Source organism: Hypomesus nipponensis, chromosome 23 (genome assembly GCF_054491055.1).
Source record: "Hypomesus nipponensis isolate SF chromosome 23, ASM5449105v1, whole genome shotgun sequence".
Taxonomy (NCBI): Eukaryota; Metazoa; Chordata; class Actinopteri; order Osmeriformes; family Osmeridae; genus Hypomesus; species Hypomesus nipponensis.
Window position 1 is genome coordinate 1,345,446 of NC_140383.1, and position 112,177 is coordinate 1,457,622.

The following is a 112,177-nucleotide window of genomic DNA, read 5'->3' on the forward strand; positions in this document are numbered from 1 at the left end:
GGTGGAAGTCTAAACTAAACAGATTGCTTCCAGTGTGTCTCGGTTTCGACATTTCACGTCTGCTCACCTGAAGGAAAGGCGTTACGCAGCCAGGTTCAAACTAAGACCAAATACAAAACGAGATTTTCAACCTCTATATTGCCTTCCAGATAAGATATTAATAATGTACCCGTCATTACCAATATATCACTCTGTACCCTCCATGGTTGTTCCGTGTGCTACAAGTCACCATAGCCTGGTCGTTTAGCAGTCCCAGCCGTCTCTCTTCAACAAAAACGTTTCAGAGGAGTTTCAAAGACCCTCTCATTCTCTCCAGGGTCGAGTTGTAGTTGTAATCACTCTCAAACCCCTGGAGGCTGTTTGGAGCCAAGTTCAGCTGACATGCTCCACAATTCAGCTCACATCAGACATATCCGATGAAAAAAAGCAGTCTGGAAATCTACAGCCAGGAAATCTATTTAATCATGAGACATTCTGAAGCTGTGAGGTCATAGCATTTACAGAATCCATACTGAACATCGTTCTGCTGTAGTGGAATAACGAGAAATCACTAATGACAATCAATGAGGCAAACCCAGCAGTAACTTAGCTCTAAGCTCCAACACACAACTTGATTGACCATAAAATTGGGCAAATGTTCATCAGTACCATTTTAGGAGGATGATCATTTAATTAATTTGAGACCAACTCAATCGAATGCCATGAACTGCTGACACATGAAAGACCGTCTAATATGAGATTCATCTACCTGGATCCAATGATGAATAATTTTGACATACCCATCATCAACTGAATCACATGTAATTCCTTTAGCAGACACTCATCCAGTGGCACGTTGTGGATTCAGAAAGTGCAGCAGGAGACAATGGATCAGAAGTGAGGATTTGTAACAGTACTGGTTACCAGAGTAAAGGCACATACTGTATTTACAGTACTAGCATCAGCGCAAAGTAACCACATCTCATCTACCAGCAACATTTAGTTAATGTTTTGTGTTTTTGAGAAGTGAGACAAGGTCATGTGACCCTCGTCACAGAGCCTCTGCCCTCACCCACCCAACACACTCAGTCTCCACGTCTCCCCTCAGTCCACAACACAGCAGCTCCTCCTCACCACATCCCACACCAGCCAAGATCCCCTGGAGACACACGTTTCCATCACTCCTAACCAACGTATCAGAAGACGATACAATGATGTCCTGACAGACACGTGAACGAAACATTTATTCAATAAGTTACCGTACATCCAGAGAGCGAAAGAAGAAAAGACAAATCTCGGTTTGTCAAAACAGACCGTGTAGATCAGTTAAGCTTTATCTTCTGGGTTTAGCAGAGAGTGCAGCCTGCGTAGGATTTATGACCTGAGGGGACATTAGTTAAATGAGAGGGAGAGTGCTCCTTCCTCCCCAGTGGAGCCACACAGCAGAGCAGCTTGGCTGGGCCATCAAAGTGCCAGGGGAGGAAGATGGATGAGCGACCAGGAGAGAAGGTCTAGCAAGATCCCCGCTCTGCCCACAATCCCTCTCTACGGCCCAACAGGCAACCAGGGACAGAAAAAGCTTTCTCCCTTAATTAAGTGTGTGTGGTTAGTGTGTGTGGGAGTGCGTGGAGGGGTCTGTCAGTGTGTGTGCGTCCATATGTTTGTGAGGACATTGACGGGTGGCTGTATTTCCAGGACTGACGTCCTGCATGTTCAGGACAGATCTGGCACGGTGCCCTTGTGAAATACATGCAGAGCAATATCCTGCCCTGTGTGTGTGTGTGTGTGTGTGTGTGTGTGTGTGAGTGCTTCTCTTTTCCCTGTGCACACTAGTGTCTGCTGGTGTGTTTACATTAACGTCTCAGTCTGCGTTTGTGTGAGACGGAGCGTATTTGTGCGACACCCTAATCTCACCTCCTCCTATCTCAGACTCCATGCACGTCTCTGGCCATTGTTTCCATTGTCATGAGGAGCCCAGATACGGCAGCAGGAGACGTCTGACAGGGTCCAGGGGGGGCTTGGCGGACGATGAAAAGTCACATGAGCAGGTTGTGACTAGTGGGACAAATGACACACACACAAACCCCTCTGAGTGGACAAATCACACACACACACACAAACACACACACACACAGGTACACACCTCCAAACTGACTCAATCCAAGCACCAGAGCACCAGATCCAGCCTGCGGCGCTCTCTACTGGTCATTAGTAAAAAGTACAGGAGATTTTGGCAGACGTGCAAAAGCTGTGTGTTACTCAATCAGACTACTTACAGAAAGCTTGAAAGAAAAAATTCCAACAAATCTGTTAAAACCTCTCCTATATAAGGCACTACATCTTCTCAATGGATCTTAAAGTATCCTATATGTAACCACTTCATCTTAGCTACATCCAATCCCATCCACCCAGTGGGACAGTCCACTCCACGTACTGTAAGGAGATCTGTGTAAACATTCAACATGCAGAACGTTCATTAAGAAGAGGTAATAAGGCTTGGTCTTCAGTCTTCACATGGACTTAAAGACCTGGGATGAGTGCAACTGTGTTAAAGAACTAGAAACCTAAATGCATAAATGTAAATGTAAAAACTTTAGTGGCCGTATCTAGTGAGTAACTGACAGAAATGATCTCCTGCACACTCTGATACTCCCAGATATCCATTCAAATGGAAGTGGAACCAGATGACAGGTAGAAACATACCTTCAGTTTATCCTTCCTGGACTTCCTGAATGGGAATAGGCAATAAAAGAAAAACTTTGCCCAACTGAAGACTGAGGCAACACACCATCCCAGTCCACTCATGATCTCCTCTGCACGCCTTCCACCACGATCCCTCGCTCCTCCTCCACCTCCAGCACGTCCTCCCTCGTCTGTCTCCCTGAGCCCCAGTCAGAGGAGCTCTCGGTGGGGCATGGAGATGGGGAATGAAGGGCTGATATTCGTCTCCAAGATGGTGTCCCCTCTCAGGCTGGAGCTAGCAGGACGTGGAGGTCATCACTTTCTCAACACGGTCCCCTCCCACTTCAGCTGGCACACCCAGCAACCGTATCCATCCACCCTATACACCCCTCTTCCCCTCTCTTCCTCTGTCTTGCTGGAGGCTGCAGCTCTCTCTCTCTTCTTCTCTCTCTGTCTCTCGCACTCTCTTCTTCTCTCCTGGTCCTTCTCTCTCTCTGTCTCTCTCTGTCTCTCTCTCTCTCTCTCTCTCTCTCTCTCTCTCTCTCTCTCTGTCTCTCTCTGTCTCTCTCTCTCTCTCTCTCTCTCTCTCTCTCTCTCTCTCTCTCTCTCTCTCTCTCTCTCTCTCTGTCTCTCTCACACTCTCATCTTCTCTCTCTCTCTCTCTCTCTCTCTCTCCCTGTCTCTCTCTCACTCTCATCTTCTCTCTCTCACTCTCGTTCAGAGAATTAGGAGGAGATGAGGGGAGGAGAGATGAGGGGAGGGGACAGAGTCTAACCAGAGACAGGAGAGACTACTAATGTGACAGGGGGCTCCAGGACAAAGAGTCTGGGTTTACCAAGATAACACCTCAGAATTAGGTCACTGGTTATCCCAACTCAGACACATAACTGTATCCGTTACAAAAAACATGCAGATAGAAATGAGTATGAGTTTGTGTGTGTGTATATGCAGTAGTGTTATGTTTGATGGACAGATTACTTTATCCTTGTGTGTGTGTCTGTGTGTGTGTGTTTGTTAGCAAGAAATGTAGGGGTCCTAATTAAGATTGACAGTCTCAAACCAATCACAATGGGGGTCTTCCGATGACCAATGAGCTCTTGCTCCCTGGAGAGTTCCCAGCTAGCCAGAAGGGCCATTGCAAAGCGAGTGAAGAGCTATTACGACCATAGACAAATATCGACAGGTCCTTCAAATTAGATAGAGAGGCAGGCAATGGGGGTGTGTCTGAAATACAAACTACAAAATACACTCTCTTGATACTAGCGTTGATATCATAACACAAAGCTTGCAGCACATATTAGATTATAAATTCAATGCATAACTCATCACAGTATGCTTCAATAGTACTTTTGTGCGACTCACATACACACGTGTGTCAGTGTGACAACAACAGCCTCCATGCTTGTCTGTCTCTGTGGCTGGAGGTGGGTTAGTGTGAACCTCTTCTCCTTTTGTAGATTAACATAAGACCTTTGGCAGGGGAACTGGGTTCAATTCCTGCTTGGGCCCTTTGCTGCATGTCATCTCCTCTCTCTCTTTGCTGCATGTCATCTCCTCTCTCTCTTTGCTGCATGTCATCTCCTGTCTCTCTTTGCTGCATGTCATCTCCTCTCTCTCTTTGCTGCATGTCATCTCCTCTCTCTCTTTGCTGCATGTCATCTCCTCTCTCTCTTTGCTGCATGTCATCTCCTGTCTCTCTTTGCTGCATGTCATCTCCTGTCTCTCTTTGCTGCATGTCATCTCCTCTCTCTCTTTGCTGCATGTCATCTCCTGTCTCTCTTTGCTGCATGTCATCTCCTCTCTCTCTTTGCTGCATGTCATCTCCTGTCTCTCTTTGCTGCATGTCATCTCCTGTCTCTCTTTGCTGCATGTCATCTGCTCTCTCTCTTTGCTGCATGTCATCTCCTGTCTCTCTTTGCTGCATGTCATCTCCTGTCTCTCTTTGCTGCATGTCATCTCCTGTCTCTCTTTGCTGCATGTCATCTCCTGTCTCTCTTTGCTGCATGTCATCTCCTGTCTCTCTTTGCTGCATGTCATCTCCTGTCTCTCTTTGCTGCATGTCATCTCCTGTCTCTCTTTGCTGCATGTCATCTCCTGTCTCTCTTTGCTGCATGTCATCTCCTGTCTCTCTTTGCTGCATGTCATCTCCTGTCTCTCTTTGCTGCATGTCATCTCCTGTCTCTCTTTGCTGCATGTCATCTCCTCTCTCTCTTTGCTGCATGTCATCTCCTCTCTCTCTTTGCTGCATGTCATCTCCTGTCTCTCTTTGCTGCATGTCATCTGCTCTCTCTCTTTGCTGCATGTCATCTCCTGTCTCTCTTTGCTGCATGTCATCTCCTGTCTCTCTTTGCTGCATGTCATCTCCTGTCTCTCTTTGCTGCATGTCATCTCCTGTCTCTCTTTGCTGCATGTCATCTCCTGTCTCTCTTTGCTGCATGTCATCTCCTGTCTCTCTTTGCTGCATGTCATCTCCTGTCTCTCTTTGCTGCATGTCATCTCCTGTCTCTCTTTGCTGCATGTCATCTCCTGTCTCTCTTTGCTGCATGTCATCTCCTGTCTCTCTTTGCTGCATGTCATCTCCTGTCTCTCTTTGCTGCATGTCATCTCCTCTCTCTCTTTGCTGCATGTCATCTCCTCTCTCTCTTTGCTGCATGTCATCTCCTGTCTCTCTTTGCTGCATGTCATCTCCTGTCTCTCTTTGCTGCATGTCATCTCCTGTCTCTCTTTGCTGCATGTCATCTCCTGTCTCTCTTTGCTGCATGTCATCTCCTGTCTCTCTTTGCTGCATGTCATCTCCTCTCTCTCTTTGCTGCATGTCATCTCCTCTCTCTCTTTGCTACATGTCATCTCCTGTCTCTCTTTGCTGCATGTCATCTCCTGTCTCTCTTTGCTGCATGTCATCTCCTCTCTCTCTTTGCTGCATGTCATCTCCTGTCTCTCTTTGCTGCATGTCATCTCCTGTCTCTCTTTGCTGCATGTCATCTCCTGTCTCTCTTTGCTGCATGTCATCTCCTCTCTCTCTTTCCTGTCACTCTTCACGTTAACTGTCCAACAAAGATAGATAAAATATATTAAACATATATATTAAAAATAAATGCATAAATAAAGAAGCTTTCACTGCCACACCCTCTTCCAGAGCTGGTACTCGTCCGTTCCTAAAGTGTCATTTTCAGAACAGCTCTCAGTCAGTACAACAGCTCCACGTCTGTGGATGCAGCTCTCAGGAAACCATTCTGTGTGCTCCACCACAGAGGAAGTGAGTTCACCGAGGCTTCTGACAAGCTGCAGGTTTTGCTGGAAATGGGTGGTGCGATACACTAACCCTGAGCCCTGTTTGGGAGGATCTCCACAGCTTCCTGTTTTCATGGACTCTAGCAGCTTCCATATGAGGAAACACAAATCAGCAAAAAATATAATGGATGTAGTATCAGTCCATCATTCTCCAATCAAAGCGCTCCCTTGACAGGCAAACTAAGATTTGGATATTGGAGAAACACAAGTGAAGCTACAACTCTTCCCAGGTGGAATCATGTCAAGGTGTAAAGTATGGACTCAGATGGCTGAGCAGTGAGGGAGTCAGGCTAGTAATCAGAAGGTTGCCGGATCGATTCCCCACCATGCCAAATGATGTTGTGTCCTTGGGCAAAGCACTTCACCCTACTTGCCTCTGGATAAGAGTGTCTGCTAAATGACTAAATGTAACTGTAAAGTTAATGCCATGCGATTTGCTGCTCTGATAAAGGAACTTGCATAATGCTGGCAAGAAGATAGATGCTTTCGCCAGGGAGAGAAAGACGGGGTTCTGAGGACACACATTTCCTGTCTGTCTGAAACACTGAACAATGGGTTTGAGCTTTTCTTCCAGTTTCACAATGACACTGGTTAAGCCAGCTCTGTTCCCAGAAACCTGACGAGGAGCTGGGAAACGGCTTCCCGTTGTTTACAGGCGGGAGGTGGACGCTTGTGTTTTTTAGAGGACTGGGGTGTTTTTGTTTCAGAGGACTGGGGGTGTTAAATTTTTTCATGTCATTTTTTATAGACATTTTGAGAAAAATATATCCTAGGCCACTGCAAACCCCATATTACTTTTTAACAGTAAAATGTGCGTTTTCCCTTACAGCTGAGGCAACATAATCATACAGCTCAACTTTACTCTCTTCTATTGTACTTAAAATCCCAGTGTGACACACCGTCAGAACATGGATCTGGATCCTTCAAAACCATCTGAACCACTAAAACCACCCCTATTTAACCACTAAAACCACCCCTATCTAATGCCCAGACGAAACAGAGAAGCTATCAGCATGTGAAGCTTGTTAATTGTGAAAGTAACTGTGTGGACACAGTTACTTTATGACTCACTAAGTAGAGTTGGAGATCCACGTCTTATTTTACTCTATAATTCATCTGTCGATACGAGCGTCATGAGGTTTGGCTAAAGGCCCCGATGATGTCGTATGTAGCTTTTACACCCGTCATGGGAAAACTTTGTTGTCTGATTTGTTAAAATGTTCCACATGGGCCATTTATATTTTGAAACATCTGTATTTATAAACGGAAAAGCATTTAGAACAAATCCTTGTATTACTTTGCAAGCGGAATTGCTGTGAAAAGGAGGAAATTGATTTTTTTTGAAAAAGTGGACCTATTCAGATGAACAGCCAAAGTAGACTGTTTTGTTCAGATCAAGTTTCTAATTAAATCTACACAGCAGGGGTCCTCCATAACGTGCCTGTGATAATACATCCAATTACCCCAATTTTTTCCTCAATCAATCAACAAAAGCCATTTTAAGAACTGAGATTTCAGCTAAAGTACATGATTTACAGAGGTAGGGGGTAATTAAAGTACAGTTTGAATTTTGCATTTCGAGAAACGGACTCCAAGCCGCAGACACAGCTAGAACCAGGCCGCCCAAACGAGCCAATCCAAACCTGGAATGAAAAGCTTTCCAGCTGGAGAGACGGGCCACGCCCAGCAGAGCGGTGAGCTGGCGGTGGGAGCCATATGATCATATTTGGGGGTGCATGCGGGTACTGAATGAGGTACCCTCAAACTAAATCCACTAATCCTCCAGCCCCCCAGTTGCCCCCCTGCCCCTGAGCAGGGGAACAGAGATCCTCCCCCCCCGCCACAGGGAGTCCAGTCACGTTCCAGAATACAGCTCCGGGCAGGCACAGGCTCACAGTCCAAGTCATGTACGTAAGTGATATTGCAAATTCAACTTGAGTATTTAGTCACATCTCGTGTGGTGAGTGAAGATAAAGGACAGGGAGCGATCATCTAAACTCGAGGGATAAAGCTCTAGAGGAGAGAGCGACGGAGGGGTGGAGGATTGTTCTGGATGCCAAGGAAGGGGGTTCGGGACCGTCTGGAGAACCTGCATCATGTGTTAGGGACTGAATGGGCTTTCCTAATTGGCTTTTGTTTGTTCCCCATATTGAGGAACCATAACGGGGTGTTGAAAAGATGGAACAAAGAAATCAAGAGAAAACAGAGAGAACAAAAGGATGAGGGGAAATAAAGCAGCACATTGTCAAACCTTTAGTGCACGAAGGATACACACAAAGATGTTTGGAGTCCTTGAATATTGCGCTGTACAAACCAGCTTCAGGCTCACCTGAAAACACTTTCAGATAAACTTCATGACAGACCTCCCAAAACCCTGTTAATGTGGCCTTTAACATCACATCTGATAATAAAAATGTTCTGTATATTTGACGCCGTGATACAGAATTACTGCTCATGAAGCACCCCGTGATATTGAGCAGCAGCCCAGTCACGTTCAGTAATACACTCCCTCCATGGAGAAGCATTTCATGAATATGTGCTTTCCTCACCCCAACAACAACACACACACACACCTCACAAACCCAAACATCAGCATACCAGCTGAGCAGTAAATGGTCAACTGGCCTCCAGTGGCAGAGACTTCCCTGTCTCAATTATCCCCTCATGAAAGCTCTGTGACTGTGGGGAGGGGTGCAGGGGAAGGGGTGTGGGTGTGGGGGGAGGGGAGTGGGGGGCAGGGGGCGGGGGGCAGGGGTGTGGGGGGAGGGGAGTGGGGGGCAGGAGGCAGGGGGTGGGGGTAGGGGGCAGGAGGCAGGGGGTGGGGTGCAGGGGGCGGGGTGATGAAAGGGGAGGGTGGGGCTCTTCAGCTCCTCGGAGACCCAGGCTGTGCTGCTGAGAGATGTCTGGGAGACATCCTGGGGGAACAGCTCTGGTCTGTCCAGACGTGCAGAGGCAACAATAGGTCTGGTGTCAGAACCATCGCTACGATGAAAACAGGCCCGATATCGATCTTTCCGACTCTGGATGAAAACTAAAACTCATGTGAGAAGAAGCGCACTGAGGTGGGAGCTTCCAGGACATGAGCACACCTAGCTGTACTTTCCTACCCTGTGAGCTTCCAGGACACGAGCACACCTAGCTGTACTTTCCTACCCTGTGAGCTTCCAGGACACGAGCACACCTAGCTGTACTTTCCTACCCTGTGAGCTTCCAGGACATGAGCACACCTAGCTGTACTTTCCTACCCTGTGAGCTTCCAGGACACGAGCACACCTAGCTGTGCATTCCTACTGTGTACCTAAAGTATTCACATCTTCCTGCTCCTTCTCAGACATGTAGCTACGGTGGAGAGTTGGAGGTTACTATTGTTTCTTTCTCTTACGTTTTTATACATGTACCAAATAAAAATCGAAATCTGACTTAAATCTGACTTCCGAAGTTTCGCCTGATATAAATATGTTCAACAATGTAACAATAAACCAGTACATCTCCTATGCATTCACAAGTATGTCAACAGCCATTGTAGTCCAAAGAAGGAAAAAGCTGAAAAATATTTGGTACTAACCCTACACCTAACTCGAACCCAGTCAAAAAGCGATCACGCTGCAATGAATAGCTAATCCTTCTCCCACTGTGTTTCAGTGTTTCCCAACCTGACTGACTATAATCGCTCTCTCCCACTCAACCAGCCACTGCTGCCCGTAAAAAAACATTTTTTTAAAATCTGAATTTAACCTCAAGCACCACTTATCAGAACATGTTTACCTATAATTACTGAATCCAAATAAGTGTCAACGTCTTCTTAAGAGAGCCCACGGTGAAGCTGCTTCAGAGCTTGTGTTCACCTCACTCAAGAGGTTCCAGTTCCCTTCAGTAATCCAGCATGTTAACAGGGAAAAGGAAGAACAATTGTTTTGGGTTACTGGTCTGCCATGGTCAGATTCAGTGTCCAAGTAGGAGCTGTAGTGACGCTGGGACTGCCCAGACACACCCACGGCAGTAAGAGGCCAGATGTTTTCCCAGCCTGGTCAGGGAGACATGCTCCCCTTGAAGAAGCTGACTTGCTAGTGGATGGTAAACACCTCCAAGCAGCAGGACTGAAAGACATCTAAAGCTGAAATATTTCTAGTGACCCGTAAGAAAGAAACATTCACAACTATCTTCCTTGAATGGTTCTCTGTGGGAACCTTTGATCTGTCAGTCTTTAGGTGCCAGATCAACTTTGAAAGTGTCTTTACTTAAAAGCAGAGTGACGACAATGTTGAAACGGGATAATATCTCAAGGTGGATTTAAAAAGGCTTCATTTAGAGAGAAATTCTATCTGGTCTCCATGACTCCAGGCACAACTAACCCTAACCGTAAAACCATTATTTTCTCTCAGTTATATTTTTGTTATCATTACATGACATTAAAATCAAACTGCATCCTTTTATAAAGCTTTGAACTCAAAGGAGGGACTTAACACAAAAACATGCGGTTAATTTGACTCTACGAAACAATGAATTCTACAGTACAATTCATCGTGGACGTGCTATTCAGTCGTCTTGAGGTCACAGCACAGTCCAGTACAGTAACATATCTTATTTCCTTTGTAATCTTATCTCAACCACATTGCTTGTTAAAATACTATGATGCTGTCAGAGAATGAACCTGGGAGTGCGTCGGCGAGGTCAGGTCTTAGGTTTTCCGTCTTTACAAACACAGCGTGTCTGTGCACATCAGAAACAGGGCAATCCTCACAGTCAACAAACTCTATAGAGCTTGGGCGTATGAAATACAGGATTAAAAGAGCTTTATAACATTTTGACAACCATTTTCTTTTTTGTATGTGTCTGAAAGGCATCCAGGGTAAATCCAGGGAACACGATAGCTCTTAACTCCCAACATAGATTGACATGAAAAGGTTTTTCATTTTGAATTAAGACTTTGAAATAATATTATAATTACAGGGACAAAGCATTATTTCAAAATATATAAATCCGGATGGATTATTTGATCAGGTTGACTAAAACACCTCTGTGAAAAACGACATATACAGCTGGAGGGCACAAGTATGGCAACATCAGTTACAAAAAATGCCCTGTTTTTCATCAGCAAATTGAAAGCCATCTTCTCAAACATGAGATCACTTGTTATATAAGACAGCTGTGCACTTTGAGCTGTGTTGTTTACTGAATGCAAGGCTTCTCAAGGCTGACTCAGATCCTGACCCCCTCTTACACGTCTCCTCAGGGAACTCACCAGCCAGAAGGACATTGCAGAGCTTCTCTCCAGGACAGCCACTCCTGCTTGGCTCCCAAATCCAGTAATGGTCCAGAATATCAAATTAGTTTATCTGGGCTCACAGAGGCTGTGCCATTGTGAATGTGTGTGTCTCTCTCACTTCTCTCTCTCTCTCTCTCTCTCTCTCTCTCTCTCTCTCTCTCTCTCTCTCTCTCTCTCTCTCTCTCTCTCTCTCTTCTCTCTCTCTCTCTCTCTCTCTCTCTCTCTCTCTCTCTCTCTCTCTCCCCCTCTCTAACTCTCTCTAACTCTCTCTCTCTCTCTCACACACACACACACACACACACAGAAGAGACAGGGTCTGGCCTTTATCCTGACATGTTTCCTGAGAAGCATTGTTAGCAAGAGGGAGAGGAAACACCCACACAGATACACACACACACACACAGACACGTACACACACACATACTGAGGATACACACACACATACTGTGGATACACACACATATCCAGACACACACGCAAAATGAAAATAATAACTAAAGTTTCCATGCTCAGTTGTACTGAGCCCCACGTATACACATAACACACGCACGATGACACACACACAGAAACACACACGCGATGGAAAGAAAGTCACATCATGGAGAGACAAGCAGTGTGAGGGTGTCAAGAGCCTTTGTTCGCCCGGGCCAAGGTCAACGTTTAACCTGCGTCTGCCAGAGCCTCTGGTCGGCTCTCCAGGAAGCCTCTCTTCCTGGTTGATCATTGACAGGACAGGGAAAGTTGTCCAGCCAAGTTCATGTAGACTGAGCTGTACCATTTTAACGATGATGAAAATAAGAAAACACAGGTTATTTAGTGCCTAATAAGAGTAACTGATTGATCTACCTCCTCTGTGAGAGAGATAAATAACATTCTCTTCTAGGTTTGAAGTTTCCATGGGGATGGCCTTTCCCAACTCTCACAGTGTAAGAAATCTCTAAGCAATTTAGACGTCATCAAAGTGATTTAGACGTTATCAAAGTTGCATTTTGAAATAACTGAATGGTTTTCATCAGTCTAAATGTTTCATAGAAACGCTGTGTCCATTTCTAGAGAGAATATGAGATAGTGGCGAGGCTAATTCTACAGCTAACTGTCTGGCAAGCTTTCTTGACCAAGCATTGCTACATGACTAAAAAGTTAGTCTTAGACAAGCTCTGAATCAGGAATACTTGGACAGAGCGACCGAGAACTACTGTCTGGTCGTCCCAGACGACCGGGACGCAGATATGGAGTAGAAGCAGAGCTGGGGTTGAAAGGTCAGAGACAGAGCACAGCTGGGGTTGAAAGGTCAGAGACAGGAGCAGAGGAAGGTCAGACGAGGCTTCACCTCCCCTTGGGCTCCACTGTTTGCAGGAGGTGCTGCATGGAAAACATTTCAAGTGACATTGGTGGTACGGCAACATTGACATGTCTTGTGGAAGGGGGATTCTGAGGAGGGTTAGAGAGAGATGAGATGATGCAAAATGTACGCAGCTGGGACAAAGGTGTTGTTTGTAACTTGTGTGTGTGTGTGTGTGTGTGTTTGGTCAGTGAAAGAAAAGTCTGTTCCCAGGCAACACTTCAATCAGCCAGCATAAGACGCAGCGGAGTGTACACAAGCATTATGGGAAAATAGTTTCCATCGACACTGCAGAGGAAGCACTGTGTCCCCAGCAGGAAGTAGATCTCCTGCACAACAGAGGGGGGGAGAGGGGGACAGGGGGCTTACTACAACAGCCCCTCCAACCCCTTTGTGTGCATTGGAGACAAATAAGGCCATAAACACAACACCACGCCCACTTTACTGGGTCCTCCCTGACCTTTGTCACCTCCCTGACCCTTGTCACCTCCCTGAGGTCACAGAGCCCGGCCTCCCTCCCTCCTTCCATTAAGAAGGGGGCTGCATTGCATCACCTCTTGGTTGCGTTCCAAGAACAACAGCAGAGGTACTGACCGAGGAGGTACGCCCAGGACCTACGAACGTGAGGTTTCTACACGCTCAACATGTGCTGGCCATGACATAACCCATGTTTTTATACTGATAACGCACAGAGATGACGACATGTTGGGGCGAGGAATGACACTGGATGTTTCTGTAAATGCAGACTGATCAAAGCAGGATGCCGTCCGCTGTGTGTTTGAGGGTCGTAAATGTGACTTTAAGGGGAAGAAACCGCCTCAGGACATTGGTACTCAGGAAAGTTTAATGTTGCATATACACAAATAACATCCACTTGTGAACACTGGGGAGGATGTGCTCTCTGGGCGGAGGGGCGGAGGGAGGGGGCCTGGTGGGTGTGGCTCAAGCAAACCATTGGGCAGTCGTAAGAATGATACACTTAAACGGATGTCTAACACTTGATTTTCTGTGAACTTTGTGTCAAAAAGACTATAGTCGGAATTAACTGAATGGATTCCTATAGAGTCCTTAATCATGATGACTTTATTTGGATCTATAACAACAATGTTTTCAATGACGCTGCCACATCGGACAAACGAAATACAACCATGACAACACCTCCCCCTGCTGGACAGATACCACACACACCAACATCACATCTCATGTTGTCTTTATAGTGTTCAGCTGCAAGACGCCTCCACACCTGGCAGACCATTGACCTCAACGTCAATATTTCTTTGAAATCGAACACCCTACGTTTACTTTGTTCCCCGTGACGACAAATACCTTTCCAAGCTTCCTAGAAGAAATGAGACAGCGCGCCTTGATTGTTTTGACTATACGTGAAACCCTGACATGAAAGACAAGATGGAATGTAAATTCTCTGTTTACTTGTCTTCTTCCTCTGCTTTCATGTCGTCCCCCCCTCTCTTTTCCTTCAAAATGTCAACCGAGCGCCCAGACTTGACATAAACAGGAGTGTCACTCACGTGTTAGCCCAGCTGCTGAACGAGGGCCGTGGAAACTAACATTATCTGCGTCATCTGGTGCGTTTCAGCTCTAGTGATGTCAGATAACACAGAGAATACTCTGCGCCTTGCTTTTTTTCTCCTCAAAAGTAACAGATGGTTTTTAAAAGGAACAGATGAAATATTATATGATTGCTTCAAGTTATCCCCGTGGCATTAGCTCACGGCTCCTATTAACCACATGACCACCGAGTGAAATGCAGTTTCAAAAGATTGGAGTCTGAATTCCGAAAGCCCCAAACATCTCTAGATTTTCTCTCACTTCATTCAGGACAGAAACACTTGTTTCCATGAAGATGTGAAAGTAAGACACAACACAGCACGTCAACATCTGACTTCAAGGTTATCCAGACATCCCAAGTCTCCCGGAAGTTCCGGGAGTCTCCCGCATTTCAATAGCGGCTCCCGGCCACCCGCAAATGTTATACAATCTCGCGGAATTCACGGATTTTGTATTTAGAGCGAGCGCGATACTGTGCAATGGCCATGTATGGTCGAAACAGGTGCACCTCCCGGAAATGAGTCTCTGCAGGTTGGGATGTCTGGGTTATCTCTCCATTGTAGCGAGCTAGCTAATAAATGTTTGGTGCGGATGAGAGCAGGGCCAGCCCCACAAAGCAGAAGGAATGTGCCCCAAAAAGGGACCTTATCAACCTCACTGATGCATGCCTGACATGGAGGAAAACTGGTCGACTTTGATACTACACCCATCAAAACCAGATTGCTTGACACTGTTCACTAAAATACATCGTCTCTAATCTTGCTGGTGTAAATAGAAAAAGTGTTATATACAAAAAACCTCAACATTTGGATCCATTCCACAAGTGGACGAGGCGATGGGGGTCTTGTCTCTGTGTGAGGTCAGAAGGATTCCTGTCTAACATGGTTAACCTTTGAGAGTTAAACCTTAGTGAGTGAATATTTCTTTTTGCCTAGTAAATAACTTTTTGGTGTAGAAATATGAAAACGTGTCACAATTGTTGTTACAGAGAATCACAAATAACACACTTCTCTTAAGTGTGTTTTCATTGGTGATTTGTGAAGTTGCACAGGAATCCTTGCACGTGCTTGTTTGGTTGGGTGCAGGACAGGTCATACACAGGTGAAACCCCTTGAATTCCATTTAATCCAAAAACAATATTAGTGCCCTGCTGAGTAGTGGTACATTTCAACTGGCATTACCATGGCTACATCTTATCTAGGTTCTCATTGGTTGCTTTAGGGTGCACAAGCCAAACAGAGTTGTCATAAGTTACTTTAAAAACTGTTTTAAAGATTAATGGCCACGTAACTGTATTAAACAGAAATATTTTGTTTTGTTTTGTTTTTTACAGACGTTTGGATCGTAATTTGAGGGACCACTCAAAGCAACAATGAACAGCAGAATCCAGCAGAGCTTGGCCTTGTGGTATTCTGGTTATTTTAAGAAGCCGCCAGAGAGACCCAGATAGAGCCCCAGCCCCAGCCTCAGCCCCAGCCCCAGCCTCAGCCCCAGCCCCAGCCTCAGCCCCAGCCCCAGCCTCAGCCCCAGCCCCAGCCCCAGCCCCAGCCTCGCTCTGATCTGGTCGGGAGTCCTACAAGTGCCAGATTAACTTGGGAGAAAGAAATGTCTGTCCATTGTGTGCAAGAATAAACCATGATGAAGGCCCAGCTGGAGGGACTGTATCTGAATGAAGCTGTAGGTGCAGCACATGGATGGTATGCAATGGATGCAAGTAAGGGGAATTCAGGCAATGTAACATATGCGACCAACTGACCGAACCCTTGATTTGATTAGGGGTCACAAAGCTTCACTCCATAACTTGGGATTAGAGTGATAACATGCAGCACATGTGCAGCATTACGAATGGGTGTTATGTTTCATCTCTCCTGCCTATTTATAGTTGTCATATCACTCATTCTCTCTACCAGCACACTGTTTAGTGTTCTGTGGTGCTCAGAGCAGATGCACACATCACAATGTTATGGGCTTGACAATCCCTTAAACTACTATTCAAGTTAAACAGCCCAAAGTTTAGTAATGTCCTCATCATTTTACACATACAGGAATTGAACACATCAAACAACTTGAAAGTGGACATCCTTTTCCCAGGCTAAACACTGGGAAGCTAAATTCTCCAATAGTCGTTTTATCCCTCACAGCACACTGAGATGTAGCATTCCAGTGCAAATACCTATGAAATTCCTTGGCAGTGGAATGTGGAAATGTGAAAACCTATCCTTTAAAAACAGTAAGGGAAGGTTCGGGTACAACGATCTGCCTCAGCTTGTTACAAGCTTCTGCGCAAAATGGAGAGGAAACACTCAGGGCCTTCTTCCTGTGTGTATTCAGAGTAAATGCAGCATGTCAAAAGGGGGATTTATAACCTCCCAGAAGAAAAACATTCTCCCGATGATGAAAACATGATTGGTCGACCTGGGCTGCCCTCCTCAGCCCCTCTCTGCTGTCGCACTAATTACCCTCGGAGCCGAATGGCATCCAACCTAGTTGGCCACGTAACCTTGACAAAAGCCACATTTGTGTCCTGATGTGAAACAACCTGGGAGAGCTCTGTCCCTCACTGTGTGCTGCAACCTGGGAGAGCTCTGTCCCTCACTGTGTCCTGATGTAACAACCTGGGAGAGCTCTGTCCCTCACTGTGTCCTGATGTAACAACCTGGGAGAGCTCTGTCCCTCACTGTGTGCTGATGTAACAACCTGGGAGAGCTCTGTCCCTCACTGTGTGCTGATGTAACAACCTGGGAGAGCTCTGTCCCTCACTGTGTGCTGATGTGAGCAGCTACTAAAGGCACCAGACTGGGCTGGGGGTTTCAACGTTACCTAGACTGATCGCCACGTTCCCTTGCCAAGTATCAGAAAGAAGACAAGAAAATCCCTCACAGCCGAGAAATGTCAACAAAACCGGCACATAAAGGCCACATTCATCCACCCACAAAGAAATGAAAACTGGATGGTATAAATGGACTGCATTATGTCCCTGTCATACCACAGGTCCCCCAAAGCAGAGGTGTTTAAGTTGGCCCTCCATTCAGCATTCAGCCATACAGGAGCATACATCCATGACTGGGGAGGAAAGTCTTGGTCTTTGTCCTTCATCTATCATTTGGACTGTCGTTCTAACCTCAAAGCAGTGCCAGATGAATTAAAGCTGCACTAAGTGACTGTATTAACGTCTTTTGTGTCCTGTTCTCTTCCAGTGCCAGACTCTGTGGGCCTCTTTCTGCATCAATGCATCAGCGATGTCTTGAAAGCCATTTTGTGAATGAAATATCCGTTCATCAGATTAACATGTTTTGACCGCATACTATTCATTTACTTATACGGTCAGAGTCTTTGACTTTTAAACAGATACAAGTGTATTGCTAAACTCATTTAAAAATGTGGTTAAGTGCACTGAAAACCAGATTTTCACTGATACTGTATCTGTCAAATTCTTAGTCATGTGTCCATTAACTCTGTCGACCAACTTCAGCCACGACTGGGTGGTGAGAAAAATAAGATCCTTCCTGTAAACGGAGTGCTATTCTTCATCTCCCCCTTAGAATGAAACCAAACTCTTCCAGTGCTTTGTGCCATCCTTAGTGGAGCTTATCTTAACCTGTGGGCGGTTTGACAGTTGCTTTCTCTTGTGTAACATTAGGAGTAGCTTTTTCATCACTGTAATGGCGAATAGTCAGTCAACTCTATACAGTGGCTAAGGCCTACTTGATTACGGTATATCAAATGTCAATTATCATTGTATTTAGCTAAGTCTGGTATGACACACTGAAATCCATTGACATATGAAGAATGGGTCTGGTATTTTTCAAGCAGAATAGGTTCAAGGAACTTCAGGAACTCAGGTTGTGTGTCTGTAGAACAACAGGGAGACAAAGCCAAACGCCACCACAGGGAGTTGAGGAGAAGAGTGAGACATGTCAGATACAGCGATCACTCTGATCTTCACTACAGGCAACGCTGTTTTCTACTGGGGACATACATGGGAGTCTTTTCCCATGATGTCATGGCTGCCTTCCCTGTCCCATAGACATCTACTAAATAATAATAACGGTTCAGAGAAGGGGGTGTGACATGCAGAGTCACTGATTCTTCTACCAAATCATCACAATCTTTGGGAATAGCCATGAAGTGATGTTTTGGCATAAACTTTCAAGATTCTCCAGACACCTAGGCCCTAAGCAAAACTAAATCATGATCAGAATAATATAACCAAAAGCTGAATGAAACCATGACTCTGTTGTAGCTTGTGTCTAAATGTTGACCCTCCAGAACCTGTCTGGGTCCATTAAAAGGCTTGTAAACATTGACCACAGTCTGATGGTACACAGTTGGGTGATGGGAAACAGCCAAACAAAGAGTTCTCAACAGACCCAGAAACCTCAATTTCTATTAAACAAACACAGCTGGAAAAGCATATCTGATCTTTATCAATTGCTTCAATGGGCCTCGCAGGCCCAACAGACCAGCATGGCTGAATGTGCACAGAAAAAAAATTATACATGATATCATACCTGATATTATTGTTTTGGGGCACTCATTCCACTCTGGTGGGGTGATAACGAAAACCTTTCAATCATGGGAGTGACACTCAATCTGACGTAAACCCACTCCAAAGTCAAGCATAGGTTGGGCACTTTTCCATAAAAACATGGACAGAGTGTTGTCTGTTAGGGGCTTGTGCGGGTCAACGCTGCCAGGTAAGAGGGAGACGATGGGCGGGGCCAAAGCCTCAGCACAGAGGTGACTCTGTGTTCTTACAGCCACTGGAATGCAATATGGGATGACGGGGAACTTTCACTTCACTGCATACCTTATCAAATCATCTCAGAGGCAGGGGAAGCACCAGCCAACAGAAGAAACCAAGGTGGGAATTCATAGGATCATAGGAGAGGATTTGATAGGCTTTGATGGGATATTTTTCAGATATTGTAACCATATGTAATATTCTAATTATGCCCAAATTCTTGGGGAAGGTAGCTCACAGCTGCTACAGTTTAGCATTGGCATTAGTGGGAACTCTAGCTACATTACCTTAAATATTCAGACACTACTCAAGAGACAAGCCTCCACGTAAGTCAATATGTTGCTTCCTGGTTTTCCAAACATTAACCAATAAGGAGTCTCTGCATCTGTGGTCAACCAATAAGGAGTTAAATCCACCCAATCCACCCACATCCTTTTATCCCTTAGGTATTATGTGTATTGTGCAATCATTTTTTTTCTCCCTTTCTTCTGAAAAGGTGCCTTCCACGAGGTCTAGGTGTTTGGGGCAATGACGCAAACACGATTAGAAAGCCAGTCCTCCATTCTTATCAGATATCAAAGAAATGAATAGGCTTGAAAACACCCTTGTGGTCCATATGCTTTTTGCTACTTCAATAATAAAAACAAGTACAATTGTAAAGCCAGCGTGGCTACTAAAACAAGATACCTTTGATCAGTCATGCCTGGAGGTGTGTGTGTGCTGGAGTGTGTTTGTCTGCAATGTGTGTGTGTGTGTGTATGTGCCTGTACACACATCTAAATGTAGTTGGGGTTTAGACTACAGGGAAGAGAGTTACATGGGCCCAGTTATGGGAGAGACAAGGATAACTTTGAGGCCGCAGGCATCTGTTTTTCTAGAGGACTGCATGTTTGAGGGTTTGGGTTAGTGAATGTATTGAACCTGACGATGTGTTGATGCAAACTGGAGATGTAAATCTAAAGGATCACAGTGACCTTCTGCCAAACGCAACAGCCATTAGAGCTATCTTGATTGCACTTAAAGCACACAGGCATGTAGACCATAGGTGCTTTTCATGTTTGGATTTGTATTCCCTTTATTAGGCTAAGTAACACGTGCACACACACTTTTAACAACTGTGTGCAGACACGTTCAAAGACAAAACGCTGGTGTGTCCAGCATCAGCTCCTTCGCAAACCTTCGTGTGGTTCCAGACCCAAACCTTCGTGTGGTTCCAGACCCAAACCTGCGTGTGGTTCCAGACCCAAAGCTAAGTGACTGCTTCCAATTTCTACTTAAAATGCATTCCAGACTCAATCCACGGTCTTCCGGTTTTCATAAGCGATCTGATTTCTCTCGTGTAGACTTGTCACTTTCTGCCGCCTGCAGTCTCTTACTTCCCTCCTTGTCCTTAAAGATTCCCTCTTTGCTCTCTCCTTCTGATTCATTCCCACTTGAGGGGTGAAAAGAAGAAGACCAGCTTGTTTGACTACGATATAGTTCAGTGGTAGAACATCTGACTGCAGATCAGGAAGGTCATAGTGGATAATAGTATTTTCTAAATGAAGACAGACACCTTTTTCTGTAACCCATGTATAGTTTTGACACTGGTGCTTTTCTGTTGGGGAGTGTTTATGGTTGTTTTCATCTCCATCCTGTCAGGGGCTGGGAGTGGACGCTGTCCTGTTTAAGAGGAGTGGAAAATCTCTTCACGTAGAATGTGACAGGTATCGCAGTCAACAGACTTATGAAAGGCAGTAAAAACGAAACATTGTTTTTGGCGGGTACCTTATGAGCCAGCGCTATCTTTAATAATCAACAGAAGCTTGCCAAGTCTTCTAAATTACAAAAGCTAAATACCACCTATCCTCATCTAAGAATAAATGACACAACATGTACCCAGCGGGCTGGAGGGTAACAGACCAGTCATCTCATTCAACAGCAACACTCAACTCCTTCTCCTGTGGTACACCAAAAGGCTGATTATACCGGCACTTGAAATGATCATTTCCACCATTTCCAAATTACACCCAGCATACCACTGATTAGTTTACCCACAGGAAACCAAGTAAAATCCAGACAGTGTATTGAGTGCTTACACGCACACAGACCCATTGTCAGTGGGACTGAAGCAGAGAAACTGAACCATGATTTTACAAAACTATTAACCTCATATCATTCTACGAGTCGCCCTAAACCTCCCTGTATTTCTTTCATTGAGCAGTCAAGGCTTGTGATCATCAGATAACAAGCAGAATCAACTCCAGGAGGGAACGTAGGGTTATTGTGGATGTTGGCAAGCTCTGATTAGCAACCCTCGTATCTAAATAAGACGAACACTTGCACATGCACCAACCCCATGGGGCCACAGCTCACCTTGCCCTGAGTCATGTGACTCCTGTCTGCCACACTATCGTTAGTCAAGGACGTCCAACTAAAGGACGATTGAAAAAAAAATACTTCCGTCAACCTCCCTCCATCACTGAATCAGGCTGGGTTGTGAGCACAGGTCACACAGACATTCCTCCAGTCCTCTCCTGCCACCCCTGAGACAGCGACCACAAAGCAGACCCTGTTTCCCGTCCCTGCAGCCCTGCTCACCATGACCCCCTGTGACCAACACCCCCCCCCTCCCCCTCTCAGGAATCAGACTGGATTGAAGACCACCATGTTGTGGGTCGGCAGGCAGATGTCTGGTTGACATCTATAAGTGCCTGTCAGGAAGCTCTTGTGTGCGTGTGATCTTCGAAGCAGTCCAGTTTGTATTTCTAGTATTCCCTAGTATTAACTTATTCCTATTCATTTCCAACCATAGCCCCTCACACAAGCATCTTGGATAACATCGTCTGAGCGCATCATTTAAACACATTTGAATATTGCCTGAACAATAGCGACATCGATAATAATCTATCAAAAAAAAAGTGGCTCAGATCAATACCCTTGATGAAGTTCCGATGTAAAAATTAGCCTACAGTTTCTGCAACAGGTGGGATTAACAACAGGCTGTTAAGCATAACATTAACATGAAAATATTCATGCATGTTGCCTACTATTTACAGCCTACAAACCACAGCCCACATGTATGCAATTTAGTGATGTAGTGCTGTGTATAATATGTTTAATTCATCAGGAGCAATCGTAAAGCACAATGTTGGTTACTGGTAGGCCTATAAGTTAATAAATCATGGCGTTCGCTCAACATTACCCGGTTCTCAAGTTCAAAGGCTATCGTTCTACGCCCCCTTTCCTCCGATGATAAGGTTTGCAAGTGCGTGACAACTGTCTTTACCTTATTCAGAAGTCTTCCACCCTCTTTCTTTTTCTCCTCATTTTGGTCGAGAGGCATTTGTTGTAGGTCGTCTTCACAACAGATAAAACTCACGGTGCATCCCATCCAGGCAAATTCAGATCACAGTCGCGTAGACCCATTCAAAACCTTGATAAATCAGAGTATATTTTCCAATATACATGGAAGTAACGTCGCATCATCCACAAACGCACGTACGAAACTAAAATCGCTCGCTCTACCTGAGCAAAAACGTTTTGCAAATTCGGACTCGGAAATACATAACTGGAAAAAGATGTTTAAGTATTTGAAACTTATTTCCTAAATGTCCGGTTGGACCATTCCATCACAAAAGTTAGCTCGTTTCTCTCTAAACCTTCATGTAGGATTCCACCTTGAACTAACTTCTTTCCCGCTGCGCAGAATAGGCTGGGTTTGGGAATGAAAAAAAAAAACGAAAAAAAACAAGACCTGGTGTGAGATATGGGTTCTCTGGCTTAGAAGTTCTGAAAAAATGAATATTACAAAGTATTCAAGAGTATACAAAAAATTTAAATGACTACAATTACTGAAATTATTTACACATCTTCCATAATAGTTTGTCCGTATTTTGCAGCACGTTTCATGAGTAGCCTACAGATTATTTTAATAACAATAAATAAAAACGCCATTTCCTTATTTTTGGGGGAGAAAATAAAGTAGCCTACCTGTTAACTAACTACAACTACAGTAACGGTAAACAGTAATTACTTATATAATGACAGAATAATGGGGGGAAATACTAGCACACTTAATCGATGTCTAAGTCAGTGTAACATCATAAAATGAAACTGCACCTGAAAGTTTCTAAAAACAGATCCTTCAGTCAGATGGATCTCCTCTTTATTTTATCACTATATACATGGCACTTGGCACAAGTAAACTACCCAACCATTTAGGACCTTTGTTACTCCTGATAAGACTTTTACTTTATCACAAATGAACATACACTCCCGGTGCTTTCATGGCACATAATTTATTTCCTGACGAAAATAATTCACTTAATCTCTCTGAACTATAAGGAGTGTTCCCGCTTTGTTGGTGTGGATTGGTTGCATATGGTGATAAGGGAATGAAGAAGAATAACAACTTCCTTGCTTTTAAATCTTTATGTAGCCCATATTCCTGCTTCACTGTGTTTGACCTTGCGGGAGTGTCCCTTCTCTGACCCTACTGCTTCTGTGCACTATTCATCAAAATGAGAAGGCTAGTCCTCTTTGACTATTTCATTGTAGGCTAAGTATTTACGCTTTGAAAGGGTCAATGAATTAAATAAGAACAATACTTGTAACTGGAAATGTGTCAACAAACTATGAACTCCAAAACAGGTAAACATACTACGCCAGAGCTTGTACCGTAAAGGCATTATTGAGCTATACTTACTTGTAGGCCAACTGTTGTGTTTCTCTCTGTTTCTGTTTTCAGATATGTTTGGACTTCAGACGTTCTGGTATGGAATGGGTTATGGTGTGAGGGAAATGATGTCAGCATGTGCAGGTCCAGTCCCCCAGGGTTATGGGATCATGGTGCCTTTGGCACAGAGCCCACAAAGGACCGAGAGACACGTGTGCAATGGGCCATAGACACACTCTGTGTGAAGCGTTTGCACAGCCAGATGGGGCAGAGAGAGGGTGTTGTTTTAGTTAGACCCACTACCCAGCTTCACAGCCTCTCCTTTCTCCACATCACTCCTCTCTTCCTCTGCTCAGAATGATAGAATTGTGTGTGTTTACCTGCCCTGGTCTAGTCTGTCTTTCCAACAAAGTCCCATTAGATTCCACAAGGGCTCCATGCAGTAGAACATCTCTCATAAACGTGTAGGTGGTTATGGTTTTGGTTTATTTATCAGAAAGAAGGAGGGGTTTGAGAGAGACAGTCGTAGTTTATTCAGACTAAAAGTCCTGAATCGGCTGGGGGAAACAAATGAACAGGGTTCAGATAATCTTCTCTTTTTGAATTCCGTTATGATCTGGAAAACACAAATTTAGATCAGATTTTCCCATCCAGTCTAGGATCACAGTTCTAAGACCTCATTAATGCATCCATATGACAGAACCGGCTGTGTTGAACGTTACTATGTCTACTGCACACTGTTTCTCTTTCACAGTCAAGGAACCGATTCCCAGGATCCCAGCCATAAGCACTTCCAGCTCCCTACAACAATAATATTTCTATATACTTACTATGCCAACCAAAGTTGGTGACTCCTGTAGAACGGTTGTTTTCATATTATGATAACCTGCATGTTATCGCTAAACAAATATTATATGAGAAGGAAGTGTTTTGTTTTGATCTCTCTGAGTTGGAAAGACTCATTATGGAGCCAACCTCTTCAACTGAAAGGGTGTATTCTTTCTGTGATATTATAACAGTTTCAGGAACATCTTATGATGGACATAAGGATATTGGACAAGTAGAGTACTGTTTACGCCTACAAAGAATAACCAATACAATCCTGGACTACACACACATTCCTTTCACAGGAAACCATGAGGCCACACCGACAGCAGGGAAGGAAAATAGTTCCTTGGATCCGGATTCTGTCCTCTCTGCTCTAGGCTCCCCTGCAGGGTCCAGTGCTGTGAGGTGTGCAGGGGGAGGGGCCTGAGGGAGGGGTCTGGAAAGCAAGGCCACGCCCCCAGCCCTATTGTGAGGTGTGTAGTGGGAGGGGCCTGAGGGAGGGGTCTGGAGAGCAAGGCCACGCCCCCAGCCCTATTGTGATGTGTGTAGTGGGAGGGGCCTGAGGGAGGGGTCTGGAGAGCAAGGCCACGCCCCCAGCCCTATTGTGATGTGTGTAGTGGGAGGGGCCTGAGAGAGGGGTCTGGAGAGCAAGGCCACGCCCCCAGCCCTATTGTGATGTGTGCAGTGGGAGGGGACTGAGGGAGGGGTCTGGAGAGCAAGGTCACGCCCCCAGCCCTATTGTGATGTGTGTAGTGGGAGGGGCCTGAGGGAGGGGTCTGGAGAGCAAGGCCTCGCCCCCAGCCCTTTTGTGAGGGGTGCTGTGGGAGGGTCCTACACCATGCTGATGAACAATGTATTATTTTCTTTTCTTTATGTTATCAAAAGGCTGATTGGTAGGATTGGTTTAGATTGGTTGCAGGAAACCACGTAACACAACCCAAAGCACACATTCTGACACCCATCCAAAGCAACATTTAATAATCACTCCAGAGAACACACACCTATTTCAAACAGAAAGGATATCATTTTACTTTGATCGATGAGCACAGACGGCATTTAGACTTCAGGTTCAAACAGCCCTGAGGTCAAAGTAGTTTGGTGGACTAGATTTGTGTCCTCTAGGGTCATTTGGGATCAGCGAGTCTCAATGCACTAAGCTGTGGCAGAGCTGGGGTCAAGGGTCAAGCTCATGTGACAAGGAGACGTTCAAAGGCATGGGAGGGTGATTTTCAGAAAAGTGACATTTAGGCACACAGTTTACAGCTTCTGTGGTTTCCTACTTCAGTTTGAGGAACACTGGTGAAATAGTTTACAGCAGTTTCTTCAGCTCCCCCTTCATGATCAAATGCTGAAAAACGTTTTAAAGAACTGTTTAGCATTCATACTGTTGCTATTATACTGCATGTCCCTTAACTTTATAATATATATTATATGCAGCCAAATATATTTAGATTCAGTATATAAAAAGTATACTGAAAACAATGAACTGCACGCTCTGTTTACCTACATAGCACATTGTTAAGTTGTAGTAAGCTCAAGTAAAAGAAGGTGAGTAAGGTTAACAGAACAGTGCTTTCTCTCTGGGTCTCTGGGTCCAGGTCATTCCTAGTCCCTCCTTAGCGACTGCTCAGCTTTGCAGAGCACCTGCCTGCCGCAGCATACCAGGCTGAGTCATGGAGTAATGAGAAGAGCTTCAGACCGGACCAGGAAGGCAGGAGAGACATCTGCCCTCGCTGAAGCTGAGCCAACAGCCTCCCAATCAGGGTTTAAGGGCGAGGTGGCGAGTGACAGTGATTCCATCCACAGCACTCACATGCTGGCATCACGCCATCATCCCTACCATGCTAGTCTAAGGTATTCCTGTACTGTTATACCCAGGCAATGTGTTTGCAACATCAGATTTACTGTGGCTAGGGAACCATGTTAGAGAATTAGTGACCACAGGCCTAATAAATAGCTCTACTTTGTTTTCCCATTATTTTTCTAGGGACCATAAGTTCCTTTTCTTACATGTCACTTTTGAACTTCAAGACTTTTTCACAGAGACAATGATTATGCAAGTGACCCAAAGGCCTACAATTTAGCTTCTGCCTGTTTCTCATGGTACAGGCAGCTTTCCACTTGTAGATGCAGCCAACTCAACGCTGAGCTGACATGAGGACCCTTGTTTGCTCTCTGTGGCCTCCTTTAGAGGCCTGTCAAGCTGTTCTGGATGGTTCCACTGTGTCTGGCAGACAGGCTCAGTGTGAGGTGGAGAGTTAGGACTGCACCCCATCTTGTGGTGAAACTAAGAACAATAATTTTATTTGACCCTCTTCTTACGTAATAACATGAAACATTCTGGTGAATAGGTAGAAGAGGGTTGCTCTTTTCTACATTCACTCGACTCTGTTCTTAACCAATTCATGTTTGAACCTACACATTAGGCATGCAAGCCTAAATTGAAAGCACTGAATGACAAGCTTTCCTAAACTGATATAGTATTGCAGCTCATACAGGCTAGGACTTCTCCTAGGTCTAGGTTATTATTATAGGTTCAGACAGGATTCTAGGGATTGTCAAAATGAGCAGGACCAAAGAAATCCAGTGTACCTGTACGAATACACTGGCTGATAAACTTGAAACTTGGTGTGTATGAGGTATGACTGACATATGTCAACATGAGAACTAAAGCTCTGAAGGTCAGCATAGTAGGAAGGCTTGTGACAAGTGTTTCCAGTCCAGAAAATTAAACAGGTGACAGTGATTCATAGACATTTTTTTAATTGAAAAACGTAGTTACTGTTGCAGAAATATACATAGTGTATTGCATTAATACACATTCTAAATTGCTCACTAAATGTTAAACGGCTCAACAATTCTATATTTTCGTTTAAATGTACAACTTGTATGAGATTTTACTCTTATGGTCATATGTATCAAGTAAGGAACATATTCTTCCTATTCAGGCTTAATGTGTCTGATATTTAATGGGACAGTAAGGAACAAAGAACTGTTAAATCTACTAAAATAGAAAAACATTTGAATTTTAAAAAAATAGTTCCGTAAACTCTTTTTGCATTGGAATTATTATTTTAGTTGTTACATACAAATCCACCACAAGTTTAGTCTGAAACTGTTTTGACAGTTTTCTGAAAAGATCATTATCACACTTCCTCTCTTAGAAACACACATTATCTAGAGAGGTTATTGTTGAAGGTTATTTTCAACACATACTTGCAGATTGGCCTTGATAAATATTTTTTCTTAATTACCACAAACATTGACAGGTTTTCTTGGTTTATAAACACAATAAATGTTTTTGCAATAAGGCTTGTCTACTGACTAAACTGTTTTGATTGAACATTTCGCCTGTCAACCACACAACCTTCATAACACCAGTTGCAGAATGTTACAAATTGTAGTTCCGTTTTATATTGTTGGTTAAAAAGTTACACATTATTTTGATATGTCTAACACAACAAAAAAAGATTTCTTGTGCACAAAACACACAAACCAAACATTGCTTGTAGAAAGAGATTAGCATTGAATCAATGGAGATTAAAGGAAGTACTCAATATAAAAAAACTACATATCATGTTTAACTACATGTTCTGCTCATGCGATCAAAGAAAATCTATGTAAAACACTCTCTCACATCCAAACACATAGATTGATGGAAGCAGTCCTCATGGGAGATAATCTAGACAGTAACAATTGTATTCCTGGATCTTAGGCTTCCAGAGCTGTTGGCAGAACCTCTTCTGTAAGCAATCATTGCCTTCTGGCTGAGCATGCCATGCTTATACAGAGCAACCAGCAACTGGTTACGGAACTTTTGCCCCACAAAGGCATACAGGACTGGGTTCAAAGCACAGTGCATGAAGGCCATCACTTGAGTCATGTTCAAGGAAAACTCCACCCTGTCCCATAGATCGCAGGTCTTCCCACCAAGAGATTGCCCTCTCATGAGTGTGTCCAACAATACACTGACATTATAGGGAAGCCAGCAGAGAACAAAAGCAAAAACCACTGCCATGATGACGCGCATGGCCTTGTGTTTCTGTCCGTTTCGGGCTCTGAACAGAGTCCCGGCCGTGCCCCCATAGCAGACCACCATCACCCCGAGGGGGACGAAGAACCCCAGGGTGTGGTGCAGGACGCGGACACTAATGCGCCAGCGATCGCCACTCTCAACTGTCAGGTTTTCGTAGCAGAGCATCTGGTCTCCTTGATCTTCCAGCATCATGGCCTCCTTCTGAAGTACCACAGGCAACGACAGCAGAGCAGACGCCATCCAGACCAAGCCACACACCAGCCCCACCATGTGGCGACGTTGAGGCAGAGCCCGGGTGGCCTTCACAATTGCAAGGTAGCGATCAATGCTAATGCAGGCCAGTAGGAAGACACTTCCGTACAAGGATGTCTCCTGCAGTCCTGATAGGAGCTTGCAGAGGAAAGTGCCAAAGATCCATTGGGAGTACACGTACACCGCCCAAAAAGGAAGAGTGAGAGCAAAGAGGAGGTCGGCCACCGCTAGATGCATCAGGTAGATGTCTGTGGAAGTCCTTCTCTTCTCCATGCAACATATCACAAAGATAACCACACTGTTTCCCATCACACCCAGCACTGAGACGGTGATGTAGGTGATCATAAGGCCCACACTGCTTAAACCCTGTACGGCCAGACTACAAGGGGCAGAGGAGACCTTTTCATCCAGAGGTAATTCTGTGTAGTTGGTGTCCTCGAAGAGGTGATAGTCAAATTCCATTTCTATCATGACTGTGGTCTGTGTTTAATGAAAAAAATGATGTTTTTAGTTGTTGTTGTGAAAAACAAATAAACAAATGTATGAACAAAAGTGGACAACATCAAAAGTACTACAGTGTCATCCTAGCCTGACAAACATGGGTGAAAATTATATTTTAGTAATTATATTTCAAATATATCTATTATATTACATTCAGTTATATACTGTCACCATCAAACGTAATTGTCCAATATATTTTTTTTCTTCATTTGCTTCTGTACTCCAGCACAAGTGGATACATATCAAATAGATTAACAGATAACAGACCAGAGGAACCAAGTAATAAATATGATTACTTTTTTCAACTTTGTGGTAATCTATCAACAGACTTTGAAGCTAGCAGTACATTACTTAAAATATACTGTACATATGGCAGCAGACTTTAACTTCTTACCAGGCTATGTTCATCCTCGAGAGTGGCCGTGGACAAAAAACAAAAAAAACTGATGAGGAAAAGAGTCGGTCTCATGCTTATTTCTGTTTTTCTGTCTTTACAGTTCCCAAAAGTGTTTCAAACTATTTCAAAATAATGACAGCAATCAAATGAAACAATGTAGGAAGTAAACAGATTCACGGATATTATCAGCTTTAGAGAACAAAACCACAAAAACTGTAAGAGAGAGAGCAAGAAAAAACAGAGAAAAAAGACAGACAGAGTAAGAAAGACAACACCTCACAGCCAGTAGTACAGGTACTATGTTTTTGGAAGAATAAATATCTACGACATTCAAGTGAGACAAATATTTGCTAGAAAAAAAAAAATTCAACATATTTCAGATGGCAAACCATGAAGGCTGAATCAATCCGAGTGAATAACAGGAGTGAGTTTCAAACCCGAAAGAATTTTCATCCATCAGAACTTCATTCCAACCCCTTACCCGCTCAGCCATAATGGTCATGGAACCCCTTTTACTTCGACCCAAAATGGATGTAAACCCAATAACCACATGCCAAATTCTCATCAACACATCACCGAAATACCAGGAGTGGGGTTCAAACCCACGAGGATTTACATCCATTGGAACTTAAGTCCAACACCTTAACCGCTCGGCCATCCTGGTGAGTGGAATGCTTTAACCGCTCGGCCATCCTGGTGACTGGTTGATTTCATTCGACCCGAAATGGATGTAAAACCCATAACCACAGGCCAAATTTTTCATTAACACATCACTCAAATACCAGGAGTGGGGTTCGAACCCACTCGGATTTACATCCATTGGAACTTGAGTCCAACACCTTAACCACTCGGCCATCCTGGTGACTGGTTGATTTCATTTGACCCGAAATGGATGTAAAACCCATAACCACAGGCCAGATTTTTCATTAACACATCACCAAAATACCAGGAGTGGGGTTCGAACCCACGAGGATTTACATCCATTGGAACTTGAGTCCAACAACTTAACCGCTCGGCCATCCTGGTGACTGGTTGATTTCATTTGACCCGAAATGGATGTAAAACCCGTAACCACAGGCCAAATTTTTCCTGAACACATCACCAAAATACCAGGAGTGGGGTTCGAACCCACGAGGATTTACATCCATTGGAACTTGAGTCCAACGCCTTAACCGCTCGGCCATCCTGGTAACTGGTTGTTTTCATTCGACCCGAAAAGGATGTAAAACCAATAACCACAGGCCAAATTTTTCATTAACTCATCACCAAAATACCAGGAGTGGGGTTCGAACCCACGAGGATTTACATCCATTGGAACTTGAGTCCAACGCCTTAACCGCTCGGCCATCCTGGTAACTGGTTGTTTTCATTCGACCCGAAAAGGATGTAAAACCCATAACCACAGGCCAAATTTTTCATGAACACATCACCAAAATACCAGGAGTGGGGTTCGAACCCACGAGGATTTACATCCATTGGAACTTGAGTCCAACGCCTTAACCGCTCGGCCATCCTGGTGACTGGTTGTTTTCATTTGACCCGAAATGGATGTAAAACCCGTAACCACAGGCCAAATTTTTCCTAAACACATCACCAAAATACCAGGAGAGGGGTTCGAACCCACGAGGATTTACATCCATTGGAACTTGAGTCCAACGCCTTAACCGCTAGGCCATCCTGGTAACTGGTTGTTTTCATTCGACCCGAAAAGGATCTAAAACCCATAACCACAGGCCAAATTTTTCATGAATACATCACCAAAATACCAGGAGTGGGGTTCGAACCCACGAGGATTTACATCCATTGGAACTTAAGTCCAACGCCTTAACCACTCGGCCATCCTGGTGAGTGGAATGCTTTAACCACTCGGCCATCCTGGTGACTGGTTGATTTCATTCGACCCGAAACGGATGTAAAACCCATAACCACAGGCCAATTTTTTAAATTAACACATCACTGAAATACCAGGAGTGGGGTTCGAACCCACGAGGATTTACATCCATTGGAACTTAAGTCCAACGCCTTAACCGCTCGGCCATCCTGGTGAGTGGAATACTTTAACTGCTCGGCCATCCTGGTGACAGGTTGATTTCATTCGACCCGAAACGGATGTGAAACCCACAACCACAGCCAGATTTTTCATTAACACATCACCAAAATACCAAGAGTGGGGTTCGAACCCACGAGGATTTACATCCATTGGAACTTGAGTCCAACAACTTAACCGCTCGGCCATCCTGGTGACTGGTTGATTTCATTTGACCCGAAATGGATGTAAAACCCGTAACCACAGGCCAAATTTTTCCTGAACACATCACCAAAATACCAGGAGTGGGGTTCGAACCCACGAGGATTTACATCCATTGGAACTTAAGTCCAACGCCTTAACCGCTCGGCCATCCTGGTGACAGGTTGATTTCATTCGACCCGAAACGGATGTAAAACCCGTAACCACAGGCCAAATTTTTCATTAACACATCACCAAAATACCAGGAGTGGGATTCAAACCCACAAGGATTTACATCGATTGGAACTTAAGTCCAACGCCTTAACCGCTCGGCCATCCTGGTGACAGGTTGATTTCATTCGACCCGAAACAGATGTAAAACCCATAACCACAGGCCAGATTTTTCATTAACACATCACCAAAATGCCAGGAGTGGGGTTCGAACCCACGAGGATTTACATCCATTGGAACTTAAGTCCAACGCCTTAACCGCTCGGCCATCCTGGTGAGTGGAATGCTTTAACTGCTCGGCCATCCTGGTGACAGGTTGATTTCATTCGACCCGAAACAGATGTAAAACCCATAACCACAGGCCAGATTTTTCATTAACACATCACCAAAATACCAGGAGTGGGATTTGAACCCACGAGGATTTACATCCATTGGAACTTGAGTCCAACGCCTTAACCGCTCGGCCATCCTGGTGACTGGTTGATTTCATTCGACCCAAAATGGATGTAAAACCCGTAACCACAGGCCAAATTTTTCATTAACACATCACCAAAATAACAGGAGTGGGATTCGAACCCACAAGGATTTACATCCATTGGAACTTAAGTCCAACGCCTTAACCGCTCGGCCATCCTGGTGACAGGTTGATTTCATTCGACCCGAAACAGATGTAAAACCCATAACCACAGGCCAGATTTTTCATTAACACATCACCAAAATGCCAGGAGTGGGGTTCGAACCCACGAGGATTTACATCCATTGGAACTTAAGTCCAACGCCTTAACCGCTTCTATCATGACTGTGGTCTGTGTTTAATGAAAAAAATGATGTTTTTAGTTGTTGTGAAAAACAAATAAACAAATGTATGAACAAAAGTGGACAACATCAAAAGTACTACAGTGTCATCCTAGCCTGACAAACATGGGTGAAAATTATATTTTAGTAATTATATTTCAAATATATCTATTATATTACATTCAGTTATATACTGTCACCATCAAACGTAATTGTCCAATATATTTTTTTTCTTCATTTGCTTCTGTACTCCAGCACAAGTGGATACATATCAAATAGATTAACAGATAACAGACCAGAGGAACCAAGTAATAAATATGATTACTTTTTTCAACTTTGTGGTAATCTATCAACAGACTTTGAAGCTAGCAGTACATTACTTAAAATATACTGTACATATGGCAGCAGACTTTAACTTCTTACCAGGCTATGTTCATCCTCGAGAGTGGCCGTGGACAAAAAACAAAAAAAACTGATGAGGAAAAGAGTCGGTCTCATGCTTATTTCTGTTTTTCTGTCTTTACAGTTCCCAAAAGTGTTTCAAACTATTTCAAAATAATGACAGCAATCAAATGAAACAATGTAGGAAGTAAACAGATTCACGGATATTATCAGCTTTAGAGAACAAAACCACAAAAACTGTAAGAGAGAGAGCAAGAAAAAACAGAGAAAAAAAGACAGACAGAGTAAGAAAGACAACACCTCACAGCCAGTAGTACAGGTACTATGTTTTTGGAAGAATAAATATCTACGACATTCAAGTGAGACAAATATTTGCTAGAAAAAAAAAAATTCAACATATTTCAGATGGCAAACCATGAAGGCTGAATCAATCCGAGTGAATAACAGGAGTGAGTTTCAAACCCGAAAGAATTTTCATCCATCAGAACTTCATTCCAACCCCTTACCCGCTCAGCCATAATGGTCATGGAACCCCTTTTACTTCGACCCAAAATGGATGTAAACCCAATAACCACATGCCAAATTCTCATCAACACATCACCGAAATACCAGGAGTGGGGTTCAAACCCACGAGGATTTACATCCATTGGAACTTAAGTCCAACACCTTAACCGCTCGGCCATCCTGGTGAGTGGAATGCTTTAACCGCTCGGCCATCCTGGTGACTGGTTGATTTCATTCGACCCGAAATGGATGTAAAACCCATAACCACAGGCCAAATTTTTCATTAACACATCACTCAAATACCAGGAGTGGGGTTCGAACCCACTCGGATTTACATCCATTGGAACTTGAGTCCAACACCTTAACCACTCGGCCATCCTGGTGACTGGTTGATTTCATTTGACCCGAAATGGATGTAAAACCCATAACCACAGGCCAGATTTTTCATTAACACATCACCAAAATACCAGGAGTGGGGTTCGAACCCACGAGGATTTACATCCATTGGAACTTGAGTCCAACAACTTAACCGCTCGGCCATCCTGGTGACTGGTTGATTTCATTTGACCCGAAATGGATGTAAAACCCGTAACCACAGGCCAAATTTTTCCTGAACACATCACCAAAATACCAGGAGTGGGGTTCGAACCCACGAGGATTTACATCCATTGGAACTTGAGTCCAACGCCTTAACCGCTCGGCCATCCTGGTAACTGGTTGTTTTCATTCGACCCGAAAAGGATGTAAAACCAATAACCACAGGCCAAATTTTTCATTAACTCATCACCAAAATACCAGGAGTGGGGTTCGAACCCACGAGGATTTACATCCATTGGAACTTGAGTCCAACGCCTTAACCGCTCGGCCATCCTGGTAACTGGTTGTTTTCATTCGACCCGAAAAGGATGTAAAACCCATAACCACAGGCCAAATTTTTCATGAACACATCACCAAAATACCAGGAGTGGGGTTCGAACCCACGAGGATTTACATCCATTGGAACTTGAGTCCAACGCCTTAACCGCTCGGCCATCCTGGTGACTGGTTGTTTTCATTTGACCCGAAATGGATGTAAAACCCGTAACCACAGGCCAAATTTTTCTTAAACACATCACCAAAATACCAGGAGAGGGGTTCGAACCCACGAGGATTTAGATCCATTGGAACTTGAGTCCAACGCCTTAACCGCTAGGCCATCCTGGTAACTGGTTGTTTTCATTCGACCCGAAAAGGATCTAAAACCCATAACCACAGGCCAAATTTTTCATGAATACATCACCAAAATACCAGGAGTGGGGTTCGAACCCACGAGGATTTACATCCATCGGAACTTAAGTCCAACGCCTTAACCGCTCGGCCATCCTGGTGACTGGTTGATATCATTAGACCCGAAACGGATGTAAAACCCATAACCACAGCCAGATTTTTCATTAACACATCACCAAAATACCAGGAGTGGGGTTCGAACCCACGAGGATTTACATCCATTGGAACTTGAGTCCAACGCCTTAACCGCTCGGCCATCCTGGTGAGTGGAATACTTTAACTGCTCGGCCATCCTGGTAACTGGTTGTTTTCATTCGACCCGAAAAGGATGTAAAACCCATAACCACAGCCAGATTTTTCATTAACACATCACCAAAATACCAGGAGTGGGGTTCGAACCCACGAGGATTTACATCCATTGGAACTTGAGTCCAACACCTTAACCGCTCGGCCATCCTGGTAATTGGTTGATTTCATTTGACCCGAAATGGATGTAAAACCCGTAACCACAGGCCAAATTTTTCCTGAACACATCACCAAAATACCAGGAGTGGGGTTCAAACCCACGAAGATTTACATCCATTGGAACTTAAGTCCAACGCCTTAACCGCTCGGCCATCCTGGTGAGTGGAATGCTTTAACCACTCGGCCATCCTGGTGACTGGTTTATTTCATTCGACCCGAAACGGATGTAAAACCCATAACCACAGGCCAATTTTTTAAATTAACACATCACTGAAATACCAGGAGTGTGGTTCGAACCCACGAGGATTTACATCCATTGGAACTTGAGTCCAACGCCTTAACCGCTCGGCCATCCTGGTGACTGGCTGTGTTCATTCGACCCGAAACGGAAGTAAAACCCATAACCACAGGCCAGATTTTTCATTAACACATCACCAAAATACCAGGAGTGGGGTTCGAACCCACGAGGATTTACATCCATTGGAACTTGAGTCCAACAACTTAACCGCTCGGCCATCCTGGTGACTGGTTGATTTCATTTGACCCGAAATGGATGTAAAACCCGTAACCACAGGCCAAATTTTTCCTGAACACATCACCAAAATACCAGGAGTGGGGTTCGAACCCACGAGGATTTACATCCATTGGAACTTAAGTCCAACGCCTTAACCGCTCGGCCATCCTGGTGACAGGTTGATTTCATTCGACCCGAAACGGATGTAAAACCCGTAACCACAGGCCAAATTTTTCATTAACACATCACCAAAATACCAGGAGTGGGATTCGAACCCACAAGGATTTACATCCATTGGAACTTAAGTCCAACGCCTTAACCGCTCGGCCATCCTGGTGACAGGTTGATTTCATTCGACCCGAAACAGATGTAAAACCCATAACCACAGGCCAGATTTTTCATTAACACATCACCAAAATGCCAGGAGTGGGGTTCGAACCCACGAGGATTTACATCCATTGGAACTTAAGTCCAACGCCTTAACCGCTCGGCCATCCTGGTGAGTGGAATGGTTTAACTGCTCGGCCATCCTGGTGACAGGTTGATTTCATTCGACCCGAAACAGATGTAAAACCCATAACCACAGGCCAGATTTTTCATTAACACATCACCAAAATACCAGGAGTGGGATTTGAACCCACGAGGATTTACATCCATTGGAACTTGAGTCCAACGCCTTAACCGCTCGGCCATCCTGGTGACTGGTTGATTTCATTCGACCCAAAATGGATGTAAAACCCGTAACCACAGGCCAAATTTTTCATTAACACATCACCAAAATAACAGGAGTGGGATTCGAACCCACAAGGATTTACATCCATTGGAACTTAAGTCCAACGCCTTAACCGCTCGGCCATCCTGGTGAGTGGAATGCTTTAACCGCTCGGCCATCCTGGTGACTGGTTGATTTCATTCGACCCGAAATGGATGTAAAACCCATAAACACAGGCAACATTTTTCATTAACACATCACCAAAATACCAGGAGTGGGGTTCGAACCCACGAGGATTTACATCCATTGGAACTTAAGTCCAACGCCTTAACCGCTCGGCCATCCTGGTGATCTACTGAAATAAAGTCAACTTAAATCAGACGTCAAACCATCCACTGAAGGCTAAATAAATCCAAGTAAATACCAGGAGTGGGGCTCAAACCCACAAGGATTTACATCCATTGGAACTTGAGTCCAACACCTTAACCACTCGGCCATCCTGGTGACTGGTTGATGTCATATGACCCGAAATGGATGTGAAAACCGTAACCACAGGCAACATTTTTCATTAACACATCACCAAAATACCAGGAGTGGGGTTCGAACCCACGAGGATTTACATCCATTGGAACTTGAGTCCAACAACTTAACCGCTCGGCCATCCTGGTGACTGGTTGATTTCATTTGACCCGAAATGGATGTAAAACCCGTAACCACAGGCCAAATTTTTCCTGAACACATCACCAAAATACCAGGAGTGGGGTTCGAACCCACGAGGATTTACATCCATTGGAACTTAAGTCCAACGCCTTAACCGCTCGGCCATCCTGGTGACAGGTTGATTTCATTCGACCCGAAACGGATGTAAAACCCGTAACCACAGGCCAAATTTTTCATTAACACATCACCAAAATACAAGGAGTGGGATTCGAACCCACAAGGATTTACATCCATTGGAACTTAAGTCCAACGCCTTAACCGCTCGGCCATCCTGGTGACTGGTTGATTTCATTCGACCCAAAATGGATGTAAAACCCGTAACCACAGGCCAAATTTTTCATTAACACATCACCAAAATAACAGGAGTGGGATTCGAACCCACAAGGATTTACATCCATTGGAACTTAAGTCCAACGCCTTAACCGCTCGGCCATCCTGGTGACAGGTTGATTTCATTCGACCCGAAACAGATGTAAAACCCATAACCACAGGCCAGATTTTTCATTAACACATCACCAAAATGCCAGGAGTGGGGTTCGAACCCACGAGGATTTACATCCATTGGAACTTAAGTCCAACGCCTTAACCGCTCGGCCATCCTGGTGAGTGGAATGCTTTAACTGCTCGGCCATCCTGGTGACAGGTTGATTTCATTCGACCCGAAACAGATGTAAAACCCATAACCACAGGCCAGATTTTTCATTAACACATCACCAAAATGCCAGGAGTGGGGTTCGAACCCACGAGGATTTACATCCATTGGAACTTAAGTCCAACGCCTTAACCGCTCGGCCATCCTGGTGAGTGGAATGGTTTAACTGCTCGGCCATCCTGGTGACAGGTTGATTTCATTCGACCCGAAACAGATGTAAAACCCATAACCACAGGCCAGATTTTTCATTAACACATCACCAAAATACCAGGAGTGGGATTTGAACCCACGAGGATTTACATCCATTGGAACTTGAGTCCAACGCCTTAACCGCTCGGCCATCCTGGTGACTGGTTGATTTCATTCGACCCAAAATGGATGTAAAACCCGTAACCACAGGCCAAATTTTTCATTAACACATCACCAAAATAACAGGAGTGGGATTCGAACCCACAAGGATTTACATCCATTGGAACTTAAGTCCAACGCCTTAACCGCTCGGCCATCCTGGTGAGTGGAATGCTTTAACCGCTCGGCCATCCTGGTGACTGGTTGATTTCATTCGACCCGAAATGGATGTAAAACCCATAAACACAGGCAACATTTTTCATTAACACATCACCAAAATACCAGGAGTGGGGTTCGAACCCACGAGGATTTACATCCATTGGAACTTAAGTCCAACGCCTTAACCGCTCGGCCATCCTGGTGATCTACTGAAATAAAGTCAACTTAAATCAGACGTCAAACCATCCACTGAAGGCTAAATAAATCCAAGTAAATACCAGGAGTGGGGCTCAAACCCACAAGGATTTACATCCATTGGAACTTGAGTCCAACACCTTAACCACTCGGCCATCCTGGTGACTGGTTGATGTCATATGACCCGAAATGGATGTGAAAACCGTAACCACAGGCAACATTTTTCATTAACACATCACCAAAATACCAGGAGTGGGGTTCGAACCCACGAGGATTTACATCCATTGGAACTTGAGTCCAACAACTTAACCGCTCGGCCATCCTGGTGACTGGTTGATTTCATTTGACCCGAAATGGATGTAAAACCCGTAACCACAGGCCAAATTTTTCCTGAACACATCACCAAAATACCAGGAGTGGGGTTCGAACCCACGAGGATTTACATCCATTGGAACTTAAGTCCAACGCCTTAACCGCTCGGCCATCCTGGTGACAGGTTGATTTCATTCGACCCGAAACGGATGTAAAACCCGTAACCACAGGCCAAATTTTTCATTAACACATCACCAAAATACAAGGAGTGGGATTCGAACCCACAAGGATTTACATCCATTGGAACTTAAGTCCAACGCCTTAACCGCTCGGCCATCCTGGTGACTGGTTGATTTCATTCGACCCAAAATGGATGTAAAACCCGTAACCACAGGCCAAATTTTTCATTAACACATCACCAAAATAACAGGAGTGGGATTCGAACCCACAAGGATTTACATCCATTGGAACTTAAGTCCAACGCCTTAACCGCTCGGCCATCCTGGTGACAGGTTGATTTCATTCGACCCGAAACAGATGTAAAACCCATAACCACAGGCCAGATTTTTCATTAACACATCACCAAAATGCCAGGAGTGGGGTTCGAACCCACGAGGATTTACATCCATTGGAACTTAAGTCCAACGCCTTAACCGCTCGGCCATCCTGGTGAGTGGAATGCTTTAACTGCTCGGCCATCCTGGTGACAGGTTGATTTCATTCGACCCGAAACAGATGTAAAACCCATAACCACAGGCCAGATTTTTCATTAACACATCACCAAAATACCAGGAGTGGGATTTGAACCCACGAGGATTTACATCCATTGGAACTTGAGTCCAACGCCTTAACTGCTCGGCCATCCTGGTGATCTATTGAAATAAAGTCAACTTAAATCAGACGTCAAACCATCCACTGAAGGCTAAATCAATCCAAGTAAATACCAGGAGTGGGGCTCAAACCCACAAGGATTTACATCCATTGGAACTTGAGTCCAACGCCTTAACCGCTCGGCCATCCTGGTGAGTGGAATGCTTTAACCGCTCGGCTATCCTGGTGACAAGTTGATTTCATTCGACCCGAAACGGATGTAAAACCCATAACCACAGGCCAGATTTTTCATTAACACATCACCAAAATACCAGGAGTGGGGTTCGAACCCACGAGGATTTACATCCATTGGAACTTAAGTCCAACGCCTTAACCGCTCGGCTATCCTGGTGAGTGGAATACTTAACTGCTCGGCCATCCTGGTGACAGGTTGATTTCATTCGACCCGAAACGGATGTGAAACCCATAACCACAGCCAGATTTTTCATTAACACATCACCAAAATACCAGGAGTGGGGTTCGAACCCACGAGGATTTACATCCATTGGAACTTGAGTCCAACAACTTAACCGCTCGGCCATCCTGGTGACTGGTTGATTTCATTTGACCCGAAATGGATGTAAAAACAATAACCACAGGCCAAATTTTTCATTAACTCATCACCAAAATACCAGGAGTGGGGTTCGAACCCACGAGGATTTACATCCATTGGAACTTGAGTCCAACGCCTTAACCGCTCAGCCATCCTGGTAACTGGTTGTTTTCATTCGACCCGAAAAGGATGTAAAACCCATAACCACAGGCCAAATTTTTCATGAACACATCACCAAAATACCAGGAGTGGGGTTCGAACCCACGAGGATTTACATCCATTGGAACTTGAGTCCAACGCCTTAACCGCTCGGCCATCCTGGTGACTGGTTTTTTTCATTTGACCAGAAATGGATGTAAAACCCGTAACCACAGGCCAAATTTTTCCTAAACACATCACCAAAATACCAGGAGAGGGGTTCGAACCCACGAGGATTTACATCCATTGGAACTTGAGTCCAACGCCTTAACCGCTAGGCCATCCTGGTAACTGGTTGTTTTCATTCGACCCGAAAAGGATCTAAAACCCATAACCACAGGCCAAATTTTTCATGAATACATCACCAAAATACCAGGAGTGGGGTTCGAACCCACGAGGATTTACATCCATTGGAACTTAAGTCCAACGCCTTAACCGCTCGGCCATCCTGGTGACAGGTTGATTTCATTCGACCCGAAACGGATGTAAAACCCGTAACCACAGGCCAAATTTTTCATTAACACATCACCAAAATACAAGGAGTGGGATTCGAACCCACAAGGATTTACATCCATTGGAACTTAAGTCCAACGCCTTAACCGCTCGGCCATCCTGGTGACTGGTTGATTTCATTCGACCCAAAATGGATGTAAAACCCGTAACCACAGGCCAAATTTTTCATTAACACATCACCAAAATAACAGGAGTGGGATTCGAACCCACAAGGATTTACATCCATTGGAACTTAAGTCCAACGCCTTAACCGCTCGGCCATCCTGGTGACAGGTTGATTTCATTCGACCCGAAACAGATGTAAAACCCATAACCACAGGCCAGATTTTTCATTAACACATCACCAAAATGCCAGGAGTGGGGTTCGAACCCACGAGGATTTACATCCATTGGAACTTAAGTCCAACGCCTTAACCGCTCGGCCATCCTGGTGAGTGGAATGCTTTAACTGCTCGGCCATCCTGGTGACAGGTTGATTTCATTCGACCCGAAACAGATGTAAAACCCATAACCACAGGCCAGATTTTTCATTAACACATCACCAAAATACCAGGAGTGGGATTTGAACCCACGAGGATTTACATCCATTGGAACTTGAGTCCAACGCCTTAACTGCTCGGCCATCCTGGTGATCTATTGAAATAAAGTCAACTTAAATCAGACGTCAAACCATCCACTGAAGGCTAAATCAATCCAAGTAAATACCAGGAGTGGGGCTCAAACCCACAAGGATTTACATCCATTGGAACTTGAGTCCAACGCCTTAACCGCTCGGCCATCCTGGTGAGTGGAATGCTTTAACCGCTCGGCTATCCTGGTGACAAGTTGATTTCATTCGACCCGAAACGGATGTAAAACCCATAACCACAGGCCAGATTTTTCATTAACACATCACCAAAATACCAGGAGTGGGGTTCGAACCCACGAGGATTTACATCCATTGGAACTTAAGTCCAACGCCTTAACCGCTCGGCTATCCTGGTGAGTGGAATACTTAACTGCTCGGCCATCCTGGTGACAGGTTGATTTCATTCGACCCGAAACGGATGTGAAACCCATAACCACAGCCAGATTTTTCATTAACACATCACCAAAATACCAGGAGTGGGGTTCGAACCCACGAGGATTTACATCCATTGGAACTTGAGTCCAACAACTTAACCGCTCGGCCATCCTGGTGACTGGTTGATTTCATTTGACCCGAAATGGATGTAAAAACAATAACCACAGGCCAAATTTTTCATTAACTCATCACCAAAATACCAGGAGTGGGGTTCGAACCCACGAGGATTTACATCCATTGGAACTTGAGTCCAACGCCTTAACCGCTCAGCCATCCTGGTAACTGGTTGTTTTCATTCGACCCGAAAAGGATGTAAAACCCATAACCACAGGCCAAATTTTTCATGAACACATCACCAAAATACCAGGAGTGGGGTTCGAACCCACGAGGATTTACATCCATTGGAACTTGAGTCCAACGCCTTAACCGCTCGGCCATCCTGGTGACTGGTTTTTTTCATTTGACCAGAAATGGATGTAAAACCCGTAACCACAGGCCAAATTTTTCCTAAACACATCACCAAAATACCAGGAGAGGGGTTCGAACCCACGAGGATTTACATCCATTGGAACTTGAGTCCAACGCCTTAACCGCTAGGCCATCCTGGTAACTGGTTGTTTTCATTCGACCCGAAAAGGATCTAAAACCCATAACCACAGGCCAAATTTTTCATGAATACATCACCAAAATACCAGGAGTGGGGTTCGAACCCACGAGGATTTACATCCATTGGAACTTAAGTCCAACGCCTTAACCACTCGGCCATCCTGGTGAGTGGAATGCTTTAACCACTCGGCCATCCTGGTGACTGGTTGATTTCATTCGACCCGAAACGGATGTAAAACCAATAACCACAGGCCAAATTTTTCATTAACTCATCACCAAAATACCAGGAGTGGGGTTCGAACTTTCGAGTCCAACGCCTTAACCGCTCAGCCATCCTGGTAACTGGTTGTTTTCATTCGACCCGAAAAGGATGTAAAACCCAACACCACAGGCCAAATTTTTCATGAACACATCACCAAAATACCAGGAGTGGGGTTCGAACCCACGAGGATTTACATCCATTGGAACTTGAGTCCAACGCCTTAACCACTCGGCCATCCTGGTGACTGGTTGATTTCATTTGACCCGAAATGGATGTAAAACCAATAACCACAGGCCAAATTTTTCATTAACTCATCACCAAAATACCAGGAGTGGGGTTCGAACCCACGAGGATTTACATCCATTGGAACTTGAGTCCAACGCCTTAACCGCTCGGCCATCCTGGTGAGTGGAATACTTTAACTGCTCGGCCATCCTGGTGACAGGTTGATTTCATTCGACCCGAAACTGATGTGAAACCCACAACCACAGCCAGATTTTTCATTAACACATCACCAAAATACCAGGAGTGGGGTTCGAACCCACGAGGATTTACATCCATTTGAACTTGAGTCCAACAACTTAACCGCTCGGCCATCCTGGTGACTGGTTGATTTCATTTGACCCGAAATGGATGTAAAACCCGTAACCACAGGCCAAATTTTTCCTGAACACATCACCAAAATACCAGGAGTGGGGTTCAAACCCACGAAGATTTACATCCATTGGAACTTAAGTCCAACGCCTTAACCGCTCGGCCATCCTGGTGAGTGGAATGCTTTAACCACTCGGCCATCCTGGTGACTGGTTTATTTCATTCGACCCGAAACGGATGTAAAACCCATAACCACAGGCCAATTTTTTAAATTAACACATCACTGAAATACCAGGAGTGTGGTTCGAACCCACGAGGATTTACATCCATTGGAACTTGAGTCCAACGCCTTAACCGCTCGGCCATCCTGGTGACTGGCTGTGTTCATTCGACCCGAAACGGATGTAAAACCCATAACCACAGGCCAGATTTTTCATTAACACATCACCAAAATACCAGGAGTGGGGTTCGAACCCACGAGGATTTACATCCATTGGAACTTGAGTCCAACAACTTAACCGCTCGGCCATCCTGGTGACTGGTTGATTTCATTTGACCCGAAATGGATGTAAAACCCGTAACCACAGGCCAAATTTTTCCTGAACACATCACCAAAATACCAGGAGTGGGGTTCGAACCCACGAGGATTTACATCCATTGGAACTTAAGTCCAACGCCTTAACCGCTCGGCCATCCTGGTGACAGGTTGATTTCATTCGACCCGAAACGGATGTAAAACCCGTAACCACAGGCCAAATTTTTCCTGAACACATCACCAAAATACCAGGAGTGGGGTTCGAACCCACGAGGATTTACATCCATTGGAACTTAAGTCCAACGCCTTAACCACTCGGCCATCCTGGTGAGTGGAATGCTTTAACCACTCGGCCATCCTGGTGACTGGTTGATTTCATTCGACCCGAAACGGATGTAAAACCCATAACCACAGGCCAATTTTTTTAATTAACACATCACTGAAATACCAGGAGTGGGGTTCGAAGCCACGAGGATTTACATCCATTGGAACTTAAGTCCAACACCTTAACCACTCCGCCATCCTGGTGAGTGGAATACTTTAACTGCTCGGCCATCCTGGTGACAGGTTGATTTCATTCGACCCGAAACGGATGTGAAACCCACAACCACAGCCAGATTTTTCATTAACACATCACCAAAATACCAGGAGTGGGGTTCGAACCCACGAGGATTTACATCCATTTGAACTTGAGTCCAACAACTTAACCGCTCGGCCATCCTGGTGACTGGTTGATTTCATTTGACCCGAAATGGATGTAAAACCCGTAACCACAGGCCAAATTTTTCCTGAACACATCACCAAAATACCAGGAGTGGGGTTCGAACCCACGAGGATTTACATCCATTGGAACTTAAGTCCAACGCCTTAACCGCTCGGCCATCCTGGTGACAGGTTGATTTCATTCGACCCGAAACAGATGTAAAACCCATAACCACAGGCCAGATTTTTCATTAACACATCACCAAAATGCCAGGAGTGGGGTTCGAACCCACGAGGATTTACATCCATTGGAACTTAAGTCCAACGCCTTAACTGCTCGGCCATCCTGGTGAGTGGAATGGTTTAACTGCTCGGCCATCCTGGTGACAGGTTGATTTCATTCGACCCGAAACAGATGTAAAACCCATAACCACAGGCCAGATTTTTCATTAACACATCACCAAAATACCAGAAGTGGGATTTGAACCCACGAGGATTTACATCCATTGGAACTTGAGTCCAACGCCTTAACCGCTCGGCCATCCTGGTGACTGGTTGATTTCATTCGACCCAAAATGGATGTAAAACCCGTAACCACAGGCCACATTTTTCATTAACACATCACCAAAATAACAGGAGTGGGATTCGAACCCACAAGGATTTACATCCATTGGAACTTAAGTCCAACGCTTTAACCGCTCGGCCATCCTGGTGACTGGTTGATTTCATTCGACCCGAAATGGATGTAAAACCCATAAACACAGGCAACATTTTTCATTAACACATCACCAAAATACCAGGAGTGGGGTTCGAACCCACGAGGATTTACATCCATTGGAACTTAAGTCCAACGCCTTAACCGCTCGGCCATCCTGGTGATCTACTGAAATAAAGTCAACTTAAATCAGACGTCAAACCATCCACTGAAGGATAAATAAATCCAAGTAAATACCAGGTTTGGGGCTCAAACCCACAAGGATTTACATCCATTGGAACTTGAGTCCAACACCTTAACCACTCGGCCATCCTGGTGACTGGTTGATGTCATATGACCCGAAATGGATGTAAAAACCGTAACCACAGGCAACATTTTTCATTAACACATCACCAAAATACCAGGAGTGGGGTTCGAACCCACGAGGATTTACATCCATTGGAACTTAAGTCCAACACCTTAACCGCTCGGCCATCCTGGTGACTGGTTGATTTCATTCGACCCGAAATGGATGTAAAACCCATAAACACAGGCAACATTTTTCATTAACACATCACCAAAATACCAGGAGTGGGGTACGAACCCACGAGGATTTACATCCATTGGAACTTAAGTCCAACGCCTTAACCGCTCGGCCATCCTGGTGACAAGTTGATTTCATTCGCCCCGAAACTGATGTGAAACCCATAACCACAGCCAGATTTTTCATTAACACATCACCAAAATACCAGGAGTGGGGTTCGAACCCACGAGAATTTACATCCATTGGAACTTGAGTCCAACGCCTTAACCGCTCTGCCATCCTGGTGATTTACTGAATTAAAGTCAACTTAAATCAGACGTCAAACCATCCACTGAAGGCTAAATCAATCCACGTAAATACCAGGAGTGGGGTTCGAACCCACGAGGATTTACATCCATTAGAACTTGAGTCCAACACCTTAACCGCTTGGCCATCCTGGTGACTGGTTGATTTCATTTGACCCGAAATGGATGTAAAACCCGTAACCACAGGCCAAATATTTATGAACACATCACCAAAATACCAGGAGTGGGGTTCGAACCCACGAGGATTTACATCCATTGGAACTTAGGTCCAACGCCTTAACCGCTCGGCCATCCTGGTGACTGGTTGATTGCATTCGCCCTGAAACGGATGTAAAACCCATAAACACAGGCTAAGTTTTTCATTAACACATCACCCGAAATACCAGGAGTGGGGTTCGAACCCACAAGGATTTACATCCATTGGAACTTGAGTCCAACGCCTTAACTGCTCGGCCATCCTGGTGATCTATTGAAATAAAGTCAACTTAAATCAGACGTCAAACCATCCACTGAAGGCTAAATCAATCCAAGTAAATACCAGGAGTGGGGCTCAAACCCACAAGGATTTACATCCATTGGAACTTGAGTCCAACGCCTTAACCGCTCGGCCATCCTGGTGAGTGGAATGCTTTAACCGCTCGGCTATCCTGGTGACAGGTTGATTTCATTCGACCCGAAACGGATGTAAAACCCATAACCACAGGCCAGATTTTTCATTAACACATCACCAAAATACCAGGAGTGGGGTTCGAACCCACGAGGATTTACATCCATTGGAACTTAAGTCCAACGCCTTAACCGCTCGGTCATCCTGGTAACAGGTTGTTTTCATTCGACCCGAAAAGGATCTAAAACCCATAACCACAGGCCAAATTTTTCATGAATACATCACCAAAATACCAGGAGTGGGGTTCGAACCCACGAGGATTTACATCCATTGGAACTTAAGTCCAACGCCTTAACCACTCGGCCATCCTGGTGAGTGGAATGCTTTAACCACTCGGCCATCCTGGTGACTGGTTGATTTCATTCGACCCGAAAAGGATGTAAAACCCATAACCACAGGCCAAATTTTTCATGAACACATCACCAAAATACCAGGAGTGGGGTTCGAACCCACGAGGATTTACATCCATTGGAACTTGAGTCCAACGCCTTAACCGCTCGGCCATCCTGGTGACTGGTTGTTTTCATTTGACCCGAAATGGATGTAAAACCCGTAACCACAGGCCAAATTTTTCCTGAACACATCACCAAAATACCAGGAGTGGGGTTCGAACCCACGAGGATTTACATCCATTGGAACTTGAGTCCAACGCCTTAACCTCTAGGCCATCCTGGTAACTGGTTGTTTTCATTCGACCCGAAAAGGATCTAAAACCCATAACCACAGGCCAAATTTTTCATGAATACATCACCAAAATACCAGGAGTGGGGTTCGAACCCACGAGGATTTACATCCATTGGAACTTAAGTCCAACGCCTTAACCACTCGGCCATCCTGGTGAGTGGAATGCTTTAACCACTCGGCCATCCTGGTGACTGGTTGATTTCATTCGTCCCGAAACGGATGTAAAACCCATAACCACAGGCCAATTTTTTAAATTAACACATCACTGAAATACCAGGAGTGGGGATCGAACCCACGAGGATTTACATCCATTGGAACTTGAGTCCAACGCCTTAACCGCTCGGCCATCCTGGTAACTGGTTGATTTCAATAGACCCGAAACGGATGTAAAACCCATAAACACAGGCCAAGTTTTTCATTAACACATCACCGAAATACCAGGAGTGGGGTTCGAACCCACGAGGATTTACATCCATTGGAACTTGAGTCCAACGCCTTAACCACTCGGCCATCCTGGTGAGTTGAATACTTTAACTGCTCGGCCATCCTGGTGACTGGTTGATTTCATTCGACCCGAAACGGATGTAAAACCCATAACCACAGGCCAATTTTTTTAATTAACACATCACTGAAATACCAGGAGTGGGGTTCGAACCCACAAGGATTTACATCCATTGGAACTTGAGTCCAACGCCTTAACCGCTCGGCCATCCTGGTGACTGGTTGATTTCATTAGACCCGAAACGGATGTAAAACCCATAAACACAGGCCAAGTTTTTCATTAACACATCACCGAAATACCAGGAGTGGGGTTCGAACCCACGAGGATTTGCATCCATTGGAACTTGAGTCCAACGCCTTAACCGCTCGGCCATCCTGGTGAGTGGAATACTTTAACTGCTCGGCCATCCTGGTGACAGGTTGATTTCATTCGACCCGAAATGGACGTGAAACCCATAACCATAGCCAGATTTTTCATTAACACATCACCAAAATATCAGGAGTAGGGTTCGAACCCACGAGGATTTACATCCATTGGAACTTAGGTCCAATGCCTTAACCGCTCGGCCATCCTGGTGATCTGCTGTAATAAAGTCAACTTAAATCAGACGTCAAACCATCCACTGAAGGCTAAATCAATCCAAGTAAATACCAGGAGTGGGGTTCGAACCCACGAGGATTTACATCCATTGGAACTTGAGTCCAACACCTTAACCGCTCGGCCATCCTGGTGACAGGTTGATTTCATTCGACCCGAAACGGATGTGAAACCCATAACCACAGCCAGATTTTTCATTAACACATCACCAAAATACCAGGAGTGGGGTTCGAACCCACGAGGATTTACATCCATTGGAACTTGAGTCCAACGCCTTAACCGCTCGGCCATCCTGGTGAGTGGAATACTTTAACTGCTCGGCCATCCTGGTGACAGGTTGATTTCATTCGACCCGAAATGGACGTGAAACCCATAACCATAGCCAGATTTTTCATTACCACATCACCAAAATACCAGGAGTAGGGTTCGAACCCACGAGGATTTACATCCATTGGAACTTAGGTCCAATGCCTTAACCGCTCGGCCATCCTGGTGATCTGCTGTAATAAAGTCAACTTAAATCAGACGTCAAACCATCCACTGAAGGCTAAATCAATCCAAGTAAATACCAGGAGTGGGGTTCGAACCCACGAGGATTTACATCCATTGGAACTTGAGTCCAACACCTTAACCGCTCGGCCATCCTGGTGACTGGTTGATTTCATTCCACCCGAAATGGATGTAAAACCTGTAACCACAGGCCAAATTTTTCATGAACACATCACCAAAATACCAGGAGTGGGGTTCGAACCCACGAGGATTTACATCCATTGGAACTTGAGTCCAACGCCTTAACCGCTCGGCCATCCTGGTGACTGGTTGATTTCATTCGACCCGAAACGGATGTAAAACCCATAAACACAGGCCAAGTTTTTCATTAACACATCACCGAAATACCAGGAGTGGGGTTCGAACCCACGAGGATTTGCATCCATTGGAACTTGAGTCCAACGCCTTAACCGCTCGGCCATCCTGGTGAGTGGAATACTTTAACTGCTCGGCCATCCTGGTGACAGGTTGATTTCATTCGACCCGAAATGGACGTGAAACCCATAACCATAGCCAGATTTTTCATTAACACATTACCAAAATACCAGGAGTAGGGTTCGAACCCACGAGGATTTACATCCATTGGAACTTAGGTCCAATGCCTTAACCGCTCGGCCATCCTGGTGATCTGCTGCAATAAAGTCAACTTAAATCAGACGTCAAACCATCCACTGAAGGCTAAATCAATCCAAGTAAATACCAGGAGTGGGGTTCGAACCCACGAGGATTTACATCCATTGGAACTTGAGTCCAACACCTTAACCGCTCGGCCATCCTGGTGACTGGTTGATTTCATTCCACCCGAAATGGATGTAAAACCTGTAACCACAGGCCAAATTTTTCATGAACACATCACCAAAATACCAGGAGTGGGGTTCGAACCCACGAGGATTTACATCCATTGGAACTTGAGTGCAACGCCTTAACCGCTCGGCCATCCTGGTGAGTGGAGTACTTTAACTGCTCGGCCATCCTGGTGACAGGTTGATTTCATTTGACCCGAAATGGACGTGAAACCCATAACCACAGCCAGATTTTTCATTAACACATCACCAAAATACCAGGAGTGGGGTTCGAACCCACGAGGATTTACATCCATTGGAACTTGAGTCCAACACCTTAACCGCTCGGCCATCCTGGTGACTGGTTGATTTCATTCCACCCGAAATGGATGTAAAACCTGTAACCACAGGCCAAATTTTTCATGAACACATCACCAAAATACCAGGAGTGGGGTTCGAACCCACGAGGATTTACATCCATTGGAACTTGAGTCCAACGCCTTAACCGCTCGGCCATCCTGGTGAGTGGAGTACTTTAACCGCTCGGCTATCCTGGTGACAGGTTGATTTCATTCGACCCGAAACGGATGTAAAACCCATAACCACAGGCCAGATTTTTCATTAACACATCACCAAAATACCAGGAGTGGGGTTCGAACCCACGAGGATTTACATCCATTGGAACTTAAGTCCAACGCCTTAACCGCTCGGTCATCCTGGTAACAGGTTGTTTTCATTCGACCCGAAAAGGATCTAAAACCCATAACCACAGGCCAAATTTTTCATGAATACATCACCAAAATACCAGGAGTGGGGTTCGAACCCACGAGGATTTACATCCATTGGAACTTAAGTCCAACGCCTTAACCACTCGGCCATCCTGGTGAGTGGAATGCTTTAACCACTCGGCCATCCTGGTGACTGGTTGATTTCATTCGACCCGAAAAGGATGTAAAACCCATAACCACAGGCCAAATTTTTCATGAACACATCACCAAAATACCAGGAGTGGGGTTCGAACCGACGAGGATTTACATCCATTGGAACTTGAGTCCAACGCCTTAACCGCTCGGCCATCCTGGTGACTGGTTGTTTTCATTTGACCCGAAATGGATGTAAAACCCGTAACCACAGGCCAAATTTTTCCTGAACACATCACCAAAATACCAGGAGTGGGGTTCGAACCCACGAGGATTTACATCCATTGGAACTTGAGTCCAACGCCTTAACCTCTAGGCCATCCTGGTAACTGGTTGTTTTCATTCGACCCGAAAAGGATCTAAAACCCATAACCACAGGCCAAATTTTTCATGAATACATCACCAAAATACCAGGAGTGGGGTTCGAACCCACGAGGATTTACATCCATTGGAACTTAAGTCCAACGCCTTAACCACTCGGCCATCCTGGTGAGTGGAATGCTTTAACCACTCGGCCATCCTGGTGACTGGTTGATTTCATTCGTCCCGAAACGGATGTAAAACCCATAACCACAGGCCAATTTTTTAAATTAACACATCACTGAAATACCAGGAGTGGGGATCGAACCCACGAGGATTTACATCCATTGGAACTTGAGTCCAACGCCTTAACCGCTCGGCCATCCTGGTAACTGGTTGATTTCAATAGACCCGAAACGGATGTAAAACCCATAACCACAGGCCAGATTTTTCATTAACACATCACCAAAATACCAGGAGTGGGGTTCGAACCCACGAGGATTTACATCCATTGGAACTTAAGTCCAACGCCTTAACCGCTCGGTCATCCTGGTAACAGGTTGTTTTCATTCGACCCGAAAAGGATCTAAAACCCATAACCACAGGCCAAATTTTTCATGAATACATCACCAAAATACCAGGAGTGGGGTTCGAACCCACGAGGATTTACATCCATTGGAACTTAAGTCCAACGCCTTAACCACTCGGCCATCCTGGTGAGTGGAATGCTTTAACCACTCGGCCATCCTGGTGACTGGTTGATTTCATTCGACCCGAAAAGGATGTAAAACCCATAACCACAGGCCAAATTTTTCATGAACACATCACCAAAATACCAGGAGTGGGGTTCGAACCGACGAGGATTTACATCCATTGGAACTTGAGTCCAACGCCTTAACCGCTCGGCCATCCTGGTGACTGGTTGTTTTCATTTGACCCGAAATGGATGTAAAACCCGTAACCACAGGCCAAATTTTTCCTGAACACATCACCAAAATACCAGGAGTGGGGTTCGAACCCACGAGGATTTACATCCATTGGAACTTGAGTCCAACGCCTTAACCTCTAGGCCATCCTGGTAACTGGTTGTTTTCATTCGACCCGAAAAGGATCTAAAACCCATAACCACAGGCCAGATTTTTCATTAACACATCACCAAAATACCAGGAGTGGGGTTCGAACCCACGAGGATTTACATCCATTGGAACTTAAGTCCAACGCCTTAACCGCTCGGTCATCCTGGTAACAGGTTGTTTTCATTCGACCCGAAAAGGATCTAAAACCCATAACCACAGGCCAAATTTTTCATGAATACATCACCAAAATACCAGGAGTGGGGTTCGAACCCACGAGGATTTACATCCATTGGAACTTAAGTCCAACGCCTTAACCACTCGGCCATCCTGGTGAGTGGAATGCTTTAACCACTCGGCCATCCTGGTGACTGGTTGATTTCATTCGACCCGAAAAGGATGTAAAACCCATAACCACAGGCCAAATTTTTCATGAACACATCACCAAAATACCAGGAGTGGGGTTCGAACCGACGAGGATTTACATCCATTGGAACTTGAGTCCAACGCCTTAACCGCTCGGCCATCCTGGTGACTGGTTGTTTTCATTTGACCCGAAATGGATGTAAAACCCGTAACCACAGGCCAAATTTTTCCTGAACACATCACCAAAATACCAGGAGTGGGGTTCGAACCCACGAGGATTTACATCCATTGGAACTTGAGTCCAACGCCTTAACCTCTAGGCCATCCTGGTAACTGGTTGTTTTCATTCGACCCGAAAAGGATCTAAAACCCATAACCACAGGCCAAATTTTTCATGAATACATCACCAAAATACCAGGAGTGGGGTTCGAACCCACGAGGATTTACATCCATTGGAACTTAAGTCCAACGCCTTAACCACTCGGCCATCCTGGTGAGTGGAATGCTTTAACCACTCGGCCATCCTGGTGACTGGTTGATTTCATTCGTCCCGAAACGGATGTAAAACCCATAACCACAGGCCAATTTTTTAAATTAACACATCACTGAAATACCAGGAGTGGGGATCGAACCCACGAGGATTTACATCCATTGGAACTTGAGTCCAACGCCTTAACCGCTCGGCCATCCTGGTAACTGGTTGATTTCAATAGACCCGAAACGGATGTAAAACCCATAAACACAGGCCAAGTTTTTCATTAACACATCACCGAAATACCAGGAGTGGGGTTCGAACCCACGAGGATTTACATCCATTGGAACTTGAGTCCAACGCCTTAACCACTCGGCCATCCTGGTGAGTTGAATACTTTAACTGCTCGGCCATCCTGGTGACTGGTTGATTTCATTCGACCCGAAACGGATGTAAAACCCATAACCACAGGCCAATTTTTTTAATTAACACATCACTGAAATACCAGGAGTGGGGTTCGAACCCACAAGGATTTACATCCATTGGAACTTGAGTCCAACGCCTTAACCGCTCGGCCATCCTGGTGACTGGTTGATTTCATTAGACCCGAAACGGATGTAAAACCCATAAACACAGGCCAAGTTTTTCATTAACACATCACCGAAATACCAGGAGTGGGGTTCGAACCCACGAGGATTTGCATCCATTGGAACTTGAGTCCAACGCCTTAACCGCTCGGCCATCCTGGTGAGTGGAATACTTTAACTGCTCGGCCATCCTGGTGACAGGTTGATTTCATTCGACCCGAAATGGACGTGAAACCCATAACCATAGCCAGATTTTTCATTAACACATCACCAAAATATCAGGAGTAGGGTTCGAACCCACGAGGATTTACATCCATTGGAACTTAGGTCCAATGCCTTAACCGCTCGGCCATCCTGGTGATCTGCTGTAATAAAGTCAACTTAAATCAGACGTCAAACCATCCACTGAAGGCTAAATCAATCCAAGTAAATACCAGGAGTGGGGTTCGAACCCACGAGGATTTACATCCATTGGAACTTGAGTCCAACACCTTAACCGCTCGGCCATCCTGGTGACAGGTTGATTTCATTCGACCCGAAACGGATGTGAAACCCATAACCACAGCCAGATTTTTCATTAACACATCACCAAAATACCAGGAGTGGGGTTCGAACCCACGAGGATTTACATCCATTGGAACTTGAGTCCAACGCCTTAACCGCTCGGCCATCCTGGTGAGTGGAATACTTTAACTGCTCGGCCATCCTGGTGACAGGTTGATTTCATTCGACCCGAAATGGACGTGAAACCCATAACCATAGCCAGATTTTTCATTACCACATCACCAAAATACCAGGAGTAGGGTTCGAACCCACGAGGATTTACATCCATTGGAACTTAGGTCCAATGCCTTAACCGCTCGGCCATCCTGGTGATCTGCTGTAATAAAGTCAACTTAAATCAGACGTCAAACCATCCACTGAAGGCTAAATCAATCCAAGTAAATACCAGGAGTGGGGTTCGAACCCACGAGGATTTACATCCATTGGAACTTGAGTCCAACACCTTAACCGCTCGGCCATCCTGGTGACTGGTTGATTTCATTCCACCCGAAATGGATGTAAAACCTGTAACCACAGGCCAAATTTTTCATGAACACATCACCAAAATACCAGGAGTGGGGTTCGAACCCACGAGGATTTACATCCATTGGAACTTGAGTCCAACGCCTTAACCGCTCGGCCATCCTGGTGACTGGTTGATTTCATTCGACCCGAAACGGATGTAAAACCCATAAACACAGGCCAAGTTTTTCATTAACACATCACCGAAATACCAGGAGTGGGGTTCGAACCCACGAGGATTTGCATCCATTGGAACTTGAGTCCAACGCCTTAACCGCTCGGCCATCCTGGTGAGTGGAATACTTTAACTGCTCGGCCATCCTGGTGACAGGTTGATTTCATTCGACCCGAAATGGACGTGAAACCCATAACCATAGCCAGATTTTTCATTAACACATTACCAAAATACCAGGAGTAGGGTTCGAACCCACGAGGATTTACATCCATTGGAACTTAGGTCCAATGCCTTAACCGCTCGGCCATCCTGGTGATCTGCTGCAATAAAGTCAACTTAAATCAGACGTCAAACCATCCACTGAAGGCTAAATCAATCCAAGTAAATACCAGGAGTGGGGTTCGAACCCACGAGGATTTACATCCATTGGAACTTGAGTCCAACACCTTAACCGCTCGGCCATCCTGGTGACTGGTTGATTTCATTCCACCCGAAATGGATGTAAAACCTGTAACCACAGGCCAAATTTTTCATGAACACATCACCAAAATACCAGGAGTGGGGTTCGAACCCACGAGGATTTACATCCATTGGAACTTGAGTGCAACGCCTTAACCGCTCGGCCATCCTGGTGAGTGGAGTACTTTAACTGCTCGGCCATCCTGGTGACAGGTTGATTTCATTTGACCCGAAATGGACGTGAAACCCATAACCACAGCCAGATTTTTCATTAACACATCACCAAAATACCAGGAGTGGGGTTCGAACCCACGAGGATTTACATCCATTGGAACTTGAGTCCAACACCTTAACCGCTCGGCCATCCTGGTGACTGGTTGATTTCATTCCACCCGAAATGGATGTAAAACCTGTAACCACAGGCCAAATTTTTCATGAACACATCACCAAAATACCAGGAGTGGGGTTCGAACCCACGAGGATTTACATCCATTGGAACTTGAGTCCAACGCCTTAACCGCTCGGCCATCCTGGTGAGTGGAGTACTTTAACTGCTCGGCCATCCTGGTGACAGGTTGATTTCATTTGACCCGAAATGGACGTGAAACCCATAACCACAGCCAGATTTTTCATTAACACATCACCAAAATACCAGGAGTGGGGTTCGAACCCACGAGGATTTACATCCATTGGAACTTGAGTCCAACGCCTTAACCGCTCGGCCATCCTGGTGACTGGTTGATTTCATTCGACCCGAAATGGATGTAAAACCCGTAACCACAGGCCAAATTTTTCATTAACACATCACCAAAATACCAGGAGTGGGGTTCGAACCCACGAGGATTTACATCCATTGGAACTTAAGTCCAACGCCTTAACCGCTCGGTCATCCTGGTGACTGGTTGATTTCATTAGACCCGAAACGGATGTAAAACCCATAACCACAGCCAGATTTTTCATTAACACATCACCAAAATACCAGGAGTGGGGTTCGAACCCACGAGGATTTACATCCATTGGAACTTGAGTCCAATGCCTTAACCGCTCGGCCATCCTGGTGAGTTGAATCCTTTAACTGCTCGGCCATCCTGGTAACTGGTTGTTTTCATTCGACCCGAAAAGGATGTAAAACCCATAACCACAGCCAGATTTTTCATTAACACATCACCAAAATACCAGGAGTGGGGTTCGAACCCACGAGGATTTACATCCATTGGAACTTGAGTCCAACACCTTAACCGCTCGGCCATCCTGGTAATTGGTTGATTTCATTTGACCCGAAATGGATGTAAAACCCGTAACCACAGGCCAAATTTTTCCTGAACACATCACCAAAATACCAGGAGTGGGGTTCAAACCCACGAGGATTTACATCCATTGGAACTTAAGTCCAACGCCTTAACCGCTCGGCCATCCTGGTGAGTGGAATGCTTTAACCACTCGGCCATCCTGGTGACTGGTTTATTTCATTCGACCCGAAACGGATGTAAAACCCATAACCACAGGCCAATTTTTTAAATTAACACATCACTGAAATACCAGGAGTGTGGTTCGAACCCACGAGGATTTACATCCATTGGAACTTGGGTCCAACGCCTTAACCGCTCGGCCATCCTGGTGACTGGCTGTGTTCATTCGACCCGAAACGGATGTAAAATCCATAACCACAGGCCAGATTTTTCATTAACACATCACCAAAATACCAGGAGTGGGGTTCGAACCCACGAGGATTTACATCCATTGGAACTTAAGTCCAACACCTTAACCGCTCGGCCATCCTGGTGAGTGGAATACTTTAACTGCTCGGCCATCCTGGTGACAGGTTGATTTCATTCGACCCGAAACGGATGTGAAACCCACAACCACAGCCAGATTTTTCATTAACACATCACCAAAATACCAGGAGTGGGGTTCGAACCCACGAGGATTTACATCCATTGGAACTTGAGTCCAACGCCTTAACCGCTCGGCCATCCTGGTGACTGGTTGATTTCATTTGACCCGAAATGGATGTAAAACCCGTAACCACAGGCCAAATTTTTCCTGAACACATCACCAAAATACCAGGAGTGGGGTTCGAACCCACGAGGATTTACATCCATTGGAACTTGAGTCCAACGCCTTAACCGCTCGGCCATCCTGGTAACTGGTTGTTTTCATTCGACCCGAAAAGGATGTACAACCCATAACCACAGGCCAAATTTTTCATGAACACATCACCAAATACCAGGAGTGTGGTTCGAACCCACGAGGATTTACATCCATTGGAACTTGAGTCCAACGCCTTAACGGCTCGGCCATCCTGGTGACTGGTTGTTTTCATTTGACCCGAAATGGATGTAAAACCCGTAACCACAGGCCAAATTTTTCCTGAACACATCACCAAAATACCAGGAGTGGGGTTCGAACCCACGAGGATTTACATCCATTGGAACTTGAGTCCAACGCCTTAACCGCTCGGCCATCCTGGTAATTGGTTGATTTCATTTGACCCGAAATGGATGTAAAACCCGTAACCACAGGCCAAATTTTTCCTGAACACATCACCAAAATACCAGGAGTGGGGTTCGAACCCACGAGGATTTACATCCATTGGAACTTGAGTCCAACGCCTTAACCGCTCGGCCATCCTGGTAATTGGTTGATTTCATTTGACCCGAAATGGATGTAAAACCCGTAACCACAGGCCAAATTTTTCCTGAACACATCACCAAAATACCAGGAGTGGGGTTCGAACCCACGAGGATTTACATCCATTGGAACTTGAGTCCAACGCCTTAACGGCTCGGCCATCCTGGTGACTGGTTGTTTTCATTTGACCCGAAATGGATGTAAAACCCGTAACCACAGGCCAAATTTTTCCTGAACACATCACCAAAATACCAGGAGTGGGGTTCGAACCCACGAGGATTTACATCCATTGGAACTTGAGTCCAACGCCTTAACCGCTAGGCCATCCCGGTAACTGGTTGTTTTCATTCGACCCGAAAAGGATCTAAAACCCATAACCACAGGCCAAATTTTTCATGAATACATCACCAAAGTACCAGGAGTGGGGTTCGAACCCACGAGGATTTACATCCATTGGAACTTAAGTCCAACGCCTTAACCACTCGGCCATCCTGGTGAGTGGAATGCTTTAACCACTCGGCCATCCTGGTGACTGGTTGATTTCATTCGACCCGAAAGGGATGTAAAACCCATAACCACAGGCCAATTTTTAAAATTAACACATCACTGAAATACCAGGAGTGGGGTTCGAACCCACGAGGATTTACATCCATTGGAACTTGAGTCCAACGCCTTAACCGCTCGGCCATCCTGGTGAGTGGAATACTTTAACTGCTCGGCCATCCTGGTGACAGGTTGATTTCATTCGACCCGAAACGGATGTGAAACCCACAACCACAGCCAGATTTTTCATTAACACATCACCAAAATACCAGGAGTGGGGTTCGAACCCACGAGGATTTACATCCATTGGAACTTGAGTCCAACGCCTTAACCGCTCGGCCATCCTGGTGACTGGTTGATTTCATTTGACCCGAAATGGATGTAAAACCCGTAACCACAGGCCAAATTTTTCCTGAACACATCACCAAAATACCAGGAGTGGGGTTCGAACCCACGAGGATTTACATCCATTGGAACTTGAGTCCAACGCCTTAACCGCTCGGCCATCCTGGTAACTGGTTGTTTTCATTCGACCCGAAAAGGATGTACAACCCATAACCACAGGCCAAATTTTTCATGAACACATCACCAAAATACCAGGAGTGGGGTTCGAACCCACGAGGATTTACATCCATTGGAACTTGAGTCCAACGCCTTAACGGCTCGGCCATCCTGGTGACTGGTTGTTTTCATTTGACCCGAAATGGATGTAAAACCCGTAACCACAGGCCAAATTTTTCCTGAACACATCACCAAAATACCAGGAGTGGGGTTCGAACCCACGAGGATTTACATCCATTGGAACTTGAGTCCAACGCCTTAACCGCTAGGCCATCCCGGTAACTGGTTGTTTTCATTCGACCCGAAAAGGATCTAAAACCCATAACCACAGGCCAAATTTTTCATGAATACATCACCAAAGTACCAGGAGTGGGGTTCGAACCCACGAGGATTTACATCCATTGGAACTTAAGTCCAACGCCTTAACCACTCGGCCATCCTGGTGAGTGGAATGCTTTAACCACTCGGCCATCCTGGTGACTGGTTGATTTCATTCGACCCGAAAGGGATGTAAAACCCATAACCACAGGCCAATTTTTAAAATTAACACATCACTGAAATACCAGGAGTGGGGTTCGAACCCACGAGGATTTACATCCATTGGAACTTGAGTCCAACGCCTTAACCGCTCGGCCATCCTGGTAATTGGTTGATTTCATTTGACCCGAAATGGATGTAAAACCCGTAACCACAGGCCAAATTTTTCCTGAACACATCACCAAAATACCAGGAGTGGGGTTCGAACCCACGAGGATTTACATCCATTGGAACTTGAGTCCAACGCCTTAACCGCTCGGCCATCCTGGTAACTGGTTGTTTTCATTCGACCCGAAAAGGATCTAAAACCCATAACCACAGGCCAAATTTTTCATGAATACATCACCAAAATACCAGGAGTGGGGTTCGAACCCACGAGGATTTACATCCATTGGAACTTAAGTCTAACGCCTTAACCGCTCGGCCATCCTGGTGAGTGGAATGCTTTAACCGCTCGGCCATCCTGGTGACTGGTTGTTTTCATTTGACCCGAAATGGATGTAAAACCCGTAACCACAGGCCAAATTTTTCCTGAACACATCACCAAAATACCAGGAGTGGGGTTCGAACCCACGAGGATTTACATCCATTGGAACTTGAGTCCAACGCCTTAACCGCTAGGCCATCCTGGTGAGTGGAATGCTTTAACCACTTGGCCATCCTGGTGACTGGTTGATTTCATTCGACGCGAAACGGATGTAAAACCCATAACCACAGGCCAATTTTTTAAATTAACACATCACTGAAATACCAGGAGTGGGGTTCGAACCCACGAGGATTTACATCCATTGGAACTTGAGTCCAACGCCTTAACCGCTTGGCCATCCTGGTGACTGGTTTATTTCAATTACCCGAAACGGATGTAAAACCCATAAACACAGGCCAAGTTTTTCATTAACACATCACCGAAATACCAGGAGTGGGGTTCGAACCCACGAGGATTTGCATCCATTGGAACTTGAGTCCAACGCCTTAACCGCTCGGCCATCCTGGTGAGTGGAATACTCTAACTGCTCGGCCATCCTGGTGACAGGTTGATTTCATTCGACCCGAAATGGACGTGAAACCCATAACCATAGCCAGATTTTTCATTAACACATCACCAAAATACCAGGAGTAGGGTTCGAACCCACGAGGATTTACATCCATTGGAACTTAGGTCCAATGCCTTAACCGCTCGGCCATCCTGGTGATCTGCTGTAATAAAGTCAACTTAAATCAGACGTCAAACCATCCACTGAAGGCTAAATCAATCCAAGTAAATACCAGGAGTGGGGTTCGAACCCACGAGGATTTACATCCATTGGAACTTGAGTCCAACACCTTAACCGCTCGGCCATCCTGGTGACTGGTTGATTTCATTCCACCCGAAATGGATGTAAAACCTGTAACCACAGGCCAAATTTTTCATGAACACATCACCAAAATACCAGGAGTGGGGTTCGAACCCACGAGGATTTACATCCATTGGAACTTGAGTCCAACGCCTTAACCGCTCGGCCATCCTGGTGACTGGTTAATTTCATTCGACCCGAAATGGATGTAAAACCCGTAACCACAGGCCAAATTTTTCATTAACACATCACCAAAATACCAGGAGTGGGGTTCGAACCCACGAGGATTTACATCCATTGGATCTTAAGTCCAACGCCTTAACCGCTCGGCCATCCTGGTGACTGGTTGATTTCATTAGACCCGAAACGGATGTAAAACCCATAACCACAGCCAGATTTTTCATTAACACATCACCAAAATACCAGGAGTGGGGTTCGAACCCACGAGGATTTACATCCATTGGAACTTGAGTCCAACGCCTTAACCGCTCGGCCATCCTGGTGAGTGGAATACTTTAACTGCTCGGCCATCCTGGTAACTGGTTGTTTTCATTCGACCCGAAAAGGATGTAAAACCCATAACCACAGCCAGATTTTTCATTAACACATCACCAAAATACCAGGAGTGGGGTTCGAACCCACGAGGATTTACATCCATTTGAACTTGAGTCCAACACCTTAACCGCTCGGCCATCCTGGTATTTGGTTGATTTCATTTGACCCGAAATGGATGTAAAACCCGTAACCACAGGCCAAATTTTTCCTGAACACATCACCAAAATACCAGGAGTGGGGTTCGAACCCACGAGGATTTACATCCATTGGAACTTAAGTCCAACGCCTTAACCGCTCGGCCATCCTGGTGACTGGTTGATTTCATTAGACCCGAAACGGATGTAAAACCCATAACCACAGCCAGATTTTTCATTAACACATCACCAAAATACCAGGAGTGGGGTTCGAACCCACGAGGATTTACATCCATTGGAACTTGAGTCCAACGCCTTAACCGCTCGGCCATCCTGGTGAGTGGAATACTTTAACTGCTCGGCCATCCTGGTAACTGGTTGTTTTCATTCGACCCGAAAAGGATCTAAAACCCATAACCACAGGCCAAATTTTTCATGAATACATCACCAAAATACCAGGAGTGGGGTTCGAACCCACGAGGACTTACATCCATTGGAACTTAAGTCCAACGCCTTAACCACTCGGCCATCCTGGTGAGTGGAATGCTTTAACCGCTCGGCCATCCTGGTGACTGGTTGATTTCATTCGACCCGAAACGGATGGAAAACCCATAACCACAGGCCAATTTTTTAAATTAACACATCACTGAAATACTAGGAGTGGGGTTCGAACCCACGAGGATTTACATCCATTGGAACTTGAGTCCAACGCCTTAACCGCTCTGCCATCCTGGTAACTGGTTGATTTCATTAGACCCGAAACGGATGTAAAACCTATAACCACAGCCAGATTTTTCATTAACACATCACCAAAATACCAGGAGTGGGGTTCGAACCCACGAGGATTTACATCCATTGGAACTTGAGTCCAACGCCTTAACCGCTCGGCCATCCTGGTGAGTGGAATACTTTAACTGCTCGGCCATCCTGGTAACTGGTTGTTTTCATTCGACCCGAAAAGGATGTAAAACCCATAACCACAGCCAGATTTTTCATTAACACATCACCAAAATACCAGGAGTGGGGTTCGAACCCACGAGGATTTACATCCATTTGAACTTGAGTCCAACACCTTAACCGCTCGGCCATCCTGGTATTTGGTTGATTTCATTTGACCCGAAATGGATGTAAAACCCGTAACCACAGGCCAAATTTTTCCTGAACACATCACCAAAATACCAGGAGTGGGGTTCGAACCCACGAGGATTTACATCCATTGGAACTTAAGTCCAACGCCTTAACCGCTCGGCCATCCTGGTGACTGGTTGATTTCATTAGACCCGAAACGGATGTAAAACCCATAACCACAGCCAGATTTTTCATTAACACATCACCAAAATACCAGGAGTGGGGTTCGAACCCACGAGGATTTACATCCATTGGAACTTGAGTCCAACGCCTTAACCGCTCGGCCATCCTGGTGAGTGGAATACTTTAACTGCTCGGCCATCCTGGTAACTGGTTGTTTTCATTCGACCCGAAAAGGATCTAAAACCCATAACCACAGGCCAAATTTTTCATGAATACATCACCAAAATACCAGGAGTGGGGTTCGAACCCACGAGGACTTACATCCATTGGAACTTAAGTCCAACGCCTTAACCACTCGGCCATCCTGGTGAGTTGAATGCTTTAACCACTCGGCCATCCTGGTGACTGGTTGATTTCATTCGACCCGAAACGGATGTAAAACCCATAACCACAGGCCAATTTTTTAAATTAACACATCACTGAAATACCAGGAGTGGGGTTCGAACCCACGAGGATTTACATCCATTGGAACTTGAGTCCAACGCCTTAACCGCTCGGCCATCCTGGTGACTGGTTGATTTCATTTGACCCGAAATGGATGTAAAACCAATAACCACAGGCCAAATTTTTCATGACCACATCACCAAAATACCAGGAGTGGGGTTCGAACCCACGAGGATTTACATCCATTGGAACTTGAGTCCAACGCCTTAACCGCTCGGCCATCCTGGTGACTGGCTGTGTTCGTTCGACCAAAAACGGATGTAAAACCCATAACCACAGGCCGGATTTTTCATGAACACATCACCAAAATAATAGGAGTGGGGTTCGAACCCACGAGGATTTACATCCATTGGAACTTGAGTCCAACGCCTTAACCGCTCGGCCATCCTGGTGAGTGGAATACTTTAACTGCTCGGCCATCCTGGTAACTGGTTGTTTTCATTCGACCCGAAAAGGATGTAAAACCCATAACCACAGCCAGATTTTTCATTAACACATCACCAAAATACCAGGAGTGGGGTTCGAACCCACGAGGATTTTCATCCATTTGAACTTGAGTCCAACACCTTAACCGCTCGGCCATCCTGGTATTTGGTTGATTTCATTTGACCCGAAATGGATGTAAAACCCGTAACCACAGGCCAAATTTTTCCTGAACACATCACCAAAATACCAGGAGTGGGGTTCGAACCCACGAGGATTTACATCCATTGGAACTTAAGTCCAACGCCTTAACCGCTCGGCCATCCTGGTGACTGGTTGATTTCATTAGACCCGAAACGGATGTAAAACCCATAACCACAGCCAGATTTTTCATTAACACATCACCAAAATACCAGGAGTGGGGTTCGAACCCACGAGGATTTACATCCATTGGAACTTGAGTCCAACGCCTTAACCGCTCGGCCATCCTGGTGAGTGGAATACTTTAACTGCTCGGCCATCCTGGTAACTGGTTGTTTTCATTCGACCCGAAAAGGATCTAAAACCCATAACCACAGGCCAAATTTTTCATGAATACATCACCAAAATACCAGGAGTGGGGTTCGAACCCACGAGGACTTACATCCATTGGAACTTAAGTCCAACGCCTTAACCACTCGGCCATCCTGGTGAGTGGAATGCTTTAACCGCTCGGCCATCCTGGTGACTGGTTGATTTCATTCGACCCGAAACGGATGGAAAACCCATAACCACAGGCCAATTTTTTAAATTAACACATCACTGAAATACTAGGAGTGGGGTTCGAACCCACGAGGATTTACATCCATTGGAACTTGAGTCCAACGCCTTAACCGCTCTGCCATCCTGGTAACTGGTTGATTTCATTAGACCCGAAACGGATGTAAAACCTATAAACACAGGCCAAGTTTTTCATTAACACATCACCGAAATACCAGGAGTGGGGTTCGAACCCACGAGGATTTACATCCATTGGAACTTGAGTCCAACGCCTTAACCACTCGGCCATCCTGGTGAGTTGAATACTTTAACTGCTCGGCCATCCTGGTGACTGGTTGATTTCATTCGACCCGAAACGGATGTAAAACCCATAACCACAGGCCAATTTTTTAAATTAACACATCACTGAAATACCAGGAGTGGGGTTCGAACCCACGAGGATTTACATCCATTGGAACTTGAGTCCAACGCCTTAACCGCTCGGCCATCCTGGTGACTGGTTGATTTCATTTGACCCGAAATGGATGTAAAACCAATAACCACAGGCCAAATTTTTCATGACCACATCACCAAAATACCAGGAGTGGGGTTCGAACCCACGAGGATTTACATCCATTGGAACTTGAGTCCAACGCCTTAACCGCTCGGCCATCCTGGTGACTGGCTGTGTTCGTTCGACCAAAAACGGATGTAAAACCCATAACCACAGGCCGGATTTTTCATGAACACATCACCAAAATACTAGGAGTGGGGTTCGAACCCACGAGGATTTACATCCATTGGAACTTAGGTCCAATGCCTTAACCGCTCGGCCATCCTGGTGATCTGCTGTAATAAAGTCAACTTAAATCAGACGTCAAACCATCCACTGAAGGCTAAATCAATCCAAGTAAATACCAGGAGTGGGGTTCGAACCCACGAGGATTTACATCCATTGGAACTTGAGTCCAACTCCTTAACCGCTCGGCCATCCTGGTAACTGGTTGTTTTCATTCGACCCGAAAAGGATCTAAAACCCATAACCACAGGCCAAATTTTTCATGAATACATCACCAAAATACCAGGAGTGGGGTTCGAACCCACGAGGATTTACATCCATTGGAACTTAAGTCCAACGCCTTAACCACTCGGCCATCCTGGTGAGTGGAATGCTTTAACCACTCGGCCATCCTGGTGACTGGTTGATTTCATTCGACCCGAAACGGATGTAAAACCCATAACCACAGGCCAATTTTTTAAATTAACACATCACTGAAATACCAGGAGTGGGGTTCGAACCCACGAGGATTTACATCCATTGGAACTTGAGTCCAACGCCTTAACCGCTCGGCCATCCTGGTGACTGGTTGATTTCATTTGACCCGAAATGGATGTAAAACCAATAACCACAGGCCAAATTTTTCATGACCACATCACCAAAATACCAGGAGTGGGGTTCGAACCCACGAGGATTTACATCCATTGGAACTTGAGTCCAACGCCTTAACCGCTCGGCCATCCTGGTGACTGGCTGTGTTCGTTCGACCAAAAACGGATGTAAAACCCATAACCACAGGCCGGATTTTTCATGAACACATCACCAAAATACTAGGAGTGGGGTTCGAACCCACGAGGATTTACATCCATTGGAACTTAGGTCCAATGCCTTAACCGCTCGGCCATCCTGGTGATCTGCTGTAATAAAGTCAACTTAAATCAGACGTCAAACCATCCACTGAAGGCTAAATCAATCCAAGTAAATACCAGGAGTGGGGTTCGAACCCACGAGGATTTACATCCATTGGAACTTGAGTCCAACTCCTTAACTGCTCGGCCATCCTGGTGACTGGTTGATTTCATTCGACCCGAAACGGATGGAAAACCCATAACCACAGGCCAATTTTTTAAATTAACACATCACTGAAATACCAGGAGTGGGGTTCGAACCCACGAGGATTTACATCCATTGGAACTTGAGTCCAACGCCTTAACCGCTCGGCCATCCTGGTAACTGGTTGATTTCATTAGACCCGAAACGGATGTAAAACCCATAAACACAGGCCAAGTTTTTCATTAACACATCACCGAAATGCCAGGAGTGGGGTTCGAACCCACGAGGATTTACATCCATTGGAACTTGAGTCCAACGCCTTAACCACTCGGCCATCCTGGTGAGTTGAATACTTTAACTGCTCGGCCATCCTGGTGACTGGTTGATTTCATTCGACCCGAAACGGATGTAAAACCCATAACCACAGGCCAATTTTTTAAACTAACACATCACTGAAATACCAGGAGTGGGGTTCGAACCCACGAGGATTTACATCCATTGGAACTTGAGTCCAACGCCTTAACCGCTCGGCCATCCTGGTGACTGGTTGATTTCATTTGACCCGAAATGGATGTAAAACCAATAACCACAGGCCAAATTTTTCATGACCACATCACCGAAATACCAGGAGTGGGGTTCGAACCCACGAGGATTTACATCCATTGGAACTTGAGTCCAACGCCTTAACCGCTCGGCCATCCTGGTGACTGGCTGTGTTCGTTCGACCCGAAACGGATGTAAAACCCATAACCACAGGCCAGATTTTTCATGAACACATCACCAAAATACTAGGAGTGGGGTTCGAACCCACGAGGATTTACATCCATTGGAACTTAGGTCCAATGCCTTAACCGCTCGGCCATCCTGGTGATCTGCTGTAATAAAGTCAACTTAAATCAGACGTCAAACCATCCACTGAAGGCTAAATCAATCCAAGTAAATACCAGGAGTGGGGTTCGAACCCACGAGGATTTACATCCATTGGAACTTGAGTCCAACTCCTTAACCGCTCGGCCATCCTGGTAACTGGTTGTTTTCATTCGACCCGAAAAGGATCTAAAACCCATAACCACAGGCCAAATTTTTCATGAATACATCACCAAAATACAAGGAGTGGGGTTCGAACCCACGAGGATTTACATCCATTGGAACTTAAGTCCAACGCCTTAACCACTCGGCCATCCTGGTGAGTGGAATGCGTTAACCGCTCGGCCATCCTGGTGACTGGTTGATTTCATTTGACCCGAAATGGATGTAAAACCAATAACCACAGGCCAAATTTTTCATTAACTCATCACCAAAATACCAGGAGTGGGGTTCGAACCCACGAGGATTTACATCCATTGGAACTTGAGTCCAACGCCTTAACCGCTCGGCCATCCTGGTGACAGCTTGATTTCATTCGACCCAAAATGGATGTAAAACCAATAACCACAGGCCAAATTTTTCATTAACTCATCACCAAAATACCAGGAGTGGGGTTCGAACCCACGAGGATTTACATCCATTGGAACTTGAATCCAACGCCTTAACCGCTCGGCCATCCTGGTGAGTGGAGTACTTTAACTGCTCGGCCATCCTGGTGACAGGTTGATTTCATTTGACCCGAAATGGACGTGAAACCCATAACCACAGCCAGATTTTTCATTAACACATCACCAAAATACCAGGAGTGGGGTTCGAACCCACGAGGATTTACATCCATTGGAACTTGAGTCCAACGCCTTAACCGCTCGGCCATCCTGGTGACTGGTTGATTTCATTCGACCCGAAACGGACGTGAAACCCATAACCATAGCCAGATTTTTCATTAAGACATCACCAAAATACCAGGAGTAGGGTTCGAACCCACGAGGATTTACATCCATTGGAAATTAGGTCCAATGCCTTAACCGCTCGGCCATCCTGGTGATCTGCTGTAATAAAGTCAACTTAAATCAGACGTCAAACCATCCACTGAAGGCTAAATCAATCTAAGTAAATACCAGGAGTGGGGTTCGAACCCACGAGGATTTACATCCATTGGAACTTGAGTCCAACTCCTTAACCGCTCGGCCATCCTGGTAACTGGTTGTTTTCATTCGACCCGAAAAGGATCTAAAACCCATAACCACAGGCCAATTTTTTAAATTAACACATCACTGAAATACCAGGAGTGGGGTTCGAACCCACGAGGATTTACATCCATTGGAACTTGAGTCCAACGCCTTAACCACTCGGCCATCCTGGTGAGTTGAATACTTTAACTGCTCGGCCATCCTGGTGACTGGTTGATTTCATTCGACCCGAAACAGATGTAAAACCCATAACCACAGGCCAATTTTTAAAATTAACACATCACTGAAATACCAGGAGTGGGGTTCGAACCCACGAGGATTTACATCCATTGGAACTTGAGTCCAATGCCTTAACCGCTCGGCCATCCTGGTGAGTGGAATAATTTAACTGCTCGGCCATCCTGGTAACTGGTTGTTTTCATTCGACCCGAAAAGGATGTAAAACCCATAACCACAGCCAGATTTTTCATGACCACATCACCAAAATACCAGGAGTGGGGTTCGAACCCACGAGGATTTACATCCATTGGAACTTGAGTCCAACGCCTTAACCGCTCGGCCATCCTGGTGACTGGCTGTGTTCGTTCGACCCGAAACGGATGTAAAACCCATAACCACAGGCCAGATTTTTCATGAACACATCACCAAAATACTAGGAGTGGGGTTCGAACCCACGAGGATTTACATCCATTGGAACTTAGATCCAACGCCTTAACCGCTCGGCCATCCTGGTGATCTGCTGTATTAAAGTCAACTTAAATCAGACGTCAAACCATCAACTGAAGGCTAAATCAATCCAAGTAAATACCAGGAGTGGGGTTCGAACCCACGAGGATTTACATCCATTGGAACTTGAGTCCAACTCCTTAACCGCTCGGCCATCCTGGTGAGTGGAATGTGTTAACCGCTCGGCCATCCTGGTGACTGGTTGATTTCATTCGACCCGAAACGGATGTAAAACCCATAAACACAGGCCAAGTTTTTCATTAACACATCACCGAAATACCAGGAGTGGGGTTCGAACCCACGAGGATTTGCATCCATTGGAACTTGAGTCCAACGCCTTAACCGCTCGGCCATCCTGGTGAGTGGAATACTTTACCTGCTCGGCCATCCTGGTGACAGGTTGATTTCATTCAACCCGAAATGGACGTGAAACCCATAACCATAGCCAGATTTTTCATTAAGACATCACCAAAATACCAGGAGTAGGGTTCGAACCCACGAGGATTTACATCCATTGGAACTTAGGTCCAATGCCTTAACCGCTCGGCCATCCTGGTGATCTGCTGTAATAAAGTCAACTTAAATCAGACGTCAAACCATCCACTGACGGCTAAATCAATCTAAGTAAATACCAGGAGTGGGGTTCGAACCCACGAGGATTTACATCCATTGGAACTTGAGTCCAACTCCTTAACCGCTCGGCCATCCTGGTAACTGGTTGTTTTCATTCGACCCGAAAAGGATCTAAAACCCATAACCACAGGCCAATTTTTTAAATTAACACATCACTGAAATACCAGGAGTGGGGTTCGAACCCACGAGGATTTACATCCATTGGAACTTGAGTCCAACGCCTTAACCACTCGGCCATCCTGGTGAGTTGAATACTTTAACTGCTCGGCCATCCTGGTGACTGGTTGATTTCATTCGACCCGAAACAGATGTAAAACCCATAACCACAGGCCAATTTTTTAAATTAACACATCACTGAAATACCAGGAGTGGGGTTCGAACCCACGAGGATTTACATCCATTGGAACTTGAGTCCAACGCCTTAACCGCTCGGCCATCCTGGTGAGTGGAATAATTTAACTGCTCGGCCATCCTGGTAACTGGTTGTTTTCATTCGACCCGAAAAGGATGTAAAACCCATAACCACAGCCAGATTTTTCATGACCACATCACCAAAATACCAGGAGTGGGGTTCGAACCCACGAGGATTTACATCCATTGGAACTTGAGTCCAACGCCTTAACCGCTCTGCCATCCTGGTGACTGGCTGTGTTCGTTCGACCCGAAACGGATGTAAAACCCATAACCACAGGCCAGATTTTTCATGAACACATCACCAAAATACTAGGAGTGGGGTTCGAACCCACGAGGATTTACATCCATTGGAACTTAGATCCAACGCCTTAACCGCTCGGCCATCCTGGTGATCTGCTGTATTAAAGTCAACTTAAATCAGACGTCAAACCATCAACTGAAGGCTAAATCAATCCAAGTAAATACCAGGAGTGGGGTTCGAACCCACGAGGATTTACATCCATTGGAACTTGAGTCCAACTCCTTAACCGCTCGGCCATCCTGGTGAGTGGAATGTGTTAACCGCTCGGCCATCCTGGTGACTGGTTGATTTCATTCGACCCGAAACGGATGTAAAACCCATAAACACAGGCCAAGTTTTTCATTAACACATCACCGAAATACCAGGAGTGGGGTTCGAACCCACGAGGATTTGCATCCATTGGAACTTGAGTCCAACGCCTTAACCGCTCGGCCATCCTGGTGAGTGGAATACTTTACCTGCTCGGCCATCCTGGTGACAGGTTGATTTCATTCAACCCGAAATGGACGTGAAACCCATAACCATAGCCAGATTTTTCATTAAGACATCACCAAAATACCAGGAGTAGGGTTCGAACCCACGAGGATTTACATCCATTGGAACTTAGGTCCAATGCCTTAACCGCTCGGCCATCCTGGTGATCTGCTGTAATAAAGTCAACTTAAATCAGACGTCAAACCATCCACTGACGGCTAAATCAATCTAAGTAAATACCAGGAGTGGGGTTCGAACCCACGAGGATTTACATCCATTGGAACTTGAGTCCAACTCCTTAACCGCTCGGCCATCCTGGTAACTGGTTGTTTTCATTCGACCCGAAAAGGATCTAAAACCCATAACCACAGGCCAAATTTTTCATGAATACATCACCAAAATACCAGGAGTGGGGTTCGAACCCACGAGGATTTACATCCATTGGAACTTAAGTCCAACGCCTTAACCACTCGGCCATCCTGGTGAGTGGAATGCTTTAACCACTCGGCCATCCTGGTGACTGGTTGATTTCATTCGACCCGAAACGGATGGAAAACCCATAACCACAGGCCAATTTTTTAAATTAACACATCACTGAAATACCAGGAGTGGGGTTCGAACCCACGAGGATTTACATCCATTGGAACTTGAGTCCAACGCCTTAACCACTCGGCCATCCTGGTGAGTTGAATACTTTAACTGCTCGGCCATCCTGGTGACTGGTTGATTTCATTCGACCCGAAACAGATGTAAAACCCATAACCACAGGCCAATTTTTAAAATTAACACATCACTGAAATACCAGGAGTGGGGTTCGAACCCACGAGGATTTACATCCATTGGAACTTGAGTCCAACGCCTTAACCGCTCGGCCATCCTGGTGAGTGGAATACTTTAACTGCTCGGCCATCCTGGTAACTGGTTGTTTTCATTCGACCCGAAAAGGATGTAAAACCCATAACCACAGCCAGATTTTTCATGACCACATCACCAAAATACCAGGAGTGGGGTTCGAACCCACGAGGATTTACATCCATTGGAACTTGAGTCCAACGCCTTAACCGCTCGGCCATCCTGGTGACTGGCTGTATTAAAGTCAACTTAAATCAGACGTCAAACCATCAACTGAAGGCTAAATCAATCCAAGTAAATACCAGGAGTGGGGTTCGAACCCACGAGGATTTACATCCATTGGAACTTAAGTCCAACGCCTTAACCACTCGGCCATCCTGGTGAGTGGAATGTGTTAACCGCTCGGCCATCCTGGTGACTGGTTGATTTTATTTGACCCGAAATGGATGTAAAACCAATAACCACAGGCCAAATTTTTCATTAACTCATCACCAAAATACCAGGAGTGGGGTTCGAACCCACGAGGATTTACATCCATTGGAACTTGAGTCCAACGCCTTAACCGCTCGGCCATCCTGGTGACTGGCTGTGTTCATTCGACCCGAAACGGATGTAAAACCCATAACCACAGGCCAAATTTTTCCTGAACACATCACCAAAATACCAGGAGTGGGGTTCGAACCCACGAGGATTTACATCCATTGGAACTTGAGTCCAACGCCTTAACTGCTCGGCCATCCTGGTGAGTGGAATGCTTTAACCGCTCGGCCATCCTGGTGACAGGTTGATTTCATTCGACCCAAAATGGATGTAAAACCAATAACCACAGGCCAAATTTTTCATTAACTCATCACCAAAATACCAGGAGTGGGGTTCGAACCCACAAGGATTTACATCCATTGGAACTTGAGTCCAACGCCTTAACCGCTCGGCCATCCTGGTGAGTTGAATACTTTAACTGCTCGGCCATCCTGGTGACTGGTTGATTTCATTCGACCCGAAACGGATGTAAAACCCATAACCACAGGCCAATTTTTTAAATTAACACATCACTGAAATACCAGGAGTGGGGTTCGAACCCACGAGGATTTACATCCATTGGAAATTGAGTCCAACGCCTTAACCGCTCGGCCATCCTGGTGACTGGTTGATTTCATTCGACCCGAAACGGATGTAAAACCCATAAACACAGGCCAAGTTTTTCATTAACACATCACCGAAATACCAGGAGTGGGGTTCGAACCCACGAGGATTTGCATCCATTGGAACTTGAGTCCAACGCCTTAACCGCTCGGCCATCCTGGTGAGTGGAATACTTTAACTGCTCGGCCATCCTGGTGACAGGTTGATTTCATTCAACCCGAAATGTACGTGAAATCCATAACCATAGCCAGATTTTTCATTAAGACATCACCAAAATACCAGGAGTAGAGTTCGAACCAACGAGGATTTACATCCCATGGAACTTAAGTCCAATGCCTTAACCGCTCGGCCATCCTGGTGATCTGCTGTAATAAAGTCAACTTAAATCAGACGTCAAACCATCCACTGAAGGCTAAATCAATCATTAACACATCACCAAAATACCAGGAGTGGGGTTCGAACCCTCGAGGATTTACATCCATTGGAACTTAAGTCCAACGCCTTGACCGCTCGGCCATCCTGGTGACTGGTTGATTTCATTAGACCCGAAACGGATGTAAAACCCATAACCACAGGCTAATTTTTTCATTAACACATCACTGAAATACCAGGAGTGGGGTTCAAACCCACGAGGATTTACATCCATTGGAACTTAGGTCCAATGCCTTAACCGCTCGGCCATCCTGGTGATCTGCTGTAATAAAGTCAACTTAAATCAGACGTCAAACCATCCACTGAAGGCTAAATCAATCCAAGTAAATACCAGGAGTGGGGTTCGAACCCACGAGGATTTACATCCATTGGAACTTAAGTCCAACGCCTTAACCGCTCGGCCATCCTGGTGACTGGTTGATTTCATTAGACCCGAAACGGATGTAAAACCCATAACCACAGGCTAATTTTTTCATTAACACATCACTGAAATACCAGGAACGGGGTTCAAACCCACGAGGATTTACATCCATTGGAACTTAGGTCCAATGCCTTAACCGCTCGGCCATCCTGGTGATCTGCTGTAATAAAGTCAACTTAAATCAGACGTCAAACCATCCACTGAAGGCTAAATCAATCCAAGTAAATACCAGGAGTGGGGTTCGAACACACGAGGATTTACATCCATTGGAACTTGAGTCCAACGCCTTAACCGCTCTGCCATCCTGATGACAGATTGATTTTGCTTTACCCAAAATGGATGTTATACACATAACCACAGGCCAAACTTTTCATGAAAACATCAACAACATACCAGGAGTGGGGTTCGAACACACCAGGATTTACATCCATTGGAACTTGAGTCCAACACCTTAACTTCTCTGCCATCCTGGTGATCTACTGAAATAAAGTCAACTTAAATCAGACGTCAAACCATCCACTGAAGGCTAAATCAATCAAAGTAAATACCAGGAGTGGGGTTCGAACCCACGAGGATTTACATCCATTGGAACTTGAGTCCAACGCCTTAACCGCTCAGCCTGAACCATCCATTCGTTTGACCCGAAATGGATGTTAAACACATAACCACAGGCCAAATTTTTCATTAACACATCACCGAAATACCAGGAGTGGGGTTCGAACCCACAAGGATTTACATCCATTGGAACTTGAGCCCAACGCCTTAAACGCTCGGCCATCCTGGTGACTGGCTGATTTCATTCGACCCAAAACGGATTTAAAACCAATAACCACAGGCCAAATGTTTCATGAGCACATCAACAACATACCAGGAGTGGGATTCAAACCCATGAGGATTAACATCCATTGGAACTTGAATCCAATGCATTAACCGCTCAGCCAGGCTGGTGATCTTTGGAAACCAAGTCAACCTAATTCAGACATCAAACCATCAACTGAAGGCCAAATCGATCCAAGTAAATACCAGGAGTGGCGTTTGAACTCGATAAGATTGGAACTTGAGTCCAATACCTTTACTGCTCAGCAATCCTGGTGATGGAAAGTGTTTACTTCGATCCGAAATGGATGATAACACAAGAATTTATAAAACAGATGTGTACAATAATGTATTTTCTTCTGCACCACTAGAGGGCAGCAGCTACTGAAAATCATCTCATCTGAATCAGCCAGTTCAATGAAATCCAGTATTGAGTCGAGAGAGTCAGTGGTTCAACAGCTGTAAAAGAGGCATTGTGTGTTTGTTGACCTCTAGGGCACAATGGATTTCTCGCTTCTTATGCTAACTGTCATAGATTTGTCAGGCTGCAGATGTAGAATCAGACTTTTTAACTAAAATGATTCCATGGTAACTGAGGTCCCTGAAAGAGTGTGTCTCTCTCTTACTTCACTGAGACGTTGAGTCTCTCAGATAAGGAATGGTATCCATCATTACATTTTCAGAAACCCATTTAAAAGGTGTGCATTTTCTAAAAAAACAGATGTTGGTTATTGAAAGGACCGACTCAATCAGCACATTCCTGTAGGTGACCAGTTTGTGTTTACGTAACCAATTGTCACCTGTTGCTGACTATTATCTTCAGACACGTGGTTGAATCTCGATACTGTCTAGAAAGTGTGCATTTTTCTTAATATGGTACATGTTCTACATCATACCACACGATCCAATACTTCCTTCAGGAAAAGCCTGAGATCTCGTACATGCTTCCATCATTGATATATTGTTTATTATGAGTTAATTGTGCGGTATAGCTCAGTGGGGGGACTGTGCTGTGTAGGTGAAGAGGTTAGCGGCTTAAAATCCCTGCCTGTAGGTTGCTATGGATATTAGTGTCTGTTAAATTAATTATTGTTGTGCCTGGTTCATGCCCACACCCTCCTGATAAAGGCTGTCTTCCTTTTGCTGGTTCTCCTGTTATCAAGCAGGAAACAGAGATGTTGGAGCAAATCTTCCCTGCTTGGTGCACATCTCAACACATTTCTAAACCAGGCTATGAGGTTAACTGTCACTTGTTGCCTAGATGTATGATTTGACAAGTGTTTCAAATGTATGTCATGTTAATATGTAGTAGATTATGTGTTTTGATCATTTTACATTTGAAAGTTACACATAAAGGTTCCAGTAAGGAGACAGGGTCTTACTTTATGTCTCAACATGCATCCGCCTACTAGTATGAAATTAAAGAGTAGACACAAACTGTTAGTAAAGAGTTAGTTTAGTGTTTGGCTTTCCTAAACACCAGCACAAATGAGGTTAACAGAAAAGGTTCAATTTATAGTTTTCTTCAACAATAACAAAAAAAGATTGTCAGATAGTCATCGTTCCTACTGTCAGGTCTTTATCTGTCTCCTATGTGTTTGTTCAAAGTCCATGAAATGAGAATGATCCCTTTTTTTCATGGATTTGCCTGCCCTCCTGCTGAACTTGTGGATCCTGTTGCTTGGCAAACATCCAGTAACTTTGACATATTTCTCACAGAGACCTATCCCCTGGTTGAATGTCTTGAGTAACAGATGTTAGTTGTCAATACATTTCCTTTTAGACTAGCGCAGTTTATTGTAGATTACAAGGCCACGAGAAAAGCCTTTGGAAAGGATACAGTCCCTGTTTCAGAAATAAGACATTCAAGTTCATTCCACTTACCACACCACTGTATGATTGCCAGCAGAATGGAGACATGCTAGCTCAAGACTATTAGCCCTGACTCTGGCACACTTGACAATATTGCCAACATCCTAATTTAACCTTGTATCTCAAATGGACACATTAACAGTAGGTATAACGCATGATTTTGCGCTTGGCAGGTTAAGAACCTAAGATCCACTGACTACAAGCCAATAAATGTACAGTCCCACCTTCAACAAACCCACCTCCTCAAACAGGATGTGTGGTTGCAGTATACACAGAAGATGTGACTGTGTCAACGAACACACTTCCTTTGTGTCACAGTAGAATGCTCCAATGGAATGCTTTAATGTATCTATTTAGAAGAGTTGGTCCAGTGACGGTCATTCCGGGCAGTTCTAGAACAGCTCCACATTGCCAATTGGCCTATTCTGAAGCATCTGAGTCAAGCCTTAAATATCCTGTGTTTTTTCACAGAAAAGAAGGGAGCCATTGAAACCTTCCACAGAAGGCTGCTTGTGTTTTACTAGTGGCTGAAAAAGGGTTCACATACCTGGGGTTGTTCTCACAAAGCATTCCTTTTTTGGGGGTATGTCAACTAAACCCCTTGGTCCTGCCATGTCTGCACACTGACCCCCACATCCCTCCTCCCCAGCCCCAAAGCATGTTTACAAACACTGCTTGATATGTTATAGCTGTCATAATCTAAAGAAGTGTTGGGACTTCCCTGATAAAAAAAAAAACGTTTAGGCTGTGCTTACCTGTTGCGGTGTTGAAAAGGGGTTGCAGAAAAGTATGTGTAATCATCTACATTAGTTTTGTGGCTGAAGTCATGCTATGACAAGTATGGGGGTATTGTGAACAGGAAAAAGATTATACAAATAAATGACCAGGCTAAAAATGTTGTAGTTTACAGATGAAATACATCCTTCCTCACAGAGGGCTTTAACTGAACTTTACACACGTCACCTGCAGCAGAGTCTGTCGCCAGTACATGATTAAAATGCGAACAGACTCCATTGTCTCCTGCATTGCTGTCCTTGAGTCATTGTCTTGTTTTCATGATCACCATCTTAATGACTGTCATCGTCAGAATGGAACCCTCTACATTGTCTCAGAATCAGCTGCCTCACGCTTCACATTCAACACATCACAACAAAGAACGGGCTGGGAAGAAAAAACGCTTCACTGTTCAGACTAAAGCACACACACATACACACAGAAAAACATACACGTCAATGAACCTCAAGCACTTGGGCACAACAGTGAGGCAAAGGCAACCGATTCACGGTAATCAGACTGAGCCAAACTAAATGTTAATGCGTAAGCCTAAAACAAATATTAAGTTCTGTTGTAACATTTATAGGATGATTTCCCAGCATCAGAATCAGATGATACACAATGGTGTGTGTCATCACTGATTTTATTATTCCACCCATGATATCAGAAGTGACACTGATCTACTTAAATCATAAGATTTTGCTTACATGTTCGTTGAAGATTATCCCTGTAAAAAGCTAGACTGCTTTGTTGCTAAATGGTGTTCAGCAATGTGTTATCAGGCAAAGATGTACGTTTCAATATTTTTGTATGCAACTTTCATATCCATGTACAACAAATGATGGCACTTCAAAACACTTAGACAGAGTTTCCCAAACATGGATAACACCTAAAATAAGAAAAAAAAAATCTGTGAATATCTCCACAGAAGGGTTTTTAGGCTAGGAATAGTCTTAATCCCTCTTTGGGAAACTGGACCTAAGTGTGTATGTGGGTCGTGTGTGTTTGTGTGTCCCACACCAAATGCAATGTGAACACATTTAGAATAATTGAGTCCTACTTATTAACTTCCAAGTCATGGCATCTCAGTTTCTGCACATTCCCTCCTTAAACTCTTATGAACATGCTCAACCTCACCCCGTTTCCTGTCAACCCTGTCTGGTCCATTCTCAACGGACTTTTCCAAATTAAGCCTCACCCACCTCACCATTGAGTCCTTTACGTCACTTGATGCTTGGACACCTCCTTGGTACGTCTGGTTTTCAAACGAACGCTTACGTTTAATAAGGCTATCTGTATGAATGTCTACCTAGCCTAGTTATTGAAATGCAAAGCCACACATTTTTTGCACTTAAATCAGAATGAAAACAGTTGTGTCCCTTCTTACAAGCAATGATTGTACCTCATAACTATTTAGAAGTTCCACACGTTGTGTTCGTAGTTAAAAGCGAACACTATTGTGACTGTGAAACTGTGTCAACCCTGCCCCTCAGGCCCCACAGCTCCCTGTACCCTGCCTTCCTTTGTACACCCATAATTGCCACATAACAGTCTAAAGGGTGTTCTTGCTAAGAGCGACACCTGAGCTGTGAGTCTAGCTTGTGTTTGAACAGACTCTTGAGGAACGGGCTCTGTGAGCTCAGAGACTCCTCCAACAAACACACAGGGCTTACGTAGGAGGGCTCGACAAAAGATCTTTCTTCGTCATTCGCCCGAGAAATTGGGGATGATTTCTCTTTAGAAAGTTCGAAACTTGTCACGAACGTGTGGAACAATTCACAGGGGACTCTTGACTCCAGATGTATAGTCTGCCCTGCCCTGGACTTGCCCTGGCCTGTTTCTTCAGTGTGATAATGGTTGAGTGTATATTGAGCATTGCATCAGGCAACCGCTCTTCGCACACTTACTGTATTTGCCTGCTACAGTCCTCTTGTCAAGACTTGCCTTCTAGTTCCCACACGCCAAGCAAACAGGTGATTTCACCCCCAAATCTTTAGCTTGGAACTTCAGCAAGTACCCAGACATGGAACACACATTGGTTCCATTTGGATAGTCCTATGAATTGTCTCTGTTTGTGTGTGTACAATAAAAATGCCCTCCTCCATTGGATAATAGGATGTGTGTGTTAAAGAAAATGTGTATGTATTCTATTCTGTTTATAATTATGTTATTTATCTTATTCTATTTTCATTTGTAGCTTATTAAATCGTTTATATTTTCATTATCAGGCAGGTCAGTCAGGAACAAATTTATGTTCAAGATACATCAGGGGTGTCTGTCTCTACAATGATAATTTCATGCCTTTCGAACTTTGTATAGCATTTCAGAATAGCGTGTTACTGAACTGTTTTGACGTCTGAAACCTATTACCATACATCAGAGCAGATGTTTCTCAGAGAGTTGAGGTCAGAGAGCCACATGAATGACCAAATGGTGCGTTTTTTTTGTCCGTCTACAGATGGTTTTAGGGGACAGACTCGCAGGAGTAGCTCTTCACAGGCAAGAGAGCAGAGCTACGACCCACGACCTTCACCACGACTCAGCGACACATGCCCTTCAATCCTTTTGTCATGCGTTTGTTCCCCCTTTCTCATGCTAAAGACCAACCCCTGTTTGCTGATGGGGTTGGGTGTCAAGGGCCGACGGTCCAGAGTAGTCCGTAGAGCAAACAGTCACAAAAAGCCCTGTACTGAGACTGTTGGTGACTTCCTCGTGTCCAGTTAGGGCCTTGAAGGGAGATGTTTGTGAGGGAGAGAAGCACCCTCTTGAAAGACGGGATTGTGTTTTAGGACAGAGAGGGCTATTGCTCTTCAAGGAAATGTTTTGACACTTTGAACAGTCATCGTCAGAGTGAGTTGCTAAGCATAAAAAAGTAACTTTTTTTTGTTTGAAATGCAACTGACTTCCAAAAGATTTTGTATAGACAAAGTAGTTATTCGTGTCCTGTCTAGCTCTACCACAAAACCTATTTTGTACTGCTCCCTGCCCCACAAAGACAGTAACATTGACCCCTCCTGCACCAGATGGTAACCATCAACATTTCCACACAGGCACGGTCAGTCACACTGTCATTTTCTTAGGCATTTCAGCAGACAGAGTTGCGTTTGTGCCAGAGTTTCTTGCTGCTGCTGCGACAAACAGCGATGCTAAAACACACGCCATGCGCCGTGTGCCTGATTATGATACCAAATGATAAAAATGCAGCTTAAACTGACGTTTCATCATTTTGGGACGACAGAGTTTAAAAACAAAAAATACTTTTGATAAGATGCAAGCAAGTGGCTTATTGCTTAATCACAGTAACCCCTGAAAGTGGAACTCTGGGCTTGTGTTGCCAGACATTTCTACCCCTGTGTAACCTGAAGTGTAACTCCAGTCACTTCTCATGGTTGGAGTCTTATGACACCCTTCCCTAGGCATGGGAGTGCGTGCAGACTGTGGACAAGCTGTCAGATGAAAACCATGTCCTCCTGCACCACCAAATAGACACGTGCAAGCATACGTACCCTTTACCCCACTGTTTTGTTACTTGAGATGTATTCCCCCGATAACTCTGGCTTGTGTGAATAGCTAGGGTGAAGACTGATTGCAGCACTCTCACAACCTCTTTGTTGAGTTAGAGAGACAGCAGTGAGTAGTTGGAATGGAGATCAGCTGAGGCCTATTCAAGGTACACTGAGAGATGTTCCTCCTCGGGGACACAGACCAAACTACGCTGATTTCCTGATGGCCAAAAATAAATAATGAAGTAAATAATGAAATATGTAAATAATGAAGCAGACGGGTCAGAATGTGTCCTAATGATTTTTGTACAAGAAATATACATGTGTATATTTTGCTATACACACATTCCCCAATCCTGCTCAATTTCCCTTGATTGATGACATAAATCATATTCTTGTGATTCTGTGGGTTGAAACTCTAGAATGTGTGCAGTGATTTAGCATTTACTCAGCACAGTTTTCCCTCTATCACCCTAAACTAAAATTTTGCTGCCAAGTCTCCAAAACATTTATGGCTAGCAGTCAGGTAAAGTCATGCTGACTTAATCAGAATTCAACATTGATTTCCTGAATAGAAGGTATTCTTTCACACTATTAAATTAAACGTATGACTTTATGGGAACAATGACAGTTTTGAATTGCGCAACCTTGGCTGCAGATGCAGCCAGCTGCTGTGTGCAGTCACGTGCCAGTGGAAATATGCTGGTTTGAGCTGAGGGGCTCCAATGTTTAGTCTCCTTGACCTCGTTGTGCAGTAACAATCATACACTCAAGTCAAAACACCAAATGTGCCCATTTTCTGACTGTGTACATATTACCTCAAATGATTACTGAAAAATGAAAACCTTTTCTTGGTTTCCCTGTAACTCTCCTACATCAAACTACTTCAGTTACATTTACGCACCCCATTTTATTCTCTGCTTTCACAACAGTGTGTTTAACAGTGTGTTTAACTACTCTCACCGACCCAGACAGACAGCAGTTACTGTTCAGGAGGGAAAATACGTGATAATATGCACCTTCTTGCCACAGTATAATTATGTGTTTGTGTTAACTTACATGGCAATAAAAACCTTCTCTTCATTCCGATTCTGATAATCATCTCTTGCCGCTACTTTAACCAACCCCCGACCACCCCACCACAACCTACCATCTGGTCTGGGGGGTGGGGTTGTCTGGTTTCCTTGGCAACACCGAACCCTCTTCCCCCTATCTGGTTGGGGGCTCTTTGTCCCGCGCACACTGTTCCGTTTGCAACCTGAGCACATGGGGGAGGGGGTTGGGTGCGCATGCGTGAAATAAATAGCGGGGTTCGCTTCAAGGACCTGCAACTGTAGCCAACACACACCCCAGTACTGCGGCCTCCACCCCCTACTCTACTGCTCTGCTGCAGCAGAGCAGCCTTACCATCCCCCGTAGACACGCATCCTCTCTGAGCTGCAATGCTGATCGGGGACACCAGTGTCACAGCTTACCACGGAAAGGCTTTGGAGACTGTGATCCTCAGCTGATCTGCTCTTTGTGTGTGAGGTGTGCTTGCCTGACGATGAGTCAAATGAAATAATTTGTAAAAATATTATGAATAATAAATTATCAGTGGGGGAACCACAATATTGCCTCCACATTTGCAGACTTAAATTGAGCTTTTTCTTCTTTATCTAATGTATTGTTGATTCCTAATCAATAAAAAAGGCTAACTAAATTTAAAAGGATCTAATTTCTCATTATAAACCAAACAGTATAACAAAAATTATCTACGTATATTGTATTAAATGTTCCTTATATCTAAAATGTGCTTACAAAGAAGATGCTGTAACGTTGTCCGTGTGAATCTGACTGTTAATAACCGCAACTGAACCACCGCACAATTATGAAAACTCACAGACTTGTCTCCAGATGCAGCTAGCTACAGTAATCATGTGGACATGTGTTTGAGGTTTGGGGGGAGGAACTTTGTTATTAGTCTCCTGGACTAAGTTGTGGTTGAATCGCTGTGTCTCAGTATCATCCACCACAGACTAAACACCAAACTCTCTCACCGAGCACATGGGGCCAGCCACAACTACTGCTCTCAAGAAAATGCAATATTGGTTTTGGGCCTTGGTCTCCACTAAAAGACCAGGGTGTTCTTAGAAACCGTAAGGAGGAAGTACTTGACACCTGTCTGCGAGCAGATGGAGATGCTGCCAGGTGTGAACGGCTCCTCTCAGGTCCTGCTTTACGACCCTTCGGTTTCCTGGCCCTTTTTCTTCGGCCTTTGTGCCTCATAACCGCTGTCGTAGCAACAGTTGAAACTCAAAGGTGCAATAGATTTTTTCAGTGAAAGAAATAAAGGTTTTGTCCCCTTTAAACATGTTGTGTAAGCTAATGAAGCCTTCTAAGAGTTGCTTAGCAACACAGACACATCAGTGCCAGTGGAATGTCAATTATTATTTTTTGAGCGTGCTGCTACTTTACAACCAATTATGTTCCAGTGCTCCTATTCCAGCCAATCGCCTCCTTGACTTATTTTGCGACACCATTGTCAATCAAACTCAAGCTGGAGGAAAGCATGGTTTTTTATTTTAAATTATATTATTACCTAGTGCAGCTTTAAGAAAGCAGTCAATAACGTGAAAAATGTGTAGGGTACAACTATAAAATTGTAACTATGCATATAATTAACTACGTTGGTATAACAAGGGAGCAAGAGCTGGATAAGGTGTCCAAGTCCTTATGTATACTGACTACCTGTTAACAACTGCAACTGAACTGTAATAAAGACTCTGACCAGGAGTGGTTCTCAAATGAGCTGCATTAGATGCAATGTCCTTAACACACATGGGGCCTATTAGACTTCCTGGCATGTTCCTCAGCTTGGGTGTAGAACTGTGAATGAAAGTGTAGCAATCCAGGGAAGGTTTACTGCTGAACTTAATTACTTTAGTGTGTCAGAAACCTACAGATGTAATTTGTTTAAGCTACCTGACTCTCTTCTGGCAACACTTCATAAATTAACCAACTGAGTTGTGTTTTCATGTTGGGAACATGAGGGGTAGGCGGAGTACACTCTGTTCCTGGATTAACAGGTGAACTTTTTTAATGTGTTCAATTTAAATGAGAATATGGAAAAAGGAAGGAGAAAAAGAAAGAGAGTGAGAGAGTTCAGGTTTTCCAGAAAAGGTTGAATCACATGAAACGTTTAACTGCTGAGTAATGCCACTGCGTAATGCTTGAGTCAAACATGTTCTTCTCAATAACCTCCATGCCGTCATGTTTATGGGGAAGTCTGGAGCATATTTCTGCTTTCACACTAACTGCGCCACAGCAGTGATCCCCAAATCTGACAAAAAAGCCCTAAATCAAGCTTAAAGTGGAGGGACGTGATGCCACTTAAAGATCTTGCTCAAGTTATCCGCCGCAAACCAGTTGCTGGGTCACACGTTCCCAGTTGAGGGTGTAACCAGCAGTGACAGAGAGAGGAAGCTGAACACAACGAGGTGGTGATTCACTCTGGATCAAGTCACATGCATGAAGGCAAACTCTTGGCAAAGCACTTTTTTCTGTAAAAAAAACAAAAAAAAACAAAAAAAAAACAAACAAAAAAACAACGCAATCACATTAACCTCATGAATGTTCCTGTTGTTTCACAGACTTCTACTATGTGTTTTGTAAAGAGAGTCACACCTTTCATTGCGTTTATTTGAAGAACCTTGACGCTAGTTGGTGTTCCTTGGACCTTGGAGTGTGTTTAATGAGGACACATTAGTGTCTGGCTGAAAGCATGCGTGTGGCTTACAATGCCCCCACCCCAGAAGGGGGAAGGGTAAGACATTCCTGCCATGACCTTCCTGTTTAGAACCAGTATTAAACAATGAAGAACAATTCTATGAGACGGTCAGGTCCATAGAGCCTTGGCAGAAAATCAAAAGCCCTGCACCAAAGAGGTCCACGGTTAGATGTAGTACTTTTGCAAGCCATTCAAACTGGTGTATGAATCGGTTTGCTTGTCAGTTTGTGAAGCAGTGCACACAGGCGATAACACAATTCCAAGAAACTGCAAGATTAATCATTTAGTCCAGTCGCCAAGAGAATAAATCCAAGTTCAGAACTGAGCTCAACGAAATGTAATCACAGGTACGAGGGCACAATAGTTATCAGGGAACTGCAATCACTAAAGTGGATTTCTCACCTTCCAATGGAAGCTGATCTCATGGCGTAGATGGCAATTGGGACACACTATCACACTAATAGGAGGGCATTGATTCAGCACCAAGACACAATGCTGAGCAGTAAACAATGTGTCTGTGACTCACTAAGAGAGCGTGCCAAGTCATCAGCCTGGCCTGGACAGACCCAATTTTGCCTTGAAGAGGAAACATAAATCAGTCTATAAAGGTCTACGTCCCCAGTCCACCTCAACCACACCATCCACCACAGCCTTGAGTTCACAGTGCCACCATTGTGCTTGTAGTTTCAAAACAAGGGCAAGCGTTATGGGGCTTGTGAAGGAGGCCCACCCATCATTGTAGTGTGGTGGAGGAAAGGTTTCAAGTGACAACTACTTCCGAACACCCACTCCTACAGGAAAACAAGGCTTGTTTCCACAGTAGATACTACAGCCAACCAGCCAACGTGATAGTTCAGGAAAATATAGCCTTCCATTCCTTCCTCCATTTATTTTGTATTTTTTATATATATATAAATAATTGGGAGGACTTCTGTGTCTACTCTTAAAAATAGACAGTCAAAAGCTTTAAATCGCATGTATGGACGATATTCCAAGTATTGCATCAGTAATGTTGAAAATCTCTCACAACGCACCTCCCACTCGCGTTTAGGGTGTGGGGTACGCATGCATAGACGGGGAGGAGAAAAGGGGGAATTGGGACATTCTTTGTCTTCACCCCACCATTTGGAACCCCGACTCGAAGGAGCTGGTCTCGTACTAGCCACTTGAACTGAACGGACTTGTGAAGAGTGACGCTTTGTTGTGTAGTTGAGGGAACGAGGGGAAAGCGCACACAAGTTTTTTGAGCGTTCAGATTTCAAGGGACTGAGGAACAAATCTACATCTCGAGGTAAGCTAAGACAATGGTAATTCAGCCGTACATTAACAAAGCAATGCGATAAGTATTTTTTACTCGGCTAGCGGCAGCATGCATGCTAGATGTTAGTCAGCTTCCAATTGAGATATTGTTGGTCAACATAAAATTATATAAAAGCTTCGAAACAGCTACTTTTGTGAATGTTAGCGAGTAACCTCTAGTCAGTTTAACCTCCGAGACAATACACTGTCTAGATGGAATGTATGTAGATGGTCAGCAAATTGAGCTATTCATATAGCTAGCAAGCTAAGTATTGCGCGCGTCTCGTAGGACATTATCCGGCAGCACAAATGTGGCATCAATTTGGCAACATCTGTATAAAGTCCCTATTACATGTAGGCTATATTGTAAGTTGTGTACTGAAACGGCCAGTGGTGACATGTAAGGCATGTTTAAGTAAGCCAGCTAGGTACAATTTTGAACAACGTCTGTCTGCAAAATGCTTCGTCTGGAACTAGCTCGCTAGCCAGGTGATGGAGACGATGGGACGCACGAGACGCTTGAAGCTCGCGCACACCGGACTCGTGGCAACAGGAAACCTCTCATTTCTGGGATTGTTCGCTTGCACCCATCTTACGACAGCCCAAGGGGGTGCAAGAAAAATCAAACTGGTCATCAAGATAACAGTACCCATGCTTAGTGGCACAGATTATTTACAGCACGGTGTTGTTCCCAATGGCGTCCTCTTGACGGTTTTTGCGTGTTAAGTTACACAATTGCACACATCAGGTTTCTTGTTTCTTTTTTAAATAAGTAGAGTTTCTTTTAGCTCCACGTTTTCTGCTCCTGGTCACGGTAAGCCCTGAGCGTGCCCGGTGACCTGGCTGCGTTCAATGTCAGCCCCGAGTTCCAATTCATGGAAATCCACATCTAAAATGTTGCAGATTTTCAGTTTCATAAACGTTGACATGTTACAGGGTTACCGAACGTTATTTTGAAAGGGTTACATGTCTTGGGAGCATGGAGGAATAAGTTAATTACGGCTTACTGCGGGCTTACTGCTTATGGCTTCCCCAGCAAAGTATTTCACACACACGCCAAAAAGTAAACTCTTAACTGAAGGGTGTCTCGTGGCCATCTTGGAACCATCTGAGAGGATGGACATAGCACTGAGGTGTCACTAGACGTTCAATGTAGGTTTATTTCATGCCTGGAAAGTAAAAGCTACTGGCTAAAAGCCAGTGGTTCACCCTGTGGTAGTTGACTCCATAACATGGACGTTAGATTGAACTATGCTCTCAGAACAACCACTGCCCCGGGGCCTGACCCTAACCCACATTATGAGTGACAGAGCGGGCTATCGATTTTAACTCCACCCCATCACTTTTCATGGATCGTGAAAAGACATCAAAACCCCTGTCAGTAGTACCCATATGGTTGTGTTTGGACATGTTGACAAAACTTCCAACACCCATAAGGGCACTTGGAAAAGTACAGAAGCCCTGTCCTGCCAACAGCCTACCAAAGTGTATTTAAATTTTTTAGGATCATAGCGAAAAAAGTGTGTACAGTCTGAACTGGAAGCCTTTTAGTTGCCTTTATCCTAAAGATTACAAAATAATGTTGGCACTCATGTTGTTTTTAAACACACAAACCAAAAGTTTAATTAATCACTCGTTAAGTGCCATTGGTGTCAGGTGTTCTTCACTTGAACACATGAGTCATCTTCACAAACATGAGTCTTCTTGGACGTCTCTGGAAGCACTAGTGTCTATGTTCTTTCATGTGATTACTTTAACACTCCTGGATTCCAGTAGTTGAGTGAAAACCAGAGGTCTTGGTAGTTAAGTAATGTACTAGGATACGTTTTTTAAAGGTTAGTCCAGCTTCCTGGTGTTTTCTCCTAGCCTTCTGAGGGGTGGCTCTAAAAGCTGGAGCCTTCCACTGTCAAATGACAACAGAATAACTCTAATTTACTCAAATTGTGAACAGGGTATGAATTGGTGTCTTGTGAGATTATAGTGAAGTTGATTAAACTCAAACATTCAGTTGTAAATGTACATTTTGACTTCATGCACAGCAGTAAGACCAGCTTGATTCTGTTTAGGGCAAATTCCGTGAAGCTTAAGATAAGATGTTGAGCTTGTGTAAATGTTAAAGGCAAAGCAGCCGCAACTAATGGAAAGGACTAGATTAACAGCTGTTGAATTACACTCCCCTCACAACGAAACATTCCACAGCAGGATTCAAATGTTGTCAACGGTCTCTGTTTGAGTTTATCTCCAATGTGTGTAAAATCTGCAGACCGCTTGGAGATGATTAGCTAACTGTTGAAACTTTAAAGCTTGTAAATGAACGGCACCTGGTGGCTGTTGGTAGTGGCTGTTGGTAGTGTCTTACTCCTGCTAATTGTCTGTTGCATTGTGCAATTCTTTTTGAGAATCGAGTTTGTTAATTTTAATCCAATTTACACAGCTTTCACCATGAACAGATTTAATATCTTAAAATATATAATAGAAATGTTATCAGGGAATTGATAAGTTTTGTAAATTTGGACTGTTGATCAACAATAATCATATTTCTTACCCTGCCAATGCATCCTACCAGTGAGTTAATCTGGAATGTTTTTTGTAACAACACGACAGATTTAATCTGGAATGTCTTTGGTAGCAAGACAGATTTAACTCACAATTTCTACAGTTAATAATGTTGTTGCTCAGCTGTAATCAGATCCCTCCCCTCCTCAGATCTGAGAGCTCCTCCACGACCACAGACGCACCATGAGTTGGAGCTTCCTGACGCGTCTACTCGATGAGATCTCCAACCACTCCACCTTCGTGGGCAAGATCTGGCTCACGCTGCTGATCGTGTTCCGCATCGTGCTCACAGCTGTCGGGGGGGAGTCCATCTACTACGATGAACAGAGCAAATTTGTCTGCAACACCCAGCAGCCTGGGTGTGAGAACGTTTGCTACGACGCCTTCGCCCCACTCTCGCACATCCGCTTCTGGGTGTTCCAGGTGATCATGATCACCACGCCCACCATCATGTACCTTGGCTTCGCCATGCACAAGATCGCCCGCATGAGCGACGACGAGTACCAGCCGCGTGGCCGGAAGAGGATGCCGATGGTGAGCCGCGGAGCGAACCGCGACTACGAGGAGGCGGAGGACAACGGCGAGGAAGACCCCATGATCTCCGAGGAGATCGAGGTGGAGAAGGAGAAGGAGCCCGCCCCCGAGAAGGCCACTAAGAAGCACGACGGGCGAAGGCGCATCAAGCGCGATGGCCTGATGAAGGTGTACGTTTTCCAGCTCCTGTCGCGTGCCACCTTTGAGGCCGCCTTCCTGTTTGGCCAGTACATCCTGTACGGCCTGGAGGTGTTGCCCTCCTACGTGTGCACGCGCTCTCCCTGCCCTCACACGGTGGACTGCTTCATCTCCCGGCCCACAGAGAAGACCATCTTCCTGCTCATCATGTACGGCGTGAGCGCCCTCTGTCTGCTGTTCACGGTACTGGAGATCATCCACCTGGGCGTCAGTGGCCTGAGGGACTGCTTCTGTGGGCCGCGCTCTCGACCGCCCACCCCCCGACACCCCGCTCTCTCTAGCCAGAGGCCCTCCCTGTGCCGCAAGGCGCCGTCAGCGCCCCCTGGCTACAGCACGGCGCTGAAGAAAGACCTGCCGGGGAAGCTGGGGTTCCGAGACAACTTGGCCGACTCGGGTCGCGAGTCGTTCGGAGACGAGTCTTCGTCGTCGCGGGACCTGGAGAGGCTTCGGAAGCACCTGAAGCTGGCCCAGCAGCACCTGGACCTGGCCTACCAGAACGACGAGAGCAGCCCGTCACGCAGCAGCAGCCCAGAGTCCAACGGCACGGCCGTGGAGCAGAACCGTCTGAACTTTGCCCAGGAGAAGCAGAGCAGCACCTGCGAGAAAGGTGAATGTTGCTTCTAGTGTTCATGAGAACTGACGATAATAGTTAGGATTTTTCCCTTTTTATTTTACTGTGAGATAACCAAGATGTAAACACTTTTTGACTTATCAGTCAGGTCATGACAATTTGTCTTCAAAAAATGTGTCACTGATGGACATCTTCTTTGCGTCCTCAGGTCTCCGAGCCTAAGTCTAATCATTCCCTCTAAGACGTTCACACCATGGATGGTACACAGACAGGAGTGTCTCACGGTGGTGGACAGGATCAGCGTTGAGCCCGGACCCAGACCAGGGGCCGGCTTCACCGCAGGATCCCCTCACCGCCCCCTCCTGGCTTTACTTGATCACGTGTTTCTCAAGATCATAAAGTGCCCATAAACTGTTACCTGAATGAGACCTCGTGCCTGTTTTTCCCTCAGGGCCGCTGGGTTGAGTTAGTTTTATATTTGTTTTGTCTAGGAATTAGGAATGTTAGGTAATTCTTTTATATAAATATGTTTTTACTCCCCTGGTCAACGTTATGTGGGATAGACTACATCTCTAGTTTTCCCTGCCATCAGAGTTTACATTTGAGCTCATCCAATAATGGCAAGTTCAGCACAAAAATGCAAGATGTACTTTGAGGAGTACAAAATATTTTAGTTTTGTGGAAGATTTGACGTTAGTGAGTCAGTGCTCATAGCTGTGCACTGGGAGGCCAAGGCCTCTAGAGGCAGCTACAGGAGGGCCTGAGGTACTTGGGGTGTTTGAACTTAAAATAATAAATAGCTGTCTTCTTGATGAGTTGGACAAAGGGCTATCATTTTGTAAATAGATGTATACATTTTTTATTTTTAGCTTCGTCTTTAGGACCCCCCCCCCCCCCCCAAGTCTGTTCCGTCTGAACTGGAATCCTCTTTGTAAGGTGCCTTTATCCAAAGGATTACAACATAAACCTGGGTAATGCTTGAATACATGTCAATTGTGAGCTTGTCTTTATACTGTTGAACGTTTTGATACTGCTTTGATATTTTCCTTTTGTTTGGTTGAACTGGCTGGCTGATCTTGGCATTCCTGTTGGAGATGCAGGGAGCCTTTTGTGAAGTACGAGTGCAACGGCCACTTTTGTGATGCCTGTGTTTACTAGACTGAGGACAGTCCATTTATATTGACATTTTATACAATTTAACCAGTGGTATACTCAATCTTGACGCCACGATATACAATTAAGCTTAGTTCTGACGCTTCGTGTGGTCACTGGTTATAAGTATCAACATGTAACCCTTTTGTGATGTGCTCAGAAATCATCTCAAGGTGCCAAATATTATGACATCCTAAATGTGTTTTTAGGCTTGTGTTGGTTTTCTATGCAATTCTAAATGGGATAGATCCACATTGTTGTGCTGCATATCAGTTGGTAACGTAACAGTCATTGATGATCCCAAGCTGTAGCCTCAATGAAGGTTATGAACGGTCACTTGTTTGAGTTTATAGAATGGCGGGTGGTGTCAAGATGCCTTGAAAATGCACTAAATGATAGCGTTAGTGTATTACATCATGTTAGTGCCATTGAGTAAACTGTCATCTCATGTCATTTTTGAAACTTTCATACTTTTTTTTTATACTTTTGTATTAGTATTTGTGTTTCCTAAATAAATCAAATTTGAACCAACATTTGTCCTTTTTCGTTTGCGGACCGATCATTTCTCAACAATGAGTTTTAACTATTGGATTTAGCTTTGTTCTAACATAAGCCAAAAGATGTGTAAACTGTAAATCTGAATATGTACTTGATAACTCGGATAAAGGAATCCTTATCAATGTCTCAAGTCCAGTCTCCTTATCAGCCATTCAACCTTATTTGAATGGACCTTCACTGTCAGGTTTATGTAATGAGGAAGAGTTGAAGTGAGAGTACAGTCCTCATGTGAGAGCTTCCTAGCATATACCTAGCTGCCATTACGCCGGCTAGGATGATGTCCCTGTTACAGGTTCTCACTTTTCACCTTTTTGTTTGTGGTTGCTTGTGTCAAAAAGATGACAAGGACTTCATGCTACTGGCAGGACCCCTCACCTCCCAGATAGAGAAGGACGACAACCTGAATGTCTTTGACTGCAGTCGTCCTCTCCCAGCGGACACCAGAGACTACTTCCACCTCCTCCGGAGCAGGGGGGCGACTCACTTTAAAGTGCCCCTGTCCTGGACTCACCTCCTGCCCTCAGGTCTCCCCAGTCAGCCTGATGACGCTGTGGTGAGCTGCTACCGGACCCTGCTGGAACAGCTGGTGGACTCAGGCCTCCAGCCCCTGGTGGTTTTACATCGCTCTGCTGTGCCAGAAGCCCTCTGGCCCAGCTATGGGGGCTGGGAGAACCAGGGACTACCACAGGTCTTTGAGCAGTATGCTGAGTTTGTCTTCATGACGTTTGGTGAACTGGCTCGCTCGTGGATAACCCTGAGTCACCTGGAGGAGCTGAAGGGGGAAGCGCAGGGCTCAGATCCTCAAACTCCGTTAAAGAACGCCCTCCAGGCCCATGCCAGCATCTATAATCTTTATCATCGTCTGTACCCTGGTAACGGTAAGATTTGATTAAAAAGAACCAAAAAAAACTACAGTTTTTATTCACCGGTCAAGACCTGGCGTTTGAGACTTGTGTTGCATATCTACAATGTCTTTATCAGTTGTATCGCACAGCCTTAGCCTTCAACCTCAATAACATATGCATATTGCTAGGCTTATCTGAAGAGATTGTCTATAATTAAGTGCTGACATTACCATGACATTGTAATGTTTAGGATCTGGGGCAAAGGGAGAGAGATCATTGTAGATTACACAGATTTAATATTCACATGACAGCATAACTACATGGCACATATGCTTAGGATCTTTCATGGATATGTTAAGCTCTTGTCTCTTCAGGTATGTACGTGTTATGCATTTGCTTTCCTCACAGGGGGACGTGTATCAATTGTACTGAGCGCAAGCAATCTACCAATTTTTTCTGAACATAAATCCACGCTCAGGGTACGGACAAAGCCAAGATACACCTGAAAATATAGATTTTGAGTTTTAATGATTTTGATAAGCAATTTCTCATGTACTGTATATGTATTTCCTATTTAGAAGTCCCTGGATTTCCTGTCTGTTCAGATAGAATATGACTGCATGAAATCAAACCTGGCAGAGGAGCTGAAAAGGCTACAGGTAGGCTAAGCATCAATCTCTCGCTAATCTGCTATCATCCACCCCCCTTTCTGACAGACATACGCAGATATTGCCACTGAAAATTATTTTCCTTGATCTCACATTGTTATTTTTTAGTGGACCAGTGGGAACATAGGCATTCTGATTTATAAGATGAATGTCAAGGGCTGTTCCTTGGACCAATTATATTCTCTGGGAAATATTCTACAAGGTAAATCCAAAACAATATATTGGTGACCGTGAGTGGCAAATTGCTTCTAGTAACTTCATAAATCTAAAGTATTTAAAAATATTTAATTATATCATCCATTGTAATAATGAATAATATATGTGTATTGTTTATAATATTAAAGAAACATATATTGATCTTTATTATTATTATTATTAATTAATTTAAAAAAATAATACCATGCATATGTGTTGTGATTACATCACAGTTTTGAGTAACCAGGACCTGCCTATTTTGGGATGTAACATGGTGGACTTATTTAGTGAGCTGGTCAAGATGGACTCCACTAGGTAACACCTAGAACCGTGTGAATGTTTGACTTGGTTGACAAAAGTAGTCAGACAATCTCGTATATGTATTCTTAAACACATCATTCTTTTGCAACCAGTTTTTCAGATGAAGTCTCAGGTTACCAGAGCGTGTGGCAGAAGTTTAGAAACCAGGATCAAACAGAGCGGGACAGCTTCCTGAATGAGTCGTTCCCTTCAGGCTTCAAGGGGGCTCAAAAGTTTCCAATCACTTTACAACAGCCCTCTTTACCACCATCGGTAGTACCATCCACGTCCAAGACTGTTTGGGAGAAGTTTTCTGGTCAGTCTAATTTTGAGAGGAAACTGTATCATTATGGTAGCTTCCCAGAGGGGTTCTGCTGGGGAGTGGCGTCCTCAGCCTATCAGATCGAAGGAGGCTGGAACGCAGATGGAAAGGGTCGTAGTGTTTGGGACAAATTCACTCAGAATTCCAGTAACATTCCGGGGAATGCTACTGGTGATGTGGCTTGTGACAGCTACAACCGTTTAGACGAGGACCTGCAAATGCTCAGGGCTCTGGAGGTCAAGTCCTACAGATTCTCTCTGTCCTGGTCCAGAATCTTTCCCAACGGTCTCCGCACTTCCCTCAACCAGAAAGGAGTTGACTACTATAATAAGCTCATTGACGGTCTCCTTGCTTCTAACATCACCCCCATGGTAACACTCTACCACTGGGACCTTCCTCAAGTCCTGCAAACCTTTTACGGCTGGGAAGATATCCAGATGATCAACATCTTCAATGACTACTGTGACTTCTGCTTCTCCACCTTTGGGGACAGAGTGAAGTTTTGGATGACCTTCAACCAGCCCTATACTATTGCATGGTCAGGATATGGTCTTGGGCTGATCCCTCCAAATGAAGTGAATCCTGGGTATGGTCCATATAAAGTTGCTCATAACCTTCTGAAGGCACATGCCACGGTCTATCACACCTACAATGACAAGTACCGTCAGTCCCAAGGAGGCTTGGTATCCATTGCCCTCAATGCTGACTGGGCTGAACCCAAAGACATCGACGTTCCTCGGGAGATAGCTGCTGCTGATCGAGCCCTTCAGTTCCAGCTGGGATGGTTTGCACATCCTATCTTCAGGAATGGAGACTATCCCGATGCAATGAAGTGGCAGGTGGGGAATAAGAGTGAGCTCCAGGGTCTGACAGATTCAAGGCTTCCAACTTTCACTGAAGAAGAAAAGGCCTTCATCAAGGGAACTGCTGATGTCTTCTGCATAAACGCTTACACAACAAAAATAGTTCGTCATGTGACCGCCAGGCTCTCTCCTGAATCTTACGACTTTGACCAGGACTTGGCAGAGGAGGAGGACAGTGACGCCCCCACAACTGCTATCAGTAAACAGAGGGCAGTAGCATGGGGCTTACGAAGGCTCCTCAACTGGATCAAGGAAGAGTATGGAGATCCGGAAATTTACATCACAGAGAATGGAGTTGCTACCGATGCAGCAACCACTGTGGATGACATTGTCAGAATATTCTACTACAAAACATATATTGATGAGGCTCTGAAAGGTAAACTTTTAAATACTTTACAATTTATCAATACAAAAAGCTTGACAGTGTTATCAGTGTCACCTTTAGTGCTTTTTACAAGGTTGCTGTCTGTTTTCTACCGGATAAGGCTGCTGCAACTGTTAAGCATTTTCCTATTCTCTTTGTCTTTTATAAACAAAGTTGCATGCTCTTATGTCTCCACAGCTCATAACCTAGACGGTGTGAAGGTGAGAGGATACACTGCAGCATCTCTGATGGATTCCTTTGAGTGGCTCAATGGCTACACCGTAGGCTTTGGGCTGTACCATGTAGACTTCACCCAACTAAGCCGTCCCAGGACCCCTAAACGCTCAGCGCTCTACTACAGTCAGGTGATCAGGGACAACGGCTTTCCCCTCACCGAGGATGAGAAGCCGCTGTATGGACACTTCAGAAAGGACTTCATCTGGAGCACAGCCACAGCCTCCTATCAGGTAACTAGTTAATTAGATCACTACAGGATATCAAGTATGATGCGGTAATTAGTAACGTCATGAACAACACACAGTCATTGTATTGTTTAATCCAAGCATCTGCATCTAAAGTGTTGCCAAAAGATCCATAGCAGTGTTTTGTCTTTCCAGATTGAGGGGGGATGGAGAGCAGACGGAAAGGGCCTCAGTATTTGGGACAAGTTTGCCCACACCCCTCTCAGAGTTTTTAACGATGACACAGGAGACATCGCATGTGATAGCTACAACAAGATAGAAGAGGATGTGGCCATTTTGAAGAAACTAAAGGTGACCCACTACCGGTTCTCCATTTCCTGGCCTAGAGTCATGCCTCAAGGCACCATTGCACACATCAACGAGGCCGGCTTGAACTACTATGACAGATTAGTAGACGCTCTTCTGGCCGCCAACATCCAACCCCATGTGAGTCTGACAAAGCCTTTGCTGAATTTTTATCAACTATGCACACCTGACTGACTCGGCATCCAATCCTTCCTCCTTTTTTGTCCTGATCTGATTCTGTGTTCAGGTTACTCTCTATCACTGGGACCTTCCACAAGCACTACAAGACATTGGCGGGTGGGAGAATGACACCATTGTGAATAGGTTTACTGAATATGCTGACTTCATCTTTGACCGCCTAGGCCACAAAGTGAAGTTCTGGATCACCATCAACGAACCCTACAATGTAGCCAATGTTGGCCATGGCTATGGTGCTGCTGCCCCAGGTAACAGACAAGACTATGGAAGCAAATCAATGGCTTCAGAAATTCAAATAGAACAAAATTCAGGCTGCTCAAATTCAAATGGAGAAATTCAGATCCCGATACTTTCAGCCAAATTTTGTTTTGCTAAAAAACTTTGAGCAGAATGTCTTTTGTGTCCCTCCAATGTATTTAGCGCCCCAAATGTTTTGCAACAAAAACTTGGGGGGCTAAATATTTCTTGCCCCCCCAAAAAATAATTATACTTTGGCTACAATGCCGTAATATTTGACGAGGAAAAAATTGGACCCGAAAAATTTCTGATGGCAAAATTTGGGATGCTGCAATGTTACATCCCATTTTCCAGCAAATCATTTTCCTGCAAATATTTTTGGGGCAAATATATTTTTGCCAAAAAGTTTTGGGATCTTTGCTTTTTTTATCTTGCTCTGGTGTTGTCAGAATTATAATTGATGTCATAGATTACATATTCAAGAGAGACACAGTTCAGTTCTCTGACTCATAGCTCCACCTATGGGCAGGCATCAGCTTCAGACCGGGCACGCTGCCCTACATTGTGGGCCACAACCTGATCAAGGCTCATGCTGAGGCGTGGCACCTCTATAACTCCACCTACCGAGCAAAGCAGGGAGGCATCATCTCCATCACTATCAACTCTGATTGGTCAGAGCCTCGGAATCCCAACAAGCAGGAGGATGTGGATGCAGCACGGCGGGTTGTACAGGTACTGTGTCATGTAGAGATGTGAGAGGTAGCTACACACTTCCAATAACTTGTACTAAGATAACAACGTGTCAAAAAGGGGAGTATAATGGTCGTTTTCTGACTGATTATGTAGCCTTGTGTTTTCTGTTATCTAGTTGATTTATGTGTTTACAACATCTGACCCTTTCCAATAACGTGCTGTTGCTGCAGTTCTACATAGGCTGGTTTGCCCACCCTATATTCAATGGAGACTATAGTGAAACAATGAAGACCATCATTCGAGAGAGAAGCCTTGCTGCTGGCTTGAAAAAGTCTCGGTATGCAAATGATCATTTTAGCGCCATCATACCTACTGTAAATGTCCTCAGACCAAAATTCGTCCAAAATGAGCGGTGTCAGCTAAAATGGTCTAATATACAAAATATTCACATATTGATCTTGTTAAAGATTAGTGCCTATAATGTAAATGGAGTATCTTATACACATTTATTTTTGTTATTTATGCATTACTAATATTTCTACCAAAAATGTTTTGTTTTGTCTGTGCCTTGTCATCTTTTCTACTACTCAGAAATCAGTCATCCCTTGTGCTCCTTATATTAACAACGGTGAAATTAAGAAGTTTATTTTAATGGTAGATAACTGTATCTTGGTCTTTCCACAGACTTCCTGAGTTTACCCCTGAGCAGATCAAGAGGATAAAGGGCACCCATGATTACTTTGGGTTCAACCACTACACCACTGTCCTGGCCTTTCCTGTGGCCTATGGGAATCTGCAGCACTATGATGCTGATAGGTGAGACTGAAAGCCTATGACCTTGTGCTTTTGACAACACACCCTAACTGATACTGGCATGTATAAAGTCAATTTTATGAAAACAATGTGTTGCATGATACTGTTTGTTTTACTACACCGTGTGTCAAATCATCTTTTACCCTCACGTGTATCAGGGGTGCAGGGACAATCGCAGACCGTAGCTGGCTTGATTCAGGTTCCTCCTGGCTAAAGGTCTCTCCTTTCGGATTCAGAAGAATTCTTAACTTTATTAAAGAAGAATATGGAAACCCTCCCATCATTATCACAGAAAACGGAATTTCGGAACGAGGTCCTGTGAACCTCAACGACATTCACAGATCCCACTACCATGACAGCTACATCAATCAACTCCTCAAGGGTATCAAACAATCATATCCCCTTAGACAGGGGCAATAGCTCATATATAGGTGGACTCATATATAGGTGGAGCAATGTAAACTTATCTGACTTTATTCCGTTTGTACAGCCTTTGTACTTCAATGCATTCATACAAGTAACGTGAAAGAGAAATTATGTTAAAAAAAAAGGATAACATAGAGGATAACAATATGAGAAATGCCAATTTTAAAAAGTATTACATGGTCAAAGTGGCAGAGTTTCTAATGCAAATGAATCCTTTATTTTAGCATATCTGCTGGATAAAGTGGACATTCGAGGATACACCGCCTGGTCTTTAATGGACAATCTGGAGTGGGCCACTGGGTTTAGCGAGAGATTCGGACTGTTCTATGTGAATCGCTCTGACCCCAGTCTTCCCCGCGTAGCCAAAGGTTCTGTAGCTCGCTATGCTGCCATCATCACCTGCAACGGCTTTCCTGATCCAGCCCTGGGACCCCACGAGTGCCTGAACCCAAACCCCGAAGGTAGAGTCCCTGTTGGGACTGTCTTTCACACTAGCAACAAGCATTTGATATATTGCTGGTATTAAACCCATAAATGTTTTCTGTTTTTGTTGTAAGATGTAATAGTACACATAGTTGACAGAAAGTAAATTGGTAATTGCTCACTGCACAGTTTGTCATACCAAGACTATGCGTTATAAAAAACATTAAATGTCCCTGGCTGGTCAATGAATATCCTTTTTACTTCATTTTATTCTTGCCACAGGTACGATTGTACCTCCAACGCCCCCTACCGTTGTGAATGCAGTGAGTTTCCTGGGTATGGACCTGTCGTCTGAAGATGCAGAAGTTGGTCTCTATGTCATCTTCTCTGTTCTCCTAGCTGCTGCTCTGGCCGTCTTCACCATGGCCTACTGCTTCTTCAAGACAAAACAGAGCAACAAACGATCCCATGTTGAAACTATAGAGGTTGATAAAGGGATAGTCTATGAGAACAGTCAGCAAATGAGTCACCTGAACAAGTCAGCATGACAGTAAACCCAGCTCATAGTTGTATTTGCATGTGGTTGGACTTACTTCATATCAATAGCAATGCATATTTAATAGTGGTGTGGTAATATATGTATTATTCTATAATACTTTCACATCAAGCTGGCTTGTAGGTTCCTTGCTTCATACTTAAGTAGATACATGTGGGACTGTGTGGGACTTGCTAAAACATAAAAAAGTGTTGCAGTTTTCTTTGGTTCCAGGGATATCATAGTGGTGTGTAAAATAAGATTAGCATTTTTGCCTTCTTACAAAGAAACATTTGGCTAAAACACGCATGTGTCGCCTTCTATACTTCTATAAAAAAAATTGTACACAAGAATCACAGTAATACAGTTTTAATGTTATTCAATTCAGTGAATATGTTTGTATGATTTAAAGTCACACCAGAAGCAGAATTGATGTGATGAAAATGATATTTTTTTTCTTTTTGTAAATGTATTATTGTTCTTGTATGTGCTTACAAAAGGTCTTAATAAATCACCAGTAAATATGCATCTGTCTTGCTTTGTCAATTAACAATGAAAAAAGCCAATGAACTCATACTCCCAACTAATACAACAGGACCTCACATGTCAAAATAGGTTCCTGATCTTACAGGCAGATTTGTATTTGTTTATTTAGTATGTACAAATTAATGCTGATTAATCTCATGAAGCTTATTTGAAAAATAATAAATACAATATGTGGTTATCACATTAATTGTATTTCTTCGATCTCTTGTATAATAAGATTAGTTAAGACCTTGGTTTCAGGGTCAGCGGTACAATTACCAGTACTATTACTACAAGATACACATCAACAGTGAACTGTCTTGAGAGAAAAACAAGGTCTCTCCTGCAAGTTAATCAGTACCTGGCATACACTCTTCAACTGAAGAGAAGCTACGTTTGTAAGTTTGTGTGCTTTGTGTTAATGACAAGCCACGCATGGTAGACACATGCTGTACATCCAGTTCTCTTCATCTTGGGTCAAGGGATGTAAAACTACAAGACCCATTTATTATTAGCTTTTATATACTATTTAGCTTTTAAATTAGTTGACATTCAGATCAGAAATGTATTATTCGGTTTGCTTATGTCACCTTCCTGCCTTTAAACTTTATCATAATAATAAGGCCATTATAAAAATTCCAAACAAAATAAATCATCACAAAGGTATATGGCCATCAAATCCTCATGAAATGATTTAAGTAGTTATGAAACCACGTTATGGTTATGAAACGTAAAGTTCATGTGTGAAAGTTCAAGATTGTAAATATCAACACTATAAAATGAGTGTGATGCAGGACTCAAACTACCCTTGCTTTACACAAGGATGCATCTGTGGAGGATTCTCTCCCTTTACCTGCTTGGAATCTATAGCTGCCTTTGTTATGAAGAGAATGGAGAAGAGCGCTTCATGCTACTGGCAGGACCCCTCACCTCCCAGATAGAGAAGGACGACAACCTGAATGTCTTTGACTGCAGTCGTCCTCTCCCAGCGGACACCAGAGACTACTTCCACCTCCTCCGGAGCAGGGGGGCGACTCACTTTAAAGTGCCCCTGTCCTGGACTCACCTCCTGCCCTCAGGTCTCCCCAGTCAGCCTGATGACGCTGTGGTGAGCTGCTACCGGACCCTGCTGGAACAGCTGGTGGACTCAGGCCTCCAGCCCCTGGTGGTTTTACATCGCTCTGCTGTGCCAGAAGCCCTCTGGCCCAGCTATGGGGGCTGGGAGAATCCCACTCTTCCCAAGATCTTTGAGCAGTTTGCTGAATACACCTTCCTGGAGTTTGGAGGGCTTTCCCGCTGTTGGGTGACACTGAGCCACCTTGATGAACTGGAAGATGCAGGGCTCCAAAATGCGCTCTACGCCCATGCCAACATATACCATCTTTACCATCGCATGTTTCCTGGCAAAGGTGAAACTTCTCTTTGATTTGATGGATTATGTCTTGTATTTATCGCATGAGAATTATTTTGAGTGAACACTGCAAATGTTCATGCATAACTAAAAGAGACGTAAGTGTTCTGCATTTCTTCAGTTTAGATTTAATGTATAATCACGGTTATACAGGTATATTGAGGATATTTATTGCATGCTTGTTCGAGTTAGCTCTTTGTAATCATGACCATTATCTGTAACCTCTCATCAATCATTAACTGCTTACAGCTTTCCATATCTGTTCATCTACAGTCACGTAGAGGGAATTACTGCAGTGCTTACTACAAAGACACAGATACTTAGAGTCTAAAGCTTCATGAACACATGAAAACAAGAACAACACCCACTACTGGCTTATTGTAGCCTCATATTTGCCCCATATCTGTCCTTAAACTAAACTTCTTTTACAGGGGGGAAAGTATCACTAGGGGTGAGGGTGGATTACCCACACATTCAGACCTCCATAGAGGTAAACATATTGTAGTGGACTAAGTATTGTGTTAAGTAATAAATATACTTCATGTGTGTGTGTGTGTATGTGGGGGGGGGGATATAGTGTCAAGTCACTAAACTTATTTTCATCCTTCAATGTTTTATAAACAGTATATGAAAATAGTTTAGTTTTTAGTAATTAGTCATTAGTAATTTTGGTAATTTCCAACGTTGAAAATGTTGCATGCTTATGTCTGGAAAAAGGAGTCCTTAGATTTCCTGTCAGTGAAGGTCCAGTACAATTGCCTGACCACTGGAAACTTAGCACAAGAGCTGAAGAATTTACAGGTACTCATTCTCTTCTGACTGTCAAATACAAGTAATGGCTGGGTTTCCCAGATTTGTTATGAAGCTCTTAACGCCAATAACTTTTTGGGAGCGTTCTAAGAACGCTGTAGAACGCTCTTAGAACGCTCATAAGAAGCTCTTAGCGTTAATAGCTTCTTAACGAATCTGGGAAGCCCAGCCAATATCTACCTTGTAAAAGTATACAGAGACCGTTTTGCAGCCATTTATTCAGTCACAAAGTGTATTCAGATCTACTGGATTTGTATGTCTTATTCTAGAAAGCCAATGGACAGAAACCCATTCTCTTGTATGAGATTAACATGAATGACTGTCCTGTCAGCCAGTTCCAGCCTCCAACCAATGCTTTTAAAGGTTACCCTTTAACACACAAATATTTCTACACACACACTTAGCTAGCGACATATCCAGAAATTGTTACTTTGAAAATATTCTATAACTATTATTGGCAATTAATGTAGATGTCACATGATAATTTCAGTTTTGAGAGATGACAACTTGCAACTTCTTGGATTGGACATTGTTGACTTGATTGGAAATTTTGACTTTACCCTTAAAAGGTAAGAAACCCTCAGTGTTTTCACACCCTTTACCAGCAATACCTTCCTGTTCTTTAAATTTAAACATATTCCCTTTCATCTAGTCAATCAAACCCAGAAGATATTTCACACAGCACGGACTCAATTGACAAGATTGCCTCAACTGTGTCCTCAAATTACCATGCAGTCTGGAACAAGTTTCGTTATGTTTCCTTAAATGAGAGAGATGACTTCCTGAATGAGTCGTTCCCTTCAGGCTTCCAGTGGGCTACTTCCAGTGAGTCCTTCAAGGTTGAGGGTGGCTGGTCTGAAGACGGGAAGGGGGAGACAATCTGGGACCGTTATGGCCATGAGAACAGAGTCTTTCAGAGTCAGACGGCTGACCTTGCCTGTGACAGTTACAACAAGGTGGAGTATGATGTGCACCTGCTCCGAGGTCTTCAAGTAAACACCTACCAGTTCTCCATCTCCTGGGCCCGCATTTTCCCCTCCGGCCACCAGGGGGGGCATTCTGAGAAAGGGGCTCTGTACTATGACAAGCTCGTCAACGCTCTGATTGAGTCTGGCATTGAACCTGCTGTCACCTTGCACCACTGGGACCTTCCTCAAGCTCTCCAAGACTGTGGAGGATGGACCAATGCCTCCATCATAGAAGCCTTTAAAGACTACGCTGACTTTTGCTTCTCTAGGTTTGGAGACAGGGTTAAGACATGGAACACCTTCAGCAGCCCCTGGGTGGTGAGTCATGCTGGGTATGGAACGGGACAGCATCCTCCTGGAATGAAGGACTATGTGGTTTCCTCATACCAGGTGAGAAGGTTGTAATGTGTCACTTTGCATGTACTTTCATGGAGCTACTCTTAAAATGGTTGTATTATCATCAATAAACAGAACGTTTCATCTGGTTGGTTTGTTAAACAGGCTACTCACAACATGCTGAAGTCCCATGCTGAAGCCTGGCATGTTTACAATGATGTGTACCGAATGCAGCAGGGAGGCAAAGTGGGCATCGCCCTGAACTCTGACTGGGCTGAACCTCTCGACCCATCCAGACATGAAGATCTCACAGCTGCCGATCGTTACCTGCAGTTCATGCTGGGCTGGTTCGCACATCCCATATTTGTGAATGGAGACTATCCTGCATCGCTCAAGGCCCAAATCGAACAGAAAAGGCGTGACTGTCCCGATTCTGAACCTGCCAGACTTCCTGTTTTCACTTCTGCAGAAAGCCAACGCATTGCTGGGACGGCTGATTTCCTGGGACTGAACCATTATACGTCCAGACGAGTCAACCGCAGTGCTGGTGGTTGCTTCCCTGGACCACAAGCAGTGGGGGACTTCCAGGACCATATTGACTCCTCCTGGTCAGCTACGGTGTCTGACTGGATCCGCCCTGCACCATGGGGTCTACGAAGACTACTTAGCTATGTCTCCTTGGAGTATCTAGGTGTCACCAAGGTTCCAGTTTATATAACAGGCAACGGAGTGCCTACAGGCAACACGTTCGAGGATGTGGATCGAATAGAGTATTTGAAGAACTACATCAATGAGGCACTAAAAGGTAAGTCTCCACCATTTGCAGCAGAATTCAACTTACGTCTTGTACTATGGTCACAGTTTATTTTTCTTATCAACAGCAATCCGTTTAGATGGAGTGGATGTGCAACGATTTACAGTGCAGTCTCTGATGGATGGTTTTGAGGGGCCTCCAGGCTACAGTGAGAGGTTTGGACTGCACTACGTCAACTTTGGGAATCCCGATAGGCCCAGGACTCCAAAACAGTCTGCCTATTTCTACTCGGAAATTATTAAGAGAAACGGTTTTGCCAGTACAATAGGTTTTCCTCTTCCACTGAAATCAAACACATTTACGACACCGACACAACAATCTAATCTGCCTCCATCTGAAGTACCATCCACATCCAAGGTTGTTTGGGAGAAGTTTTCCCGACAGTCCATTTTAGAGAAGAAACTGTATCATTACGGTAACTTCTCAGAGGGGTTCTACTGGGGAGTGGGGTCCTCAGCCTACCAGATTGAAGGAGGCTGGAACGCAGATGGAAAGGGTCGTAGTGTTTGGGACGAATTCACTCAGAATTCTAGTAACATTCCTGGGAATGCTACTGGTGATGTGGCCTGTGACAGCTACAACCGTTTAGACGAAGACCTGCAAATGCTCAGGGCTCTGGAGGTCAAGTCCTACAGATTCTCTCTGTCCTGGTCTAGAATCTTTCCCAATGGTCTCCGCACTTCCCTCAACCAGAAAGGAGTTGACTACTATAATAAGCTCATTGACGGTCTCCTTGCTTCTAACATCACCCCCATGGTAACACTCTACCACTGGGACCTTCCTCAAGTCCTGCAAACCTTTTACGGCTGGGAAGATATCCAGATGATCAACATCTTCAATGACTACTGTGACTTCTGCTTCTCCACCTTTGGGGACAGAGTGAAGTTTTGGATGACCTTCAACCAGCCCTATACTATTGCATGGTCAGGATATGGTCTTGGGCTGATCCCTCCAAATGAAGTGAATCCTGGGTATGGTCCATATAAAGTAGCTCATAACCTTCTGAAGGCACATGCCACGGTCTATCACACCTACGATGACAAGTACCGTCAGTCCCAAGGAGGCTTGGTATCCATTGCCCTCAATGCTGACTGGGCTGAACCCAAAGACATCGACGTTCCTCGGGAGATAGCTGCTGCTGATCGAGCCCTTCAGTTCCAGCTGGGATGGTTTGCACATCCTATCTTCAGGAATGGAGACTATCCCGATGCAATGAAGTGGCAGGTGGGGAATAAGAGTGAGCTCCAGGGTCTGACAGATTCAAGGCTTCCAACTTTCACTGAAGAAGAAAAGGCCTTCATCAAGGGAACTGCTGATGTCTTCTGCATAAACGCTTACACAACAAAGATAGTTCGTCATGTGACCGCCAGGCTCTCTCCTGAATCTTACGACTTTGACCAGGACTTGGCAGAGGAGGAGGACAGTGACGCCCCCACAACTGCTATCAGTAAACAGAGGGCAGTAGCATGGGGCTTACGAAGGCTCCTCAACTGGATCAAGGAAGAGTATGGAGATCCGGAAATTTACATCACAGAGAATGGAGTTGCTACCGATGCAGCAACCACTGTGGATGACATTGACCGGGTGTTCTACTACAAAACCTACGTGGATGAAGCTTTGAAAGGTAAAGGCTGATTACCAAGCAGAGCCGTGTTGTACAAACACAAAACTAGCTCAAATCTCAAGCTGGTTTTTCAGAATCAATTTTTCAATTGATTTTCTTATTTGCTACAGTAGGCATATTTCCACAGTTATGTCAGTTTGCAATCCTTTTAAACTCCATCTTAATTTTCCAAAATAAAACTTAACAAGGTCATTTCTGTAAATGGATAAAATGTTACATGTTTTGAAGTCTGCAACTAAATAGTCAATTTGACTTCATATAGCATTAGGAATATATATATATATATATATATATATATATATATATATATATATATATATATATATATATATATATATATATATATATATATATACTCGTAATGACAAATCTTATGCATTTGTCTCCACAGCTCATAACCTAGACGGTGTGAAGGTGAGAGGATACACTGCAGCATCTCTGATGGATTCCTTTGAGTGGCTCAATGGCTACACCGTAGGCTTTGGGCTGTACCATGTAGACTTCACCCAACTAAGCCGTCCCAGGACCCCTAAACGCTCAGCGCTCTACTACAGTCAGGTGATCAGGGACAACGGCTTTCCCCTCACCGAGGATGAGAAGCCGCTGTATGGACACTTCAGAAAGGACTTCATCTGGAGCACAGCTAGTGCCGCTTACCAGGTGAACTACAAAAATGAAATTGTGATATAATGGATGAGCTAACAAAACGAAAAGAAAAAAAAACATCTCCTTCCTTTGTTCCAGATTGAAGGGAATTGGAGAGCACAAGGCAAAGGCCTTAGTATCTGGGACAAGTACACCCACACTGAAAATAAAATAGGTAACGATGACAATGGAGACATTGCTTGTAACAGCTACAACAAGATCGATGAGGATATTGCAGTGCTAAAGAAGTTAAAAGTATCCAGCTACCGCTTGTCCATCTCCTGGCCAAGGGTGCTGCCTGATGGTACCAACCAACGCATCAATGAAGCTGGCCTTGACTACTACCGGAGATTGCTCGATGCGTTGCTCGCTAACAACATTCAACCTCAGGTAAAGCAGGCATACTTCAGTTCATTCTTGAAAGCAGTTCTTTGTGTGTGTGTTTTATGAGTAAGGACAATTTGCTAAGAATGTCATTTTTGTAGAGATGGGAATCTTGTAGATTGTTCTGGTATCAGTAATTTTCTTCACTATTTACTTTTTCTGACAACTTTTTACTTTCACTTCTTACTTTAAATTATTTACACAAATATCAGTACTTTCTACACCTTGAATTTTTAATCTGAATTTGGTGGTATCATCAACACACAGCAAACAAAAGCTTAGAGCGAAAGTTTGAAACAAAGTTTTGAGAAAAGGTTTTGAGAAAAAGTTTCAACATATTTTTTTCAAACGAAGATCTCTCTCCTCACCTCTCCTCTCAATATTGGTGGAAAAGTATATTTAAACATGAGTATCTGTACTTCTAATTGAGTGCAGGATGTGTTTACTTTCGCCATCTCTGATGTTTTGTGCCACCTCGTAAAAGTTTATGAAACTCATTCTGTAAAAGGTTAAGCTTTTGTACAGCACTAACACTGTATTCATCACATTTTTATCAAGGTCACCCTCTACCACTGGGACCTCCCTCAAGCCCTGCAAGATGTCGGAGGCTGGGAGAACGAGACCATCGTCGACCGCTACAGAGACTACGCTGACGTTCTCTTCAGTCGCCTCGGAAACCGTGTCAAATTCTGGATCACTCTGAACGAGCCCTACATCGTTGCCCTACTGGGCTATGGAGATGGCGCATTTGCTCCAGGTGTGTGACATCAGGACAATTTATTAGTGTGCTTGCTGTCAGCACACTAATGAGTTGCATGACCTCCCTTAGGAACTGTAACAGGAATTGCAGTCATTGAGCCAATGCCTTTATCCCAAGCACCATACAGTTCAGATGGGGATTAGAACCTGCAAATATTCAGCTGAGTGTTATAACCACTTAGCAATACTGCCTTCTAGGAACTAATCAATCCAATAATATAAGATTAGCTGTATTATTACTGTTGGTACAGTCCGTTGAGAAATAACTGAGATTTGTGTTTCAGGTATCACCAAAAAACAATATATTGCAGCCCACAACCTGCTCAAGGCTCATGCTGAAGCCTGGCATCTGTACAATGACACGTACCGTGCAGAACAAGGTGGGGTCATCTCCATCACCGTCAACTCTGATTGGGCAGAACCACGAAACCCCAACAAGCAAGAGGACATCGATGCAGCCACACGCTACCTGCAGGTATTTTATATCAAGTCTGTTAACATTAAACTTCATCTTGTTCCTTCAAGATTTCATGCTTCCACTTCAAAGATAATGATTACTGTATGATTGTAATATCACATTGTAAGTTATAATAAGTTATTATACTTATCCAAGTTTTAACAATGTCTCATTATAGTTCTTTCTTGGCTGGTATGCCCACCCCATATTCATTGGAGATTACCCTGAACTCATGAAGACCATCGTTCATGAGAGCAGCATGGCTGCCGGTTTGCCTCAATCACGGTAATATGGGGAACGATCACACACAAATGTATTTCCTGTTTTCCATAAAGAGCATATTGTGAATACAAGTTTTCATAGAGTTTCTAACTTTTTCTTTACATTCAGAATGGCAAAAACCCATGAATGCTTCAGTCTGTAGATCAGCTTTACGTCATAACCACTTCTTCAAAATTCTGCAAAATGTGTACAGGCTTCCTGAGTTTACACCAGCAGAGGTCTTGAGGATCAAGGGCACCCATGATTACTTTGGGCTTAACCACTACACCAGTGTGCTGGTGTTCAACATTGACACTGGGAACCAACAGGACTATTATGGAGACAGGTGAGCTGACAGATTAAAGGTTCATGTATTTAGGAAAGAGGATATGATTACTTGGATTTGAAGAATAAACATGTATTGTATTTCCATTCCAAAAAAAGAATTCAATTTACTAACAAAACACAAAAGTAACACAATTACAAAGGCCTTGGTATTGGGACTTACGCACTGCGCATTTTGCATTAAAGTGTTTTTTTTCTTCAAAAAAGTGTTGTGGGTCACTGTAGAACAGATGCGATTGGCTCAACTTCAATACGTGTGTGCCGGTGTGTTCAGGAGCACTGGAGTAATATCGGACCGCACTTGGATTGAGTCAGGTTCCAGCTGGCTGAGGATCAGTCCGTTTGGATTCCGGAGACTCCTCAAATTCATCAAAGACCAGTACGGAAACCCACCAGTATACGTGACAGAGAACGGAATCTCCGAGAGAGGCCAAGTGGATCTGAATGACGTCCACAGGATCTACTACTATGAGAACTACATCAATCAAGCTCTGAAAGGTCAGAGCATTCTCAACTATTGACTGTATACTACCTGTACATAAGAAGCATGTTCAGTGTAGTGAAGGACTGAGTGCAACTGTTGGTATCTGATGTACAATGCTTTGTAAAACTGATGATTTAGACACTGAAACCGTTGATACATGCACGGTGAAGGCAGTTAAATTAATATGGGAGGCTGGACATAACTTTGCCTGAGCCTAAAGTGTGCATACAGTACAAATGTGTTTTTATGCTGACATATTTTAGGTCTGTAAATGTTTATGTCTGTACAATTGCTGTTTTTTCAGCCTACCAGATTGACAGGGTGGACCTCAGAGGTTATACTGCCTGGTCTCTGATGGATAATTTTGAGTGGGCTGCTGGTTACGCTGAGAGATTTGGACTGTTCTTTGTAAATCGTTCGGATCCAAACCTTCCGCGTGTAGCAAAAAACTCTGCTTCTCGCTACGCCACCATTGCCACCTGCAATGGCCTCCCTGACCCTGCAGAGGGACCACACGAGTGTCTGAACCCTGAACCCCAAGGTAGGGTGGTCAAAGAAAACAATCTCTGATCAAGTCATAAGTCACTATTTGTATTCATTTTATGAATATTTGCTATATTACTAGTTGTACCAGAAGGATTGTTCTTCGGTTAGGTAAAAAGTTTGTTGTTCATAATGATCTGGTGTGCTGACATTCCTCGCTGTCATATGTGTATTCTAAGAGTCTCTGTAAAAGAGGTCCATTTGACAAGTGTGTACATAATTGTAAAAGTAGCCATAGTAAGCTTAGTGAGCAACAAGTACATTTACCCACATCATCTTTGTTCATATTAATGCATTGTGGATGAACAGTTACTGTAAAGATTGAATTACAATGTTTTGTCATTTTATTTACACAGGTACCAGTTCACCCTCCACCTCTCCTCCCCCACTGGTTGAGAAGGTTCAGTTCCTTGGTTTGGACCTCTCGTCTGGCGATGCTGAAGTAGGTCTCTATGTCAGTTTTGGATTCCTCATAATGACCACCATTGCTGTCATCGCTATGGTGATGGGACTCCTGAAGACAAATAAGAAGATGAAACAGATATCTATGGATACCATGAGAATGGACAGAATGTGAAGTCCACTGACGCCAGATGTTGATGTGAACACTTACAGTGTAAGATCTATGTTCAATTAGCAGATTGTTTTATCCAAATTGACATGAAGGGGATTTGAACCGGCAACCTCCAGAATTGCAGTCAAACCCTTTAGTAATGAACCATACAAGTAACAGCAATTGTGGTCTTTGGAGTCAGGTTTTCACAGATTGGTCCAGCCAGCTTGTATATCTTGTGATTTTAGCTTGGCAACACATCCTTTCAAAATGTTGTTAAGAATGTAAGGCCAATTTAAATGTCATATTATTCCACACTGTGTACTTTCATGTCAAGCCAAATATTATATTTTTTGTTTGTCTGTGTCACATTTCTGATTGTGGCCCATGAACAACCAGGCTGTGGTTTGAACCCACCTTAGTGAATGTATAAATCAAACCCTCGAGACTCACTGTCCTCTGAAATCACCACCACAGTTTGACTTACATTTCTCACTATATTTGAAGATTCATTTGTGTCTGTGTAAAACTTGTGTGTGTATAATATTAATAAATGGTACAGCTACTGTATGCATCTTCAAAAACATTTGCTGTCAGTGTCATCTGTAGACCACCAGGGGGCGCTGCACATCATTACACATCATCACAGGCACACCATTTTCACCTACCAACGAACAACCAGACAAACAGGGATGTTGATCCTCCTGTAAACTTGACAGTATGTTGTGTGCCTGAAGAAGGTGTCAGAGTTGATGTACAACATGGCAACTCCAAATGTTAAGAACAACTAACAGTACCTATAGCTAACAGTACCTATAGCTAACAGTACCTATAGCTAACAGTACCTATAGCTAACAGTAAGACAACAATTATCTGCGGTTCTAAACTGCTTATATAGACCTTCGATCCACAGACATGTGGACAGTCTGTATTGCATTACATATTTATGAGACAGGATGTCTCACTCTAGATTATCTTTGCACTTAAAAGTCCAAATAAGTGCATTTTCTCATGTCATATTAATGGTACAATCATTTCATTAAATTATATACATCCTGTATTTTCCTCATTGCCTTGAAAAATATATTGTGTTGAAGATCCGTCATAACACAATGCTGCCCATGGTGAACACACGGGATAAAACAGTTGAACTGCTACGTTTCGTCAGCAAGTCCACGTCATCAGAGTGAAGAACACTCTGCAAGTACTGAGAGAAAACATGGCCCTCGTCAGGCCCCCTGCTTGGACCTCCAGACCTGTTTTTCAGAACAACCCTCCGTCTCCACAGGAAGTGCGCGTTATCTCTCCACAGGTGGATCTTCTGCATGGCCTCCCCCTCAGTGGCCCCGCCCAGCAGGGGGTCTGGTCGATCCCCTCAACACCCTGAGCCGGCAGACTGCTCCGACTCACGCAATGCTGCCAAACACCTTCCATGGAGGTTCCACATTCACTTGCCTGGATAAACAAAGGGTACTTTTTTCCAGTACTTTGGGTATGTTTTCTTTTAGAACTGACACGCTTTGTCTGTGAATGTAGAAGATTCTTATTGTATTGTTAAGTGGAAGCAGGTGACATTTTTTCAATTTTTTTGTTGTTAAATGTCCATAGATTTTTATCTTGCTTGAATAGCACATTGCACCCAAGCCATTTCTTAGTAGTTCTTTCAGGAACAAGGAGAAAGAGTTGTGCTGGTCTGTGTGAGGGAGGGATAGTGTCTGCAGGAGTCAGTAGTCTGACAGGGTTCTTGCAAAGCCTGTGACTGAAGAGATGGTGCACTACAGTCTATGACAGTACATGTGCGGCATTTCAAATTAACTTTTGTAAAACTC

General features: G+C 44.5%; 4 protein-coding genes and 246 non-coding genes across 251 annotated transcripts; 3 read left to right on the top strand and 247 right to left on the bottom strand.

The window, feature by feature from the left end:
- Window positions 1-28,040: 28,040 nt before the first annotated feature.
- cxcr2 (chemokine (C-X-C motif) receptor 2) lies at window positions 28,041-29,616 on the bottom strand. The gene is made up of 2 exons (XM_084689352.1): window positions 29,542-29,616; window positions 28,041-29,126 (listed from the first exon to the last, which is right to left on the bottom strand). The coding sequence occupies exons 1-2, from the start codon at window positions 29,614-29,616 to the stop codon at window positions 28,041-28,043; spliced, it is 1,161 nt and encodes a 386-aa protein (XP_084545478.1).
- A 509-nt stretch (window positions 29,617-30,125) lies between these two features.
- Window positions 30,126-30,208, bottom strand: trnal-uaa (transfer RNA leucine (anticodon UAA)). Its single transcript has one exon. It is a non-coding gene; the product is annotated as a tRNA-Leu (tRNA).
- A 115-nt stretch (window positions 30,209-30,323) lies between these two features.
- trnal-caa (transfer RNA leucine (anticodon CAA)) lies at window positions 30,324-30,406 on the bottom strand. The gene has a single exon. It is a non-coding gene; the product is annotated as a tRNA-Leu (tRNA).
- Window positions 30,407-30,487: 81 nt separating this feature from the next.
- Window positions 30,488-30,570, bottom strand: trnal-caa (transfer RNA leucine (anticodon CAA)). The gene has a single exon. It is a non-coding gene; the product is annotated as a tRNA-Leu (tRNA).
- An 81-nt stretch (window positions 30,571-30,651) lies between these two features.
- trnal-caa (transfer RNA leucine (anticodon CAA)) lies at window positions 30,652-30,734 on the bottom strand. Its single transcript has one exon. It is a non-coding gene; the product is annotated as a tRNA-Leu (tRNA).
- An 81-nt stretch (window positions 30,735-30,815) lies between these two features.
- Window positions 30,816-30,898, bottom strand: trnal-caa (transfer RNA leucine (anticodon CAA)). Its single transcript has one exon. It is a non-coding gene; the product is annotated as a tRNA-Leu (tRNA).
- An 81-nt stretch (window positions 30,899-30,979) lies between these two features.
- Window positions 30,980-31,062, bottom strand: trnal-caa (transfer RNA leucine (anticodon CAA)). The gene has a single exon. It is a non-coding gene; the product is annotated as a tRNA-Leu (tRNA).
- An 81-nt stretch (window positions 31,063-31,143) lies between these two features.
- On the bottom strand, window positions 31,144-31,226 carry trnal-caa (transfer RNA leucine (anticodon CAA)). The gene has a single exon. It is a non-coding gene; the product is annotated as a tRNA-Leu (tRNA).
- An 81-nt stretch (window positions 31,227-31,307) lies between these two features.
- On the bottom strand, window positions 31,308-31,390 carry trnal-uaa (transfer RNA leucine (anticodon UAA)). Its single transcript has one exon. It is a non-coding gene; the product is annotated as a tRNA-Leu (tRNA).
- A 116-nt stretch (window positions 31,391-31,506) lies between these two features.
- trnal-uaa (transfer RNA leucine (anticodon UAA)) lies at window positions 31,507-31,589 on the bottom strand. The gene has a single exon. It is a non-coding gene; the product is annotated as a tRNA-Leu (tRNA).
- A 114-nt stretch (window positions 31,590-31,703) lies between these two features.
- trnal-caa (transfer RNA leucine (anticodon CAA)) lies at window positions 31,704-31,786 on the bottom strand. Its single transcript has one exon. It is a non-coding gene; the product is annotated as a tRNA-Leu (tRNA).
- Window positions 31,787-31,867: 81 nt separating this feature from the next.
- On the bottom strand, window positions 31,868-31,950 carry trnal-uaa (transfer RNA leucine (anticodon UAA)). The gene has a single exon. It is a non-coding gene; the product is annotated as a tRNA-Leu (tRNA).
- Window positions 31,951-32,031: 81 nt separating this feature from the next.
- Window positions 32,032-32,114, bottom strand: trnal-uaa (transfer RNA leucine (anticodon UAA)). The gene has a single exon. It is a non-coding gene; the product is annotated as a tRNA-Leu (tRNA).
- An 81-nt stretch (window positions 32,115-32,195) lies between these two features.
- Window positions 32,196-32,278, bottom strand: trnal-uaa (transfer RNA leucine (anticodon UAA)). The gene has a single exon. It is a non-coding gene; the product is annotated as a tRNA-Leu (tRNA).
- A 115-nt stretch (window positions 32,279-32,393) lies between these two features.
- Window positions 32,394-32,476, bottom strand: trnal-caa (transfer RNA leucine (anticodon CAA)). Its single transcript has one exon. It is a non-coding gene; the product is annotated as a tRNA-Leu (tRNA).
- An 81-nt stretch (window positions 32,477-32,557) lies between these two features.
- Window positions 32,558-32,640, bottom strand: trnal-uaa (transfer RNA leucine (anticodon UAA)). Its single transcript has one exon. It is a non-coding gene; the product is annotated as a tRNA-Leu (tRNA).
- A 1,165-nt stretch (window positions 32,641-33,805) lies between these two features.
- Window positions 33,806-33,888, bottom strand: trnal-uaa (transfer RNA leucine (anticodon UAA)). The gene has a single exon. It is a non-coding gene; the product is annotated as a tRNA-Leu (tRNA).
- A 115-nt stretch (window positions 33,889-34,003) lies between these two features.
- Window positions 34,004-34,086, bottom strand: trnal-caa (transfer RNA leucine (anticodon CAA)). Its single transcript has one exon. It is a non-coding gene; the product is annotated as a tRNA-Leu (tRNA).
- An 81-nt stretch (window positions 34,087-34,167) lies between these two features.
- Window positions 34,168-34,250, bottom strand: trnal-caa (transfer RNA leucine (anticodon CAA)). Its single transcript has one exon. It is a non-coding gene; the product is annotated as a tRNA-Leu (tRNA).
- Window positions 34,251-34,331: 81 nt separating this feature from the next.
- On the bottom strand, window positions 34,332-34,414 carry trnal-caa (transfer RNA leucine (anticodon CAA)). Its single transcript has one exon. It is a non-coding gene; the product is annotated as a tRNA-Leu (tRNA).
- Window positions 34,415-34,495: 81 nt separating this feature from the next.
- On the bottom strand, window positions 34,496-34,578 carry trnal-caa (transfer RNA leucine (anticodon CAA)). Its single transcript has one exon. It is a non-coding gene; the product is annotated as a tRNA-Leu (tRNA).
- An 81-nt stretch (window positions 34,579-34,659) lies between these two features.
- Window positions 34,660-34,742, bottom strand: trnal-caa (transfer RNA leucine (anticodon CAA)). The gene has a single exon. It is a non-coding gene; the product is annotated as a tRNA-Leu (tRNA).
- Window positions 34,743-34,823: 81 nt separating this feature from the next.
- Window positions 34,824-34,906, bottom strand: trnal-caa (transfer RNA leucine (anticodon CAA)). Its single transcript has one exon. It is a non-coding gene; the product is annotated as a tRNA-Leu (tRNA).
- Window positions 34,907-34,987: 81 nt separating this feature from the next.
- trnal-uaa (transfer RNA leucine (anticodon UAA)) lies at window positions 34,988-35,070 on the bottom strand. The gene has a single exon. It is a non-coding gene; the product is annotated as a tRNA-Leu (tRNA).
- Window positions 35,071-35,150: 80 nt separating this feature from the next.
- trnal-caa (transfer RNA leucine (anticodon CAA)) lies at window positions 35,151-35,233 on the bottom strand. The gene has a single exon. It is a non-coding gene; the product is annotated as a tRNA-Leu (tRNA).
- Window positions 35,234-35,347: 114 nt separating this feature from the next.
- On the bottom strand, window positions 35,348-35,430 carry trnal-caa (transfer RNA leucine (anticodon CAA)). Its single transcript has one exon. It is a non-coding gene; the product is annotated as a tRNA-Leu (tRNA).
- Window positions 35,431-35,511: 81 nt separating this feature from the next.
- On the bottom strand, window positions 35,512-35,594 carry trnal-uaa (transfer RNA leucine (anticodon UAA)). The gene has a single exon. It is a non-coding gene; the product is annotated as a tRNA-Leu (tRNA).
- A 116-nt stretch (window positions 35,595-35,710) lies between these two features.
- Window positions 35,711-35,793, bottom strand: trnal-caa (transfer RNA leucine (anticodon CAA)). Its single transcript has one exon. It is a non-coding gene; the product is annotated as a tRNA-Leu (tRNA).
- Window positions 35,794-35,874: 81 nt separating this feature from the next.
- trnal-caa (transfer RNA leucine (anticodon CAA)) lies at window positions 35,875-35,957 on the bottom strand. The gene has a single exon. It is a non-coding gene; the product is annotated as a tRNA-Leu (tRNA).
- An 81-nt stretch (window positions 35,958-36,038) lies between these two features.
- On the bottom strand, window positions 36,039-36,121 carry trnal-uaa (transfer RNA leucine (anticodon UAA)). The gene has a single exon. It is a non-coding gene; the product is annotated as a tRNA-Leu (tRNA).
- Window positions 36,122-36,202: 81 nt separating this feature from the next.
- Window positions 36,203-36,285, bottom strand: trnal-uaa (transfer RNA leucine (anticodon UAA)). Its single transcript has one exon. It is a non-coding gene; the product is annotated as a tRNA-Leu (tRNA).
- Window positions 36,286-36,366: 81 nt separating this feature from the next.
- On the bottom strand, window positions 36,367-36,449 carry trnal-uaa (transfer RNA leucine (anticodon UAA)). Its single transcript has one exon. It is a non-coding gene; the product is annotated as a tRNA-Leu (tRNA).
- A 115-nt stretch (window positions 36,450-36,564) lies between these two features.
- On the bottom strand, window positions 36,565-36,647 carry trnal-caa (transfer RNA leucine (anticodon CAA)). Its single transcript has one exon. It is a non-coding gene; the product is annotated as a tRNA-Leu (tRNA).
- An 81-nt stretch (window positions 36,648-36,728) lies between these two features.
- trnal-uaa (transfer RNA leucine (anticodon UAA)) lies at window positions 36,729-36,811 on the bottom strand. The gene has a single exon. It is a non-coding gene; the product is annotated as a tRNA-Leu (tRNA).
- A 115-nt stretch (window positions 36,812-36,926) lies between these two features.
- trnal-uaa (transfer RNA leucine (anticodon UAA)) lies at window positions 36,927-37,009 on the bottom strand. The gene has a single exon. It is a non-coding gene; the product is annotated as a tRNA-Leu (tRNA).
- A 72-nt stretch (window positions 37,010-37,081) lies between these two features.
- Window positions 37,082-37,164, bottom strand: trnal-caa (transfer RNA leucine (anticodon CAA)). The gene has a single exon. It is a non-coding gene; the product is annotated as a tRNA-Leu (tRNA).
- An 81-nt stretch (window positions 37,165-37,245) lies between these two features.
- On the bottom strand, window positions 37,246-37,328 carry trnal-caa (transfer RNA leucine (anticodon CAA)). Its single transcript has one exon. It is a non-coding gene; the product is annotated as a tRNA-Leu (tRNA).
- An 81-nt stretch (window positions 37,329-37,409) lies between these two features.
- trnal-uaa (transfer RNA leucine (anticodon UAA)) lies at window positions 37,410-37,492 on the bottom strand. Its single transcript has one exon. It is a non-coding gene; the product is annotated as a tRNA-Leu (tRNA).
- An 81-nt stretch (window positions 37,493-37,573) lies between these two features.
- Window positions 37,574-37,656, bottom strand: trnal-uaa (transfer RNA leucine (anticodon UAA)). Its single transcript has one exon. It is a non-coding gene; the product is annotated as a tRNA-Leu (tRNA).
- An 81-nt stretch (window positions 37,657-37,737) lies between these two features.
- trnal-uaa (transfer RNA leucine (anticodon UAA)) lies at window positions 37,738-37,820 on the bottom strand. The gene has a single exon. It is a non-coding gene; the product is annotated as a tRNA-Leu (tRNA).
- An 81-nt stretch (window positions 37,821-37,901) lies between these two features.
- Window positions 37,902-37,984, bottom strand: trnal-uaa (transfer RNA leucine (anticodon UAA)). The gene has a single exon. It is a non-coding gene; the product is annotated as a tRNA-Leu (tRNA).
- Window positions 37,985-38,099: 115 nt separating this feature from the next.
- trnal-uaa (transfer RNA leucine (anticodon UAA)) lies at window positions 38,100-38,182 on the bottom strand. Its single transcript has one exon. It is a non-coding gene; the product is annotated as a tRNA-Leu (tRNA).
- A 115-nt stretch (window positions 38,183-38,297) lies between these two features.
- Window positions 38,298-38,380, bottom strand: trnal-caa (transfer RNA leucine (anticodon CAA)). The gene has a single exon. It is a non-coding gene; the product is annotated as a tRNA-Leu (tRNA).
- Window positions 38,381-38,461: 81 nt separating this feature from the next.
- trnal-uaa (transfer RNA leucine (anticodon UAA)) lies at window positions 38,462-38,544 on the bottom strand. Its single transcript has one exon. It is a non-coding gene; the product is annotated as a tRNA-Leu (tRNA).
- Window positions 38,545-38,659: 115 nt separating this feature from the next.
- trnal-uaa (transfer RNA leucine (anticodon UAA)) lies at window positions 38,660-38,742 on the bottom strand. The gene has a single exon. It is a non-coding gene; the product is annotated as a tRNA-Leu (tRNA).
- Window positions 38,743-38,814: 72 nt separating this feature from the next.
- trnal-caa (transfer RNA leucine (anticodon CAA)) lies at window positions 38,815-38,897 on the bottom strand. Its single transcript has one exon. It is a non-coding gene; the product is annotated as a tRNA-Leu (tRNA).
- An 81-nt stretch (window positions 38,898-38,978) lies between these two features.
- Window positions 38,979-39,061, bottom strand: trnal-caa (transfer RNA leucine (anticodon CAA)). Its single transcript has one exon. It is a non-coding gene; the product is annotated as a tRNA-Leu (tRNA).
- An 81-nt stretch (window positions 39,062-39,142) lies between these two features.
- Window positions 39,143-39,225, bottom strand: trnal-uaa (transfer RNA leucine (anticodon UAA)). Its single transcript has one exon. It is a non-coding gene; the product is annotated as a tRNA-Leu (tRNA).
- An 81-nt stretch (window positions 39,226-39,306) lies between these two features.
- Window positions 39,307-39,389, bottom strand: trnal-uaa (transfer RNA leucine (anticodon UAA)). Its single transcript has one exon. It is a non-coding gene; the product is annotated as a tRNA-Leu (tRNA).
- An 81-nt stretch (window positions 39,390-39,470) lies between these two features.
- Window positions 39,471-39,553, bottom strand: trnal-uaa (transfer RNA leucine (anticodon UAA)). The gene has a single exon. It is a non-coding gene; the product is annotated as a tRNA-Leu (tRNA).
- Window positions 39,554-39,634: 81 nt separating this feature from the next.
- On the bottom strand, window positions 39,635-39,717 carry trnal-uaa (transfer RNA leucine (anticodon UAA)). The gene has a single exon. It is a non-coding gene; the product is annotated as a tRNA-Leu (tRNA).
- A 115-nt stretch (window positions 39,718-39,832) lies between these two features.
- Window positions 39,833-39,915, bottom strand: trnal-caa (transfer RNA leucine (anticodon CAA)). Its single transcript has one exon. It is a non-coding gene; the product is annotated as a tRNA-Leu (tRNA).
- A 72-nt stretch (window positions 39,916-39,987) lies between these two features.
- trnal-caa (transfer RNA leucine (anticodon CAA)) lies at window positions 39,988-40,070 on the bottom strand. The gene has a single exon. It is a non-coding gene; the product is annotated as a tRNA-Leu (tRNA).
- Window positions 40,071-40,185: 115 nt separating this feature from the next.
- Window positions 40,186-40,268, bottom strand: trnal-uaa (transfer RNA leucine (anticodon UAA)). Its single transcript has one exon. It is a non-coding gene; the product is annotated as a tRNA-Leu (tRNA).
- Window positions 40,269-40,381: 113 nt separating this feature from the next.
- trnal-caa (transfer RNA leucine (anticodon CAA)) lies at window positions 40,382-40,464 on the bottom strand. The gene has a single exon. It is a non-coding gene; the product is annotated as a tRNA-Leu (tRNA).
- Window positions 40,465-40,545: 81 nt separating this feature from the next.
- trnal-caa (transfer RNA leucine (anticodon CAA)) lies at window positions 40,546-40,628 on the bottom strand. The gene has a single exon. It is a non-coding gene; the product is annotated as a tRNA-Leu (tRNA).
- An 81-nt stretch (window positions 40,629-40,709) lies between these two features.
- Window positions 40,710-40,792, bottom strand: trnal-caa (transfer RNA leucine (anticodon CAA)). Its single transcript has one exon. It is a non-coding gene; the product is annotated as a tRNA-Leu (tRNA).
- Window positions 40,793-40,873: 81 nt separating this feature from the next.
- On the bottom strand, window positions 40,874-40,956 carry trnal-caa (transfer RNA leucine (anticodon CAA)). The gene has a single exon. It is a non-coding gene; the product is annotated as a tRNA-Leu (tRNA).
- Window positions 40,957-41,037: 81 nt separating this feature from the next.
- Window positions 41,038-41,120, bottom strand: trnal-uaa (transfer RNA leucine (anticodon UAA)). The gene has a single exon. It is a non-coding gene; the product is annotated as a tRNA-Leu (tRNA).
- Window positions 41,121-41,201: 81 nt separating this feature from the next.
- Window positions 41,202-41,284, bottom strand: trnal-uaa (transfer RNA leucine (anticodon UAA)). The gene has a single exon. It is a non-coding gene; the product is annotated as a tRNA-Leu (tRNA).
- An 81-nt stretch (window positions 41,285-41,365) lies between these two features.
- On the bottom strand, window positions 41,366-41,448 carry trnal-uaa (transfer RNA leucine (anticodon UAA)). The gene has a single exon. It is a non-coding gene; the product is annotated as a tRNA-Leu (tRNA).
- An 81-nt stretch (window positions 41,449-41,529) lies between these two features.
- trnal-uaa (transfer RNA leucine (anticodon UAA)) lies at window positions 41,530-41,612 on the bottom strand. The gene has a single exon. It is a non-coding gene; the product is annotated as a tRNA-Leu (tRNA).
- A 115-nt stretch (window positions 41,613-41,727) lies between these two features.
- trnal-caa (transfer RNA leucine (anticodon CAA)) lies at window positions 41,728-41,810 on the bottom strand. The gene has a single exon. It is a non-coding gene; the product is annotated as a tRNA-Leu (tRNA).
- A 72-nt stretch (window positions 41,811-41,882) lies between these two features.
- On the bottom strand, window positions 41,883-41,965 carry trnal-caa (transfer RNA leucine (anticodon CAA)). Its single transcript has one exon. It is a non-coding gene; the product is annotated as a tRNA-Leu (tRNA).
- A 115-nt stretch (window positions 41,966-42,080) lies between these two features.
- Window positions 42,081-42,163, bottom strand: trnal-uaa (transfer RNA leucine (anticodon UAA)). The gene has a single exon. It is a non-coding gene; the product is annotated as a tRNA-Leu (tRNA).
- A 113-nt stretch (window positions 42,164-42,276) lies between these two features.
- Window positions 42,277-42,359, bottom strand: trnal-caa (transfer RNA leucine (anticodon CAA)). The gene has a single exon. It is a non-coding gene; the product is annotated as a tRNA-Leu (tRNA).
- An 81-nt stretch (window positions 42,360-42,440) lies between these two features.
- Window positions 42,441-42,523, bottom strand: trnal-caa (transfer RNA leucine (anticodon CAA)). The gene has a single exon. It is a non-coding gene; the product is annotated as a tRNA-Leu (tRNA).
- An 81-nt stretch (window positions 42,524-42,604) lies between these two features.
- trnal-caa (transfer RNA leucine (anticodon CAA)) lies at window positions 42,605-42,687 on the bottom strand. Its single transcript has one exon. It is a non-coding gene; the product is annotated as a tRNA-Leu (tRNA).
- Window positions 42,688-42,768: 81 nt separating this feature from the next.
- trnal-caa (transfer RNA leucine (anticodon CAA)) lies at window positions 42,769-42,851 on the bottom strand. Its single transcript has one exon. It is a non-coding gene; the product is annotated as a tRNA-Leu (tRNA).
- An 81-nt stretch (window positions 42,852-42,932) lies between these two features.
- trnal-uaa (transfer RNA leucine (anticodon UAA)) lies at window positions 42,933-43,015 on the bottom strand. The gene has a single exon. It is a non-coding gene; the product is annotated as a tRNA-Leu (tRNA).
- A 255-nt stretch (window positions 43,016-43,270) lies between these two features.
- On the bottom strand, window positions 43,271-43,353 carry trnal-caa (transfer RNA leucine (anticodon CAA)). The gene has a single exon. It is a non-coding gene; the product is annotated as a tRNA-Leu (tRNA).
- Window positions 43,354-43,434: 81 nt separating this feature from the next.
- trnal-caa (transfer RNA leucine (anticodon CAA)) lies at window positions 43,435-43,517 on the bottom strand. The gene has a single exon. It is a non-coding gene; the product is annotated as a tRNA-Leu (tRNA).
- Window positions 43,518-43,631: 114 nt separating this feature from the next.
- Window positions 43,632-43,714, bottom strand: trnal-caa (transfer RNA leucine (anticodon CAA)). Its single transcript has one exon. It is a non-coding gene; the product is annotated as a tRNA-Leu (tRNA).
- Window positions 43,715-43,795: 81 nt separating this feature from the next.
- trnal-uaa (transfer RNA leucine (anticodon UAA)) lies at window positions 43,796-43,878 on the bottom strand. The gene has a single exon. It is a non-coding gene; the product is annotated as a tRNA-Leu (tRNA).
- Window positions 43,879-43,994: 116 nt separating this feature from the next.
- Window positions 43,995-44,077, bottom strand: trnal-caa (transfer RNA leucine (anticodon CAA)). Its single transcript has one exon. It is a non-coding gene; the product is annotated as a tRNA-Leu (tRNA).
- Window positions 44,078-44,158: 81 nt separating this feature from the next.
- On the bottom strand, window positions 44,159-44,241 carry trnal-caa (transfer RNA leucine (anticodon CAA)). The gene has a single exon. It is a non-coding gene; the product is annotated as a tRNA-Leu (tRNA).
- An 81-nt stretch (window positions 44,242-44,322) lies between these two features.
- On the bottom strand, window positions 44,323-44,405 carry trnal-uaa (transfer RNA leucine (anticodon UAA)). Its single transcript has one exon. It is a non-coding gene; the product is annotated as a tRNA-Leu (tRNA).
- An 81-nt stretch (window positions 44,406-44,486) lies between these two features.
- On the bottom strand, window positions 44,487-44,569 carry trnal-uaa (transfer RNA leucine (anticodon UAA)). Its single transcript has one exon. It is a non-coding gene; the product is annotated as a tRNA-Leu (tRNA).
- Window positions 44,570-44,685: 116 nt separating this feature from the next.
- trnal-uaa (transfer RNA leucine (anticodon UAA)) lies at window positions 44,686-44,768 on the bottom strand. Its single transcript has one exon. It is a non-coding gene; the product is annotated as a tRNA-Leu (tRNA).
- Window positions 44,769-44,882: 114 nt separating this feature from the next.
- trnal-caa (transfer RNA leucine (anticodon CAA)) lies at window positions 44,883-44,965 on the bottom strand. Its single transcript has one exon. It is a non-coding gene; the product is annotated as a tRNA-Leu (tRNA).
- Window positions 44,966-45,046: 81 nt separating this feature from the next.
- On the bottom strand, window positions 45,047-45,129 carry trnal-uaa (transfer RNA leucine (anticodon UAA)). Its single transcript has one exon. It is a non-coding gene; the product is annotated as a tRNA-Leu (tRNA).
- An 81-nt stretch (window positions 45,130-45,210) lies between these two features.
- Window positions 45,211-45,293, bottom strand: trnal-uaa (transfer RNA leucine (anticodon UAA)). Its single transcript has one exon. It is a non-coding gene; the product is annotated as a tRNA-Leu (tRNA).
- Window positions 45,294-45,408: 115 nt separating this feature from the next.
- trnal-caa (transfer RNA leucine (anticodon CAA)) lies at window positions 45,409-45,491 on the bottom strand. Its single transcript has one exon. It is a non-coding gene; the product is annotated as a tRNA-Leu (tRNA).
- Window positions 45,492-45,572: 81 nt separating this feature from the next.
- trnal-uaa (transfer RNA leucine (anticodon UAA)) lies at window positions 45,573-45,655 on the bottom strand. Its single transcript has one exon. It is a non-coding gene; the product is annotated as a tRNA-Leu (tRNA).
- Window positions 45,656-45,736: 81 nt separating this feature from the next.
- Window positions 45,737-45,819, bottom strand: trnal-uaa (transfer RNA leucine (anticodon UAA)). Its single transcript has one exon. It is a non-coding gene; the product is annotated as a tRNA-Leu (tRNA).
- Window positions 45,820-46,055: 236 nt separating this feature from the next.
- On the bottom strand, window positions 46,056-46,138 carry trnal-uaa (transfer RNA leucine (anticodon UAA)). The gene has a single exon. It is a non-coding gene; the product is annotated as a tRNA-Leu (tRNA).
- Window positions 46,139-46,219: 81 nt separating this feature from the next.
- trnal-uaa (transfer RNA leucine (anticodon UAA)) lies at window positions 46,220-46,302 on the bottom strand. Its single transcript has one exon. It is a non-coding gene; the product is annotated as a tRNA-Leu (tRNA).
- Window positions 46,303-46,382: 80 nt separating this feature from the next.
- Window positions 46,383-46,465, bottom strand: trnal-caa (transfer RNA leucine (anticodon CAA)). Its single transcript has one exon. It is a non-coding gene; the product is annotated as a tRNA-Leu (tRNA).
- Window positions 46,466-46,537: 72 nt separating this feature from the next.
- Window positions 46,538-46,620, bottom strand: trnal-caa (transfer RNA leucine (anticodon CAA)). Its single transcript has one exon. It is a non-coding gene; the product is annotated as a tRNA-Leu (tRNA).
- An 80-nt stretch (window positions 46,621-46,700) lies between these two features.
- Window positions 46,701-46,783, bottom strand: trnal-uaa (transfer RNA leucine (anticodon UAA)). Its single transcript has one exon. It is a non-coding gene; the product is annotated as a tRNA-Leu (tRNA).
- An 82-nt stretch (window positions 46,784-46,865) lies between these two features.
- trnal-caa (transfer RNA leucine (anticodon CAA)) lies at window positions 46,866-46,948 on the bottom strand. The gene has a single exon. It is a non-coding gene; the product is annotated as a tRNA-Leu (tRNA).
- A 72-nt stretch (window positions 46,949-47,020) lies between these two features.
- On the bottom strand, window positions 47,021-47,103 carry trnal-caa (transfer RNA leucine (anticodon CAA)). The gene has a single exon. It is a non-coding gene; the product is annotated as a tRNA-Leu (tRNA).
- Window positions 47,104-47,218: 115 nt separating this feature from the next.
- Window positions 47,219-47,301, bottom strand: trnal-uaa (transfer RNA leucine (anticodon UAA)). Its single transcript has one exon. It is a non-coding gene; the product is annotated as a tRNA-Leu (tRNA).
- An 81-nt stretch (window positions 47,302-47,382) lies between these two features.
- On the bottom strand, window positions 47,383-47,465 carry trnal-uaa (transfer RNA leucine (anticodon UAA)). Its single transcript has one exon. It is a non-coding gene; the product is annotated as a tRNA-Leu (tRNA).
- Window positions 47,466-47,580: 115 nt separating this feature from the next.
- On the bottom strand, window positions 47,581-47,663 carry trnal-caa (transfer RNA leucine (anticodon CAA)). Its single transcript has one exon. It is a non-coding gene; the product is annotated as a tRNA-Leu (tRNA).
- An 81-nt stretch (window positions 47,664-47,744) lies between these two features.
- trnal-caa (transfer RNA leucine (anticodon CAA)) lies at window positions 47,745-47,827 on the bottom strand. Its single transcript has one exon. It is a non-coding gene; the product is annotated as a tRNA-Leu (tRNA).
- An 81-nt stretch (window positions 47,828-47,908) lies between these two features.
- trnal-uaa (transfer RNA leucine (anticodon UAA)) lies at window positions 47,909-47,991 on the bottom strand. Its single transcript has one exon. It is a non-coding gene; the product is annotated as a tRNA-Leu (tRNA).
- A 116-nt stretch (window positions 47,992-48,107) lies between these two features.
- Window positions 48,108-48,190, bottom strand: trnal-caa (transfer RNA leucine (anticodon CAA)). Its single transcript has one exon. It is a non-coding gene; the product is annotated as a tRNA-Leu (tRNA).
- An 81-nt stretch (window positions 48,191-48,271) lies between these two features.
- Window positions 48,272-48,354, bottom strand: trnal-caa (transfer RNA leucine (anticodon CAA)). The gene has a single exon. It is a non-coding gene; the product is annotated as a tRNA-Leu (tRNA).
- Window positions 48,355-48,470: 116 nt separating this feature from the next.
- trnal-caa (transfer RNA leucine (anticodon CAA)) lies at window positions 48,471-48,553 on the bottom strand. Its single transcript has one exon. It is a non-coding gene; the product is annotated as a tRNA-Leu (tRNA).
- Window positions 48,554-48,634: 81 nt separating this feature from the next.
- On the bottom strand, window positions 48,635-48,717 carry trnal-caa (transfer RNA leucine (anticodon CAA)). The gene has a single exon. It is a non-coding gene; the product is annotated as a tRNA-Leu (tRNA).
- Window positions 48,718-48,831: 114 nt separating this feature from the next.
- Window positions 48,832-48,914, bottom strand: trnal-uaa (transfer RNA leucine (anticodon UAA)). The gene has a single exon. It is a non-coding gene; the product is annotated as a tRNA-Leu (tRNA).
- Window positions 48,915-48,986: 72 nt separating this feature from the next.
- On the bottom strand, window positions 48,987-49,069 carry trnal-caa (transfer RNA leucine (anticodon CAA)). Its single transcript has one exon. It is a non-coding gene; the product is annotated as a tRNA-Leu (tRNA).
- Window positions 49,070-49,149: 80 nt separating this feature from the next.
- On the bottom strand, window positions 49,150-49,232 carry trnal-caa (transfer RNA leucine (anticodon CAA)). The gene has a single exon. It is a non-coding gene; the product is annotated as a tRNA-Leu (tRNA).
- Window positions 49,233-49,346: 114 nt separating this feature from the next.
- On the bottom strand, window positions 49,347-49,429 carry trnal-uaa (transfer RNA leucine (anticodon UAA)). The gene has a single exon. It is a non-coding gene; the product is annotated as a tRNA-Leu (tRNA).
- A 72-nt stretch (window positions 49,430-49,501) lies between these two features.
- On the bottom strand, window positions 49,502-49,584 carry trnal-caa (transfer RNA leucine (anticodon CAA)). Its single transcript has one exon. It is a non-coding gene; the product is annotated as a tRNA-Leu (tRNA).
- An 81-nt stretch (window positions 49,585-49,665) lies between these two features.
- Window positions 49,666-49,748, bottom strand: trnal-caa (transfer RNA leucine (anticodon CAA)). Its single transcript has one exon. It is a non-coding gene; the product is annotated as a tRNA-Leu (tRNA).
- Window positions 49,749-49,829: 81 nt separating this feature from the next.
- On the bottom strand, window positions 49,830-49,912 carry trnal-caa (transfer RNA leucine (anticodon CAA)). Its single transcript has one exon. It is a non-coding gene; the product is annotated as a tRNA-Leu (tRNA).
- Window positions 49,913-50,026: 114 nt separating this feature from the next.
- Window positions 50,027-50,109, bottom strand: trnal-uaa (transfer RNA leucine (anticodon UAA)). The gene has a single exon. It is a non-coding gene; the product is annotated as a tRNA-Leu (tRNA).
- A 72-nt stretch (window positions 50,110-50,181) lies between these two features.
- On the bottom strand, window positions 50,182-50,264 carry trnal-caa (transfer RNA leucine (anticodon CAA)). The gene has a single exon. It is a non-coding gene; the product is annotated as a tRNA-Leu (tRNA).
- An 81-nt stretch (window positions 50,265-50,345) lies between these two features.
- On the bottom strand, window positions 50,346-50,428 carry trnal-caa (transfer RNA leucine (anticodon CAA)). Its single transcript has one exon. It is a non-coding gene; the product is annotated as a tRNA-Leu (tRNA).
- Window positions 50,429-50,542: 114 nt separating this feature from the next.
- trnal-caa (transfer RNA leucine (anticodon CAA)) lies at window positions 50,543-50,625 on the bottom strand. Its single transcript has one exon. It is a non-coding gene; the product is annotated as a tRNA-Leu (tRNA).
- Window positions 50,626-50,706: 81 nt separating this feature from the next.
- Window positions 50,707-50,789, bottom strand: trnal-caa (transfer RNA leucine (anticodon CAA)). Its single transcript has one exon. It is a non-coding gene; the product is annotated as a tRNA-Leu (tRNA).
- A 115-nt stretch (window positions 50,790-50,904) lies between these two features.
- trnal-uaa (transfer RNA leucine (anticodon UAA)) lies at window positions 50,905-50,987 on the bottom strand. Its single transcript has one exon. It is a non-coding gene; the product is annotated as a tRNA-Leu (tRNA).
- An 81-nt stretch (window positions 50,988-51,068) lies between these two features.
- On the bottom strand, window positions 51,069-51,151 carry trnal-uaa (transfer RNA leucine (anticodon UAA)). The gene has a single exon. It is a non-coding gene; the product is annotated as a tRNA-Leu (tRNA).
- A 115-nt stretch (window positions 51,152-51,266) lies between these two features.
- trnal-caa (transfer RNA leucine (anticodon CAA)) lies at window positions 51,267-51,349 on the bottom strand. Its single transcript has one exon. It is a non-coding gene; the product is annotated as a tRNA-Leu (tRNA).
- An 81-nt stretch (window positions 51,350-51,430) lies between these two features.
- On the bottom strand, window positions 51,431-51,513 carry trnal-caa (transfer RNA leucine (anticodon CAA)). Its single transcript has one exon. It is a non-coding gene; the product is annotated as a tRNA-Leu (tRNA).
- An 81-nt stretch (window positions 51,514-51,594) lies between these two features.
- On the bottom strand, window positions 51,595-51,677 carry trnal-uaa (transfer RNA leucine (anticodon UAA)). Its single transcript has one exon. It is a non-coding gene; the product is annotated as a tRNA-Leu (tRNA).
- Window positions 51,678-51,793: 116 nt separating this feature from the next.
- trnal-caa (transfer RNA leucine (anticodon CAA)) lies at window positions 51,794-51,876 on the bottom strand. The gene has a single exon. It is a non-coding gene; the product is annotated as a tRNA-Leu (tRNA).
- Window positions 51,877-51,957: 81 nt separating this feature from the next.
- On the bottom strand, window positions 51,958-52,040 carry trnal-uaa (transfer RNA leucine (anticodon UAA)). Its single transcript has one exon. It is a non-coding gene; the product is annotated as a tRNA-Leu (tRNA).
- An 81-nt stretch (window positions 52,041-52,121) lies between these two features.
- Window positions 52,122-52,204, bottom strand: trnal-uaa (transfer RNA leucine (anticodon UAA)). Its single transcript has one exon. It is a non-coding gene; the product is annotated as a tRNA-Leu (tRNA).
- Window positions 52,205-52,319: 115 nt separating this feature from the next.
- On the bottom strand, window positions 52,320-52,402 carry trnal-caa (transfer RNA leucine (anticodon CAA)). Its single transcript has one exon. It is a non-coding gene; the product is annotated as a tRNA-Leu (tRNA).
- An 81-nt stretch (window positions 52,403-52,483) lies between these two features.
- Window positions 52,484-52,566, bottom strand: trnal-caa (transfer RNA leucine (anticodon CAA)). The gene has a single exon. It is a non-coding gene; the product is annotated as a tRNA-Leu (tRNA).
- Window positions 52,567-52,647: 81 nt separating this feature from the next.
- Window positions 52,648-52,730, bottom strand: trnal-uaa (transfer RNA leucine (anticodon UAA)). The gene has a single exon. It is a non-coding gene; the product is annotated as a tRNA-Leu (tRNA).
- Window positions 52,731-52,811: 81 nt separating this feature from the next.
- Window positions 52,812-52,894, bottom strand: trnal-uaa (transfer RNA leucine (anticodon UAA)). Its single transcript has one exon. It is a non-coding gene; the product is annotated as a tRNA-Leu (tRNA).
- A 115-nt stretch (window positions 52,895-53,009) lies between these two features.
- Window positions 53,010-53,092, bottom strand: trnal-caa (transfer RNA leucine (anticodon CAA)). The gene has a single exon. It is a non-coding gene; the product is annotated as a tRNA-Leu (tRNA).
- Window positions 53,093-53,173: 81 nt separating this feature from the next.
- On the bottom strand, window positions 53,174-53,256 carry trnal-caa (transfer RNA leucine (anticodon CAA)). Its single transcript has one exon. It is a non-coding gene; the product is annotated as a tRNA-Leu (tRNA).
- Window positions 53,257-53,337: 81 nt separating this feature from the next.
- On the bottom strand, window positions 53,338-53,420 carry trnal-uaa (transfer RNA leucine (anticodon UAA)). Its single transcript has one exon. It is a non-coding gene; the product is annotated as a tRNA-Leu (tRNA).
- Window positions 53,421-53,536: 116 nt separating this feature from the next.
- On the bottom strand, window positions 53,537-53,619 carry trnal-caa (transfer RNA leucine (anticodon CAA)). The gene has a single exon. It is a non-coding gene; the product is annotated as a tRNA-Leu (tRNA).
- Window positions 53,620-53,700: 81 nt separating this feature from the next.
- On the bottom strand, window positions 53,701-53,783 carry trnal-caa (transfer RNA leucine (anticodon CAA)). The gene has a single exon. It is a non-coding gene; the product is annotated as a tRNA-Leu (tRNA).
- Window positions 53,784-53,899: 116 nt separating this feature from the next.
- On the bottom strand, window positions 53,900-53,982 carry trnal-caa (transfer RNA leucine (anticodon CAA)). Its single transcript has one exon. It is a non-coding gene; the product is annotated as a tRNA-Leu (tRNA).
- Window positions 53,983-54,063: 81 nt separating this feature from the next.
- On the bottom strand, window positions 54,064-54,146 carry trnal-caa (transfer RNA leucine (anticodon CAA)). The gene has a single exon. It is a non-coding gene; the product is annotated as a tRNA-Leu (tRNA).
- Window positions 54,147-54,260: 114 nt separating this feature from the next.
- On the bottom strand, window positions 54,261-54,343 carry trnal-uaa (transfer RNA leucine (anticodon UAA)). Its single transcript has one exon. It is a non-coding gene; the product is annotated as a tRNA-Leu (tRNA).
- A 72-nt stretch (window positions 54,344-54,415) lies between these two features.
- Window positions 54,416-54,498, bottom strand: trnal-caa (transfer RNA leucine (anticodon CAA)). Its single transcript has one exon. It is a non-coding gene; the product is annotated as a tRNA-Leu (tRNA).
- Window positions 54,499-54,578: 80 nt separating this feature from the next.
- On the bottom strand, window positions 54,579-54,661 carry trnal-caa (transfer RNA leucine (anticodon CAA)). Its single transcript has one exon. It is a non-coding gene; the product is annotated as a tRNA-Leu (tRNA).
- Window positions 54,662-54,775: 114 nt separating this feature from the next.
- On the bottom strand, window positions 54,776-54,858 carry trnal-uaa (transfer RNA leucine (anticodon UAA)). Its single transcript has one exon. It is a non-coding gene; the product is annotated as a tRNA-Leu (tRNA).
- A 72-nt stretch (window positions 54,859-54,930) lies between these two features.
- trnal-caa (transfer RNA leucine (anticodon CAA)) lies at window positions 54,931-55,013 on the bottom strand. The gene has a single exon. It is a non-coding gene; the product is annotated as a tRNA-Leu (tRNA).
- An 81-nt stretch (window positions 55,014-55,094) lies between these two features.
- On the bottom strand, window positions 55,095-55,177 carry trnal-caa (transfer RNA leucine (anticodon CAA)). Its single transcript has one exon. It is a non-coding gene; the product is annotated as a tRNA-Leu (tRNA).
- An 81-nt stretch (window positions 55,178-55,258) lies between these two features.
- On the bottom strand, window positions 55,259-55,341 carry trnal-caa (transfer RNA leucine (anticodon CAA)). Its single transcript has one exon. It is a non-coding gene; the product is annotated as a tRNA-Leu (tRNA).
- A 114-nt stretch (window positions 55,342-55,455) lies between these two features.
- trnal-uaa (transfer RNA leucine (anticodon UAA)) lies at window positions 55,456-55,538 on the bottom strand. The gene has a single exon. It is a non-coding gene; the product is annotated as a tRNA-Leu (tRNA).
- A 72-nt stretch (window positions 55,539-55,610) lies between these two features.
- trnal-caa (transfer RNA leucine (anticodon CAA)) lies at window positions 55,611-55,693 on the bottom strand. The gene has a single exon. It is a non-coding gene; the product is annotated as a tRNA-Leu (tRNA).
- Window positions 55,694-55,774: 81 nt separating this feature from the next.
- Window positions 55,775-55,857, bottom strand: trnal-caa (transfer RNA leucine (anticodon CAA)). Its single transcript has one exon. It is a non-coding gene; the product is annotated as a tRNA-Leu (tRNA).
- Window positions 55,858-55,971: 114 nt separating this feature from the next.
- Window positions 55,972-56,054, bottom strand: trnal-caa (transfer RNA leucine (anticodon CAA)). The gene has a single exon. It is a non-coding gene; the product is annotated as a tRNA-Leu (tRNA).
- Window positions 56,055-56,135: 81 nt separating this feature from the next.
- trnal-caa (transfer RNA leucine (anticodon CAA)) lies at window positions 56,136-56,218 on the bottom strand. The gene has a single exon. It is a non-coding gene; the product is annotated as a tRNA-Leu (tRNA).
- A 114-nt stretch (window positions 56,219-56,332) lies between these two features.
- Window positions 56,333-56,415, bottom strand: trnal-caa (transfer RNA leucine (anticodon CAA)). Its single transcript has one exon. It is a non-coding gene; the product is annotated as a tRNA-Leu (tRNA).
- An 81-nt stretch (window positions 56,416-56,496) lies between these two features.
- On the bottom strand, window positions 56,497-56,579 carry trnal-uaa (transfer RNA leucine (anticodon UAA)). Its single transcript has one exon. It is a non-coding gene; the product is annotated as a tRNA-Leu (tRNA).
- Window positions 56,580-56,659: 80 nt separating this feature from the next.
- Window positions 56,660-56,742, bottom strand: trnal-caa (transfer RNA leucine (anticodon CAA)). Its single transcript has one exon. It is a non-coding gene; the product is annotated as a tRNA-Leu (tRNA).
- Window positions 56,743-56,856: 114 nt separating this feature from the next.
- On the bottom strand, window positions 56,857-56,939 carry trnal-caa (transfer RNA leucine (anticodon CAA)). The gene has a single exon. It is a non-coding gene; the product is annotated as a tRNA-Leu (tRNA).
- An 81-nt stretch (window positions 56,940-57,020) lies between these two features.
- On the bottom strand, window positions 57,021-57,103 carry trnal-uaa (transfer RNA leucine (anticodon UAA)). The gene has a single exon. It is a non-coding gene; the product is annotated as a tRNA-Leu (tRNA).
- Window positions 57,104-57,219: 116 nt separating this feature from the next.
- On the bottom strand, window positions 57,220-57,302 carry trnal-caa (transfer RNA leucine (anticodon CAA)). Its single transcript has one exon. It is a non-coding gene; the product is annotated as a tRNA-Leu (tRNA).
- An 81-nt stretch (window positions 57,303-57,383) lies between these two features.
- trnal-uaa (transfer RNA leucine (anticodon UAA)) lies at window positions 57,384-57,466 on the bottom strand. The gene has a single exon. It is a non-coding gene; the product is annotated as a tRNA-Leu (tRNA).
- A 114-nt stretch (window positions 57,467-57,580) lies between these two features.
- trnal-caa (transfer RNA leucine (anticodon CAA)) lies at window positions 57,581-57,663 on the bottom strand. Its single transcript has one exon. It is a non-coding gene; the product is annotated as a tRNA-Leu (tRNA).
- Window positions 57,664-57,744: 81 nt separating this feature from the next.
- On the bottom strand, window positions 57,745-57,827 carry trnal-caa (transfer RNA leucine (anticodon CAA)). Its single transcript has one exon. It is a non-coding gene; the product is annotated as a tRNA-Leu (tRNA).
- An 80-nt stretch (window positions 57,828-57,907) lies between these two features.
- trnal-caa (transfer RNA leucine (anticodon CAA)) lies at window positions 57,908-57,990 on the bottom strand. The gene has a single exon. It is a non-coding gene; the product is annotated as a tRNA-Leu (tRNA).
- Window positions 57,991-58,071: 81 nt separating this feature from the next.
- trnal-caa (transfer RNA leucine (anticodon CAA)) lies at window positions 58,072-58,154 on the bottom strand. Its single transcript has one exon. It is a non-coding gene; the product is annotated as a tRNA-Leu (tRNA).
- An 81-nt stretch (window positions 58,155-58,235) lies between these two features.
- Window positions 58,236-58,318, bottom strand: trnal-caa (transfer RNA leucine (anticodon CAA)). Its single transcript has one exon. It is a non-coding gene; the product is annotated as a tRNA-Leu (tRNA).
- An 81-nt stretch (window positions 58,319-58,399) lies between these two features.
- On the bottom strand, window positions 58,400-58,482 carry trnal-caa (transfer RNA leucine (anticodon CAA)). Its single transcript has one exon. It is a non-coding gene; the product is annotated as a tRNA-Leu (tRNA).
- An 81-nt stretch (window positions 58,483-58,563) lies between these two features.
- On the bottom strand, window positions 58,564-58,646 carry trnal-caa (transfer RNA leucine (anticodon CAA)). The gene has a single exon. It is a non-coding gene; the product is annotated as a tRNA-Leu (tRNA).
- Window positions 58,647-58,727: 81 nt separating this feature from the next.
- On the bottom strand, window positions 58,728-58,810 carry trnal-uaa (transfer RNA leucine (anticodon UAA)). The gene has a single exon. It is a non-coding gene; the product is annotated as a tRNA-Leu (tRNA).
- A 116-nt stretch (window positions 58,811-58,926) lies between these two features.
- On the bottom strand, window positions 58,927-59,009 carry trnal-caa (transfer RNA leucine (anticodon CAA)). Its single transcript has one exon. It is a non-coding gene; the product is annotated as a tRNA-Leu (tRNA).
- A 114-nt stretch (window positions 59,010-59,123) lies between these two features.
- On the bottom strand, window positions 59,124-59,206 carry trnal-caa (transfer RNA leucine (anticodon CAA)). The gene has a single exon. It is a non-coding gene; the product is annotated as a tRNA-Leu (tRNA).
- An 81-nt stretch (window positions 59,207-59,287) lies between these two features.
- Window positions 59,288-59,370, bottom strand: trnal-caa (transfer RNA leucine (anticodon CAA)). The gene has a single exon. It is a non-coding gene; the product is annotated as a tRNA-Leu (tRNA).
- Window positions 59,371-59,451: 81 nt separating this feature from the next.
- trnal-caa (transfer RNA leucine (anticodon CAA)) lies at window positions 59,452-59,534 on the bottom strand. Its single transcript has one exon. It is a non-coding gene; the product is annotated as a tRNA-Leu (tRNA).
- Window positions 59,535-59,615: 81 nt separating this feature from the next.
- trnal-caa (transfer RNA leucine (anticodon CAA)) lies at window positions 59,616-59,698 on the bottom strand. Its single transcript has one exon. It is a non-coding gene; the product is annotated as a tRNA-Leu (tRNA).
- An 81-nt stretch (window positions 59,699-59,779) lies between these two features.
- On the bottom strand, window positions 59,780-59,862 carry trnal-uaa (transfer RNA leucine (anticodon UAA)). The gene has a single exon. It is a non-coding gene; the product is annotated as a tRNA-Leu (tRNA).
- A 116-nt stretch (window positions 59,863-59,978) lies between these two features.
- On the bottom strand, window positions 59,979-60,061 carry trnal-caa (transfer RNA leucine (anticodon CAA)). The gene has a single exon. It is a non-coding gene; the product is annotated as a tRNA-Leu (tRNA).
- Window positions 60,062-60,142: 81 nt separating this feature from the next.
- Window positions 60,143-60,225, bottom strand: trnal-caa (transfer RNA leucine (anticodon CAA)). Its single transcript has one exon. It is a non-coding gene; the product is annotated as a tRNA-Leu (tRNA).
- Window positions 60,226-60,306: 81 nt separating this feature from the next.
- On the bottom strand, window positions 60,307-60,389 carry trnal-uaa (transfer RNA leucine (anticodon UAA)). Its single transcript has one exon. It is a non-coding gene; the product is annotated as a tRNA-Leu (tRNA).
- Window positions 60,390-60,504: 115 nt separating this feature from the next.
- On the bottom strand, window positions 60,505-60,587 carry trnal-caa (transfer RNA leucine (anticodon CAA)). The gene has a single exon. It is a non-coding gene; the product is annotated as a tRNA-Leu (tRNA).
- Window positions 60,588-60,703: 116 nt separating this feature from the next.
- trnal-caa (transfer RNA leucine (anticodon CAA)) lies at window positions 60,704-60,786 on the bottom strand. Its single transcript has one exon. It is a non-coding gene; the product is annotated as a tRNA-Leu (tRNA).
- Window positions 60,787-60,866: 80 nt separating this feature from the next.
- Window positions 60,867-60,949, bottom strand: trnal-caa (transfer RNA leucine (anticodon CAA)). Its single transcript has one exon. It is a non-coding gene; the product is annotated as a tRNA-Leu (tRNA).
- Window positions 60,950-61,063: 114 nt separating this feature from the next.
- On the bottom strand, window positions 61,064-61,146 carry trnal-uaa (transfer RNA leucine (anticodon UAA)). Its single transcript has one exon. It is a non-coding gene; the product is annotated as a tRNA-Leu (tRNA).
- A 72-nt stretch (window positions 61,147-61,218) lies between these two features.
- trnal-caa (transfer RNA leucine (anticodon CAA)) lies at window positions 61,219-61,301 on the bottom strand. Its single transcript has one exon. It is a non-coding gene; the product is annotated as a tRNA-Leu (tRNA).
- Window positions 61,302-61,382: 81 nt separating this feature from the next.
- On the bottom strand, window positions 61,383-61,465 carry trnal-caa (transfer RNA leucine (anticodon CAA)). The gene has a single exon. It is a non-coding gene; the product is annotated as a tRNA-Leu (tRNA).
- An 81-nt stretch (window positions 61,466-61,546) lies between these two features.
- Window positions 61,547-61,629, bottom strand: trnal-uaa (transfer RNA leucine (anticodon UAA)). Its single transcript has one exon. It is a non-coding gene; the product is annotated as a tRNA-Leu (tRNA).
- Window positions 61,630-61,709: 80 nt separating this feature from the next.
- trnal-caa (transfer RNA leucine (anticodon CAA)) lies at window positions 61,710-61,792 on the bottom strand. Its single transcript has one exon. It is a non-coding gene; the product is annotated as a tRNA-Leu (tRNA).
- Window positions 61,793-61,906: 114 nt separating this feature from the next.
- On the bottom strand, window positions 61,907-61,989 carry trnal-caa (transfer RNA leucine (anticodon CAA)). Its single transcript has one exon. It is a non-coding gene; the product is annotated as a tRNA-Leu (tRNA).
- Window positions 61,990-62,070: 81 nt separating this feature from the next.
- trnal-uaa (transfer RNA leucine (anticodon UAA)) lies at window positions 62,071-62,153 on the bottom strand. The gene has a single exon. It is a non-coding gene; the product is annotated as a tRNA-Leu (tRNA).
- Window positions 62,154-62,233: 80 nt separating this feature from the next.
- Window positions 62,234-62,316, bottom strand: trnal-caa (transfer RNA leucine (anticodon CAA)). Its single transcript has one exon. It is a non-coding gene; the product is annotated as a tRNA-Leu (tRNA).
- Window positions 62,317-62,431: 115 nt separating this feature from the next.
- On the bottom strand, window positions 62,432-62,514 carry trnal-uaa (transfer RNA leucine (anticodon UAA)). The gene has a single exon. It is a non-coding gene; the product is annotated as a tRNA-Leu (tRNA).
- Window positions 62,515-62,630: 116 nt separating this feature from the next.
- trnal-caa (transfer RNA leucine (anticodon CAA)) lies at window positions 62,631-62,713 on the bottom strand. The gene has a single exon. It is a non-coding gene; the product is annotated as a tRNA-Leu (tRNA).
- Window positions 62,714-62,793: 80 nt separating this feature from the next.
- On the bottom strand, window positions 62,794-62,876 carry trnal-caa (transfer RNA leucine (anticodon CAA)). The gene has a single exon. It is a non-coding gene; the product is annotated as a tRNA-Leu (tRNA).
- Window positions 62,877-62,990: 114 nt separating this feature from the next.
- On the bottom strand, window positions 62,991-63,073 carry trnal-caa (transfer RNA leucine (anticodon CAA)). Its single transcript has one exon. It is a non-coding gene; the product is annotated as a tRNA-Leu (tRNA).
- Window positions 63,074-63,154: 81 nt separating this feature from the next.
- Window positions 63,155-63,237, bottom strand: trnal-uaa (transfer RNA leucine (anticodon UAA)). Its single transcript has one exon. It is a non-coding gene; the product is annotated as a tRNA-Leu (tRNA).
- Window positions 63,238-63,317: 80 nt separating this feature from the next.
- On the bottom strand, window positions 63,318-63,400 carry trnal-caa (transfer RNA leucine (anticodon CAA)). Its single transcript has one exon. It is a non-coding gene; the product is annotated as a tRNA-Leu (tRNA).
- Window positions 63,401-63,515: 115 nt separating this feature from the next.
- Window positions 63,516-63,598, bottom strand: trnal-uaa (transfer RNA leucine (anticodon UAA)). Its single transcript has one exon. It is a non-coding gene; the product is annotated as a tRNA-Leu (tRNA).
- Window positions 63,599-63,714: 116 nt separating this feature from the next.
- On the bottom strand, window positions 63,715-63,797 carry trnal-caa (transfer RNA leucine (anticodon CAA)). The gene has a single exon. It is a non-coding gene; the product is annotated as a tRNA-Leu (tRNA).
- An 81-nt stretch (window positions 63,798-63,878) lies between these two features.
- Window positions 63,879-63,961, bottom strand: trnal-caa (transfer RNA leucine (anticodon CAA)). The gene has a single exon. It is a non-coding gene; the product is annotated as a tRNA-Leu (tRNA).
- Window positions 63,962-64,034: 73 nt separating this feature from the next.
- On the bottom strand, window positions 64,035-64,125 carry trnal-caa (transfer RNA leucine (anticodon CAA)). Its single transcript has one exon. It is a non-coding gene; the product is annotated as a tRNA-Leu (tRNA).
- Window positions 64,126-64,239: 114 nt separating this feature from the next.
- Window positions 64,240-64,322, bottom strand: trnal-caa (transfer RNA leucine (anticodon CAA)). The gene has a single exon. It is a non-coding gene; the product is annotated as a tRNA-Leu (tRNA).
- Window positions 64,323-64,403: 81 nt separating this feature from the next.
- trnal-uaa (transfer RNA leucine (anticodon UAA)) lies at window positions 64,404-64,486 on the bottom strand. The gene has a single exon. It is a non-coding gene; the product is annotated as a tRNA-Leu (tRNA).
- An 80-nt stretch (window positions 64,487-64,566) lies between these two features.
- Window positions 64,567-64,649, bottom strand: trnal-caa (transfer RNA leucine (anticodon CAA)). The gene has a single exon. It is a non-coding gene; the product is annotated as a tRNA-Leu (tRNA).
- A 115-nt stretch (window positions 64,650-64,764) lies between these two features.
- Window positions 64,765-64,847, bottom strand: trnal-uaa (transfer RNA leucine (anticodon UAA)). Its single transcript has one exon. It is a non-coding gene; the product is annotated as a tRNA-Leu (tRNA).
- A 116-nt stretch (window positions 64,848-64,963) lies between these two features.
- On the bottom strand, window positions 64,964-65,046 carry trnal-caa (transfer RNA leucine (anticodon CAA)). Its single transcript has one exon. It is a non-coding gene; the product is annotated as a tRNA-Leu (tRNA).
- Window positions 65,047-65,127: 81 nt separating this feature from the next.
- On the bottom strand, window positions 65,128-65,210 carry trnal-caa (transfer RNA leucine (anticodon CAA)). The gene has a single exon. It is a non-coding gene; the product is annotated as a tRNA-Leu (tRNA).
- Window positions 65,211-65,326: 116 nt separating this feature from the next.
- trnal-caa (transfer RNA leucine (anticodon CAA)) lies at window positions 65,327-65,409 on the bottom strand. The gene has a single exon. It is a non-coding gene; the product is annotated as a tRNA-Leu (tRNA).
- An 81-nt stretch (window positions 65,410-65,490) lies between these two features.
- trnal-caa (transfer RNA leucine (anticodon CAA)) lies at window positions 65,491-65,573 on the bottom strand. The gene has a single exon. It is a non-coding gene; the product is annotated as a tRNA-Leu (tRNA).
- An 81-nt stretch (window positions 65,574-65,654) lies between these two features.
- trnal-uaa (transfer RNA leucine (anticodon UAA)) lies at window positions 65,655-65,737 on the bottom strand. Its single transcript has one exon. It is a non-coding gene; the product is annotated as a tRNA-Leu (tRNA).
- A 72-nt stretch (window positions 65,738-65,809) lies between these two features.
- Window positions 65,810-65,892, bottom strand: trnal-caa (transfer RNA leucine (anticodon CAA)). The gene has a single exon. It is a non-coding gene; the product is annotated as a tRNA-Leu (tRNA).
- Window positions 65,893-65,973: 81 nt separating this feature from the next.
- Window positions 65,974-66,056, bottom strand: trnal-uaa (transfer RNA leucine (anticodon UAA)). The gene has a single exon. It is a non-coding gene; the product is annotated as a tRNA-Leu (tRNA).
- Window positions 66,057-66,172: 116 nt separating this feature from the next.
- On the bottom strand, window positions 66,173-66,255 carry trnal-caa (transfer RNA leucine (anticodon CAA)). The gene has a single exon. It is a non-coding gene; the product is annotated as a tRNA-Leu (tRNA).
- An 81-nt stretch (window positions 66,256-66,336) lies between these two features.
- Window positions 66,337-66,419, bottom strand: trnal-caa (transfer RNA leucine (anticodon CAA)). Its single transcript has one exon. It is a non-coding gene; the product is annotated as a tRNA-Leu (tRNA).
- Window positions 66,420-66,500: 81 nt separating this feature from the next.
- trnal-uaa (transfer RNA leucine (anticodon UAA)) lies at window positions 66,501-66,583 on the bottom strand. Its single transcript has one exon. It is a non-coding gene; the product is annotated as a tRNA-Leu (tRNA).
- A 72-nt stretch (window positions 66,584-66,655) lies between these two features.
- On the bottom strand, window positions 66,656-66,738 carry trnal-caa (transfer RNA leucine (anticodon CAA)). The gene has a single exon. It is a non-coding gene; the product is annotated as a tRNA-Leu (tRNA).
- Window positions 66,739-66,820: 82 nt separating this feature from the next.
- On the bottom strand, window positions 66,821-66,903 carry trnal-caa (transfer RNA leucine (anticodon CAA)). The gene has a single exon. It is a non-coding gene; the product is annotated as a tRNA-Leu (tRNA).
- Window positions 66,904-66,984: 81 nt separating this feature from the next.
- Window positions 66,985-67,067, bottom strand: trnal-caa (transfer RNA leucine (anticodon CAA)). The gene has a single exon. It is a non-coding gene; the product is annotated as a tRNA-Leu (tRNA).
- Window positions 67,068-67,183: 116 nt separating this feature from the next.
- Window positions 67,184-67,266, bottom strand: trnal-caa (transfer RNA leucine (anticodon CAA)). Its single transcript has one exon. It is a non-coding gene; the product is annotated as a tRNA-Leu (tRNA).
- Window positions 67,267-67,347: 81 nt separating this feature from the next.
- On the bottom strand, window positions 67,348-67,430 carry trnal-caa (transfer RNA leucine (anticodon CAA)). The gene has a single exon. It is a non-coding gene; the product is annotated as a tRNA-Leu (tRNA).
- Window positions 67,431-67,511: 81 nt separating this feature from the next.
- On the bottom strand, window positions 67,512-67,594 carry trnal-uaa (transfer RNA leucine (anticodon UAA)). Its single transcript has one exon. It is a non-coding gene; the product is annotated as a tRNA-Leu (tRNA).
- Window positions 67,595-67,666: 72 nt separating this feature from the next.
- Window positions 67,667-67,749, bottom strand: trnal-caa (transfer RNA leucine (anticodon CAA)). Its single transcript has one exon. It is a non-coding gene; the product is annotated as a tRNA-Leu (tRNA).
- An 81-nt stretch (window positions 67,750-67,830) lies between these two features.
- trnal-uaa (transfer RNA leucine (anticodon UAA)) lies at window positions 67,831-67,913 on the bottom strand. Its single transcript has one exon. It is a non-coding gene; the product is annotated as a tRNA-Leu (tRNA).
- A 115-nt stretch (window positions 67,914-68,028) lies between these two features.
- trnal-caa (transfer RNA leucine (anticodon CAA)) lies at window positions 68,029-68,111 on the bottom strand. Its single transcript has one exon. It is a non-coding gene; the product is annotated as a tRNA-Leu (tRNA).
- An 81-nt stretch (window positions 68,112-68,192) lies between these two features.
- Window positions 68,193-68,275, bottom strand: trnal-caa (transfer RNA leucine (anticodon CAA)). Its single transcript has one exon. It is a non-coding gene; the product is annotated as a tRNA-Leu (tRNA).
- Window positions 68,276-68,389: 114 nt separating this feature from the next.
- On the bottom strand, window positions 68,390-68,472 carry trnal-caa (transfer RNA leucine (anticodon CAA)). The gene has a single exon. It is a non-coding gene; the product is annotated as a tRNA-Leu (tRNA).
- An 80-nt stretch (window positions 68,473-68,552) lies between these two features.
- Window positions 68,553-68,635, bottom strand: trnal-uaa (transfer RNA leucine (anticodon UAA)). The gene has a single exon. It is a non-coding gene; the product is annotated as a tRNA-Leu (tRNA).
- A 72-nt stretch (window positions 68,636-68,707) lies between these two features.
- On the bottom strand, window positions 68,708-68,790 carry trnal-caa (transfer RNA leucine (anticodon CAA)). Its single transcript has one exon. It is a non-coding gene; the product is annotated as a tRNA-Leu (tRNA).
- Window positions 68,791-68,872: 82 nt separating this feature from the next.
- Window positions 68,873-68,955, bottom strand: trnal-caa (transfer RNA leucine (anticodon CAA)). Its single transcript has one exon. It is a non-coding gene; the product is annotated as a tRNA-Leu (tRNA).
- A 116-nt stretch (window positions 68,956-69,071) lies between these two features.
- Window positions 69,072-69,154, bottom strand: trnal-caa (transfer RNA leucine (anticodon CAA)). The gene has a single exon. It is a non-coding gene; the product is annotated as a tRNA-Leu (tRNA).
- Window positions 69,155-69,268: 114 nt separating this feature from the next.
- Window positions 69,269-69,351, bottom strand: trnal-caa (transfer RNA leucine (anticodon CAA)). The gene has a single exon. It is a non-coding gene; the product is annotated as a tRNA-Leu (tRNA).
- An 81-nt stretch (window positions 69,352-69,432) lies between these two features.
- On the bottom strand, window positions 69,433-69,515 carry trnal-uaa (transfer RNA leucine (anticodon UAA)). Its single transcript has one exon. It is a non-coding gene; the product is annotated as a tRNA-Leu (tRNA).
- Window positions 69,516-69,587: 72 nt separating this feature from the next.
- trnal-caa (transfer RNA leucine (anticodon CAA)) lies at window positions 69,588-69,670 on the bottom strand. Its single transcript has one exon. It is a non-coding gene; the product is annotated as a tRNA-Leu (tRNA).
- A 115-nt stretch (window positions 69,671-69,785) lies between these two features.
- trnal-caa (transfer RNA leucine (anticodon CAA)) lies at window positions 69,786-69,868 on the bottom strand. Its single transcript has one exon. It is a non-coding gene; the product is annotated as a tRNA-Leu (tRNA).
- Window positions 69,869-69,982: 114 nt separating this feature from the next.
- trnal-uaa (transfer RNA leucine (anticodon UAA)) lies at window positions 69,983-70,065 on the bottom strand. Its single transcript has one exon. It is a non-coding gene; the product is annotated as a tRNA-Leu (tRNA).
- A 72-nt stretch (window positions 70,066-70,137) lies between these two features.
- Window positions 70,138-70,220, bottom strand: trnal-caa (transfer RNA leucine (anticodon CAA)). The gene has a single exon. It is a non-coding gene; the product is annotated as a tRNA-Leu (tRNA).
- Window positions 70,221-70,302: 82 nt separating this feature from the next.
- Window positions 70,303-70,385, bottom strand: trnal-caa (transfer RNA leucine (anticodon CAA)). The gene has a single exon. It is a non-coding gene; the product is annotated as a tRNA-Leu (tRNA).
- A 116-nt stretch (window positions 70,386-70,501) lies between these two features.
- On the bottom strand, window positions 70,502-70,584 carry trnal-caa (transfer RNA leucine (anticodon CAA)). The gene has a single exon. It is a non-coding gene; the product is annotated as a tRNA-Leu (tRNA).
- A 114-nt stretch (window positions 70,585-70,698) lies between these two features.
- trnal-caa (transfer RNA leucine (anticodon CAA)) lies at window positions 70,699-70,781 on the bottom strand. Its single transcript has one exon. It is a non-coding gene; the product is annotated as a tRNA-Leu (tRNA).
- An 81-nt stretch (window positions 70,782-70,862) lies between these two features.
- Window positions 70,863-70,945, bottom strand: trnal-uaa (transfer RNA leucine (anticodon UAA)). The gene has a single exon. It is a non-coding gene; the product is annotated as a tRNA-Leu (tRNA).
- Window positions 70,946-71,017: 72 nt separating this feature from the next.
- trnal-caa (transfer RNA leucine (anticodon CAA)) lies at window positions 71,018-71,100 on the bottom strand. Its single transcript has one exon. It is a non-coding gene; the product is annotated as a tRNA-Leu (tRNA).
- A 115-nt stretch (window positions 71,101-71,215) lies between these two features.
- On the bottom strand, window positions 71,216-71,298 carry trnal-caa (transfer RNA leucine (anticodon CAA)). Its single transcript has one exon. It is a non-coding gene; the product is annotated as a tRNA-Leu (tRNA).
- Window positions 71,299-71,412: 114 nt separating this feature from the next.
- On the bottom strand, window positions 71,413-71,495 carry trnal-uaa (transfer RNA leucine (anticodon UAA)). The gene has a single exon. It is a non-coding gene; the product is annotated as a tRNA-Leu (tRNA).
- Window positions 71,496-71,567: 72 nt separating this feature from the next.
- Window positions 71,568-71,650, bottom strand: trnal-caa (transfer RNA leucine (anticodon CAA)). The gene has a single exon. It is a non-coding gene; the product is annotated as a tRNA-Leu (tRNA).
- An 81-nt stretch (window positions 71,651-71,731) lies between these two features.
- On the bottom strand, window positions 71,732-71,814 carry trnal-uaa (transfer RNA leucine (anticodon UAA)). The gene has a single exon. It is a non-coding gene; the product is annotated as a tRNA-Leu (tRNA).
- A 116-nt stretch (window positions 71,815-71,930) lies between these two features.
- trnal-caa (transfer RNA leucine (anticodon CAA)) lies at window positions 71,931-72,013 on the bottom strand. Its single transcript has one exon. It is a non-coding gene; the product is annotated as a tRNA-Leu (tRNA).
- A 116-nt stretch (window positions 72,014-72,129) lies between these two features.
- Window positions 72,130-72,212, bottom strand: trnal-caa (transfer RNA leucine (anticodon CAA)). The gene has a single exon. It is a non-coding gene; the product is annotated as a tRNA-Leu (tRNA).
- A 114-nt stretch (window positions 72,213-72,326) lies between these two features.
- On the bottom strand, window positions 72,327-72,409 carry trnal-caa (transfer RNA leucine (anticodon CAA)). Its single transcript has one exon. It is a non-coding gene; the product is annotated as a tRNA-Leu (tRNA).
- A 72-nt stretch (window positions 72,410-72,481) lies between these two features.
- Window positions 72,482-72,564, bottom strand: trnal-uaa (transfer RNA leucine (anticodon UAA)). The gene has a single exon. It is a non-coding gene; the product is annotated as a tRNA-Leu (tRNA).
- A 115-nt stretch (window positions 72,565-72,679) lies between these two features.
- Window positions 72,680-72,762, bottom strand: trnal-caa (transfer RNA leucine (anticodon CAA)). Its single transcript has one exon. It is a non-coding gene; the product is annotated as a tRNA-Leu (tRNA).
- Window positions 72,763-72,843: 81 nt separating this feature from the next.
- Window positions 72,844-72,926, bottom strand: trnal-caa (transfer RNA leucine (anticodon CAA)). The gene has a single exon. It is a non-coding gene; the product is annotated as a tRNA-Leu (tRNA).
- A 115-nt stretch (window positions 72,927-73,041) lies between these two features.
- On the bottom strand, window positions 73,042-73,124 carry trnal-caa (transfer RNA leucine (anticodon CAA)). Its single transcript has one exon. It is a non-coding gene; the product is annotated as a tRNA-Leu (tRNA).
- Window positions 73,125-73,240: 116 nt separating this feature from the next.
- On the bottom strand, window positions 73,241-73,323 carry trnal-caa (transfer RNA leucine (anticodon CAA)). The gene has a single exon. It is a non-coding gene; the product is annotated as a tRNA-Leu (tRNA).
- An 81-nt stretch (window positions 73,324-73,404) lies between these two features.
- On the bottom strand, window positions 73,405-73,487 carry trnal-caa (transfer RNA leucine (anticodon CAA)). The gene has a single exon. It is a non-coding gene; the product is annotated as a tRNA-Leu (tRNA).
- Window positions 73,488-73,766: 279 nt separating this feature from the next.
- On the bottom strand, window positions 73,767-73,849 carry trnal-uaa (transfer RNA leucine (anticodon UAA)). The gene has a single exon. It is a non-coding gene; the product is annotated as a tRNA-Leu (tRNA).
- Window positions 73,850-73,930: 81 nt separating this feature from the next.
- Window positions 73,931-74,013, bottom strand: trnal-uaa (transfer RNA leucine (anticodon UAA)). The gene has a single exon. It is a non-coding gene; the product is annotated as a tRNA-Leu (tRNA).
- A 72-nt stretch (window positions 74,014-74,085) lies between these two features.
- Window positions 74,086-74,168, bottom strand: trnal-uaa (transfer RNA leucine (anticodon UAA)). The gene has a single exon. It is a non-coding gene; the product is annotated as a tRNA-Leu (tRNA).
- An 81-nt stretch (window positions 74,169-74,249) lies between these two features.
- Window positions 74,250-74,332, bottom strand: trnal-uaa (transfer RNA leucine (anticodon UAA)). Its single transcript has one exon. It is a non-coding gene; the product is annotated as a tRNA-Leu (tRNA).
- Window positions 74,333-74,879: 547 nt separating this feature from the next.
- trnal-caa (transfer RNA leucine (anticodon CAA)) lies at window positions 74,880-74,962 on the bottom strand. The gene has a single exon. It is a non-coding gene; the product is annotated as a tRNA-Leu (tRNA).
- Window positions 74,963-85,971: 11,009 nt separating this feature from the next.
- gjc4b (gap junction protein gamma 4b) lies at window positions 85,972-91,753 on the top strand. 2 transcript variants are annotated; one of them, XM_084688908.1, is made up of 3 exons: window positions 85,972-86,203; window positions 88,918-90,106; window positions 90,279-91,753. In XM_084688908.1, exons 2-3 carry the CDS (start codon window positions 88,951-88,953, stop codon window positions 90,290-90,292), a joined length of 1,170 nt encoding a protein of 389 aa, XP_084545034.1. In that variant the 5' UTR covers window positions 85,972-86,203; window positions 88,918-88,950; the 3' UTR covers window positions 90,293-91,753. The 2 variants fall into 2 exon arrangements, with proteins under 2 accessions (XP_084545034.1, XP_084545035.1); XM_084688909.1 differs by lacking the exon at window positions 85,972-86,203 and adding an exon at window positions 87,930-88,046.
- On the top strand, window positions 90,324-99,853 carry LOC146233530 (lactase/phlorizin hydrolase-like). The gene is made up of 16 exons (XM_084688444.1): window positions 90,324-90,330; window positions 92,119-92,658; window positions 93,034-93,104; window positions 93,204-93,284; window positions 93,402-93,495; window positions 93,722-93,803; window positions 93,902-95,349; window positions 95,536-95,804; window positions 95,955-96,245; window positions 96,352-96,550; window positions 97,069-97,271; window positions 97,463-97,569; window positions 97,917-98,048; window positions 98,204-98,427; window positions 98,696-98,932; window positions 99,177-99,853. Exons 1-16 carry the CDS (start codon window positions 90,324-90,326, stop codon window positions 99,440-99,442), a joined length of 4,251 nt encoding a protein of 1,416 aa, XP_084544570.1. The 3' UTR covers window positions 99,443-99,853.
- A 924-nt stretch (window positions 99,854-100,777) lies between these two features.
- Window positions 100,778-110,877, top strand: LOC146233531 (lactase/phlorizin hydrolase-like). Its single transcript, XM_084688445.1, has 16 exons — window positions 100,778-101,363; window positions 101,797-101,855; window positions 102,083-102,166; window positions 102,445-102,538; window positions 102,842-103,533; window positions 103,645-104,284; window positions 104,361-105,917; window positions 106,309-106,577; window positions 106,662-106,952; window positions 107,505-107,703; window positions 107,990-108,180; window positions 108,341-108,447; window positions 108,638-108,769; window positions 109,043-109,266; window positions 109,557-109,793; window positions 110,152-110,877. The coding sequence occupies exons 1-16, from the start codon at window positions 100,778-100,780 to the stop codon at window positions 110,370-110,372; spliced, it is 5,583 nt and encodes a 1,860-aa protein (XP_084544571.1). The 3' UTR covers window positions 110,373-110,877.
- The last annotated feature ends 1,300 nt before the right edge of the window (window positions 110,878-112,177 follow it).

What these genes read in the sequence shown, in the direction of transcription:
- LOC146233530 (XM_084688444.1), top strand. An exon ending in CAGCCACAGCCTCCTATCAG is followed by an intron (nt 95,805 to 95,954) that starts GTAACTAGTTAA and finishes TTGTCTTTCCAG; the next exon opens with ATTGAGGGGGGATGGAGAGC. An exon ending in CATCAATCAACTCCTCAAGG is followed by an intron (nt 98,428 to 98,695) that starts GTATCAAACAAT and finishes CCTTTATTTTAG; the next exon opens with CATATCTGCTGGATAAAGTG.
- cxcr2 (XM_084689352.1), bottom strand. Translation starts at nt 29,616, where the DNA reads ATGAGACCGACTCTTTTCCTCATCAGTTTTTTTTGTTTTTTGTCCACG. An exon ending in TCGAGGATGAACATAGCCTG is followed by an intron (nt 29,127 to 29,541) that starts GTAAGAAGTTAA and finishes CATTAAACACAG; the next exon opens with ACCACAGTCATGATAGAAAT.
- gjc4b (XM_084688908.1), top strand. Translation starts at nt 88,951, where the DNA reads ATGAGTTGGAGCTTCCTGACGCGTCTACTCGATGAGATCTCCAACCAC.
- LOC146233531 (XM_084688445.1), top strand. Translation starts at nt 100,778, where the DNA reads ATGCATCTGTGGAGGATTCTCTCCCTTTACCTGCTTGGAATCTATAGC. An exon ending in TCCAACCAATGCTTTTAAAG is followed by an intron (nt 102,539 to 102,841) that starts GTTACCCTTTAA and finishes AATCAAACCCAG; the next exon opens with AAGATATTTCACACAGCACG. An exon ending in CTAACAACATTCAACCTCAG is followed by an intron (nt 106,953 to 107,504) that starts GTAAAGCAGGCA and finishes ATTTTTATCAAG; the next exon opens with GTCACCCTCTACCACTGGGA.